The sequence below is a fragment of the Grampus griseus genome (genome assembly GCF_964374135.1).
Source record: "Grampus griseus genome assembly, chromosome: 1".
In the NCBI taxonomy this organism is placed as follows: Eukaryota; Metazoa; Chordata; class Mammalia; order Artiodactyla; family Delphinidae; genus Grampus; species Grampus griseus.
The window spans coordinates 100634446-100756341 of NC_139017.1; the positions used below are offsets into that span (position 1 = coordinate 100634446).

At 37.7% G+C, this 121896-nt stretch overlaps 1 protein-coding gene across 4 annotated transcripts; it reads left to right on the top strand.

The window, feature by feature from the left end:
• The first annotated feature begins 33514 nt into the window (after positions 1-33514).
• On the top strand, positions 33515-109992 carry ARHGAP29 (Rho GTPase activating protein 29). Of its 4 annotated transcripts, none has more exons than XM_082656007.1 (23): positions 33515-33584; positions 50677-50913; positions 64660-64794; positions 74376-74472; positions 74838-74910; positions 77057-77105; positions 77535-77672; positions 78569-78633; positions 79060-79170; positions 79275-79355; positions 79559-79747; positions 80483-80620; positions 92715-92872; positions 93416-93555; positions 93836-93940; positions 96388-96486; positions 97802-97941; positions 98230-98418; positions 98688-98825; positions 102955-103187; positions 104410-104740; positions 104873-104981; positions 107451-109992. In XM_082656007.1, exons 2-23 carry the CDS (start codon positions 50709-50711, stop codon positions 108332-108334), a joined length of 3807 nt encoding a protein of 1268 aa, XP_082512133.1. In that variant the 5' UTR covers positions 33515-33584; positions 50677-50708; the 3' UTR covers positions 108335-109992. The 4 variants fall into 4 exon arrangements, with proteins under 4 accessions (XP_082512133.1, XP_082512132.1, XP_082512134.1 ...); XM_082656006.1 differs by lacking the exon at positions 33515-33584 and adding an exon at positions 45305-45413; XM_082656008.1 differs by lacking the exons at positions 33515-33584; positions 77535-77672 and adding an exon at positions 45305-45413.
• The last annotated feature ends 11904 nt before the right edge of the window (positions 109993-121896 follow it).

The following is a 121896-nucleotide window of genomic DNA, read 5'->3' on the forward strand; positions in this document are numbered from 1 at the left end:
GAAAACCATAATTCAAAAAGAGTCATGTACCGCAATGTTCATTGCAGCTCTATTTACAATAGCCAGGACATGGAAGCAACCTAAGTGTCCATCGACAGATGAATGGATAAAGAAGATGTGGCACATATATACAATGGAATATTACTCAGCCATAAAAAGAAATGAAATTGAGTTATTTGTATTGAGGTGGATGGACCTAGATTCTGTCATACAGAGTGAAGTAAGTCAGAAAGAGAAAAACAAATACCGTATGGTAACACGTATATATGGAACTAAAAAAAAACATGGTTCTGAAAAACCTAGGGGCAGGACAGGGATAAAGATGCAGATGTAGAGCATGGACTTGAGGACACAGGGAGGGGGAAGGGCAAGCTGGGATGAAATGAGAGAGTGGCATGGACATATGTACACTACCAAATGTAAAATAGATAGTTAGTGGGAAGCAGCTGCATAGCACAGGGAGATCAGCTTGGTGCTTTGTGACCACCTAGAGGGGTGGGATAGGGAGGGTGGGAGGGAGACGCAAGAGGGAGGGGATATGGGAATATATGTGTATGTATAGCTGATTCACTTTGTTATAAAGCAGAAACTAACACACCATTGTAAAGCAGTTATACTCCAATAGAGATTTTAAAATAAATAAATAAATAAATAAATTTGATTAAGTACCAGGGTGCGGGGGGGAGGGGAATAGAAGCTGAAAATTCCAGGTCTTTGGAGTACCGGAGAACTCAAAACTCAATAATTGGATGAATGTTTAAAGCAGAATCAGGAAACAGGAGACTATCTGCCACTCTAACATTGCTTTTCTTTCTCATTGCCTTCTAACACTCCCTCTCTTGTGTGTTCCTCATCCGTTACCCTTTTCCTTCCCCTGCGTATAGCTTTTGCCAACTGGCACTCAGTGACCCTGTGGGACAGTAAACCAATTTGGGTGCCAAGAAGACCTCCAAACCCCAGCCTGTCCAGAACCTGGGGCAGAAAACGTCTTGCTCGTGCTTTGCCAGACTTGATTTATACACAGGCGCTGCTCTTTTGCTATGTAAAACACACCTGAAGTAAGCACACAGGAACTCTCCATCCAAGATTCACATTTTTGTTCTGTTACCTACCGAGGAGGAACTCCTGACCCTTCTTCAGCATATTAGGGCAACAAATTTGACTCCTCCACCACAGCCTATCACACAAATCATTGTCCCTATATGGCAGTGATGGGAAGGTAGAAACGGTGGTAAACATCCCAAAAACCAGTCAGATTTTTCCTTCCTTCTTGGTAGGATGTTTGTAAATGTAGTCATGGCAATAAACACAGAATAGCTGGCTGGAAAGGTTAAAAGCAACTTTAGAAATCCTCCTGACCAGCAGTTTCCAAACATAGCTCAAGCACATCAGAATCACTTGTGACGCTTGTTAAAAGACTGGATTCTCAGACACTAAACCAAGAACTTCTAAATCACAGTCTCTAGGATTAGGGCCCTTGAACTTTATTTCAAGTAAGTATCTCATAGACAGTCAAGTTTCAGAACCACTGGCAGGCCAATCCACAGTTACTCATTTGTCCTACATGCTATTCTTTGGGGGAGTGAACAACAAATGAGAGTGAGCACGATGGCTTCTCAGAGAGGGTCGGGGTTCAAGGCAATGTTACTAAGATCCTTAAAAATTAACTGGGGATTTCTTTTACCTTCAGGTGACAATGTCAAGCCCTGGTGCCTGGGACATTTACACTCTAAACAGCCTGAGACTACAGCAAGCTAAAGCTATGCTCCAGTTGTTTTATTCAAATAACCTTTGCTCCTGGAGAATGGAGTTGAGTGGTGGGAGCATAGAGTTGGCATTGGATCATCGGCCCATTCTGCCAGAAAGCCCCGATTCCCCAGGCCAGGTTAGTTGCCCTTCCTCTATGTTCCCTTGGGGCCCTAATCCCTGCCCCTATCATACAGCACTCGTCACAGTCTATTAAAACAATAGTTGTCTATTTACTTGTCTTTCTTCCCACTGTAAATTCCATCTAAGTTATCTGTTATCACTGTATTGCCAACATCCCAGCAGTAAGCACTCAGCTAGTATTTGCTGAATTAATGACTTTGTATTTTAGATAGTTCCAACTTGATTAGAATTTTCTCTACAGGACTCCAATACATTTATTTTGAAAAACAAGCTGTATGCCTCACAATTTAAAACACTTTCACCTGAGAACAGGGAAAAAGATTCACAGAGATTAGACCCACTTGTCAAATCCAGATGACCTGTTTTTGTAAATAAAGTCTTATTGAAACACAGACATGCCCATTCATTTACATTATCATTTATAGTTGCTTTCATGATGCAACAACAGAGCTGAGTAGTTGCAACAGAGACTATATGGCCCATAAAGCCCAAAATATTTACCATCTGACCCTTCACAGAAGGGTATGCCAACTTCTGCCCTAGAGTTGTATAGATCTGATTGTGTGACATTGGACACATTGCTTAATCTCTCTTGGTTTTCTCATCTGGGTACTGGGGATAATAATGACATTCTATCTTATAGGGTTCTTGTTCGGAATAAATGGGTTAATCCTTGTAAACCTGCAATATAGTAGGTGTTCAGTAAATATTAGCTGTTATTTTTACAACTTTAAAAGACTTGCCTATATTCTTTCTTGTCCTTTTTCTGCTATTCCTCATCTGCTTTAAAAAGTTGTTTAATAAAAATAGAGCCAGAGCATCCTCTAGCTTTAATAGAGGCATTGCCATTTGAAAGAACTTTGGGTTCAACCACATTTTTAGTAATAAACTGCTCAGCTCCTGAGAACAAAGACTAAAAAATTTATTAATTCTATAAAAAAAATCTAAGGCAAAATCTTTGGGTATTTAATAAACATGTTTTGATATAAGAGGTTTGTTTTACATACCTTTCTATCATAACAAACAAAAATGGGGCTTGGCTTTTCACATGTTTATCCCCTGATTTGGGATCTGTCCAACATATTACTCCATCGTCTCTACCAAACACCCACAGCACTCCTATTAAATTTCTTGAAAGTGTGGAGGCAGGGGTGGAGCACTACATATATAAAAGGATTTTTCTTTTTCTAGCAAGAAATGTCTGAATGATAAATAAAAGACCAAGCCAAGAATCCCCAAAGGCATCTGTTATTTAACTTGTAACCCTCATAGCTGGAAAGCCTGCTGACCACTCTTGTTAAAATAAATTGCATAAGTCCTTTAATCAGACAAATGTCCTGCAGAGTGGATTGTAGCTCTCGCAAAGGAGGACAGCTCTCTGACTCACCTAACATGTTATTTATTAGTTTCTCTTTCTGATCATGAAGCTTGAATAGAATTTCAGTTTTTCCTTTAGCATTCAAGATTTCCAAAGTCTTGGCATTGACCAAGACTCTGCCCTACAGGAGTTGAGAGCAGTCGGCCACTCCTACCTTGACTCCAGTCAGTAGTCATCTACCCATCTGAGGAGTCACCTGCTTGGGCACTGTGTCTAATTGCCCATAGCAACAGGAATTGTACAGTTTTTGTTAATGTACAAATCTGTGCTCTGAAAGTTGGACTGCAGTGTGGATTTGTATCTGGGATGCTCACGCATTGGATTAAAATCTATCTAGATTAAGAAATCTATTTTGGAATTTTCCCCTGAACTCCGAGGGATAAGCTCACTGCTTTGTGTCAGTCCTGGTAAGGACGTAGAAGCAGTCACTGAGAGGGAATTAGACATGCCCAAGATCTACTGGGGGCAAAGCCCATGAAGGATACAAGGGGCAAGAAAGCAGGAATAGACAGGAAGAGCCTTCAGACTGTGATGCAGGTCTAACATAGGTGAAAGGAGAAAAGAGGAGGGAGAATTGGGTAGGGGGAACCTCCAACTATAATACAACTCTGAGGAAGTCGCAGCCAGGCCAGTGGAGAGCTCCAGAGCTAAGACTGCTCATCAGAGGAGAGCAGAAACAGCCCAGCTCCAGTACCCCCTCATCTCAGTCATTGGCTGGGGAACTGTGGGCTCAGAGTGAACACTAGAGTGCATCCAAAGGCTGGAGGCTGCACTACACTCCTTGCATCTGGTTCTCTTGAAGGGAGATCTGACAACCCACTTTCATGGTCACCACAGTCACCCCATGTGCCTCACAGACCCACTTCTTCACACAAGATCAAAGAACAGCTCCTCTGTGGTTCCCATAGTCCTCTCTTCCTCAGGAAAAACTTAGAAAAGGAGGTTAGTGGGACAAACTATAGTCCCATATCTGCAGTTAGTCTTAGAGTCAAAACCGGTACTCATCCTTTCCTACTTCTACTATCCATTCTAAATCTCCCTCATCCTCAGCCTTCACTTTGGCAGGTACTGGTGGCTCTCCTGGTGGTTGAATTCAAACTCCCATCCTTGAAGGGTATTCATATTCTTTCTGCACCAGGGCTGCTGTATGTGACTGTTCATAGTTACAGTTGGGTAGCAGATTACCAAGAGGTGGCCAAGTAGATAATCTACATGTGTTCATCCCTGACCCCATCATATAAAAGCATCCCTATTTCTCTCACTGATCAGGGTCAATTATTCCTGATTTTACTTTTTGTCTGCTGGTCTCTGGATACAAATGTTCCAAAGTGCCAAGGTGGGAACTATACTTTGTAATTCAGTGGGACTCCTTGCTCTGTCCCCTGGCTAGAGGGCACTTCCTTGGAGGACCAGTACTTTTAACCCTGCAGAGCCCAGAATTAGCAGGATAAGTCATTGGGAGTAACGGTAAGTGAGATTATGCCTGCTTCTACTCTTTGTATTTTTTGTAGAGGGGATATAGTCTCATGAGAGGTCTCTAAAAGCTATGTCCCGAAGAATGGCACTGCATCCATCCTGTACGGTATTGCCGCCAAATTGGCACTGCAGCTGGACCTTCAGGACGCCATTCTAATGCTCTAATGGGCAGTCACTACTGGCCATTGCCCAGGAATCTATTGTGGAAAGCAGTTTCTGAGGTGGCTCCTGATGGTCTCCACCCACGGTATTCATGCCCTTATATAATCCCCTTCTTTTGAGTGTGGGCAGAACCTAGTGACTTACTTTTAACAAACAGAACACAGTAAAAGTAATGGGATATCATTTCTAAGATTAGTTTCAAAAATGCTGACTTCCATCTTGCTTGCCTTCTCTTATTCTCTTACTTGCTCATTCTTATAGAAGCCAGCTGCCATGTTGTGATTTATCCCATAAAGAGGTCCACGCAGCAAGGAACTGAGGGAGTATTTTGGCTAACAGGCCCTAACCAGGACCCCAGGCCCTCTGTCTAACAGCCTGTGAGAACCTGAGTCCTGTGAGCAAGCACATGAGTGAGCATGGTTGCAGATCCTTCCTCAGTTGAGCCTGGAGAGACCCCAGCTTGGCTGAAATATTGGTTGCAGCCTTGTGAGAGACCCTAAGCCAGAGGACCCAGCCAAGCCACACCCGATTTCTAACCCACAGAAACTGTGAGATATGTGTTGTTTTAAGCTGCTAAGTTTTAAGGTAATTTGTAATGTAGCAATAGATAACAAATATACATTCTTACCTTGGGCCATTTCTCCTTCTTCACAAAGTAGATATTCAGGTGTGCTGCTTGCAACTCTGCCTGTTGGGGAGATTTTCTTTCTTCATTCTCTTTCAAGTCCATCCCTGAGGGTGGCTGTAATGTAGCTGCTGTCCATTTCTGGCTTGCTCCTATAAGCAAAGTCAACTCATCCGTAATTCAAGCTCAAGCTTTTCCACTCTGGTTAAGCTAGTCATACAGGGATCCCCCTCCGTCTCTTAAGCCATAGGCAGGTGCAAGTTAAGGGAGAGATGCTGGTATAACTGTGGTGGGTGACATGGAACTCTGGACTATCTGCTCAGGAAGCTTACTTGTACCCTGTGTTGCTGCTTGACTTCAATCCTGGTTGTACAAGTTCCTTCTCTTCATGGACTACTGCTGCATCTGTCTGATTTTATGACTTGGTGGGCCCCAAATAACCCAACTTATAGGTAGTTCTGGATACTTGGTGACCCAGGGTCAAGCATTCTGTCTACCAGGGCTCAGTAACATATCAAGAACTATTTTTCAAAAGGTGCATAATGTTTAGCTACAGATGGCACAACCATCTACATAACTCCAGGGGCCTGTATTGTGATTCTCCCACTGGGACTTACCATAAACCCCATTTTTCCACCACTGACAACTTGACCAGAATAGGTTTGTTGGAGCTTATGGCCCAAGCAGCCCAGCTGCTTGCATTGGACCTGCTGCAGAGCGCTTTTCTGCTTTGGGCTCCACTCACAGCTGGCAATCTTTTGTGACACTGATATATGACCTGGAACAATATTCCTAGGTGTAGAATATGTTGCTTCCAGAACCCAAAAGGCTTATCAGGCACAGTGCTTCCTTCTTTGTAGTAGAGAATGTAAGATGCAGTAATGTGTCTCTTACTTTGGAGGCATATTTCAGCACACTCTTGACCACTGGACCCCGAAAACTAAATCTTATTAGGTTTTATTTCTCACCCTCTGGTGAGCATGTATCTAAACAAGGTCTCCAGCATGCTAACTATCTCTCGTTTTTTTTTGCCTGATCAGAATGATGTTATCAAGGTAATCATGTTCTGAGAGAAGTCCAGCTCTCTTTTTCAGATCATATTATGACAAGCAGGGTAGTTAATAAAGCCCTGGAGCAAAACTGTAACATTGTTGTTCATCCCCTTGACTTTCTCTATCTCCAACTTCCATGTTTGTCAATCTCAGTTATACACTTGAGGACAAGAGAAATGACCCCATTTGGATCCATGGGCCCAGTGGACCCACCGTAAACTGGGCTTCAGCTGGGACTCTAATTACAGGCACCTACATATTATTTGTTTATTTTATGTCTCTGCTGTATTTCTTGCTGTTTATTCCAAAAAGAATATAAGCTCTTTGAGAGCCATGACTTTTCAGGCTTTAGTCTCTGCTCCACCTCCAGCACCTTCAACAGGCCTGACACACAGTAAGCAAGTGCTCAATAATTGCATAAATCTATTGTATTCTTATTTTAATATTATTTTAATTTGCATTGCTTTAATTATGAGTAAGATTATAGTTCTCATTCTGTAAACTGCCTTTTCTTCGTGATCATCATTATCATTAAAAAGATAATATTACTAGTAGTAATAATAATAATAAAGTTTGCTCCCTCTATTCCTGGCCACAAACAATTGCCAATTCAGAGCAGACAGAACGGCTGATCCAATCTCAAAAATTTGATTGCCTAAAGGTGAACTTGGTAGTGGTCTGGATTACTTAGAGATTGTGAGTATATCCTAGCCTCTTGTCTTCCTTTAGCATTCTGTTGTCAGCTGTACAGAGGCACTTATACTGCATTATAATTGCCTTTTTACTTGTCTATTACTTCTCCTATATTATATTCCTTAAAGGAATGAACTTTGTCCTTTCATCATATATAACATCATATATAACCAGGACTTAGCACAGTGCCTGACAAACAACAGGAATGAATAAGTTAATTAAAATGAATGTTCATGAATAAATGAATCAAGTCAGTCTGCCAAGGCTAAAGAGCTAGAAACAAATTTATTTTAGATAAAAACAGATTCCTTCTGAGCTTCACTCTAAAATGATGCTCCATATTTGAGCACCAACATGGTAAATGATTCCGTTGTCTAACTGGATCTTAGCTAAAACTGGACTCAACTCTGGGAGTTTTGAAAAGGAAGTTTTTCTGGACTTTCACCCCAGGACATTCATTGCTCTGTGGGATATGTGAAGAAATAGCTATGTTTTTAGAAATAAACATTGCCTCAAAATAGAAAAAAAGAAAAAACAATTATACTCTTTTGACAGACTTAAAAGTTATTGCAACAAAAGTTATCTTTTTACATATGTGGATATATGTGCACTTATATGTGTATGATACATGTATATGTGTGTACATGTATATATATACATGCATACATATGTAAAAAGCCATTACTAAAGTCTAGTTTGGTTTAGTAGGAAAATATGGAAAGACAAATAGAAGTTAATGGCTCAGACAAGACATGGAAGTAATCTAAATTGTCCATCAACACATAAATGGATAAAGATGTGGTACATATATACAATGGAGTACTACTCAGCCATAAAAAAGAATGAAATAATGCCATTTGTAGCAACATGCATGGACCTAGAGATTATCATATTAAGTGAAGTAAGTCAGAAAGAAAAAGACAAATACCATATGATATCACTTATGTGCGGAGTCTAAAATATGACACAAATGAACTTATCTACAAAACAGAAACAGACTCACAGACATAGAGAACAGACCTGTGGTTGCCAAGGGGGAGGAGGGTGGGGAGGGATGGATTGGGAGTTTGGGATTAGCAAATGCAAACTCTTATATATATGTACAACTGAATCACTTTGCTGTACACCAGAAACTAGCACAACTTTGTAAATCAACTGTATTTCAATAAAAATTTTTTAAAAAGTTAATGGCTCAGAGATTTGTCTATATTTCTACTATAGAAGATAATCATTTGATAGTTTAAGCAGACCTACTTTAATTAAATGTGCAAGTATATTTATTTAGCAAACATTCACCTGATATTTACTGTATTTACGGAACATCTACTATATCTCAGGCACTATTCTAGGCACTTGCGATATATTAATGAAAGAGAGAGAGAGAAAGAGAGAGAGAGAGGGAAACCCCTGTCCGTGTGGAAACATACAATAAACAGTAAAATTACATGGTATGTTAGATGGTGATAAGTGCTATGGAAAAAAAATTGAGCAAGATAAGGTTGTTCAGGGGTGCCAGTGTTTGTGTTGGTGGGGGGCTGGCAGGAGTGAGTGAAAGTGAAAGCTTGCAGAATTCAATGGGATGATCAGAGTAAACCCCATTAATAAGGTGAGATTTGACCAAAAACTTAAAGAACGGGAGGGAATTAGTAAAGTGGATATCTTTGAAATTAATGTATCAAATGTTGCCTGTAGGTCTTGCCACTTAATACAAATATTTTAATTAAACTAAGAGTTTCAATGATCATATTCAAAATGAATATCTGAACTGACAGACATAATTTAAAAATCAAAGTATTAAACAGAACTATAATTAGTTCAATTTACTAATCATTCTTTCTGTTTGTTGGAAGAGGCCCATGTTTAATTGAGGTAAATTATTTTTACACAGTGTAAAAATAATTAAAAGAGCTAGAGAGAGACGGACAAGGTACCAGAACAAATATTAGCACTGCCAGTATATCAGAAAAATGCAATTATTTCATCTAGCAGCTTGAGTATTCAGGCTCTTATTATATAGTGAAGACTGAGGTAGTTCAAAGGAATGCAATAATAATAAATCATTATTTGGGGGGCATTTGCTATTGGCCACACCCAGGGTTAATCCCTTTTCATGGATTATTTTTATAATTATTTCAACTAATACTCATTTTATGAACAAGAAAATCAGATCCTGGAAATGTTATGTAAGTTACCCAAGGTCACACAGTTAGCAGGTGGCCAGGTCAGGATATGACCCCAGATTTGTTTGACTTCAGAATCCACCATCTTACTCTTTATGCTGGACCACCTTTCTACTACATTTTACTATTACATTCATGTCTGTGATGGGAGATAAAATATAGGTGAGTTAAGGGCTTCCCTGGTGGCGCAGTGGTTGAGAGTCCGCCTGCCGATGCAGGGGACACGGGTTCGTGCCCCGGTCCGGGAAGATCCCACATGCCGCGGAGCGCCTGGGCCCGTGAACCATGGCCGCTGAGCCTGCGCGTCCGGAGCCTGTGCTCCGCAACGGGGGAGGTCACAACAGTGAGAGGCCCGTGTACAGCAAAAAAAAAAAAAAAAAAAAAAAAAAAATGTTAAAGAAAAATATATAGGTGAGTTAAATCTTCACAAGAACAGAGCAGAAATGTACATAAGATTTGATAATCGTACTGTATTTTTACCTGGTCCCAGAATTTTAAAAAGGGTTACTCAAGGACATCATAGCCATAATCCACATTCAAGCACTGTGACACTACAGCCTTTGGAAATCAAGGCTGTAGAAATACATCTTAAGTGAGAACACACCAACAAGAACTTTCCAGATTTAGGATTATGAACACACCTGTTCAGGATCTAAGATAGTCCCATGATACTTCAGTTCCATACTTTAGCAGATCAGAGTATTCTGAGGCTCCATTGCAGAAAGCCAGAAAGAAAATGCTAAACAGGCAACTGGCCTATTTCTAAGCTATGGAAGTAATTTCAACTCAAGAGAGTGTTGCATAAACCAAAGATGAACAAAGCTCTGAGGAAGGCATGATAGTGTAATGAAAAGATCCCTGAACTGAAGATAGGCGATCTGAGTTCTTGTCCTGGCTCTACCATTAACTCATGTGACCTTGGGCAAGTCACATCACCTCTGAGTCTTGGTTTCCTCATACATTTGATGCCCAATGCTGTAAAGCTTAAAGAATGCCAGTGAGTGTACTTCCTCCAAGAGTTGATGATTGGTTGCCACAAATAATTTATTTGTATATGTGTCTCTGGGACCACAAAGTTTGATTCAAAAAGCTTAGAATGGGAAACTCCAGGGCAGGGGAGGCTATGAATACTAAGTGATAAGTTTTTATGAATTTAGGAACTAAATGGCCAACAGGTACTCCATTGACCCCGAAGAGTCCTCTTTAGAACTCGAGTTATTTAATGGGAATGAGTTGGTTCTCCCAGACTCTCTCTGTGTTCTACACCCTCAACCCCACCATGATGCAGATGAAAAGAAGCAAAGCCCACAGCACTGAGGGGCCCAGTCCATGAAATGGGGAGGAGAGAAGAATAGAGGGGAAACGAGAAGAGAGGCAAGGAGACATTGTTAGCTCTTAGGTGGGCACAGTAAGCGCAATATTCAGGAAGGGAGAGAGACTCAGAATCCTGTTAGAAGCTCTGATAATTCCTCAACATGGTTTGGAGGGGAGAGAATATAGACAGTTTCTGGAGTAGCATGGGCTTCAGGAGTTCCTAGTCTTTGTGTAGGCAGGAGGGATAAGCATGCGGCAGAAGGGGAGGAATGACAGTGACCAGTGTCCATTTAGTGCCTGGCATTTGAGCTTGGCTGACTTGCTTCCCTGGACATGTCAGTCAATTTGCCTATCAACCCCACTGCCCTGCTAGTTTGCCTTAGAAGGGCCAGCTCCTCCTCTCATTCCATTTGCCTGAACTCTGAATAGTTTTTGGTTTCTTTTAATCAAAAGCAATTTGACCAGAGACAATGAGCCTTGAGTCAAGCCTTGAGCCTTGAGCCTTGAGCCTTGAGTCACCATGAGCCTTGCCTGCTGGATCATAAAATAGGCCAGAAACAAGGACAATGATTCTCCCCAGTATCCCTACATCCACATTCCTGGTTCTGTGCCAAGTCTGTAACAGCTGCTAGAGTGGATAGAGAGGACCAGACTCTCCCCATGGATTTGAACTTTGGCTTTACAAATCAAAAGATAGCTCCTCACCTTCTTGGTTTTGGTATTCCTCATTACCTCTGGTAAAATAGCCCCTGGCCCTGGTGCACTTACTAAGGCAACCAGCCCCCCCACCCTTGAAGCAGTGGAATTCAGAGCGTCAGCAGCAGGTCTAAGGAAATAGTCACTGGAACTTAGGGAACAGGCAGCAATAGCAAGGAGAGGAGACCCTAACTATGTGGTGAAGGCACTGTTGTAGCTCCCAGTAACTGATGATGTGGACTTGGGTAAGAATATCCCATAGGGTCATGATCGGGGAATTCTAGGCAATGATTTGTTTCTTAGAATTTCTTCAGATCTGAGTGGCTGCCCCTATTTTCCACATTCCTCCCCAAGGCATGTCCCTGGAAAGGGTTTTCTGGAAAGGGATGGTCTGAGTCTGAGCTGCCCACGTTCAAGTATTAAGCCTTAACTTTTCAGGAGAAAACTGAACGTGGAGGGGTTAAAATATCCTATCCACACAGCTTCTGGAGCAGGGCCAGAGCCTGGAAGGAGGCAGGGCCCTCAAGAATGCCAGGTCATCCTTGCCAGGGCAGCTTATGGATACAGCTCATAGGGAAGCCAGACCAGGCCAGTAATGCCAAGGCAGGAGGGGAGAGCCAAGTAATGAACGAGAATATTATATGGTGGGCCAGGGGCCAGAGGGGAAGGTCAACCAAGATGCCAATGCCAGAGACGAACCTTAAACAAATGGGAGGCAGGAAGGACCAAATGGAAGTTGAGCAGGGAAGGGATAAGTCTGGGGAATGAAATAGGGTTTATTAAGATGAAACTGGAAAACTGCCACAGCCCTTTGGTGCACACTTAGTACACTCCCTTAATATCCTGAAGCAAGGCCTTGAAGTGTCAGTGTCTCACTGGACTTGCAGTGCAAGGGCCAGGGCATGCTGGAAACAGAGAAGAAGCCCTGAGCCAAAGTGACAGGAACTTACCAGAGTCAGGGGCAAAGGTAGGACAGAGGTGGCAACCCAGAGGAGAAGATGGCAATAAGAGACCAAGAAGGTATAGAAAATACTGCCCCTTTTCATAGATGTCAAAGTCAAAGGGACAACTAACATAGAGGAGCTGAGACCAGGAGTAAGATGGTCTGGAGGATTGTTGGGAAGGAGGAATGTGAGATGTAAAGTTAAATCTTTTAGGGAAGTCTCTCCAATAGAGGTGGAGAAGAGCGTGAGTGGCCCAGCCCCGGGAAATGGGGCAGGAAGGGTAATGCAGGGGAAGCAGATCCCAGCTTGATGGTGGGGTATAGCATGGGACTCCCCTGAGTAAACTCAAAAACCTAAGTGAAGCAAGTGGAAGGAGCTACAGAGGGGCATCCAGGGGCATTCAGGGAGTATCGTTGCCCAAAGACCCTGAAGTCCCTGGGTCTTATGTTTCAGTCAGTAAACCAAAGACCATTCCAGAACTCCACTGACTAGTCCAGCAAGGGCCATCAATGTTCTTCCCAAATGGAGCCTTCTCAGTCTTGAGATAGACGGGGTAGCTTTGGATGTCTGGGTACCAATTACAAATGGTGGAGATGAGATGAGGATTAGCATAGAACCTAACAAAGAAAGACTCTGAGAGGACCCAGCAAGAACTCCTGAGGCTCAGTGGGACTCATGCTAACACATGGGAGAAAGAAATCAAGGGCTGCTGAGGTGAGTTGGAAATTCTGATATGCTACTGCCAAGATTATGAAGAGGTATATTCTTTCTGGAGACAATTTGGCAATATGTAGAAAGATCCATAAAAATACGCCTACGCTTTGACCCAAAACTCCACTTCTAGGGATTTAATCTAAGGAAATAAGGATTGGTGTGGACTCAGCTTTACGTACAAGGAGGCTCACCATTGTGTTATTCATACTCAAGGAAAATCGGAAGCAATACAAACATTAAAAGGTAGAGAACTGACCTGGCAAAAGTAAGGAACTTCTGGAACATGAACTATTATGTAGTCACACTAAATCATGCTTTTGAAGAATCCTAAACGGCATGGGGAAATGCGTATATTATAAAATGCTAGTGGAAAAAAGCAAAAAACAAAACAAGCAAACAGAAGTAGAAAGTGACATACATAGAAAAATTTCAATTTTGCTAAAATATTTAAATATATCAACACAAAAAAGAAGACTGAAAGGAGGAGTACTAAGGCATTAATAATCACTATCTTGGGTAGTGATATTATAGATTATTTTAAAATTCTCACAAATTTTCTAAAATGAACTTGTGTTATTATATGCAGAAAGCATAAACATATTGTGTAACACCCAAGGGGAATTAGAGGATGGGGTGAAATTTATTACATTGAGGGGTTCTGCCTCCCTATGGGACCCTTCATAACTGTATCTCAAAACTACACATGTACATAGGGTCTGCAAGTCCTCTAACATCTTTTGACATTACCATTTCTGATGGCAGATAAGCCAGACACAAAATAACACAAATCTCTTACTTCTAAATTACTGAAACTTTAAATTCTATTGAGATGTAGTTATACTTGACCCACATGCATAAACACTGTAAAGACAAATGAGACCCCACCTTGTTGAAGCAAACACAAGAGTTTATTACTTCATTATTAAATGGTATCAGTGTTATCAAAATCCATGTGCCTTGATTTACAAGGCATGTCAGAGCTTTTGCAGCAAGAGAATTGGGAAAGGAGAAGCAGCAGAGCTGGGGGTAAGAAGGACTAGCCAAGCTAGAGTAATGAGCAGTCCAAGTGTCAATGTCTAACAGGAGACTGGATACTCAGGCTCACTGGGCTGCTATCCAAGAATTCTAATCTAATGGAATTCAGCAGTGGCAGTTGGTTGTTTCATGGCATGGTTTTTAACATTTCAAGAATAGAGACCCATTTACCTCAGTTAATGGTGGGGGAGACGGGGATAAGAAGATGGTGTGTAGGGAGGTAGAATGTAAGAAAGTCAGGGAACACTCTTAACAGCTGCACAGCTGTGCTTCAGAGGGCAGACCATCATTTAAGAACTAGAAGCCACTTTAGAATACAATGCAGTTTGGGTTATCCTCTGCACCCCTGGGCATCTGCCAGCCTGACTCTAATGCTCTGCAAATTTTACAATGATGCAGCTACTCTTGGTCTTTGTTTCTACGGCTCTTGCCACTTACTTCCAACTTCCTGTTTTCCTCCTTTTATCTCTTGATTTCTGCTCACTGATGGCATTTTCTACCTCATGGTTTCTGCTTTCTGTGTCTGTTTTTTCTGTGTGTCTTTTCAACTTCTGTCCATATTACCAACAGCAGGGGCTCTCCAAAGGCCTCTTATTTAAACTCTCCAACACAGAAGGTCCTATTGGTGCTGTTGCTTATCTTTTCCCTCATTGGGTAGAGCTCACTTGCCAGACTGCTTCATAGAACACTGATAGGCCTATGGATGGGCTGGCCTTGGATAAGACATCCAAATTTGGTTGAATCAGCTGAGGTCAGAATGCAGGAGCTGTGACTAGCCTTCCTCAAAAGGGGCAATGGGCATTTCAGGAATTGAGAGTATAAGAGATTTTCCCCCAATACAGAGAGTCCATCCAGTTTGAGGCAGACCCCAGCCAGAGGCTAGAGTAAGGCAGGGATTTGCCCTCAGAGAAATAAAAGCTGGTGATGTTGTCAGAATCATAGTCCCAGGAGAGAAACTGAGTCAGATACCAGTCAGATAAACGGGGTAAATATGGCAGAGAATGGGAAAAGACTACCACATAATGCACACCCCAGTGCCTGTGACTCACCCCAGTTCTATCAGATTTCAAGCTTAGGGCAGGATGACTAACGGTGGTAGATTGGTAGAGGAATTCCCTAACACAGCCAGTCTTGGTCAGGATTAGCACAGAACTGAGCCATATTGAATCAGCATACTGGATGCCTTTTGTCTTCTGTAAAAATTCCACAGATGCTTTTGAATTATATAGGGAGAGAACTTTTCCTCTCTGAAGAGTTTGTTCTTTAACTAATAGTGGGTCATGAAATACTTCTTGAACTTTTGACTTGTGAACTCTGAAGTTAAATATTCAATACAGATTCCTCTGCTGCATCCTGAAAGGGCGTTACAGCATTAGCATTTTTTTTTTTTTTTTTTTTTTTTTGCGGTACGCGGGCCTCTCACTGTTGTGGCCTCTCCCGTTGCGGAGCACAGGCTCCAGACGCGCAGGCTCAGCGGCCATGGCTCACGGGCCCAGCCGCTCCGCGACTTGTGGGATCTTCCCGGACCGGGGCACGAACCCGTGTCCTCTGCATCGGCAGGCGGACTCTGAACCACTGCGCCACCAGGGAAGCCCAACATTCACATTTCTTTTTTTTTCTTTACATGCACAAGTTTCTTGTGGCTGCTGTAACAAATTACCACAAACTTAGATAGTTTAAAACAATAGAAACTTATTCTCTCACAGTTCTGGAAGCCAAGAGTCCAAATCAAAGCATTGGCGGGACCGTGCTCCCTCTGAAATCTCTAGAGAATAATCCTCTACCTCTTGCAGCATCTGATGATTGCCTGAAGTCATTGGTATTTCTTGGCTTACAGCTGCATTGCTCTAATTTCTACTTATCTTTATATGGCCACCTTCCCTCTGTGTAGGTCTCTGTGTCTCTATCTCATCTTATGAGGATTCCAGTCATCAGATTAGGATTATGGTCCACCCTAATCCAGTATGACCTCATCTTCATTAATTACTGGCTGCAAAGAACTTATTTCCAAATAAGGTCGCATTCTGAAGTTCCAAGCAGAAATGAATTTGGCCAGTGGCAGGGGGTGGGAGGGTGGGGATTATTCAACCCAGTATAACATGTTAAACATTTCCCAATCTTTGGTCAAATTAATAATGGAAAAAAAATCCTATGCTTTTTCTTAGTCCCCATTAGATGAGGTCTATTTGTTACTTGTATCTCTAAAATGGATATGGGATACAGAGATGACTGGGGTTATGAAACCTTAAATCTATGACCAGCTGCCTAGCATCACTATAGATTCTCAAAGGGTCTGAGTAGAAGGGGACACCTGGTAAATGAACACTGCTTATGACTAAGTGGGACTTTGGCTTTAAACTCCCTTGGGGTCCCCCATTCCCAGAGATGTGAGCTGAACCACTGGACCTCTGACTTAAAGCCCTCAATAAAAGCGAGAAAATGTCTTCTTGTAGACCCAGAGTCAAGACTACAATTTTCCCTAGTGACAAGAGGTCAAAAAGGATTTACTCAAATGAAAAATGTCCCAAGGGAAAGAGAAAGTTGATCTCTCTACCTTGGGAAGCAGCAGACACAGAGGAAAAAGGCGTGGGCTTTGGAGTTAAGTTTGTCAGGAGTTCAGATCCTGGTTTCGCCACTTACTAGCTGAGTGACTTTGTTCAAACTAATTAGTCACTTAAGTCTCAGTTTCCTCATTAGAACAATGGAGATAGTAATATCTTCCTCACAGACCTATCGTGAGGAGTAAATGAGATAGACTATGCAATGCGTGTAGTACATGGGAAGTGCTAGCTACAATCATTACGAAGGCCTAGAACAACAGGCTTAAGCTGCTCATATTATATGTCCTGACTCCACACTGATTTCTACTGGAACTTCATAGAGCAAGAAGGCCCTCCCATGCAGGAGGCATCTGAAGACCCTTTGTCACCAGCTACAAGAGAGAAATGTTCTCCAAAAAGGCAAACCAAAGAGCACTCTCATATCAGCCAGAGGTTTTAACCTAGAGGTTGCAAACAGTCAACTCCAGGCCACATCCTGCTCCTTATGAGTTTTCCCTGGCCTGAACAAAATTTGGAATTTGGGCTTCCCTGGTGGCGCAGTGGTTGAGAGTCCACCTGCCGATGCAGGGGACACGGGTTCGTGCCCCGGTCCGGGAAGATCCCACATGCCGCGGAGCGGCTGGGCCCATGAGCCATGGCCGCTGAGCCTGCGCGTCTGGAGCCTGTGCTCCGCAACGGGAGAGGCCACAACAGTGAGAGGCCCGCATACCGCAAAAAACAAAAAAACAAAACAAAAAACTGGAATTTGTTGGCCACATTAAAAAAATCCAAAGATGTTCTTTAAAACCCAAATTTCTGGCTTGAAAAACCAAAAGACCAGGCAATAATATACCTAAATTTTCCTATAACTAGAGTGCCCGTATACTGTATTGTACAAATTGACACACTTCTGAGAGTAAGAAGAGGCTCTATTAATAATTACGCCTGAACAACAGGCATTAACTGAATCTGCCTGAGGCAAATCAGAATATGTGGTTGGTTACCCTACCCGTGACCTCAGTGATCTGGAGCTAAGTAAGAGTGAATACCTCCTGCAGGGGATCTAGCTCTCTCAGTTTGCCCCTACTTCTAGGATTTTGAATTTTAAATCTGTATTTTAACTAACCTTTGTATATCACATGGAATAATTGGTCCTCCATCATTTGGAATTCAACATCTCTGAACTGGGCTTCTATCATCTTCCTTCTCTTAGAAGGAAAGAGTGTGGGGTGAGTCATCAATCAGTGCATATGCTGGACTTCATTCAGTGCTATCATGGTTTCTGATAGAATTTCCTATAGCATAGCAACGCCTATGTAATATCATTAACACTTTATCATCATCTGGTGTCTTATTAGTTAGTCTTTCTCTGAATCTAGAGAGCATTTATCATTGGGCTATGTCACATGTGTTGTAATAATCATTTGTAGACAATACAAGATTCTTGAAGTGCCTTCTGAATCATATAAGGATTGGTTTAAGGGGAATATAAACAAATTCTCTGAAAATTCTTAATTTTCAAGGAGTTCCCATCCAATGAATGGACTGTATTCCAAAAGTTTGCTTGTAAGTCTAGCATAAAGAATCAAAAGGCATATTCCTATAGGAACAATGTTGTTGCCTCCCCATCTCACACACATATACACACCCCAAATAAAATACTCTATATGTATTATAAAATAAATACACTATAGAATATCTAAAGATTAGTACTAGATCTTAATTGATCCCTGGGTATCAGTAGATGGAACTCTGTGTTTATATAAGGAAAAGTATCTTCTAAGTATTCTTTTTTTAAAAAACATTTATTCTTTAGGAATTCTGGACCAAGGCCAATGGTGTGAGAAGCAACTCACTAGGAGGTTTTGGGGACAGTCTCCTCTTCTGCCCATTTGCATGTGCAAAGTATTTATTCATGTAGTATTTATAGGATAGGTACAATTTGTATAATAAATATCGAATCTCTTTCCTACCTGGAATACTTGATGAATACAGAATATGTCATTTTTTGATTAAAGTGGATTGTTTTAAACTTACAGTGGATTATTTGAAACTTACAGCTCTAAACTTATTTAGAGCTGGTGAGGGTATTGGAAAGAGTCCTGCTTGAGGAGACAGTGACCTTGCTTTGAGTTCAATCTCTGATATTAGTTCATTGTGCAATTTTGGGTAAAGAACTTACCCTCATTAAGATACAGCTTTCTGGGCTTCCCTGGTGGCGCAGTGGTTGAGAGTCCACCTGCCGATGCAGGGGACGCGGGTTCGTGCCCCGGTCCGGGAAGATCCCACATGCTGTGGAGCGGCTGGGCCCGTGAGCCATGGCCACTGAGCTTGCGCGTCCGGAGCCTGTGCTCCGCGACGGGAGAGGCCACAACAGTGAGAGACCTGCATACTGCAAAAAGGAAGATAAAAATAAATAAAAAGATACAGCTTTCTTATGAGAAATCTGAATAAAAATGATCACAATAACTCATATTTCACCGACTTATTTTGAAGATAAGTTGAGATAATGTAGCTTTGTACACTGTGAAATGCCATAGAACCAAAAATAATAGAAAAGTAAATTAACACTTATCAAGCTCTTATTATGAACCAAGCACTGTGATGAAATTATTAACTAGCCGTTAATACTGCTTGCAGTGGCTTAAAATTGTACCCTTAAAATTGCCACTCTCAAATCTTCCTCTACTGGATACAAATGAAGAGACCAGGGCATCCCTTCCACTCTGAGTAGAAACCAATCAGCCTCCTCCCACTGAAAATACTCACAGAACACCAGGCTTGTAAACATCCTGCCTTCTGATTTTAATGATACTATTACAATGGATATGATGCTCCCTCCTGGCCTACACCCCAGAGTAGGAGTGATACTGACTTATTGCATCTCGTGAATATTATGAAGAAGAAATGGTCCACTTAAAGAGTTGGATTACGGCAACTTTCAGCCAGACTTGGACTTAATATTTCTATGGGGTAGAGGAAGGAAATTATCTTGGGTCCAACTAGAACCCATTAATGGTATTATTATTTGATTCCTAGAACTTAAGTGGTGTTGTCTTATATGTTTGTTATGGCTGCCATAACAAAGTACCACAAACTGGGTGGCTTAACAGAAATATATTTTCTCATAATTCTGCAAGCTAAAAGTCTGAGATCAAGGTGTTGGCATGGTTGGTTTCTTCTGAGGTGTCTCTCAGCTTATAGATGGCTGTCTTCTCTGTGTTTTTGCATGGTGTAGAACTGATCTCCCTGTATTTTATGTGGTCTGTGTGCGTCTGTGTTGTAATCTTCTCTTCTTACAAGGATACCCATCATATAGGATTAGGGCCTACACTAATAGCTTCATTTTGACTTAAATACCTCTTTGAAGACCCTATCTCCAAATACAGTCACATTCTGAAGTACTGGGGTTAAGACTCCAACATATGAATTTTGAGGGGATAAAATTCAGCCTACAGCACTTTGTCTGATAAATCAGTGATCCACTTTGTTCTTAAGAAATTTTCCCAGTAATCACTATCTCCGTCATGTTTTCCTCTTCCCCATAGCCCTGCCCCATCCCCACTACCAAACCACCTACCACCTACAAAACTACAAAAAGCCCCTTCAGATTTCATTGCACTTCAAACATTGGTTCGAAAATACAACAATGCCATTGGCATTGGCAGCTCCATTTCACTGACTTGTTGGTATTCAAGAAAAGCTTGTGTAAATTAAATACCAGTTCTCTGTGAAACACGTTTAAAGAGTCCTTTTAGAATCCACTGTTCCTTGATCCACATCCTATGCTTCTAATTTTTTAGTCCCTAAGTAACTCCAAGGTTTATATCAACACCTCTTGTCTACTGGTCTATTCATTTCCTTAGATTCTGGCTTCTTGGTAAGCTTGTTTTATCTTTCAATAACTTTTCCAGAATGAAACTCTTTTTTTTCCTCTTCGTTCTTTGATATTACCCAGAAGGAAGATATTAGAAGTCAGCTTGATATTGTTCATTCTAACCATGAGGATTGTCTTCATCTATTCATAGGAAAGATCTAAAGCATTTCACCTTGCAACCCAGCTTGAGCTAACTCCGAAGCAAGGCAACTGACTGTCTTAATAGCTTGTTTGTCATTCCATCTGTTCTCCACCTTGCGTATACTAAGCTGATGGTTTCAGTGATATTACATAACAGGTATTTCATCAGCTTTTTGGTTAATAAGATATACGTTATGCTTGTGACCTCCGATAGTCTAATACCATGCAGCTCCCAGGAAAATTTAATTACACTGATGAACATCCTAAACTGAATATGTCATCAAGCACAGTAAGTATGTCAAATCCATCAGCAGCAAAGAATGTCAATCCATCAATGATTCTCAGTTACTATTTTTCAAGGTCTTTGACACAAGTTTACAGATATTTCGAGATGCCAATATTATAGGATTATTAAGTCATATAATACTCTTTTTCCTGTATTTTATTTCTTCTAATTTAAATCATACATTGTCAGCTACTGAGTTAATTGCAATATTCATTTAATTAATAATACTGAGTTTCAAAATAAAATCATTTAAATCCAGATATCTAAATGATTGAGTAATAATAGTTCTTCTGTTGCTATGGAATGTAATGTCTTCTTGAATGAACGTAAAAGGAGATGTCGCTGAAACAGGTTCATATAACTAAATATTTTCAGCTTTTACAAGCAGTCCCTTCCCAATCCACTGGCAAGCGTGCCACAGGCAGCCACCCCTATATAAATACGCAGTTAGAAAGATAAACACTCATTAAAGTCCCTAGTGGTTGCATTGTTTCTCAGGGTTCAGCAATATTTGCTCAGTGTGTAGATAAAGAAAGAGATTAGCAATGTTTCCATTGGGCTCTACTCCTTCCTGAAGCCAGCCAGCCTTCTCCCTAGGAGAGAGGCGGTAATCTGTGCCTGTGTTCCAGAATGCCTCAGGACAACTTTCTATTTCAAGAGCAAACCAAGCTCCTCATTGGCTCCATGCTAACCCACCCATTTTTTAAGGGCCATCATTTTTTTAGTAACTTAATAAGTCAGAACTCTGAAATAATAGGAGTAAATATGCAGAACAAATTCACATTTAAACATGTTAGTATAGCTTAAATATTTACACATAAATTAAGAACGATTCAGGTAGGGGCTTTGATCTCATTTCATAGACTTACGTACAATTTAAAAGCTTAATTTATTAGTTGGTATAGAAAGAGCCCTGGTCTTGGTTCCAGTCTACTTAGGCCAATGACTAACCGTGAGATCTCTGGGAAAACTGACCTGGACTTTTTCTTTTTTTTTTTTAATAAAATAAAGGAGAATGTAGTAGAGGAGCTCTAACATCCCCTGACTCTGAAAGTTACAATATTCTTTTGGGGAAAACAGATTTCATATTCCCATCTCATAAAGGTTTTATATATATATATATATATATATATATATATATATATATATATATATATATATTACAACTTTATTGGAGTCTAATTGCTTTACAATGGTGTGTCAGTTTCTGCTTTATAACAAAGTGAATCAGTTATACATATACATATGTTCCCATATCTCTTCCCTCTTGCGTCTCCCTCCCTCCCTCCTACCCTCCCTATCCCACCCCTCCAGGCGGTCACAAAGCACCGAGCTGATCTCCCTGTACTATGCGGCTGCTTCCCAATAGCTATCTACCTTACGTTTGGTAGTGTATATATGTCCATGCCTCTCTCTCGATTTGTCACAGCTTACCCTTCCCCCGCCCCATATCCTCAAGTCCATTCTCTAGTAGGTCTGTGTCTTTATTCCTGTCTTACCCCTAGGTTCTTCATGACATTTTTTTTTCTTAAATTCCATATATATGTGTTAGCATACGGTAATTGTCTTTCTCTTTCTGACTTACTTCACTCTTTATGACAGACTCTAGGTCTATCCACCTCATTACAAATAGCTCAATTTCGTTTCTTTTTATGGCTGAGTAATATTCCATTGTATCTATGTGCCACATCTTCTTTATCCATTCATCCGATGATGGACACTTGTTTCCATCTCCGGGCTATTGTAAATAGAGCTGCAATGAACATTTTGGTACATGACTCTTTTTGAATTTTGGTTTTCTCAGGGTATATGCCCAGTAGTGGGATTGCTGGGTCATATGGTAGTTCTATTTGTAGTTTTTTAAGGAACCTCCATACTGTTCTCCACAGTGGTTGCATCACTTTACATTCCCACCAGCAGTGCAAGAGGGTTCCCTTTTCTCCACACCCTCTCCAGCATTTATTGTTTCTAGATTTTTTGATGATGGCCATTCTGACTGGTGTGAGATGATATCTCATAGTAGTTTTGATTTGCATTTCTCTAATGATTAATGATGTTGAGCATTCTTTCATGTGTTTGTTGGCAGTCTGTATATCTTCTTTGGAGAAATGTCTATTTAGGTCTTCTGCCCATTTTTGGATTCAGTTGTTTGGTTTTTTGTTATTGAGCTGCATGAGCTGCTTGTAAATTTGGGAGATGAATCCTTTGTCAGTTGCTTCATTTGCAAATATTATCTCCCATTCTGAGGGTTGTCTTTTGGTCTTGTTTATGGTTTCCTTTGCTGTGCAAAAGCTTTGAAGTTTCATTAGGTCCCATTTGTTTATTTTTGTTTTTATTTCCATTTCTCTAGGAGGTGGGTCAGAAAGGATCTTGCTGTGATTTATGTCATAGAGTGTTCTGCCTATGTTTTCCTCTAAGAGTTTGATAGTTTCTGGCCTTACATTTCAGTCTTTAATTCATTTTGAGCTTATTTTTGTGTATGCTGTTAGGCAGTGTTCTAATCTCATACTTTTACATGTAGCTGTCCAGTTTTCCCAGCACCACTTATTGAAGAGGCTGTCCTTTCTCCACTGTACATTCCTGCCTCCTTTATCAAAGATAAGGTGACCATATGTGCGTGGGTTTATCTCTGGGCTTTCTATCCTGTTCCATTGATCTATATTTCTGTTTTTGTGCCAGTACCCTACTGTCTTGATTACTGTAGCTTTGTTGTATAGTCTGAAGTCAGGGAGCCTGATTCCTCCAGCTCCATTTTTCATTCTCAAGATTGCTTTGGCTATTCGGGGTCTTCTGTGTTTCCATACAAATTGTGAAAGTTTTTGCTCTAGTTCTGTGAAAAATGCCAGTGGTAGCTTGATAGGGATTGCATTGAAACTGTAGATTGCTTTGGGTAGTGGAGTCATTTTCACAATGTTGATTCTTCCAATCCAAGAACATGGTATATCTCCCCATCTATTTGTATCATCTTTAATTTCTTTCATCAGTGTCTTATAATTTTCTGCATAGAGGTCTTTTGTCTCCTTAGGTAGGTTTATGCCTAGATATTTTATTCTTTTGTTGCAATAGTAAATGGGAGTGTGTTCTTGATTTCACTTTCAGATTTTTCATCATTAGTGTATAGGAATGCCAGAGATTTCTGTGCATTAGTTTTGTATCCTGCTACTTTACCAAATTCATTGATTAGTAGTTTTCTGGTAGTCTCTTTAGGATCCTCTATGTATAGTATCATGTCATTTGCAAACAGTGACAACTTTACTTCTCCTTTTCCGATTTGGATTCCTTTTATTTCTTTTTCTTCTCTGATTGCTGTGGCTAAAACTTCCAAAACTATGTTGAATAAGAGTGGTGAGAGTGGGCAACCTTGTCTTGCTCCTGATCTTAGTGGAAATGCTTTCAGTTTTTCACCATTGAGGACGATGTTGGCTGTGGGTTTGTCATATATGGCCTTTATTATGTTGAGGAAAGTTCCCTCTACGCCTACTTTCTGCAGGGTTTTTATCATAAATGGGTGTTGAATTTTGTCAAATGCTTTCTCTGCATCTATTGAGATGACCATATGGTTTTTCTCCTTCAATTTTTTAATATGGTGTATCACGTTGATTGATTTGCGTATATTGAAGAATCCTTGCATTCCTGGGATAAACCCCACTTGATCATGGTGTATGATCCTTTTAATGTGCTGTTGGATTCTGTTTGCTAGTATTTTGTTGAGGATTTTTGCATCTACGTTCATCAGTGATATTGGCCTGTAGTTTTCTTTCTTTGTGACATCCTTGTCTGGTTTTGGTATCAAGGTGATGGTGGCCTCGTAGAAGGAATTTGGGAGTGTTCCTCCCTCTCCTATATTTTGGAAGAGTTTGAGAAGGATAGGTGTTAGCTCTTCTCTAAATGTTTGATAGAATTCGCCTGTGAAGCCATCTGGTCCTGGGCTTTTGTTTATTGGAAGATTTTTAATCACAGTTTCAATTTCAGTGCTTGTGATTGGTCGTTCATATTTTCTATTTCTTCCTGATTCAGTCTCAGCCGGTTGTGCATTTCTAAGAATGTGTCCATTTCTTCCAGGTTGTCCATTTTATTGGCATAGAGTTGCTTGTAGTAATCTCTCATGATCCTTTGTATTTCTGCAGTGTCAGTTGTTACTTCTCCTTTTTCATTTCTAATTCTATTGATTTGAGTCTTCTCCCTTTTTTTCTTGATGAGTCTGGCTAATGGTTTATCAATTTTGTTTATCTTCTCAAAGGACCAGCTTTTAGTTTTATTGGTCTTTGCTATCGTTTCCTTCATTTCTTTTTCATTTACTTCTGATCTGATCTTTATAATTTCTTTCCTTCCGCTAACTTTGGGGTTTTTTTGTTCTTCTTTCTCCAATTGCTTTAGGTGCAAGGTTAGGTTGTTTATTTGAGACGTTTCCTGTTTCTTAAGTTAGGATTTTATTGCTATAAACTTCCCTCTTTGAGCTGCTTTTGCTGCATCCCATAGATTTTGGTTCATCATGTCTCCATTGTCATTTGTTTCTAGGTATTTTTTTAATTTTCTCTTTCATTTCTTCAGTGATCACTTCGTTATTAAGTAGTGTATTGTTTAGCCTCCATGTGTTTGTATTTTTTACAGATCTTTTCCTGTAATTGATATCTAGTCTCATAGTGTTGTGGTCGGAAAAGATACTTGATACAATTTCAATTTTCTTAAATTTACCAAGGCTTGATTTGTGACCCAAGATATGATCTATCCTGGAGAATGTTTCATGAGCACTTGAGAAAAATGTGTATTGTGTTGTTTTTGGATGGAATATCCTATAAATATCCATTAAGTCCATCTTGTTTAATGTATCATTTAAAGCTTGTGTCTCCTTATTTATTTTCATTTTGGATGATCTGTCCATGGGTGAAAGTGGGATGTTAACGTCCTCTACTATGAATGTGTTACTGTCGATTTCCCCTCTTATGGCTGTTAGTATTTGCCTTATTTATTGAGGTGCTCCTATGTTGGGTGCATAAATATTTACAATTGTTATATCTTCTTCTTGGATCGATCCCTTGATCATTATATAGTGTCCTTCTTTGTCTCTTCTAATAGTCTTTATTTTAAAGTCTATTTTGTCTGATATGAGAATTGCTACTCCAGCTTTCTTTCGGTTTCCACTTGCATGAAATATCTTTTTCCATCCCCTCACTTTCAGTCTGTTTGTGTCTCTAGGTCTGAAGTGGGTCTCTTGTAGACAGCAAATATATGGGTCTTGTTTCTGTATCCATTCAGCCAATCTGTGTCTTTTGGTGGGAGCATTAATCCATTTACATTTAAGGTAATTATCGATATGTATGTTCCTATTCCCATTTTCTTAATTGTTTTGGGTTCTTTATTGTAGGTCTTTTCCTTCTCTTGTGTTTCTTGCCTAGAGAAGTTCCTTTAGCATTTGTTGTAAAGCTGGTTCGGTGGTGCTGAACTCTCTCAGCTTTTGCTTGTCTGTAAAGGTTTTAATTTCTCCATCAAATATGAATGAGATCCTTGCTGGGTAGAGTAATCTTGGTTGCAGATTTTTCTCCTTCATCACTTTCAATATGTCCTGCCAGTCCCTTCTGGCTTGCAGAGTTTCTGCTGAAAGATCAGCTGTTAACCTTATGGGGATTCCCTTGTGTGTTATTTGTTGTTTTTCCCTTGCTGCTTTCAATATGTTTTCTTTGTATTTAATTTTTGACAGTTTGATTAATATGTGTCTTGACGTATTTCTCCTTGGATTTATCCTGTATGGGACTCTCTGTGCTTCCTGGACTTGATTAACTATTTCCTTTCCCATATTAGGGAAGTTTTCAACTATAATCTCTTCAAATATTTTCTCAGTCCCTTTTTCTCTTCTTCTTCTGGAGCCCCTATAATTCGAATGTTGGTGCATTTGATGTTGTCCCAGAGGTCTCTGAGACTGTCCTCAGTTCTTTTCATTCTTTTTTCTTTATTCTGCTCTGCAGTAGTTATTTCCACTATTTTATCTTCCAGGTCACTTATCCGTTCTTCTGCCTCAGTTATTCTGGTATTGATCCCATCTAGAGTATTTTTCATTTCATTTATTGTGCTGTTCATCATTGTTTGTTTCATCTTTAGTTCTTCTAGGTCCTTGTTAAATGTTTCTTGCATTTTGTCTATTCTATTTCTAAGATTTTGGATCATCTTTACTATCATTATTCTGAATTCTTTTTCAGGTAGACTGCCTATTTCCTCTTCATTTTTTAGGTCTGGTGGGTTTTTATCTTGCTCCTTCATCTGCGGTGTGTTTTTCTGTCTTCCCTTTTTGCTTATCTTACTGTGTTTGGGGTCTCCTTTTTGCAGGCTGCAGGTTTGTAGTTCCCGTTGTTTTTGGTGTCTGTCTCCAGTGGCTGAGATTGGTTCAGTGAGTTGTGTAGGCTTCCTGGTGGAGGGGACTAGTGCCTGTGTTCTGGTGGATGAGGCTGGATCTTGTCTCTCTGGTGGGCAGGTCCACGTCTGGTGGTGTGTTTTGGGGTGTCTGTGGACTTATTATGATTTTAGGCAGCCTCTCTGCTAATGGGTGGGGTTGTGTTCCTGTCTTGCTAGTTGTTTGGCATAGGATGTCCAGCACTGTAGCTTGCTGGTCATTGAGTGAAGCTGGGTGCTGGTGTTGAGATGGAGATCTATGGGAGATTTTCTCCGTTTGATATTATGTGGAGCTGGGAGGTCTCTTGTGGACCAGTGTCCTGAAGTTGGCTCTCCCTCCTCAGAGGCACAGCACTGACTCCTGGCTGGAGCACCAAGAGCTTTCATCCACACGGCTCAGAATAAAAGGGAGAAAAAGTAGAAAGAAAGAATTAGTAGCTGTAGAAAGAGAGAAAGAAAGAAAGAAGGAAGGGAGGGAGGAAGGAAGGAAGGAGGGAAGGAAGAAAAAAAGGAGATAAAGTAAAATAAAATAAAGTAAGATAAAATATACTAAAGTTATTAAAATAAAAAAATAATTATTAAGAGAAAAAAAGAAAAAAAATTAAAAAAACAAAAATAAAACGGATGGATAGAACCCTAGGACAAATGGTGGAAGCAAAGCTATACAGACAAAATCTCACACAGAAGCATACACATACACACTCACAAAAAGAGGAAAGGGGGAAAAAATAATAAATCTTGCTCTCAAAGTCCACTTCCTTAATTTGGGATGATTGGTTGTCTATTCAAGTATTCCACAGATGCAGGGTACATCAAGTTGATTGTGGAGCTTTAATCCGCTGCTTCTGAGGCTGCTGGGAGAGATTTCCCTTTCTCTTCTTTGTTCTCACAGCTCACAGGGGCTCAGCTTTGGATTTGGCCCCGCCTCTCCGTGTAGGTCGCCGGAAGGCGTCTGTTCTTCGCTCAGACAGGACGGGGTTAAAGGAGCCGCTGATTCAGGGTCTCTGGCTCACTCAGGCTGGGGAGAGGGAGGGGCACGGAGTGCAGGGCGGGCTTGTGGCGGCAGAGGCCAGTGTGACGTTGCACCAGCCTGAGGCGCGCCGTGCGTTCTCCCGGAGGGGTTGACCCTGGATCCCGGGACCCTGGCAGTGGCGGGCTGCACAGGCTCCCCGGAAGGGGGTTGTGGAGAATGACCTGTGCTCGCACACAGGCTTCTTGGTGGCGGCAGCAGCAGCGTTAGCGTCTCATGCCCGTCTCTGGGGTCCGCGCTTTTAGCCGCGGCTTGTACCCGTCTCTGGAGCTCCTTTAAGCAGTGCTCTTAATCCCCTCTCCTCACGCACCAGGAAACAAAGAGGGAAGAAAAAGTCTCTTGCCTCTTCGGCAGGTCCATACTTTTCCCCGGACTCCCTCCCGGCTAGCCATGAAGCACTAAACCCCTAAAGGCTGTGTGCACGCCGCCAACCCCAGTCCTCTCCCTGGGATCCGACCGAAGCCCGAGCCTCAGCTCCCAGCCCCGCCCTCCCCTGCGGGTGAGCAGACAAGCCTCTCGGGCTGGTGAGTGCCGGTCGACCCTGATCCTCTGTGCGGGAATCTCTCTGCTTTGCCCTCTGCACCCCTGTGGCTGCGCTCTCCACCGTAGCTCTGAAGCTTTCCCCCTCCGCCACCCGCAGTCTCCGCCCGCGAAGGGGCTTCCTAATGTGTGGAAACCTTTCCTCCTTCACAGCTCCCTCCCACTGGTGCAGGTCCCGTCCCTATTCTTTTGTCTCTGTTTTTTCTTTTTTCTTTTGCCCTACCCAGGTACGTGGGGAGTTTCTTGCCTTTTGGGAGGTCTGAGGTTTTCTGCCAGCGTTCAGTAGGTGTTCTGTAGCAGTTGTTCCATGTGTAGATGTATTTCTGGTCTATCTGTGGGGAGGAAGGTGATCTTCGCGTCTTACTCTTCTGCCATCTTCTCGGAAGTCTCCTCATAAAAGTTTTTGTGAGGGTCAGTTGACATGATGTAATCCAAAGCACAGGGTCATCCACTGAATAGAATATGTAGGTGAGGAGTAGCTGTATTTGCTTATTTATCTAGTCAGTATCTGGTGGAATAGATGAAAGAAAACAATAGCAGAAAATGTTCACCCCTTCACTTTAAAGAAGGAAGGAAATAATTTAAGATTCTAGAGTTATTTATGGTTCTTTCAGATAAAGACTAGGTGAAGTAATTAAACTTGGCATGTGTTAGTATGTCAGTTATAAGCAGCTAATGTAAAATTTTTGTCAAACAAAGCAATATGTTTCTCTTATCTGATTAAAACTTTCAAAATGTTAAACTAATCTTTTTGAAAGATAAATCTAGTAGTTGGGCTGTACTGTTATTTTCTTTAAACTATTTTATTTATTGATTAATTCCAAATACTTTTCCAGGAGCTGGGGATACAATGGTGAACAAAACAGGCAGAGTCCCTCTCATCATGCCACTGACATTTCCACACTAGTGAGAGGAAATGAAAAATATACAAATAAATTAACAACTATACCAAGTCAGTAGAGGGGTACATGTTATGACACTTTATGGTATTTAAAGCAGGGTAAGTGATAAGTTTGCCCAACTCAATAAAAGTGCAGAAACCCTGTGGGACATCCAGATGGACCTAAAGGACTGGTGACTTCTGGCTTCTAGGCTGTAGAAACTTAAAAACTACAGTGTGATTAACTATGAGGCTTTAGTTTTCATCCATGTACGTGGAGCAGTTTTTGCTGTTATCTTCCTAAGTATGGGAATCCGGGCTCCCAGAATCAAAGCCCAGGCTTGCTTTAGTGCTTGCAAGATGAGTCCTTGAACAAATAAAATTAACTATTGTAGTAAAAAAAATAAAGCAGGGTAAGGAAGATAGGAGTATCAACGAGAGGAATGCTCTTTTCTACAGAGTGGTCAGGGAACATGTCAATGACATGGAACATTTGAGCGGAGACTGGAAGGGATCAAAGAGCAAGTCACATATATGGGGCAGGGGAGCCCCTTCCAGGCAGAGGGAACAGCAGAGGCAAGAGGGACCTTGGGGTATCAGGGGAACAGCGAAAAGGCCAGAGAGGCAGAGGAAGAATAAGAGTGAGTCCCCACTATCTTTTTCTAAGAAAAGTATGGTCAAATTTATCTTCATTTTAAGATCGATTTTCATAAAATCCAAAAGATACTCTTTAGTGAACTTCTTTTGTTCTGTGCCTCAGTTTTTAATTCGTAAAATAGGGATGATAGTATTTCATAGGGTTGTTGTGAGGACTAAATGACTTACTAAATATAAAGAATAATTAAGACAGTGTCTAGCACAGAGTAAACCAGGGAGGGCTACTTATTATTACTATCATCATAATCATCATCTCTTTATTCACAACAATATCAGTAATTCAATTTTTAGGCCAATAGTATAATTTGGCACCAATCATTAATTATCTGGAGAGCTTCCTTACACGTGTTAGGACATTAGGTAGAGTCATGGTATGTGGTGACTCAAGCACAGAGGTTTATGTCATCAAATGTCTTATAGAGAGCTTAAAATAACAAGCAAATAGGGGCTTAAAATTTAATACCTTAAGCTAGACATAAAATGAGTATGATATCATATCCATATACTCACTTGAGTTTTTCTTTATTTTTTTCAGTCAGTCTTACTCAGTTCCCACTCCTCAAGACAACACAGAATTCTTGGATGTTTGTAACATCTTTCACATTCATTTCCAGCATGTGGTCTGAATTGATTCCTTGTTTCTCAATTACAACCATCACAGAATCAAGATTAATAACCTGCTTGGTGAGTTTCGTCCACTTTGGAATCTGGAGCCTTTGTACTCACTGTGGCCCATCAGGCTCTCCGTGGTTCTTTCTGAGTGCTCCAGCAGTGAGGGGCAAAGACAGTCTCAGTGACTGGGAACATGCCTGCTTCCATTATCTCTTTTCCTCTCCCAGGCATTTAGCCATGGTTGAAGAGAGTCTGAACGTGGATTGAAAGGTCACTAATATAACCCCTGTGCTTAGAACAATGCCTGGCACAATGGAGGTACTCAATAAATATTGTCTGGTGGATGATGTGCTCTCCTAAGCAGACTGTCACTGAAGCGTGACTGTCAGGAAGAGCACCTGTCCATTGTACTCTCCTTTGGGGCTGGGCTCCCACCTCCATCACTCACGTGGAACATCTGCCTTCATTATCAGCCCCTTTGCCTCTGGGCACAGGGTACCTGGGACCGTCTTTGCTTTAGACATGTGGTTTTTGTGGCCATTGCACTTGATTTCATTAGTTACAACAAATTGAATAGAGCTTACGGTAAAAAAAGAAAATGCATCCTAGAAGGATTTTTATTCCTGGACACACTGGTCAGTCCCTAAACATTCCTCTAGAAAATACTTAGTAGGGACCCTTTGTGTACTGGACACAGACTTAGGTAACATAACACTGTAGACCTCCACAATCTAATTAGTATAAATAAACATTGGTATTAGTATAAAGTAAAAGACTGCATGAAAGTCAAAAGTGCCATAAGAATAAGGTTCCATGTACCATATAATATTAAATGGGATGACTAATTTTCAGTGAGAACAGAAGGCTTCAGAGCAGAGGTTGTATTCTCTCTATCACAGAAAGAATGAAGAACATTTCAATAGACAAAGTAGTTATGTGTTATTAATAAATACTATAATTATAAAATAGCTATACTAAACATCTGTCATGAATGTTTCATTATTGATCCAGCATCCAATTATGCCTCTGATTTTTGTTTTTTGTCTCTGATTCCTCATTCTCCAAAGACGTGACCCTGAGCCACTTTAACCAAGAAACATTTATAGGTAAAAAACAAGTTGGCTTATAAGGGTAAATGCTGTGACAGTTTATAGGATTTGGTGGAGGTATTTATTTCTTCTTTTCTTTACCAAACACATGAGCCACCTGTCCCAGATAACAGACTTTTTTTCCTTTTTAAAAATTTTTATTGAATTATAGTTCGTTTACAGCAGATAACAGATTTTTAATGTTCATTCTCAGTTAATTGTATTTATTTTATTGCAAAAATGAGTTACCATTTTCCTCTGAGAATGGTTTTTAATATATTTCTCCCAACTAATGAAGAGGAGTGGAGAATATGGCAGATGTTTGATGTATTTTGAAAAAGGTTTAAGGGGAGGAAGAGATTGAGGAACTTTTCCAAATTCCCTTCCCATAATTTTACCTATTTACTCAGCTAATATTTACAGAGTGCCTGCTATGTCTCAGCATAGATGACAGGAAGGGTGTTCTTGGTAGAGTTAAGTGTTACTACTATGTACTCTATTCAATAGAAACGCTGTACGTTTTTCATTATGATGTGTGATCCAAATCTAGATAAATGCTTTAATTTTTGTTGTTCATTTTCCCTATAACGTTGGTGAGTCCCATCAGTAAAGGAGCATTTAATGGTAAGAACTAAGTAGCATGATTAGGGGGACATGCATTCGACTAGTATTTATTGAGCAACTCCCCCGAGCCTGGTACTGTACATAATAGTTGACGTTTTGGGTAATTTAGTTTTCTGAAAATGACAATCAGTCAAAGACAGAAAAGAGTGTGGCAGTTTTAAAGTTAAGGACAAAATGTATTTTTGTTCCTAAAGGGAGAAGGAGGGTGTGGGCAGGGGTAGGGCTAAACAAGTTGGGGACCAAATTCCTGACTGGAAGGAATTCAAAATCTCCACCTGAGAAACGTCCGCTTAAACAACAAGGACCTGCTCACTACTGGAGGGTGCAAAAGGTGACTTATCCCTAAGGTTCCTCCGCCTGTCCTGCCGCAAGCCGCACGGGGAGGCTAACACGTCCTACAAGGCTCCGTACAGTTTGCGGGCTGAAGCGAAGCTGACAGCCTGCGCCGGGCGCTCGAGAGCCAGTGGCCGGCCCCACCTGCCGCAGGAGCCCGTCCCCGCCTCCCGGGCGCGCGGGCCAATGGGCTGGGCCCCAGGAGGCGGGTCGCGGCCGGGCGGGAGGTGCGAGGCCGTGGGCGGGGCTGCCGGGGCTGCCGTGGTCTTGGCTGTAGCTGCAGGGGAGGCGGCGGCAGTTTGGCCGGGCGTCCGCGGGCCGTGGGGGATGGGAGCGGCGAGCTCCAGCCCTCGGCGGCGGCGGCGGAGGCGGCGGCGGCGGCCGTGAATGTCGGGCGGGCATCCGCGTCCGGGACGCGGGATGGAGCGCCGCGGTGAGTGGAGGGTGGCGGCGCTCGCTGCGGCCGCGGCTGGGGGCTGGGGTCACACGCGGCGGCCACCCACGAGTCGCCGTCCAAGGTCCGGGCGGCCCAGGCGGCGGCAAGGGAGAGTGGAAGCAACTTAGGGCTGCGCTGGTGGCTGGCGGCGGCTGGTCGGGCCGGTGTCCCCGGGACTCCTGGTCCTCCGGGAGGGGTCCGACTGGACGAGGGGCGCGGAGGGCGCGGCAGGAGCGGAGGAGCGGGGAGGGCAAGAGCGGGCGTTGCAAGGACCGTCGGACCCCGCTGTCCCCAGTTAGGCGACGCCGCCCGGCCGCTGGGGAGAGGCTCTCGAGGCGGACTTTACTCCTTTTCCAAGTCCCAGCTGAGCGTCTGTAGCCCTTCTCCCTTTTCTAACCACATGCCCTCATCTGCCTTTAAGCGGAGTTCGGGCGGGGGCTCCTTTACTCCTCCCCGCCCCACTTTTGATTTCCTTAACCGGATCTTCACATTTGTCTTCTTTACTTGGGATTTTTCGGAAGTTTGGTGCCCTTTCTGAAATTTTAGTCTGACAAATACAAAGGCTGAGATAAAATAACAAACACCTCGTGTTCCCTGTCTACCTTTTATCATACTTCGCCTCACCTAGGCCCGGCTGTTTATTTCTTTATTTTTGTTGGGGGGTCGGGAATGAAAAGTAGAAAAACACTCCCCTTTCTACCCAAGTGCCCTACTCTGGTGCATCTCTGTCTGTCTTCACACTCCTCCCTCCCTCTCCCACCACCGCGACCCTCTCTCTCACACCCCTGTAGCCGTCCTACACACACACACACACACACACACACACACACACACACACACACACACACACACACACACACACACACACACACACACACACACACACACACACACACACACACACACACGTGCGCGCGCGCGCGCGCGCTAACCCAGCCTGGTCCTAGGGCAAGCCCTGTGCTTTGCGAAATAGAAGTTGACAGGCGGGGGGATTGCAGCTACTAAGAGGAGAGGAGAGCGTATCCCTGTGAGTTTGTTTCCCAGGCTGTCCCAGGACTCCTGTTCCAAACCTCAGCTCGAGGGACGGACTTCCTTTGGCCAGAACAAAGTAGCCAGGGACTCTCCTTGTCTTTGAGCCCCTCTGACATTTCCAGGGTCTATCTCGCTTTTTCATCACCACTCCTCTTTAGAAACGAGGGGGAGGTTTGTTTACCAACTACCCCCACTGGTGGTATTTTGGTTTTTTGTTTTGTTTGATCTTCGACATCCTCTATCTATCTCTAACGGTGGATCTTTTAGGAGCTGTTAGGAGGGGAAAGTTCCAAGACGACGGTGGAGCCAAAATAACCAAAGAACTTTTTGTTGCACATTTACCTTTTCCTTTTCTCTTCTTTTTTGACAATTAGTTTTGCCCCTTTGTTCGGTTTGAGGGAGGGGAGTTTCCTGTTCAAGAAAAAGAATTCATAATTATTAATATGAAAGTGAATATTTAGAAGAGTCAAGAAATTACAAATCAAATTATGAGTCTTGGAGATTTAAATCCCTTTCTTCAGAGATTTCTATAGGCAGTTGCCAAGAATGCATACTTAGAAATGCTTCCTGATTGTAGGAACTGTGCAAGTGAGGAACCTGGACACTAAAGCTTCATTAGTTTTATGGTAAATAGCTTTAGTCTCCTGATTCTGAGAAAAGTTTTAGAGTGATTTTGAAGGGAAGTAAGATAGACCTGGGTTGAAAATGTTTCAGTCCCCAGATTGGCAGGAGATAAAACGTTGGCTGAGATGAAGAAAGCACTGTTCTGCAAATCTATGGTGGCTGGTCATTCCTGCTCTGCCCACCTCCCTAAAATAGAACATCCACCTAAATTATCAGCACCTTCACTTCCCAGCTGTAAAAGCCCTTGACCTAGGAATGTGTGCTTCTACAACCACTGCTGTTGGTCCCAGTGGTTAGTACTGCATTGAACAAAGCTCATGCCCAGAAGGTACCCTGGAAAGATTTTCATTCCTGTACCATTGGTGATGCATTCAGCATTCGCTCAGAAAATTTAGTGTGATCCCACTCTGTGTTAGACAAGGTCCTGTGGAACCTTTCAGTCTATTGGGTAGAAGTAGACAATTCCAAATAAATAGGGCCCAAGGCATAGTATCTTGGGTTACCTGAGAAAAGTATGTTGAATGTCCTATGGGAAAGTTAAAGGGATGATTTATTTTCACTGGAGGGAATGAAAAGGCTTCTTGGAAGAAGTGATGTTTTGTGTGATATTGAAGTTAATTAAGAGAATGATTTTAATAAGCACAGAAGGCAGAAGGATCCTTCGGGGCAGAATTGCTGGTCATCTCTAATACATACAAGGATATCACTGATCAGCTTGCATGATTCTGCTTTGAAGGCTATTTTGTTTGTTTTTAATTTCCCACCTCATCTCCAGTATGATGATGAGCCACAACACAGAAAGACACATTCATGTGTAAACAAACAAGGAGGTTTAAAAGGAAGGTTAGGAACACGTTTCTATATGGTGAGGATTTTTGTGGAGGGTTTGCAGTTTCTTCCTTGCCTTTATCATTACTCTGATAAGCAAAAGAGCCATTTGATGATATTGCCTCCCTAGGATAAGGGTTTTTTCTTTTTCTTAAAAAATGTTCCAGTATTTGTCACTGAGAAAGTTTTCAAATACCGTAGTCTTCCTTTCTAAGGAAGAAAATGGAAAATATTTTGAAAAATATTAAGGGAGAGAGGAAGTTGAATTTCAGGGATTATTCAAACAGAACCTTCTACAATTTTACTTTTAATTTACTTATCTGATATTCATTGAGCACTAAAAAATGATAACAGCTTTTTATACACTATGAGTGAGTTTTGACAATTGTATACACTCATGTAATGCCCGTAATCAAGATACAGAACATTTCCATTACTCCAAAAAGTAATGCTCATTTGGAACTCCCCCCACCTCCCATACTACAACCCCGTCATCAGGCAACGATTCGTGCTTTTTGTTACTAAAGATTAGGTTCATCTTTTCTAGAATTTCATGTAAAAGGAATCATACAGCATATATTCTTTTGTGCCTGACTTTCATTTGGCATAATGTTTTTGAGATTCACCCATGGGTTTTTGCTACGTCATAGATATTTATTGTTAAGTAGCATTTCATTGTAAGGCTATATCACAATTTGTTTAACCATTTATCTGTTGATGGACATTTGGGTTTTTTCCAGTTTTTGACTATAATGCTACGTACATTTGTGTACAAGTTTTTGGATGACTGTATTTTTCATTTTGGGAGGGTATATAAAAGAGGAGAATTCCTGGGTTGTATGGTAAATGTATGTTCAACTGTATAAGGAACTGCCAGGCTATTTTCCAAAGTGGTGTTTACCGTGTATAGCAGCAGTGTGTGGGAGTTTTAGTTGCTCTAAATCCTTCCTACACCAAAGTTGGTATTTCAGTCTAGCTAAAATTGAGAATTCCAGTAGATATTTAGTGATATCTCATTGTGGCTTAAATTTGTGTTTCCCTGATACTAATGATGTTGAGCACTATTTCATGTGCTTATTGCCCAGTTGTGTATCTTCTTTTTTGAAGTGTCTGTTCAGATCTTTTACTTATTAATTTATCGTGTTATTCACTCTATCATTGCGTTGTAGGAGTTCTTGATGTAATTTGAATACAAGTCCTTTGTCAGATATTTTCTCCCAGTTTGTGGGCTTAACAGTTGTCTTTCAAAAAGCAGAAGCTTTAAATTTTGATGAAGTCCAGTTTACCAGTTTTTTTTTTTTTATGGTTCTTGATTTTTGTGTCTGAGAAATTGTTCCCTGGATTTTCTCCCACGTTTTCTTTTAGAATGGGGATCTTCAAACATATTCTTAAAGGACCAGATCATAAATATTTTAGGCTTACTGGCTACAGCACCTCAACCACTCAACTCTGCTGTTGTAGGGCAAAAACAGTTATTGACAGTACATAAACAGTTGGGCGTGGCTGTGTCCCCCCATAACTTTTTATAAAAACAAGCAGCTGCCTCCTCCAACTCCAGTATTTAAAAGACTGATAGTTTTAGGTTATATGTTTAGGTCTATGACACATGTTGAATTAATTTTAGGGCATGCTCTGAAGTAAGGATAAAGGATCATTTTTTTTCTCATATGGTTATCAAGTTATTTCAGCACCATTTATTGAAAAGACCATCTTTCCCCCTATTACTTTAGCAGCTTTTGAAAATCAACTGATTATATTTGTGGGTCTGTTTCTAGACTCTATTCTATTCTGTTGATCTATGTCTATCTCTATACCAATATCACACTGTCTTGACAACTGTAGCTCTATAGTAAATCTTAAAATCAGGCATTGTGAATCTTCCAAGTTTGTTCTTTTTTCAAAAAGTTTTTGGCTGTTCACATTTTTTACATATTTATATACATTTTAGACTCAGCCTATCAATTTCCATAAAAAAGCCAGGAGGGATTTTGTTTGAGATTGCTCGAACCTATAGGTCAATTTAAGAGAGATTAAAGTCTTAACAGTATTGAGTCTTCCAATCCATGAACATGGCATACTTATTGATTTATCCAGTTCTTTAATTTCTTGCCATTAGTGTTTTGTAGTTTTAAATTTAGGATCTTGCACATGTTTTGTCTAATTTATTCCTAAAAATATCTTGTTTTTTGATGTTATTATAAATGGTATTAATTTCTAAAATGTCACTGTCCAATTGTTTGTTGCTAGTATGTAGACGTAAAATTGATTATGGTATATTGACCTTGTAATCTGTGGCCTTGCTATATTCATTTATTAGTTGTAGTACCTTATTTATAGGTTCCTTAGGATTTTTGAGGTACACAAACGTGTCAACTTGTAATAAAGTGTTTCACTTCCTCCTTTTCAATCTGAGTGTATTTTATTTCTTGTTCTATTGTACTGGCTAAGACCTTCAGTAACAATATTGATCCTGATCTTAAGGGGAAAACATAGTATTTCATTACTGACTATGATGTTAGCTGTAGATTTTTGTAGCTGTCTCTTATCAGGTTGAAGAAATTCTTTTCTCTTCCTACTTTGGTGACTGCTTTAATCATGAAAGGTTGAAGAATTTTGTCAGATGCTTTTTCTGCATCTGTTAAGATGATCACGTGGTTTTTCTCTATTGAATATTAAACTAAGCTTGATTCTTGGGACAGACTTTCTTGGTTCTAATGTATTATTCTTTTTTATATATTGTTGGGTTTGACCTGCTAATACTGTGTTAGGAAATTTGATCTGTAGCTTTCTTGTAATATCTTTGTCAGCTTTTGGTATCAGAGTAATGTTGACCTCATAAAATGAGTTGGGAAGTTTTCCTGCCTCCTCTATTTTCTGAGAGTTTTTGTAGGACTATTTTATGTGGTTCAATAGATTTCATTAGCGAGGCCATCTGGGTCTGCAGTTTTCTTTGTGAGATATTTTAAATTATGAATCCAATTTCTTTAATACATATAAGGGTATCCAGATTTTCTATTTCTTGTGTTAGATTTGGTTATTTGTGTCTTTTAAGACATTTTGACATTTTATCTGTGTTGTTGAATTTTTTGGCAAAATTGTTTATAACATTCTTTCGTTTCCCTTTTAATATCTGTAGGGTCTGTACTGATGTTCCTTATTTCATTCATGATATTAGTAATTTGTGTTTTCTCTCTTTTTGATCAGTTCAGCAAGCTATTTATCTATTTAATTGATATTTAAAAAAAAACAACTTTTAGTTGATTTTTTCTGTTATCTGTCTTCTATATCATTGATTTCTACTCTTACCATTATTTCCTTCCTTTTACTTACTTCCTGTTCAATTTGCTCTTTGCTTTCTAGCTTCTTAAAGTGGAAGCTTAAATCATTGATTTTAGGCCCTCCTTTGTTTCTTTTTTTTTTTTTTTTTGGTTGCATTGGGTCTTTGTTGCTGCACATGGGCTTTCTCTAGTTGCAGCGAGCGGGTGCTACTCTTTGTTGCGGTGTGAGGACTTGTCATTTTGGTAGCTCCTCTTGTTGCAGAGCACAGGCTCTAGGCATGCAGGCTCAGCAGTCGTGGATCAGGGGCTTAGTTGCTCCACGGCATGTGGGATCTTCCTGGATCAGGGCTTGAACCCGTGACCCCTGCATTGGCAGGTGGAGTCTTAACCACTGCGCCACCAGGGAAGTATCCCTCCTTTCTTTTTAATAAAGCATCTAAAGCTGAATATTTCTCTAACCACTGCTTTTACTGTGTAACTTACCCATTTTGAAATATCGTGTTTTCTTTTTTATTCAGTTTAAAATATTTTCAAATTTGCCTTGTGAAAATTTAACCCATGGATTAGTTAAAAATATATTTTATAATTTCCAAATATTTGGGGATTTCCCAATTATCCTACTGTTATTTATTCCAAATTTAACTTTGTTTGGGTCAGAACATACACTGTATGATTTCAATTCTCTTAAACTTATTGGGACTTATTGTATGGTCCTACATATGGTCTACCTTAGTGAATATTTTATGTGTATTTGAAAAGACTGTGTATTCTGTTGTTGGGTAGAATTTTCTATAAATGTATATCAGGTCAAATTGGTTGATAGTATTATTTAAAATTTCTATATCCTTACAGATTTTCTCTTATTCTTTTTTTTTCTTGTTACACATTTTTCTTTGATCCACTTTTTTAAAAATTTAATTTAATTTTTAAAACAGCAGGTTCTTACTAGTTATCTATTTTATACATATTAGTTATATATGTCAATCCCAATCTCCCAATTCATCCCTCGCCAGCTCCCCCACCCCCGCTTTCCCCCCTTGGTGTCCATACGTTTGTTCTCTTATTTGTTCTATCAGTTAATGAAAGAGGATTGTTGAAATCTTAACTATCATTGAGATTTGTCTGTCTTTCCTCACATTTCTGTCAGGTTTTTCCTTGTATATTCTGAAGCTCTATTTTTAGGTGCATACACTTTTAAGATAATGTCTTTATGATGAATTGACTCTTTTATCATTATGAAATGGTACTCTTTATCCTTAGTAAAACGGGTTGTCTCATATAATAGAGCTACTTCTGCTTTCTTATGATTAGTATTTGCATGGCATATCTTTTTCTGTGGTTTTACTTTCAACCTATCTGTGTCTTTATATTTCAAGTCTGTTTCTTACAGGCAGTTATGTAGTTGAGTCTTAAGTTTTTATACAATTTGACAATCTCTGCTTTTTTATAGGGGTGTTTAGAGTATTTATATCTAATGTAATTATTGATATGATTGGGTTTAAGCCTATAATCTTGTTGTTTGTCTTTAATTTTTCTCATCTGGTCTTTTTTTTTTTGTCCTGCCTTTTTTTTGGATTAATTTTTTAAAATTCCATTTATGTCCACTGTTGGCTTATTAACTGTACCTCTGAAGATTTTAATATACATTTTTAACTTATTATAATATACCTTCAAATAATATTATGCTATTTCACATATAATGTAAGAACCTTACTTTGATTTCCCTCCTCCCTTAATTTTTGCTATTGTGATACTTTTTGCTATCCAGCATATGTTGTAAATGCCACACACATTGTTATTACTTTTGTTTTAAATATCAGGGTTTTTTTTTTAAGAAATTTACAAAATGACGCTTGTTTTGAAGATTTGTTGGGGTGAGTCTAGAATACTATTTTAGTAGGGCTGGGTTAGATGTACTACTAACACATGTCCTTCTGGGATCTCTCCTTGAGTATTCAATAGGTCTCTCCTTGAGTATAGATCTCTCCTTGAGTATTCAATAGGTCTCTCTACTCTGGCAGACACTCAGAGGTCTCCCAGACCTGCGAAAGCCCTGGGAATTGTTCAGCTACAGGTCCCTGGAAATTCTTTGTCTATCCTTGTGGGGATTCACCCTATACATATATAGCTTTGTATTCAGCAAGAAAATTAAAGAGTTGCCTATGCAAATTTCTGGAGCTCTTCTTCTGCCTACCTTCTTCCTATCTGGTACTCTGTCCTACAGATTCCAGCTGTCCCAGTCTCCCTGCACTATGATCCCTTTCTCCTCAACCTAGCAAGAGTACCACACTCTGTTTGGCTTCCTTCTTGCATGCCACGGTCTAGAGTGTGTCTCCAGGCAGAAAGTTGGGGTGACTGTAGGGATCACCTCATTTGTTTGTGATCCCATCTCTCCAGGATCACAGTCCTGTGCTGTTTGTAGTCTAATGTCTGAAAACAGTATAGTGGAAGGGCAAGTCTGATCTCATTTATTCCTGCACTTGATGTATTTGAAATTTTAAGACTTTTTTTTTTAAATCTGGAGATTTTCTTTTCATCGTTTTCCTTGCAATTTGTTTGTTTAAGGAACTGTTGTTTGCTCTATAAAACGACCCACAGTCTAGATTTTACTGAGTGCATCCTGTGATGTAATTTAATATATTCCCTTGTCTTCTATATTGCTTATAAAGTGGTAATTGGGTCTAGAGCAAAGTTTCTCGACCTTGACACTATTGGCCATTTGGGGATGGGTAATTCTTTCTTAGGGGTAGAGGTAGGAGGGCTCAGGCGTGCTCTCTTGTGCAGGTAGGATGTTTGGCAGCATCCCTGGCTCTATTCACTAGATGTCAGTACAACTCCTTTCCAGTTGTGACAATCAAAGATGTCACCAGACATTGTAAAATGTTTTTAGAACCATATTCTGTTATGAAAAGTAGGCTACCTGAACTACAGAATCAACTTCAGGAATATGAAGATCCTTACCCGGCAAAAATAGCAATACTACCTATGTTCACACTGAATAGAACACATGAAAAAGATTTTAACAATATGCAAGTTGAGGCTTCATAGAATGACAGAAGAGCAATATCACAGAGGATGTGATTTCTGTTTTAGAAGGGAAAAATACTAGAGACAATAATAACGAAAAATGGTAAAAACACAATTTTAAGATGTTGTACTTCTACAATAGATATACAGATGGTTTAAATTTTTTTTAACCCTTTATAATTTAATTATAAACCAAGAATTTTGGAGTTGCAAAAAGGTATTGTTTCAATAGTGTACTTTTCATACTTGAAACTTACTTGTGTGACATAAAATTTCTTTAAACAAAATGCAAGTTAGGGGGAATTAATAAAACAACCCTTTTAATTTAAAAGTGAACTACCATTTTTGCTAATGTTTCCAAATATTGTATTCCTCCTTACTAAGGAAAAAGAGTAGAAAAGATGACAGATAATTAATCTATTTTTTTAAAAGCTATAAGAGGAGGACTGGGATTGAGAGACTTCTCAAAATTTTCCTCAGATAACCGTACTTATAATTTAATGGTCTAATATTCGTTGACGATTCACTCTGTGTTGGTTCTATGCAGAATAATTGGTTGTTTTGAGATGGTTTAGAGGTAGATCTGGTGGGAAGGGTCTTGAGATTAACCCAGAGCAGATCCAAGGGGCAGACTTTCCTCCCTTGAGTTCCCTGAGGGTTACCCTGCCTCTACCTTCCATGGCCTTCAGAATCCTTTCCTCTCTCCCCCATTGGTGTCCTTCAGTTTAGTCATCAGTGGCTTCCATGGTGAGTGTCCATGGTGCATCATTCTCCTCCATTAGGATTTGAAGGAACATTTGGTTGTTAGGTGTCCCCAGCATTTTTAGTGCTTTTGATCTGGCACAGTTATGTTTAAAGTTTTTAAAAATTAAGCAAAGATAAAAGAAATTACAATAAATAGAAATTAAGATAGCTCTACTATCTGCAAAATGATAGTAGAGCCCAGGTAATCAAGGAGCCTGAGGTTCTCATATTTATCCTTTCCAAGTAACAACCTAGGGCCCTAATTGGGTTTATTTGTCCAGAATTGTTTGGGTGTGAAAGGTGTCCGTCTCCCCTTTTTCTGTCCATGGGTAGTCTCCCTATTTCTCTCTCTCTCTATCATTTCTGTCTCTTTTCCTTATTCTGTCTGCATCTTATTTTCTCTTTCTCTGCCTCCATTTGTCTCTGCATCTTTCTTGGTCTTCTTTCTCTCTTCTCCACAATTGTTTCTCACCTTCTCACATCTCTCACGGCTTTTTCCTCTCCTTCCCTCCCATGTGCTCCTTTCTGTCTCTGTCACACCACCACTTCTACCTCACATACCCTTTCTCCCCATGAGGATCTTGTGCGAGACATTGTTCAACTTTAATAAGGAAAACAATTCTCTTTATTAAGGAAATGGTGATAATGGAGTAAGAAAGTAAAAAATAATTAATATACAGGTATTTAAAAATAGATATAAAGGGGTGTTTGAGATTGAGTGACTGCCTTATATTTCTTCCCCAAATCTTCCTTATGATTTAATAAGGGTTGGGATGCTCCAGCCCCCTTTTGCCCTGGGACCCCTGACCTCTCAGTTTGTTTCAGTTCAGGGCATCATCATTTTCCATGGTGAGAGTCCATGGTGCATTGTTCTTTTTATGTGTGGTTAGAAGGAGAGTTTGGTTTTGAGGTTTCCTTAGTGCCTGTGGCATGTCCTTGGTACTGTTGTGTTTGGGGTTTCAAGGGGTAAATTTGTGTAAGCTGAGTCGGACAATTCCAGTGTGGAGCTAAAATATCCAAGACGCTGAGCATTTTCATATTTATCTTTTCCAAGTAGCACCTGAAGGGCCAAATTTGCTCTGTTTCCCCAGCGTTGTTTTTAGTATAAGGGTTCAAAGATATGAGAGATGTTCCTCTTCTCTTTGCCAATGAGTGTTTTCTCCCTATCTCACTACTTCACTTGTTGGCTCTCTCATGCTCACTTCCGTTTTGTCCCTGTAAGTAGGCAGTCTCTCCTTTCTCTTTTATTTCTCAATATTTTCTCTTTCTGCCTCCACCTGTCTCTGCCTTCCTTGGTTTTGCCCCTCTCTCTCCCTATGTCTGCAGCCCCGCTTTCGTCCTACTTCTCCTCACACTCTCCCGTGTCTTTTTCTGCTTTCTCCCACATGCGATAATATTTTTCTCTGCCTCCACCACTGCCGCCAGCCACCCTGCCCATGTGCCCTCTGTTTCTCCATCAGTTCTTTCTGAATGTTCCAGAACTGAGATAACTAATGACGAGGCTTGTTCTCATGAGTAGAATGATGTAGAAGCTTTCAGCCCCTGCTGCTTTCTTTAATTATTCCATCTTTCTCAGACATATTTCTCATTCTGAGCGAGTTTGAGAGTGCAGTTGAAGTAATATAGGTCTAAGTGGAAAATATGACCCTGTACAGAGGGCAGAGTAGTTGGCTGGTTTTGAGGAAGTTTATTCTTCCGGAAAGGAGCCAGGCCTGTGTTACACTTTACCTGTGTGGGGTCTTGTTTTTGTTTTCTTGAGTTGGAGAGAGAGGAACGAGGTGGTCAAAAGAAGTACCTCATAAAAAATGTAGATTGCTCATCCAAGAAATTCCGATTTGCCAGATGAAGTCATCAGGTGACCTGTTCCTAAGGTTCCTCCGCCTGTCCTGCCGCAAGCCGCACGGGGCGGCTGACACGTCCTGCAAGGCTCGGGACAGTTTGCGGGCCGAGGCGAAGCTGACAGCCTGCGCTGGGCGCGCGAGAGCCAGTGGCCGGCCCCACCTGCCGCAGGCGCCCGTCCCCGCCCCCCGGGCGCGCGGGCCAATGGGCTGGGCCCCAGGGGGCGGGCCGCGGCCGGGCGGGAGGTGCGAGGCCGTGGGCGGGGCGGCCGGGGCTGGCGTGGTAGTGGCTGTAGCTGCAGGGGCGGCGGCGGCGGCGGCTCGGCCGGGCGTCCGCGGGCCGTGGGGGATGGGAGCGGCGAGCTCCAGCCCTCGGCGGCGGCGGCGGCGGCGGCGGCGGCGGCCGTGAGTGTCGGGCGGGCGTCCGCGTCCGGGACGCGGGATGGAGCGCCGCGGTGAGTGGAGGATGGCGGCGCTTGCTGCTGCTGCGGCGGCGGCGGCAGGGGCCTGGGGTCACCCGCGAGTTGCCGTCTGGGGTCCGGGCGGCCCAGGCGGCGGCCCGGAGTGGAGGCGACTGAGGGCTGCGCTGGGGGCCGGCGGCGGCGGGCCGGGCCGGTGTCCCCGAGACTCCTGGTCCTCCGGGAGGGGTCCGACCGGACGTGGGGCGCGGCGGGCGCGGCAGAAGCGGAGGAGCAGGGAGAGCGCGAGCTGTGGCCCTGAGCAGATGATGAAGATAATAAAAGCAAACACATAGCACGTCCCACGTTCGGCGTACAGTTTTCTAAGAGCGCTACACGTTTTAACTTCACGAGAGTTCCACGATTATTTAAGTTTTCACACGGGGGAAACCTGCCGGAACACACAGACTCGTAATTGGCGTAGTGTGATTTAAAGTTGGACAGTTTTGCTCCAGAATCTGTGCTCCCTACCGCTACAGAGTCCGATCGGATCCTGTCCCACCCCCCTGCCCTGACAGCAGCCCTCAATTCATCTGGGTCTCTGTCCCGAGATATCTTAGGATTTCCGTGGTGCATTGTTCTCGTCCCTGTCTTTTGAGCTGAGGGAGGGGTGTTTCGTTCCGAGGCCTCTTGAGCCTCAATGTTTTTTCGCCAATTCCGTTGTGGGCGTGTTTGGGGCTTGACTTTTTTTTTTTTTTTTTTTGACGGGTAAGCCCAAGTCTGAGACGTTTCAAGCTGGAGCGCTAGTGGTTCACGAGACTTGTGTCTCCATATTCATCTTTTTTGACTCTCTTCCTCAATAAAGAATTGGCCTGATACCTCTTCGGAGAGGAGGACTGTTAGTTGCTAAAGGCGGGAGCTGAGCGCCCCTTCCCCTTTCTCCAGGTGTCTCCGAGACGGTGTCTCTTGTCCATCGCTATCAGTGCCTGCAGCCCTTTTTGGTTGCTCCATGTTCCCATTCTGTATTTAAATTCTGGGATGGGGAACGTGGTCTTTGGCATTGGGTAGTTTTGGAGAGCCCTGCCTGTCAGGAATGCTGGACATTCTGGAGGTGTGGGAGGTTGGGCAGCTTCATCTTCTTTAAACGTGCTGAATTCTAACTGCCCAGGAATGAAGTGTATGTGCGTTGCACGCCTTTCTTTAGAAATTAGTTATTTGCATATTATTGATAAAACTTTTTAACATGCCCCATTCTGTTTTTGTGAAACGTGCATTTAAAAAACATAATGAAAGACCTCCAGAATGAATTTTCCTGATTTTTAAAAAGCATCTCTAGGTATCAATAGATTATTACCAATCAGAAATTTGTTGAAATAGCAGATTTCAGAAATATATGGTGGTTTTTCCTGAGATAGAAATAGTAAGATAGGGAACTATTAAGTACAGATATTTGGGTTTGTTTTACTCTTCAATTAGGCAGCCATGTGCCTAAAATGAAAATACTTCTGTAAGGATACATTTGGGGAGGAGGAACATGGGGCAAGAACATTTGATTAACACAGGCTCCTGAAGTCTTGGAAAAGCCACATTCCAGGGTACCAGAAGTTAGTGTTCACATTTCTAATACACATATTACTTAGAATTTAGAATATATAGAGAAAGTAGTTTGGCACAGTGATTTTCTCTTTGCTACAAAGTTCTTTGCGAAGTGGATAAAATGCTTTTTTTTTGTTGGTGGTTTGGAGTTGGAAGAGATGCGGAGAATTAGGAGAGTTTCACAAATATTTTGCTCAACAGTCTGTTTGCACAGTTCAAACTTCACTTGGAAGCCATTTAGTAGGCTTCCATGAAGTCAGTTAAGTTTCTGGAATTGTTTCCAGTCCTATATTTCTTGCTCACAATTTACAGATATACTGTAGTGAAGTCACATTTTGTTAATTACTTACGTATGTTAACAGTCTCCCACAGTAAAGCACGCTAGTGATAATGGCTAACAGTTATTGAGTCTTCATGAAGAACCAAGCGTTGTGCTAAGTGCTTCCCATATTATTATCTCATTTAATTAAATTTCCAGTTGCAATCTGTTAGTAACTACATTTTATGTTACCACCAACTAGAGGATGTTCATTTTAGGACATGAGAAAGTAATGTGGATGATCTCGGAAAGTGTATAACCTCCAAACTTTCTCATTATCATAGTTCAATTTTGTGAAAGCTTGGATTAACTTTAAGTTAACATTTTTTTCAACTGTAATGTTTCCTTCAGTTTGAAATATGAAAAGTAGTAAAGTATATGTAATAAAAGTAGTACATTGCTCACCGTAATCTCGACTAGAGGTAGAGTATGACCCCTTTTAGTTCCTCTCTTCCCCATCGTTTTTGTTCGTTTACAGACATTCTTAGTCTTGACTAAATGTATTCAAGCATTTCTGAAACACTTTTTACAACTTTGGGCTACTAATTTGACAGTTAAAATAATTTTTTTTTACTGAAATAAGTGAATTGAAGTGAATATCACAATCGAAGCTTGTGATGTATGCTTTAAAATTTATAACCATCTTTTTACCAGTGACAATGACCAATTTTCTAATATACTAAACTAAAAGCCATCAAAATTAATCAGAGTGACTTTATTAAGTAAGCTGCAAAAGTGATGAATTAAGCGAATAGTCTTCTCAATTAGCGATTTGTAAAAGAGCTGCCCAAACAAGGCACTTGAGTGTTTTGTTTGTTTTTGTTGGAGGGGAGACTTAGGACAATTTGGGGAGCACTATTATTATAGCTAAGTTCATTTTAGAAGTTATTTACACATTTAAGGATTAATGTTAGATAGGTTTGAAACTAGATTAAATGTAGAAATTGCATTTCCAGAAGTAATTTGAGATTAATAAGAATACTGAATAAAGGAATTTTAAAAGCCATTGAAGAAGTGTCAGGACACCTTATTTAATAATCAGAAGTAGAGAAACAATAATAGAAATCAACCTTTGATTTCAATTTTATGTACTCTTGCCGTTACTCAACTTCATATGCTTGGTTTTTTGGTAAGATACTATTTTAGAGACAGATTTTTAAAAACCGATTCTATTTTCCGTTCAAAACACTGCAACAATCCAAAGTTAAACATTTTTATTTCTGTAAAAATTAGTTGAAACTTTATAAACTTTTAAAGTTTATAAATTCATTATAAACTACTTATTTATTATTATTCATTATTAGTTCTGCAAATTCATCACTCATTCTGTGGACAGTTTTGAGTTGTTTATCCCTCATATGCGAAGCACTGTGCTTTAAGCAGAGAACGCTTGGTTAGCAAACATTGGTCATGATTTTGAGATTATAGTCTGGATAAGGAGACACGAATCACCTATGAGAACTTCGATAAGTGCAGTGATGAAAAGTATAAGATGGTGCAAAGCATATAACAGGAGATTCTGTTCTAGTTTGGTGGTGGTGGTGGTGGTTATGGGAGCAGGGGAGGTCCAGGAAGGTTTCTTTGAGGAAGTGATCTTTGAGCTGAGATCAGAATGAGTAAACAAAGAGGAAGGAGTAGTCCAGGCAAATGGAGCTGCATATAGACAGGACCCTGAATCCAACAGTTGGTGTTTCTCAAGTTGTAGGGACAGAACCCATTATAATTCTGAGACCAATTTGGTGGGTTGCAATCGGCTTTTTAAAAAATGAAATGGGATAGGAAAGAAAACATCTGAGTACATCACCTGGCTCCTTAGCCAGAATCTGTTTTATGTTTACGCATTCCTACACACACACCACACACAAACATAACATACTTAATGTGTATACTGGCTCCACTGTGGGTCACGGTAAACAAATACTGTTGGAAAAATGAGAAAGAGGTGTGTGTGGCAGGAGTGTTAAGTGTTGAGTAGGAATTGTGACTCCAAAGGACGTTGCAGAGGTAAGTAGGAGCCAGATTTCATGCTGAGCCTTGTAGTGCACGATAGCATCTCACTTGTCTTTTGGAAGAGTTTTGAGCAGAGAAATGACGTGATGAGATTCATGTTTTGAAAATGTACTCACTACATTTGGAATGAGACAAGAATGGATGTGGAGAGATCATTAGGAAATTAGTAACAGCAGCTAGACTACTCCTTCCTCTTTGTTTACTCATTCTGATCTCAGCTCAAACATTTGAAAAATGTTTTAATAATGCTTGAGCTAATTTAATTCCTCCAGTCATTTCCTTTTTGATTTCAAACAAAATTAGGACTTTTAATTACAGAAAGGTAAAAGGTAAGGATGAAGCAGAAACAAACTAAGATTTTCTTGAGTTCCAACTATGTGCCAGGTTTAGGCGTTTTAACATATGAAGTCTTTAAACTTTGAGTTCCCTTTTAATCTTCATATAGCCTGTAAGCAAATTGTACAGGTCACACATTTAGGAAGTATTCAGTAACGATTCAATTCTCAATCTTTCTCATAACAAATCTTGTATTATACCACCCTGAAATTACCAAAAATATTGCTCCAGTAATCATACATTTATTTGTTCAACCAATCCAGGTGTGTCAGATTAGTGGACATCTTTAGAACTTGTTTTCAGCAGAGAAATGTTCTTGATGAAAGGTGATAATCCGGAATATATGTGTGTGTGTGTGTGTATGTGTGTATGAGTATGCATTATTGAGAACATACTGTACTTGAATTTCTTTTATGTGTTGGACACTTCTATACCATTGTCTCTTTTAATGCTTACAATAATCTCATGAGGTAGGTATCGTCAGGATGTTATTTCCATTTTATAAATGAGTTTACCAAAGTGAGGAGATTAACAGCTTGTCAGGTCACGCATAGTAAGTGATGGAGGGGGATTTTGAAAACAGGTCTTTCTTTTTTCAAAGCTCATATTTCACCTTTATTTTTGAAGGTGATGTCATGGAGGGAGAATATTTTCTTCCACTAATTGACATTTCAGAATAACTTTTACAGTTTAAAAAATTCTGTACCTTAGGAGTTAAGAGGAAGTTTATTAAGAGCATGGGTTTTGGTGACAAGGCAGATGTGGGTTTAAGTACCAGTTCATTTATCAGCTGAGAGCTTAAACAAATTATTTAACCTCCAAACCTCAGGTTCCTAACTTGTGAAATGAAGAGAATAGTAGCTTGCGTATCATAGAGTTGTCAAGGTTATTGGCACTTAATAAATGGAAGTTGCTTTATCAGTAATACAGGGTTTGCTGTTGTTGTTATTGTTTTAAATAGAATATTGAGGCAGGCTTTGGGCTATTTGTGAAAATCTAGTATAATGTCCCCTGATTAATGTAGTATTTGTGTTTCTCTCTTTTTCTCACCCCCTTAAGGAGTTCCGTTTTTTTGACTGTTATATGAAAGGATGATTGCTCACAAACAGAAAAAGACAAAGAAAAAACGTGTCTTGTCAACAGGCCAGCTCTCTACTGATGTTACAACTTCTGAAATGGGGCTCAAGTCCATAAATTCCAACTCCATTTTGGATCCTGATTACATCAAGGAGTTGGTGAATGATATCAGGAAGTTCTCCCATGTGTTACTATATTTGAAAGAAGCTATTCTTTCAGGTTCGTCAACTCTTTTCTCTTAGCATTCTTACTGAATAGTTTGTAAAATTTAATTGCCAGCCTAGCTACAGATAAGTGTATACACAGTAGTAGCAACAGGGTATTCTGCTTTAGTTATTCTGTTTTTTATTTTTTGCCAAATGTTTGATGTTTACAGTGTAAAGTATTTTATAATCAGATACAGTGCAATACATAGTAGAAACTTTGGTAAGTGAGGGAACAGGAATCCAAAAAAAAAATTCATTCTTTGGTTCTTAAAAGTTGGACCCATTTGACATGGGAGATTTTTAGATAATTGGAATTTTAGCCTTCTTGTTAATGGTAACACAGTGCATTGATTGGTCTTTAATAAGCAGACTGATGTTTTTAATTTACATTGTTGACACTTCTGCCTGGATTCAGTTTTCTATATTGTTCCTAAAAGAATCTAAAATCACTGATTTGAGTGAATTTTTTCCTCAAAAATCAAACTTAATTCTGTTTTGCTATTCTCTTCCTCAATTAAGAGATAATCACAGACTTTATTCTCTGTCTAGTTAGAAATGGATAATGGAGCATGAGACTTGATTCTCCTGAAGTAAAGAGCTCTATGTATTTGTACTCCCTGACTTGATCTTAGTACTTAAGTCTTTCAACTTTCCGTGCCTCTTTTATATCTAATTTTGATGGCAATCGTAATTAATAATCATACAGTTCCTATTCTTTTGTAATAAGTAGCAGTTCAGTCCATATTCATAAAGGTATGTCTGGATGTAGAAAAATGAAGATTCCTAGTGTTACTTATATGAGACCTTCTGAGACTTCATAGACATTTATAAGATTTCCATAAATATTTTCTGTGTTTATAAATTAGATATTCATTTTCTGACATGAGTTCTGAAAAACAGAAACTGCAACCATGTCTTCTGTTTGTCCTAAATGCTGCTTTTAGGAGTTTATTTCTAACCTAATTATAATTTTCAAGTTGAAATGCCCAAAATACCTGGACTTGAATTGTAGCCTCAAAACTTTAGTATTTGAATTTTCCTTAAAATGACAATCACATAAGTCATTCTTTTGACACTATATGTATGTTTTTAGAAAAGAATTTACCTACACTTCTGTTCATTTTAATAGCTTGAGTTTGAAGTCTAATTATGGATAATTAAATGGTAATAAAGTTATCTTGTTAATGTGGAAAGATATTCTAAATACATTAAGCATTATACTGGTAACAGATTCATTACTAAAATGACACATCTGCCATTTATTTAAAGAAGCATAGCTTTGTAATAAAGACTTGTTTTTAACTGAGTTACTTGTTTTAAATTTGTTTTTTAATTCACATACAGTAAAATTTACTCTTTTTGTTGTAGCTGGGTTAATTTTGAATTTGAAATTTAAAATGATGTGTTAATTAACAAATCATTTACTTCACTTTAGGGTAAAATCTGATTTTATTTAATGTATCAATAAAAATAGGTTTTCATTAATATAAATAAGATTTTTAGTTAGGATATCTGTTTGTTTTTATTTGTTTTCCATAGGAGATTTATATCATTTGAAATCCTCATCTCGCATATTTATCCCTTGTTTCACAGATTTAAAATGATGGTAATTTAAAGCAAGTTGGACCCACTCCTTATCTCCACAATATTTTTATGAGTTTTAATTTGTGAGTAAACAGTTCATAGGTTAGGAAGAAAGAGGACTGAAAGCTGATCCTAAGTGAAAAGAAAAGAGAAAATTGGTAATAAGTATAAGACAGCAAAAGGAGATTACTTTTTGAGGTAAAAGGGTGTGTGTGGAAATATATATTTTAGGAGTGTGTCTGTACTTGTCTCCGTGTTTTATTTAATTTATTATTTGTTTTTAGACCTTTTATTTTATATTGGAGTATAGCCAATTAACAATGTTGTGATAGTTCCAGGTGCACAGCAATGTGACTCAAGGAAATATATTTTTTACAGAAATGTAATATTAAAAATCCGAAAGGATGTTATTCTTTTAATAAGAAAACCAGTACTTCATAATTTAAGACTTGATTATATTGCTAATAATAAAAAAGCTTGCCGTTTATGATTGGTAAATTAATTTAAAAATGTGAAAACCATCTTTTGGGTAACCAACTCTCATTAGTAGGCAGTGGCCAGAGTATTTTCATTAATTTATCTTTGGATTGATTTTAATGCTTGGTTCTTCAGTCAGAGTTAAAAGGATTTATGTATGCCATCTCAGAATAAATCTTGGATTTAGCAAGAATTTGTTTTCTCTGTCTTTGCATCATTGTTATCAAAATCTAGAAATATATTCTTTAGTTTATTTGAATTGATAGAACCTTTTTTGTTTGTTGTTTTCCTTAAGGGAGTATGTGAAACATATAAATTAACCTCATTATAGATGGCAAGAAATGCTACATAATAATATGCTTCTTTAATTTTGCTCATGATTTTCAGCTTGTTAGAGTATCATACTATTTATTTATTTAATAGAATTATTACAACAATCACATGAGATCTTCAGAAAAACAGGTAAAAAGTTTAAATTCTGCAACTATTTAAGGTGGTGTTATTATATATGTTACTGGACGTAGACATAGGCCATGCTTTTGTCTCTGGGTATTGAGAAATATCCCTGGACTTCTGCTGTTCTTTAGTACCAGCATAGTTGTAAACTGTGGCCACTGTTTTTATTTTGGAGTGAGGGATCCTTGTCAATATTGTATCTGCGGCCTTGCCCGTATTTTGTCTTTTGCCTCCTTAAAAGAAGGAAGCCAAATTTTTGGTATTGTTTGTTACTTTTCAATTCATGTCAGTTGGCTGTTAAAAAGCTAAAAAGTTAACTTTTAAGAATATAGACTGTGGGTATACTAATCACCTTTTGATGTTATCTGAATACCATTTTCTCTATGTACTTTACCTGTCATGAGGCAATGGTGTGTAAAATCACTTGACTACTGCTTCAAGTGTTAAATCATGTTGTTGAGACTAGGCTTAGGTTAATAGCTTTGTGATAGGTTTATAGCCACATTTCCCTTTCCTAAACTAGTTACAGAGATGACATATAATTGTATATGGTGCTTCACATTTTACAGAGTACTTTTACATACAAACGGTATTTAATCATGCAGTCCCCACAAAGGCAGGTACTTTTAGACCTGTTTCACAGATGAGTTGTATGTATAATTTAGATTATGTGATTTCATCAACCTCTTATTGCTGATAAATAGTGGTTCATTTGGAACCCAGAGGTCATGAATGCAGAATGGTGTGTTCTTTTCTTGCTATCTCAGCTGCTTCACGTGGCAGGTACTATAAAAACACTGCTCAGTTTCCATTATTTCATTAACCAATTCTGTTTTCCGTGGGGTTTATCTCTACCTGCACTATCCAATATGGTAGCCTCTAGACATATGGCTATTTAAATTTAATTAAAATTTAAAATGCAGCTCAGTTGCAGTACCATGTTTCAAGTGCTTATTTGCCACCTCTGGTTAGTGGCTACCATTTTGGATGGTGAAGTTATAAAAATTACCATCATTAACAGAGATTTCTATCAGACAGTGATGGTATAGACATTTGGCATTTATCAATCTCAAGAATATTGAGATGAATTTTTGAGCTATAAGTATTTTTGATTTGTATAGCATGAAAAGGAAACCTAGAAAAAGTTGTTATTGGAGCAAATTAAAGAAAATTTTACCTAGAAATAGGAATTCTTGGAATCTCCCTCAAATTGCCTTTGGAATGTTAGCTTTCATGCCATTCTTTGATTTGAACTAGCAGATCACTTTCCAAGCATTTTATACAAGTTGGTGAGATTGGTAGTAAGGAATGGCAGAAAGAGCTCAGGAAAGAGAATCACACAATCTAGGTTCTAGGCCTAGTTCTGCTATCAACTAGTTTTGGAATATGGCTTAAGTCATTTAATAATTTGTTAAGAATGAGGCACTTACACCAGATGCTATTGATTTTATAATTCTGTGATCCAAAAATTGATTAGAGTTGGAAATTCTACGTTGTTCGGAATATTGACAATTCAAGGCTGAAGAAAACAGCTAACTATTTGTTTTCAAACTATGTAATGCATTTTAGAGGACATTCGCCTCCCACCAGTCTGTAGGATTTTTTTTTTTTTTTTTTTATTCGGCACGCGGGCCTCTCACCGCTGTGGCCTCTCCCGCCGTGGAGCACAGGCTCCAGACGCGCAGGCCCAGCGGCCATAGCCCACGGGCCCAGCCGCTCCATGGCACGTGGGATCTTCCCGGACCGGGGCACGAACACACGTCCCCTGCATCGGCAGGCGGACCCTCAACTACTGCGCCACCAGGGAAGCCCTGTAGGATTTTTTAATGTGAGTTTTATGATAAGTTTCTTAAGTGTGGGTTTATGAAATTTTCCCAAGTGAGAACGTGAAGCTCGTATTGCAGTAGGTGTTGATGAACTGATTAGAGAAAATTAGTGTCTGCCAAAGAACTCTTTGCCCCCAACAGAGTTAAGATATGTATGCACTGTCTCTACTGTTTTTTTTTTCCTTTTAATTAATTAATTATTTTGGCTGCATTGGGTCTTCGTTGCTGCACACCGGCTTTCTCTAGTTGGGGCGAGTGGGGCCTGCTCCTCATTGCGGTGCGTGAGCTTCTCATTGCAGTGGCTTCTCTTGTTGCAGAGCACAGGCTCTAGGTGCGCGGGCTTCAGTAGTTGTGGCTCGTGGGCTCTAGAGCGCAGGCTCAGTAATTGTGGCACACCAGCTTAGTTGCTCCGTGGCATGTGGGATCTTCCCGGACCAGGGCCCGAACCTGTGCCCCCAGGCAGATTCTTAACCACTGTGCCACCAAGGAATTCCTCTACTGTGTTTATATACAAAAAGTGGAGAGCTTAATGAGGGAGATCAGAGGACTATGAACATGCTTACTTAGATAGGGTAAGTGATAGTTTGTTGATTCTCTGTCTACTACTTATTTCCAGGAGGAGGTTACCCTGTAGTCTTATATAAGTAGCAGATGTGGAATTTGAAGTTTTAGATCTCCATCTTGTGTCATTAAGGTGCATTATGAATAATTACAGGGCAAAATTTTCATCTTATGTTAAAATGCTGAAGGCACGCAATTATGCATATGTCCTTTGTATTTAAATATAACACTGCAGATTAATGTATGTGCAGTCTAAGTACCAGATCAGGTTTATGGTTGCCCCTCTGAGGAATAATGTGTTCTGAATTCCAAAGAACACATTCATAAATGTTCTTCTAGTTTATACAGTAATCTTAAACTCTCTCTTTGTGACATACCTTCCCATTCCCAGGTGGAACACCGTGCGTGGAAGTTCAAAATCTGGGAATTTGAAAAGTGCAAGGCTTTTAATTCAGCTAGAAAGAGTAGTGCAAATTGCTTAATTTGTCTGGTACTCAATGCTTGGCAGTGTCCATTGCCGTTATAACATATATTTGAAGAAAAATTGGCAGTTAGTCTAATACTTCTTGTAGCTTTTTGATTATGTAACACTGTTTTTTAAATGGATTTTAATAAAAGTTTACTGTTGTGACAGTGGTGGCTTGTTTTTCTGTTTTGTTTTTTAAATAGGCTAGAAAGGAAGATTAAACTTTATCATCAGTTTTAGATAAACTAGTTCTCTCATTATTAAAAATGATTTCTAATTTGAGTGTATCACTTTTAATTTGTAAAAATGTAACTGATCTCTTAAGTGATAGCTTTTGATGAATTCTGGGTCCTAAATTTGACAGAACTATAGTCAGAAGTGGTATATTAACTTTCTAAAGCAAATTTTATTGAAAGAAGGAATTATGTAAAAATTTTAATGGCATTAAATATTATGTTCTGTTGTGAGAGGGAAGTTCTGTATAAATTTTCAAAGTCTTAATTGAAATCCTGTCTTGTGGATTACCCCAGTTTTTTTCCAGAGTAAATGAATATACAGGAGGATGTGTAAATTTATTTAGGCAAATTCCAGTGAGTATTAATTTTACCATTGTTGACTATTACTTAACTTTCACCCTCTATAGTGTGCAAGATATTTTGTGAAATATTGGAAACATTAAGTTGCTAGTCTCAGATATGTCCTCCTGCTATGTTTTTTTAGAAGTAAACCTCTCTAGAAGTGATTTCCAATGGTTACCGTTTAGGAAAAGCTAATATGAATGTTAGTAGTTTATGGCTTAGTGCCTAGAAGGTACAAAATGAATCCTTGAGGAATGAAGTATGAAATCCAGGTAGCTCATTTATTACACATGTGCCAGCTCTTAGGAGATAGCTTTCCTCTTCTGCACTTACCTAGAATGGCTTACATAATGTTACCATTTACAGTAGTTAACTGGTATATTTGATTGGAAGTTAAAGCCTGTTAAATCACAAATTGCAGAGTATACCTGTCATTAAGCTATAACTTCTTTAACCATGTTAAAGTTCTAGAGCCAGAACCCTGAGGTGGAATCCTCATTCTGCCACTGTTTGTATATAGCCCTGGGCCAATTACTTATATTCTCTGCCTCAGTTTCACGTCTGCTAAAAGGAGATAATAGTACCTACATTATTGAGTTGTGAAAATTAAATAAGTTCATAATTCATTTATATAAAGCTCATAGAATAAGTGTTTTAAAATGTCAGCTATTATTATTTTTACAATCCCCAAGTGGCTGGATAACGAAAGCTGCACTTTAGGCTTCATTTTATCCTGTAAATTCAGGAGTCATTACAGAAAAAAAGAAGTGAGTTTCCTAGTGATAAGTTCTGAAACTTTTTCCTTCCTTCTTGTTTTCATTGCTTTCCCAGAGGGATTAAGCTGAATTAACAAGACTGATTTTAAAAATTATTGTCAGTTTTTTTAAAATCAAGGAAAAACACCGTAGTTTTTTCATTTATTTACATAAGCATTTCCATGAAGTGTTTGCAATATAAACACTGTGGTATTGTGTTAATGCATGAGAACCAAAAAGTGGAACTGGCTAATCTGTTCTCACTTGATAAGCTGAATGAAGCAGAAAATAAATGGCACAAATGAATGAAACAATAAATTAAAATTCAGATTACCATATAGGGATGGTAGATAAACAAGCAAACATTGGGATACAGGAGTTTTACTCTTCTATATAGCTGGTGTTAAGACTGGTTGAACATTATAATATTTGCATATATAATACCTTTGTGGTATAAATTGAATTATTACATTTACAACGTGACTACTATAAAACTTAAAAATTACCTGGTAATTATATGACTAAATTAAGTACTATAACTTGATAGGTATAGAAATATTTTTGTAAAATATACTCTTAATTATGATTTTATTTCTAAGTAATTTACTAATTTAGACTTTACATATAAAATTAAATTGAAATTTAACTTTAATGTCTCTTTTTCATTAGCCAAAATATTGTGGGACCATACTGTAATTTGTTACTGAGTGTAATTCTGTGTGAGACAACTCTGTTTTCAAAGGTATTTAGTTTGAATGGTTTACAGATTTAATAGTAATAATAGCTTACATATATTAAGACTGTAAAGCAGTTTCATTTCTGTTAATTTATTTGATATTCACAACAACTGTTTTACTGATGATGAATCTGAGGTCAGAGAAACTGAGAGTTTTGTTTATGGTCATTTCAAGCAAGTGGCAGATCAAACATTGGAATTCAGGTTTCTTACTTTAAATCTATTGTTTTCTACCACACCAATCAGCTACTTACCTTTCTTCTGTATTAGGGAAGAAAAATTACTCTCTCTTTTGCTTTGTTCATTGCTGCTGCTGTTGATGTGGGGATATTTAGTGTTGGTGAAGGAGCTGCCTAAATTTAAAGCTTTCTGAAAAAAAAAGTTCATGAGGCTTTTGCTTCATAAAAATAATTTGAGGTAGCTTTATTCTACCATAAGAAAATAGAACATTGGAACATTTTTACCACTCGTAAAGCGTAATTAAGGGCTTGCTATTTTATAAAGTCCCAGCTGAAGTATTATCAGAATATACTGATGTCCTAGTAGTTGACTCATCTACTCAAATACATAGGAGAATTTATGAATCTTTGTAATTAACGCTTGTTAAATTTAGCCATCTTGTTCATTTCTGTTGACTTATAGGCTTCAGAGATGTGTTGAATCACAGGAAATTAGACTTATTTATAGGGTAATTTGAGATACTTCTGAAATTTCTTACTAAATAACTCAGTTATTGTTTTCTAGTATTTTGCTTTGAAACAACTTCAGTATCTGTTTATAAGGGCTTCCTTGTAGGAAAAAAAGAATTTCAAATTGGTAAAACATTTATGTTGACAATTATTGGAATGTTCTACAGTGATTTTAAAGAAAAATTATAGCAGCAATCCTCAGGACCCGTTATGCTGTTAAAAATTATTGAGAACCCAGAAAAGTTTTTGTTTTTGTGGGCTGTATCTGTTACTATTTACTGTGTTAGAAATTAAAACTAGGAACATTGAAAAACGTATAATAATATGTTTTTAAAACGTACAAAAACACTATAATAATTTTGAAATATGTTTATTCCACATAGTTAATTTCCTTGCCTCTGAGAAGACCAGAATTTACTAACTTGGTTTATTTAGGCATTTAAACCATTAGTATTTTGTAGTTCTTGCTTAATATCCAACCCTGATTTTGAATATTGATGTTGTTGGCACACAAAAATCAAGCTCTTTTGTCTTGAGACCTCAAAATAAGACAAAGTATTTTTACTTAGTATTTCCTCAGTATGTTAGTATCTGTAGATTTTATTGTGAAACATCAGTAGGGGATAGAAATGACTGGCTTTCCTTTCTCTCTCTCTCGTTTTTTTTTTTTTGACCACACTGTGCGGGATCTTAGTTCCCTGACCAGGGATTGAACTTGGCTCCCAGCAGTGAAAGCGCAGAGTCCTAACCACTGGACCACCAGAGAATTTCCACCTTTCTCTTTTTTAAGGCAAACATAGATTAGGCTTCAGAAAGAGTATAGCACAACTCGTTATGACATTAGATTCAGCCTTGGTTTTGACAAGTAGGCAGAACTATTACCATAAAATAGCTTTATTTAGTTATATATATATATACATATATATACTATATATATAAAACAAAGGATAGACTTTGCAATGCAAAACTGGGAAAAAATACATTTATATTATTTTTTATAGGTATTCAAATTGTATTATTGTCCCAGAAGTTTCTTTCATTTTGAAGCTACTTGATTCTATTTCAGACCTAGTCTATGTTGTTAACCTATTTCTACTTCTGTATAAACTAAAAACAATAGCTGCCAACATTTCTGGAGGGCTTACTGTGTTCCAGTCACTATTCCAAGTGCTTTATGTGTTTTAACTCATTTAGTCCAACAACCCTATGAAGTAGCTACCAATAGCTTCTTTTTTTTTTATAAATGAGGCACAGAGAGGTAAGTAACTTGCCCAAGGTTTATCAGCCATGGAGTTGGAATTCAAATTCAGGCAATCTGTTTCTAGAAACTACGCTTTTAACCAACCACTAAGCTGTATTGCCTCAGCTAAGTAAACCGACCAAACTAATATCCACAGTGATAAAACAGACAAAATAGATAGTGATCATTTAATTAAGATAATTCTTGAAATTACATGCTTACATTTTCCTTAGGAATTAAAAAATTATAAATGAATTTTTAAATTATAAAAGTAATATATGTTTATGGGAAAAATTCCAACAGTACATAAAATTTCTAAAATCTTTTGTCCATTTCTATTTCATTTATTAGACTATTTTTAGAACAGTTTTAGATTTGCAGTAACATTGAGAAAATAGTACAGAGTTCCCATATACTCCTACACCCAGTTTCCTCTATTTGTTAACATCTTACATTAGTATGGTACATCTGTTAGAGTTAATGAACCAATATTTGATAATAATGATATATTATTATTAATTAAAGCCCATAGTTTATTCAGATTTCCATAAATTGTTTCTAATGTCCTTTTTCCCTTCCAGAATTGTATCATTACATTTAATTGTCGTGTCTCTTTAAGCTCTCCTTAGTTATGACAGTTTCTCAAACTTTCCTTATTTTTGATGACCTTGACAGTTTTAAGGAGTACTGGTCAGGTATTCTGTAGGATGTGCCTTTTTTTTTTTTTTTGGCTGCCTTGGGTTTTCGTTGTTGCGCGCGGCCTTTAGTTGTGGCGAGCAGGGGCTACTCTTCGTCGTGGTGCAGTGGCTTCTCTTGTTGCAGAGCGCGGGCTCAGTAGTTGTGGTGCCCGGACTTAGTTGCTCCACGGCATGTGACCGCGGCATGTGAGATCTTCCCAGACCAGGGCTTGAACCCATGTCCCCTGCATTGGCAGGTGGATTCTTAACCACTGCGCCACCAGGGAAGTCCCGGATGCGCCTTGATTAGAATTTGTCTGATGTTTTTCTCATGATTAGACTGGTGTTATGGGATACTGAGAAGAAGCTAACAGATGTAAAGTGACATATTTCTTATGTCATTATCAAGAGTACATGATTTATCACTGTTAATGGTGACCTTGATCACCTGTCATAAGAAGTAGTTGTCAAGTTTGTTCAGTTTAATCTTTTCGTCCCCCTTTCCATGTTGTACTCTTCGGAAGGAAGTCACTGTGCACATGCTTCACCTCCTTGAGGACAAAATATCTATATAAATTATTAGGAATTCTTTTATACAAGAGAGTTGTCTCTTTCCTTCCATTTATTAATTTATTCAGACGTTTATTTGTATCAATATGTACTCATGGATATTTACTTTATACTTTGAGTTATAATCCAGTGCCACTTTTTAAATTTATTGCTCAAATTTTTCCACCTTTGGCCATTGGGAGGTCTTTCAGTTGGTTCCTGTGCACCCTTGGCATACCCTCTTCAGTGTGAGGGTTTTTTTTTTTTAAGCTCTTACTTTCTGGCATTACAAGATGCTCCTAACTCATCTTGTGTATTTTCTGACACAGTCCTAGAACCAGCCATTTCTCTAAGGAGCCCTGGTTCCTTTTATTGGAGAATGGTATTAGAAGCCAAGATCAGGGTGCTAGGTATGTTTGTTGCTACTGGGGCATCATTTCTTTTAGGCCCTTTCACCTGATGAAGAAAAGAAATATATGTATGTGTACTAACCTGTATATATACACACATCTATAAATATTTCTAGCCACCTATATCTATGATAAACTAAATACGAATTCTTACAGAAGTATCCAACTCTAATCTATCACCACATGGATCATTATAGCCTCCTCTCCCTGCTTATTTGTAAGTTTCCATTCCAACAGTGAGATTCCTGGCTCCCACCATCCACCATCCAGTTACCTAGTTATTCACTTCCAGGATACATGTATAGCAATATCAACATTTTTCACCTGAATCTTCATTGAAAACACTTTCTCAACTAGAGTACAGTGCTTATGTGCATTTCCTTTGCCTTTAATCTTATAGACTCCAGTCACTTCCAAAGCTGCTTAAGCCAGCACCTAATCGCCTGTGTTTCTTTTTCTATTATTAAAGTTTTTGGATGAATGAGTTGGATTTTTTCCTGAAGGCACTCTATTCTCTCTCCTGCCATCACTACTTGAACTATTCTTTCTTTACCCCTTCCTGGGATACTCTTTGCCCTAATATACCCAGCTCCCCACCTTGCACTCACCTTGCCTGCTTCTCTTATACTACTTATTTCTCTCTCTTGATAATGCTGTTAATGAGTGGAATATTTGATAGATGATAGAATTACTTGTTTTTGTTTTTTATCCTATAGACAGTTTTTCTAGTGATTATCTTTTAACATTTCTGGGAAAAATTGCATAATTATAAAACATTTGTTTTTTAATTTAAATCAGCATCTTACTCTTTTTTTTGATATTGGGGGTAGGAGTTTTATTAATTAATTAATTTATTTATTTTGCTGTGTTGGGTCTTCATTTCTGCGCGAGGGCTTTCTCTAGCTGCGGCAAGCAGGGGCCACCCTTCATCGCAGTGTGCGGGCCCCTCACTATCGCGGCCTCTCGTTGCAGAGCACAGGCTCCAGACGCGCAGGCTCAGCAGTAGTGGCCCACGGGCCTAGTTGCTCCGCGGCATGTGGGATCCCCCCAGACCAGGGCTCGAACCCACGTCCCCTGCACTAGCAGGCGGACTCTCAACCACTGAGCCACCAGGGAAGCCCTAAAACACTCTTTTAAGAAATGTTTTTGATTGTTTTTTAAGCTCTTTCAATAGGGAGACAGTATTAAGAGCTTAGCTTCTAGAATTATACTCTCTGGGTTCAAATTCTGACTTGGTAAACTTAGGTTTGCCTCAGCTTTCTCATCTGTATGATGGAGATTTAAAAAATCATCTACTTAATAGAAATGTGAAAATTAAATGAGATAATAGGTTTTAAGTGCTTTTAACAGTGCCTGGTACATAGGAAGCACTTAATAAATGTGCCATTGTTAAACACTAGTGCTATGTGTAAGGTTATAGAAGTGAACATTACATCAGAGTATTGTATTTCAGGTGGTTGTCTTTTCAAACTTTTGAGGATTACTTCAGGGTTTTTTAAAAAATTATTTCTTTGTTTTTGGCTGTGTCGGGTCTTTGTTGCGGCACGTGGGCTCTTCATTGTGGCGTGTGGGCTCTTCATTGCAGCGTGTGGGCTTCTCTCTAGTTGTGGCACGCGGGCTCAGTAGTTGTGGCATGCGGGCTCAGTAGTTGTGGCGTGTGGGCTTAGTTGCCCCACGGCATGTGGGTATCTTAGTTCCCCGACCAGGAGTTGAACTCACGTCCCCTGCGTTGGGAGGCGGACTCTTTACCACTGGACCACTGGGGAAGTCCCTACTTCAGGGGTTTTACAGGTTAGGATGACTATACTTTCTGGTTTGCCTGGGATGGTGATCCAGGGATATGCCTGTTTGCTGGCATGATTATGAGTAGTACCCACCTTTTCTCTTGCTAGAGTATTTTGGTTTGGAAGATAAATTATATGGTCACCTTATTTCCAGGGGTTATAAAACATTGTCTGTGTCCCTCTGACCAGGGCTGCTGTAAAATGGGTAGAGCAGACTAGGGCTAGGCAGGTAGGGACTGGGAAAGAAGCACACCTAAGAGAGCAGTACTGCTCTGTTTCAGCTGCTTGTGGCCAAGGTGGATGTGGGCCTGGTATAACCAGATTTTGATTTTTCAAGAGTAGGCATAAATCTGGAGCTTTTGTAATGATCCCCCAATTTTTCATCATTGGCAATTATTTCAATTTTTCTAAAAAGTACAGAATTTCATTGAACCATATAAAGATCTATGCATTTTATTGTATGTAAATTATATCACAGTTTTAAAGATGTGCAGGTCAGGTGGTGGTCCTTATATATATGCCTGTGAGTTGCTCATTTCTAATATCTTAATGCAAAGAGTCAATTCTTAACATAGAAACTTAACATGTAAGTGCTATTTAATATTAGTTAATATTCAGGCATTATAGGGCTTTAACTCTGTTACCATATATATTAAAAAGTATATTATAGTAAAAACTGTAAGACAGGAAAAACTTGTAAAGTTGCCCCAAGGGAAATCTGGAGAGCACATTTAGACTGAGAAAACTGAAAAAGGTAGTGCTAAGTTGACCATGACTGTGAGTGACTTTGAAATCTTTAATGAATTAAAATGATTATGGATTTTTGAAGGCTAAATAAATTGCATATAATTGCAGTAGTGAAAATAAAAGTGAACATACAGTAGGCAAAAGTTGTGGAGCCGCTGCTTCTACCTGAAATGTGCTTCAAAATGGTTGATTTAACAAATTAAAAAAATTTTTTTTTTCTTAAGACTGTTTTAAAGAAGTCATTCATATACGTCTGGACGAACTTCTTCGTGTTTTAAAGTCTGTAATGAATAAACATCAGAACCTCAATTCTGTTGACCTTCAAAATGCTGCAGAAATGCTTGCTGCAAAAGTGAAAGGTAAGAAAGATAATATTAGCAGTGGGTTGGCATGGGCAAAAAGGATCCAGGTGATACATTTTCGTTTATAATGGTTATAGAACCATCTCTCTTGGCATCTATATGATGTGTATCAGTAGGAGTTATATACACTTTGGTATTTAAATATCCCCACTGAATCACACCTAAAATTCTCTTTCTTTTAAAAATTAAAACTTTATTTGGCAGGAAACACTCTAAAAATGCTAACTGAAATGAACTGAACAACTGTGGTTTACAATTTTTGAGTTTTTGAAAGAATATATGCTCTTTTGAAGTAGGTTATTAGGGTACAAAAAGTCTTTGTTATCTGAGGACAGCTGGTGCTGGAAAATGGCCATTTGTAGTTATTCCACTTAAAGGAGGGAGACAAATGGAGAAAAAGAAGACTTAATTGGGACCTTATTTTCAAATGTGGAAAAATGAAACTAAAATTGGAAAATAAGTTTATCATATATGTGTATGTATATGTGTATATATATATGTGTGTGTATATATATTACATGTGCTAAAAGAAGTAAGAATTGGGACATTATCCTTTGAAGAAATGATTTGCCACCAAAAATTGTTAGAATCTGTTATCCTAGGCTGCATTATATAAAGATTGAGGGTGAAGATTATATAAAGATTGAGAAGAATGTGACTGGAACTAGGAAGTTCAGTTAGGAGATTGTTAGAAATAATGGGCTAGATGAGGGTTAATAGTCTGATTTAAGGCAGAAGCTGGGGTGTGGTAGTCGTGGAATGTGCTTGTCACAGGAGAGGGGATGGCTGTTGAAGAAACATAGGACAGGTTGAATGTTAGGGATTAAGTTGAAGTTTGGAGTTGAGCACGTGGACTTGAGTGTTGTTGGTCTGTGGGTGGTGATGCAAGAGGATGACACCAACTCAGAGTGTACAAACTAAGTAGAGGACTGAGTATGAGATCCCAGGGACAGAGGGAAGATAGAGGAACCTGGAAAACACTAAAGAAGTAGGGAGATGATCTGGAGAAAGATGTTATGGAATTTTAGAAGTGTCATATTCTAGGAAGTGATTGTCAGTGTTAAATGTCAATCTGATAGGTAATATGAATTAAAATGTTTAACAAAAGTGAGTCACCATGGGTTGAGTAAGGAAACAAAAGGCTTCTTTGGGCAAAGGGATTACCTGTCCTGAGTCTCAAAGGTCAGGTGGGCATTAATGGGGTTAGAGTGGGGATTGGCACTGTGATAAAGGGTGCTTGTGTGAGAATTCTGGATGTGAAGAACAGGATGTGATTAATGAACATACTCACATGTAGAGAGGGTAAAGGGCAAGTGTCAAGGGGATGAGGCAGGAAGAGAAAATAAAAACCTTGTCAATAAAATATAGTCCATATACTTAAGAACTGCCTTCCCTACTTTTTATGTAGATTAATCATGTTTGCATGGTTCTCTTTTTTCTGTATTTCAAGCACTGAAAAAAATGTAGATGGCTTCAAAATGGATAGCTTCTGTTGTGCCTCTTAAAAATGCTTAGTAACCAAATTTGTTTTAAAATAGATTGTTTGTAAGTGCAATTTAACTTAAGTTAGGGAAATTTGTGTCTGTAGATAGTAAAATTTCCATGCTTGGAAATAGCACCACAGTTCATTCAATTGTTGTCAGTAGCTATTGTGTGCAGTCAGGATGTCCTGGGGAAGGAGTGTGTCTGTTGATGTCCACATTCCAGAAACAGACTTGAAGAAAGTGGCCTCTCAGCTGCCTTATAGATCTTTTTTTCTTTGAGGTAAAGCAATCTTTTGAGTATTATTTCCCTCTAAGACTGTCTTTACTCTTGGAATTATTGTTACGATTTTACTTTTTTGTTGGATGAAATTTTAAAACTTACTTTGTTGTTGGGGAACTTACTCTGTTTCAGTAGGACTCCATGATGCTAGAAAACTTTAAAAATTGTGCTTTCTTTGGTGTAAGTTTAAGTTTTTAAATAAACCACCCCCCATCTTATTGTTGAGGCCATGTAAAAATATCATTGATAACCCAAATGAAAAATATTCAGTAACGTGGAAAATTGATGTCAAATTGGAGCTTATTTAATTCTTTCATTGAATGGTAATTTTGTTTTCAAACCCTGGAAAGGCAAGGGGGAGGTAGAAATCATTTTTGAATGTCTATCTTGTGGCAATCTGAATGTTTTGGATACGCTGTCTACTTTCATGTTTTCAAAAAACTTACAAAGGTACATTTTTACTTCTATATTAAAGAGGAAAACTTAAAAACTATTGTATATTATGATCAGAAAGCTGTCAGGAATGTGATCATTTTGTCTTAACCTCCTAATTACATTTAAAAAACAGTGGTAACCTGACTTGCTTTGGAGATCTTGCAACTGTCAGATGCATTTTGCAAACATACCAAACCATTAAAAAATAACATATACAGAGTGATAACTTTAGATCAGGGAGGTATAATCTTATTTGTGCTGCTGCAGGTTTGAATGCATGAAATCGATCCACTTCCTATGCATAATAAGAATAAGTGCGTTGGAATAAACTTGGAATCTTTTAACATCTCTTATTTTTTATTTTAAATGTAGAATTTACCTTTTAATAACTTTAAAAGAAGAATCCTTAGCTTTTCCCCATTCATTCTAATAGTGATTTGTATTTCCTGTGTCTCCTCTTGTTTCCAAGCAGGAAGTTCAGTCTTACAAAATATTTGCAATATGGTAAGAGAGATACAGCTTATTTGTGAAGTAGGTGAAGGCATCGTAGCTCTCAGTAATTTATTGTGTACTTAGTATTTGTGTTTTCATCATTTAGAAGTATTCTGGTAAACCTTATTTGTAATATAATTTAAAAGGACCATTTTTAAGGTTTTTCATGATTTGTATTTTGCCCTATATTTAAAATTTGGAAACAAAAAAGAAAAATAAGCTTTAATTATGCATCCAAAATTGTAGATGCCTCATGTTTTCTTTCTGTTTTGAAGCTTTTTTAATAGGCAATTCATTCACGTGATTCATAGTGCAAACGGTGTAAAAGAGTATTCAAACAGTGAAGTGTCTTTCTACCTCAGACCTTAGCCACCATTCCTTTCCCTAGATAAGCAACAGCTATTACTAGTTTTTTGTGTATCTTTCCAGAGACATTATACACATATAGAAGCAAACACAATATGTTCTCTCCTTTACACAAAGGGTAGCATTCTGTTCCTTCCTCATTGTTCTGAGTTATCTGTATATAAAAAGTTGTCTTCTTTTGTTGTTATTTGTTTTGTTTTTTCAAAGCTGCATGATAATCCATTATACTGATGTACTATAATTAATTTAACCAGTTCACTACTAATAGATGTTTGGATTGTTTCCAGTTTTTTTTGGTTACAAACAGTGCTTCAATGAATAGCCCTGTATATTCCTAGGTGGGTAGTTACTGGAACAGAGCGCATGTGCATTTATATTTTGTATATTGCTAAACGCCCTCTGTAGAGGTTCTGTCCTTCTGATAGCCGTGCTGAAGAAGCTGATTTCCTACCCCTTTGCCAGCAAAGCTGGTTACCAAACTTTGTTATCCAATCTGATAGTAAAAACTGGTATCTCAGTATAGATTTGATTTGCATTTGCCTCATTTTGAGTACAGTTGAGTATCTTTTAATATGTTGCAGTCATTTGCATATCCTTTTATGTGACTTGACTGTTTATTTTTTTCTTGATAGTTGGTCTTTTTTTAGTATTGATTTATAGAAACTTCATATAAGTGAAATTAGCCCTTAATTTTTGATATAAGTTGCAGATTTTCTTTAGTTTGTTTTTTTATCTTTTGATTTGCTTATGGTATTTTGTTTTATTTTGCATTTCTATCTCAATCTTCTATGTGCCTTTTTTTTTTTTTTTTTTTTGCGGTACGCGGGCCTCTCACTGTTGTGGCCTCTCCCGTTGCGGAGCACAGGCTCCGGACGCACAGGCTCAGCGGCCATGGCTCACGGGCCCAGCCGCTCCACGGCGCGTGGGATCTTCCTGGACCGGGGCACGAACCTGTGTCCCCTGCATCGGCAGGCGGACTCTCAACCACTGCGCCACCAGGGAAGCCCTTTTGTGCCTTTTGTATGCTTTCTGAGTATTAGGGAAGGATTTCCCTGCTTGGAGATTATAGTAGCATTCTCCACTGTTTTTTCTTTTAATGTTTTCATGGTGTTATTTATTAAATTTAAATCTTTGATACATTCTAGAGTATCTATGTTTCTAGCTAATTTATTGAATAATTCATATTTTCCCCATCGGTTTGAGATGCCATCTTTATCATAAACACACTAAATTGTCACATATATTTATTTCTGGACCTTATTCTGTCCCCTTGATTTGTTTAGTTATGTGCCAGTACCATACTGTCTTCATTGTGGTTTTATAGTATGTTTTAGTGTCTGGTTGGGGTAGCTTCTCTTTCCATTACTCTTTTTGTTCAGGTTTTTATTTTTCCATCAAGATTTTTGAATTGGCTTGTCTAGTTCCAAAAAATACCTATTGGTATTTTGAGGGTGATTTGAGTTAAATATGTAAATTTATAAATTAATTTATAGTTAAGTTTATGAATGTATAAATTATAGTTAATTTATAATTAAATTTATAAATAAAATTAAGGAGAATTTATATACTTAGCATTTTTATCTGAGAATATGGTATGCATTTAAGTTCTTCAGGGTGTCTTTTTTTGTTTCTCAGAAGCAATGTGAAGTTTTCAGTTTATAAATCTTGTAGCTTTTGTTTTGTTTTTCTCCCTAAGGAATTTTCCCTGTGCAAATGGTGAAAATTTTCTTCCATTATATCTTTTAATTCGGTGGTTTTCAAACTTTGGCTTTTGATTTATGACATCGAGTTAGTGAATTGTAACCAGCATTTTAAAATATGAAAGAGAATAGAAAAGAAAAATCAGAGTGTAACACTCATTGTATAAGACTTAAGGATATTTCAGAAACTTTGTAGGTGTTATGTAACTGATAACTATTATGTGTATATGGTATACTTGGTCATGATGTGATATGTATTTCTTACCGAAGGTTGTGGTAAAACTGTTTGAAAGTTGCTGTTCTAATAGGTTATATGTATGAAAGCTATTCATGTGTTTTCTTAAAGAGATACTAAATGTGTCTTAGTGCTCATTGTTGTGACTTAATAGGGAACCCAAGGGAGACAATTATTTAAACTTTAAGCAAAATCTTGATTTGATTTCGAAGGTCAGCTAGTAGAGGGGAGAGAGTGGAGACAGAGAGGCCACTTAGCAGGTTGGTAAATAGTCCAAACTAGAAGTAAAATATGGCCTTTGAACTAAGTGTCAATGGGAATGGAAAGAAAGAAAAAAAAGTTAGAGGCATTTTGGAAGCAAAACTAATGAGCTAAGGAATGTACGGAAGAGAGTAGGCTTGAGGGGCAGAGTAGATAGGAAGAGATGAGAGTTCAGTTTAGTACATGTTCAGATTGCAGTGCTGGTGGGTAAAGATTGGGAAATAGGGGGAGGAATGTATCAAACAGACCATCGAAAATATGGGTCTGGAGCTCAGAGGGTAAAACTAGACAGGTAGTTTAAGGATTCATTCCGTTAAAGGTATTGAAAGTGGATGAGATTCTCTGGGGTTAATGTATAGAGAAGAAGGCCAAGATGAGAACTGCCGGCTGAGTGGAAACAACTGTATGAAGCACAGATCAGATGTAGAATATGGGGGTGCTCATGTTTACTAAATACCAAGCACTGTACCCTAGGTGTTTTACATTTGTTTTCTCAGTTGTTCCTTTCAGTAACACGCCATTTTACATATGGGGAAATTGAAGTTAGGTGATGTATCCAGAGTAACACAGGAAGTGGTAAGGGTCAGATTTAAACTCAGGTTTGAAACTCTGAAGGCTTGCATTTTCTAGTTGCTATAATGTATTGCTTCTAAGCAAAATGCTTCAAGATAGAAGGAAATGGTTAATATTTGTATTAATAATAGCTGACATAATATATTGAGGATGTACTTACTGTATGCCAGATGCTGTTAAGCTCTTTACATGGATTACCCATTAATCTTCACAGCAAATTATTATTATATCGACTCCCATTTTGCAGATAAGAAAGCTGGGACATAGAGTGATTTGTCCAAGGTTGCATATGTATGAAGTGGTAGAGTTGTTCAGAGTTGCAGAACAGTGAAGTAGGATGAAAACTTAGAAGGAAAAAGACTTCCAAGTTTGACTAAAACAGTTGGAGGTTATTGTTGACAGTGTTGTTCAGTGGTATTGAGTGAAAATAACTAACATTTATTGAGCATTTTCTATGTAACAAGCTCTGTTCTAAGTTCATTAAATCTTCACAGTGTTTCTCAAAATACATATTATTATCCCCATTTTATAAATGAGGAAACTGAAGAACAGAGCAGTTAAGTTACTTAACCTCGTTAAGAGGCAGATTTAGGATTTAACCTAGGCAGACTGGCTTTGGAACCCATCCTTTTAACCAGGGGTGCACAAACTACTACCAGTGGGCCAAATCTGGCCTGCTGCCTGTTTCTGTAAATAAAGTTTTATCGGAAACAACTACTCTTATTTGTTTATGTTTGGCTACTTTATACAGAGTTGAATAGTTGCAACAGATTGTGTAGCCTGAAAAGTCTAAAATACTCACTATCTAGCCCTTTACAGAAAATGTTTTCCAACCCCTGCTAACCATCAAACTGGATGAAAAGCCAAATCCTGGTGAATTGTCATTATCTATTTATAAAGTTTTAGTAGTAAAGAAATGCTGAATTAGATAGGATGGTAGCTTTAAGAAGAAATATGATAAATTTAATTTTTTTCCTGTAGAAAAGATTTGGGTATGTTGTTAGTAGCACAAGAAAAAATGTCCGTTAGTAGGAGATAGTGAAGTTATGAGGGAGGAGTAATGGTGGTAAGGGTTTTGGAGAATGCGGGAGAGAATGGGAAGATTTATTATTGGAAAGGAGCCAAAGACTTTTCTTTGAAACACTGGACAGGAGCAAAAAAATGAAAGGATATTAGAAGTATAGAGCTGTTAGAGCTGTTTTGAAGTAGAAGCAAGAGCCGTAATAGGAATTTTCATTAGATGGCTGTAACCTCATTTGAGTAGGGATGAAGATAATGGTTGAAGATGGTTCAAATAATTGTCTTTTTACTACTTAGAATTATTTCACTACTTACAGTTACCTCACAGTCATGTTTAGTGCTTTGAAAAATACATTTATAGGAAAAGAAGAATAATTATAGAATTTTGCAAAGTGTTATAAAGTATTTTTTTTTTAAAGTCTAACAGGTTAAAGTTGGGAAATAGGAGTAGGCTTTACATTTTTGCTGGTATTACATTATAAATTACATTTAAAGTCTACTTTCAAGTGCAGTTTTAAAAACAGCATTATTGAGGTATAATTGACTTAAAATAAACTGCACATATTTAAATTAAGGGTACAATTTGATCAGTTTTGATATGCATACTCTTGTGAAACCATCACAATCCAGGTAATGCATGTCCCTTTGTCATCCCTCCCTTCTGTGCCTCTCTGCCACCACCTTCACCAATATTTATATGTTGTGTTTTCATTTTCATTGTATTCAAAATACTTTCTAATTTCCCTTTTTCTTCTTTGATCCATGGTTTATTTAGAAGTGTGTTAGTTTCCTAATATTTGAGGATTCTTCCAGAGATTTTTATAATTTAATTCCATCTAGTCACAGAACATACTTTACCTGACTTGAATCCTTTTAAACCCATTGAGACTTGTTTTATGGCCCATAATATGGTCCATCTTGGTAAATATTCAGTGTGTGTTTGAAAAGAACATGTATTTTGCTGTCATTGGGTAGAGTGTTCTTTAAATGCCGGTCTCGTCAAGGTGGCTGATAGTATTGTTGAAGGCTTTCACATACTTTACTGATTTTCTGTCTACATGTTCTGTCAATTATTGAGAGAGGGTTTTTGAAATCTCTGGCTGTAGTTGTGAATTTGTCATTTCAGTTCTATTAGTTTTCGCTTCATGCATTTTGAAGTTGTTTGTTAGGTGCATAAATGTATAAGATTGTGTCCTCTTGATGAATTGAATCCATCATTATAAGATGACCTTCTTTATCTCTGGTAGTTTCCTTTGCTTAGAAATCTTTGTGTGTTATTAGGCAGTAGGCTTGGGGCAGTTGTAGAGCTCACCATGTTTGTTTCTTGTCTGTTAGGATTTTTGTTCTGTGTGGCCTGATAGCTAATGTCATGAAAACTGCTGTTTCGTATATTTTGTACAGATTTCTTTTAGTTGTTTCAGATATATAAGCCTGTTTTTCCATCTTGACCAGAGCAGAAATCAAAAAATATTTTTTAAATTATTTATGGCGGTTCTTAAGTTTTTCTTCTTGTTTGTATCAGGGATATTTAGAAGAATCTGATTAAAGGTGTGGACCTTACCCCCTCATATCTACAAAGGCGTGTAAAATCTTGGTTGTAATTTCATGAGGCTTCCAGGCTTAAGGTTTAATTCATCCCTGCTTAGGAATCCTGGCTTTCCAGGAAACATTTTCAACCCTAGTTGCACATTAGAATCACCTGGGAGAGCTTTTGAACAAATATATGTGCTTCACCAGGCCTCTGAAATCTGAATCTTTGGTGCTGGGACTCACACTTTGTTTCTAAAGCTGCATAAGCAATTCTGATGTGCAGACAAGCTTAAGAACAACTATGTTTTAAAACAAAGGATAGCTTCCTCTCCACTTGGTTTCTCTCCTTCCAGTTATTGGCAAGGATCCTAGGGAGGGTGGGTTACAGGGAGCCGGTTGCTCCTTAAACTCAATCTGAGTAGAATGAGTTACTTTAAAAAATTTACCTATTCAACCCTCAGATTTTGTCTCTGTAGATTGTATCTGGGCTTTTAACAAAGGTGCATACAGATGAAGTTATGATAAGAAACCTTTTTCAGTTATGTTTCATAATTTTAACAAAATGCAAAATGTTAGACTGTCCCTGTGATAAACAAAAGACAGCTATGTATCAATTAAAATGGACCTCAGAGCCCAAGACCCTATAAGAAATAAGGATATAAATAAATAGGAATTTAAAAATTTTAAAGCTTTGTGTGTTTTTAATTGCTATGCTTTGTATATAGGTTTTATGCTATGTCAAATGTATATGTGATTTCAAATATTGGTAATTTGTAGTGGAAAATGTACTTCATATTGACTTAAGTGACTTAAACAGTGCATTTAGCTGTTTTTAAAAAATGCTGTGAAGCAATAAGCAAGAGAAAAAAATACGGAGCACTCTTAATGAGAGAAGGCTGGTGTAACATGGACTGCGTGACTCAAGATCAATTGATTTCACATTGAGTCACTTTTTAGATGTGTCAAATTATGTAATGTGTGGAGCAGTCAGGTTGGAATGCTGGCTACTTTTATGCAAGGTGATTCTTTTGTATGATTTCTTTAATGAACATCATATTTATTTTGTGTATTAGGCTTTTCAGTTTCTGAATCTTCTAATGCTTCTAGTAGTAATGATGGATTTTTAAGGGATTAAATGACTTTGTATAAAAGTAGTTTAAAGTATTTTCTCCTCATTTATTATAACCAACTTTTCCTTAAAGCTGTGAACTTCACAGAAGTAAATGAAGAAAACAAAAATGATCTCTTCAGAGAAGTGTTTTCTTCCATTGAAACCTTGGCCTTTACCTTTGGAAATATGTAAGTAGAGGACTGTCATTTAAAGAAATTAGGGCCTAGATGTCTCATTGAGAGTATGTCACAATAATTTAGTACATACATGCAAAGTAAAGTATTAACTAGCATGAAATATTATCACAACTTCAGAAAAGCTACATTCTGTGTTGCTTTACTGGTGTATTTGGAGGTGTTTATAGCTGTTTAGAAGCAACATCCATTTGCAAGTGACTATGTGGTTTATGTGGATAGATTCCTAGCAGTTTATTTCTAAGGTTCTTACTTTTAAAAAATTTAACCTAGATGACATGTTGAATGTAAAGCTTGTGACAGAGCTATGTCATGACTTGTTTATTTCCATTTCTTTTTTTTAAAATTCCCCTGGATAGCCTGACAAACTTCCTCATGGGAGATGTAGGCAATGATTCATTATTGCGACTGCCTGTTTCCCGGGAAAGTAAGGTAGGCCAAGTTTGTATGAAAGCAAAGATTTTAATGTTTTTAACTTAATATTTTAATAATATCCTAATCTTAATCTCAGCATTAGTCTTTGATAGTTGTTTAGTTTAGCAAAAAAAGAAACAGCTCAGTTCATTTTAAATATGATAAATTATGGTCAGTTTCTGGACCAAAAATTTAATTGTACTTTTGAAGTGGAACCATCATTTAAAAAAAAACATAGCTGGTAATTTTATAGTGTCTTATGTAATGAACCTATATGTCTATGGTCCAAAATTTTAGTAAGTAATTCATAGCTGTTTTTCCTTCCTGACATTGTCGCAGATTTTAAGACTGGTAGAAAAATGATGCAAGAAGTAAAGAGGGTGTTAATCTTTTCACACATCCTACAGTTTGTTTGTTACCATGAAACACTTACTAACAGAACTGAAGGTCTGAATTCTCCCTGAGAGCATCCTTATAAGTATGTTAGAGAATTGGGGTTCTGATTCCTAACTGGAAGAAAAATTGCTATGAAATAAAATAGCATTAGGAATGTATGTAGAATATTGCTTTAAAGATTTGTACTAATTGTAGTAGTAATATTTTCATTTGACTAAAATTTTTTCACCAAATGCAAGATATTTAAACAAACTGCATTAGGGACATACGTTGATCATTTCCTGTTAAGGATTTCCAAAAAGGATTGGAATCCAAAAGGATTTCAACAAATATTTGGAAATGTACCAAGTACCTGTTATTATATCAAAATAATATAAAAACTACAGATCTTTCTTAAATAATACAAAATATGAATGACTATTTAAGGCATTTGTTATATGTACTGTAGTACTTAGAAAACAATTGTGACTACTTCTGAAGTCATCCATTTGGTGACTGAAGGACTAAAGGAGGATAGTGTAGAAACCATATCAGAATGATGAAGAATTTTAAGATCTTTAAATATTTTGCTGTTATTTATGATTTTTCCTCAATTTCATATTTTCAAGCTTGCTGCTAATTTAGAAGGTGTAATAAAACATTATATCAGTGTAAAAGGGGTCTGAACAATTTAAATTTTAGGTGTAAATCATATCTCCTATTCGTGTACTTCTGTTGTGCACATGTATACTAATTCTTAATAGGATAATACTTTTTCCTTTTTGCAGTTTTTAATTTACCCTAGAAATTGAAATCTAAAAATCCATGATGATATACTACTAATAAAATTACTTTGTTCGATGAAGAGTTTTGAAAAATATCTTTTAAAATAATAGTTGCCATTTATTTAATAGTGCTTAATAGATAACCATGCACTGTGCTAAACCTATATCATCTTAATCCTTAAAATAGTCTTATGAAGTAATGTTCTTATCCTCATTTTATAGAAGGGCAAACCAAAGTTAAATGAGTATAAATACATAGCTCAGTGTTACACAGCTACTGAGTGATAGAGCTTGACTTCAAACCCAGGTTTTACTTGATTCCTGTTGCATTGAATTCCTTCATACTCCGTATTGCCCAACTAAATATAAACTCTCACAATTTCGGTAGGTAACCTTTTCCTGCACTGTCCAATAAGGTAGCCACTTGTCACATGTAATTCATTAAATTAAATTTTTAATTCTCATTTAAGTTAGCCACTTTTCAAATGCTCATATAGCTACATGTAGCTATTAGCTACCTTACTGGACAGTGCAGATATAGAACATTTCCATCATCATAGAAAGTTCTGCACTAAGCTGTCCAGTGGACTTTCAGAGACAGCTTATCATATAATGAAATGGTAAAAGATGGCTGAAAGAGAGAGGTCTTTGTCTTCTATTTAGATAGCAGTCTATTTAGATTGCTTCTATAACTTGCTGACTAATATTTTTGAGATCTGCAGAATTTAAAGTTTTGAATGGATTCATTAATGTTAACTAATGCTGTTAGTAAACAATGAGGTTATTCATTCTTGGACCTTGAGAACTGCTGTTGTAAAAAGCTATATAATTCTTATTAAATGTTCTGGCATTTAAACAGATTTCTCAGGCCCTTTGAGTTCTAAATGCTTGAAATTCTTTAGTAGGAATTATGTCAGAGTAACAAATGAGAGTGAAAAAATTTTGAAGCAAAGTTCTGTTATCTTCTGCTCTAATCTTAAATTTGTTTTCTTCCGTGTTTTAAGTCTTTTGAAAATGTTTCTGTGGAATCAGTGGACTCATCCAGTGAAAAAGGTAATGCTTGAGGTACTTAAAACTTTAGTCAAACTTTTTACAGTTACTTTTGATAAATGTTTTGGATTACTTAATCTCTCCTTGCTTAATAACCTAAAGTATTCATTTCAGACATAAAATGAATGATGTGTGAAGTTTTACATATAAAACTTAAGGAAAAAAACCTGCTAGAGTAGATAGATAATGGATGATAGAGACTGATCAAGAATTATATAGGGCTTGTAACTTGATGAATAATAGAAATACATATTTATTTAAAAATATAATTTAAAACTATTTTCAGTTTAAACTGTGACCCTTTAATTATGAATTTGTCACATATTTTTTAACCAGTTTTCATTGAAGAACATCTTAGTATATGAATGCTTCTTTGTTTAGAGTTATGAGCTCATATTTAATGTATACTTACCTTGATATTTTTATTTTCAGGAAGTTTTTCTCCTATAGAATTAGACAGCATGCTGTTAAAGAACACTAACTCTATAGAATTGGCTTTGTCATATGCTAAAACATGGTTAAAATATACCAAGAACATAGTTTCATGGGTTGAAAAGAAGCTGAGCTTGGGTGAGTTGCCCTTTAGGGCATCTGATTAACTTTGGAACATAAGAACTGAATTGTTTGTGATTCATGTTCTACAGACTATAAATAATATGATTCCAAATTAGTAGCTCTTTCATTGTAGTGCATAAAATCATTGCCCATTTTTCTCTTCTTAAAATAGGAAAGACTCTTCTTACAGTAAATATACTTATTGAACATTGATGTGGACCAACCACTAGATCTGGGGGCACCAAGACAGATAGTATACTGTCTTTGCCTTTAAAGAAGTCATACTCTAGTGGGTGAAAAGAAATGCAATCAGATAATATGGTTAAAGGAGACAAAAACAACAGTAGCTGTCGGATCAGAAGGCAGTGGAAACATATAAGGAACATCTTAATAGCTAATATTTTCCCAGTGTTTTACAGTTGACAAAATGCTTTCAACATCCATTATCTCATGTAATCCTTACCAAAACCCTGGGAAGTAGGCAAGACAAGATTATTATCCCCATTTTACAGTGGAGGCAAATGAGATGGGTTTTGCCTAAGGTCAGCAGATTTGCCTAAGATCATATAGTATAGGGTATGTATAGAATTTACCCAAAGCCTATGCTCTTTCCACTACATTATTTGCTTTTAATAGGGAATGCCCATCAGATTCACCTGAATAGCCTTAGAAATAGATAATACACAGGCCTAGGTCCCATTCCCCAAGAGAAGTGAGATCTAATCAAGTGCGTTTTGAAAGTTTCCCAGTTGATTTTGATGAGTACTACCAATTAAGAATCATAACTTCATATCATGTTGCAGATTAGTATTTGTGATCACTTTTTAATTGGGGGATTACAAATAATTTTAGAGTATGGGGGGGGAAAATAAGTTGAATTTACCTTCTGATGCTTTCTTTGACCTTTTCAGAATTGGAGTCCACTAGAAATATTGTCAAGTTGGCAGAGGCAACTAGAACTAACATTGGACTACAGGTAAGTGGTCAGTGAACTACTAGGGTCCTCTGCCAAGAGATTACTCAGATGAGCGCCTTGCAAAATCAGATTAAATTTTGTACTTAACATAGGAAAGAGCTTACATGCTAAATAACCTTTTTACTGACAAAATAAAATCTTTTTAAACTTATAAGGATACCCATTATGAAGAAACTAGGAAATCCACAGTTTTATATGAATGTTGATTAACTTGTTAGCTACTAATTTTGCTAACGAGGTTTAGAATAACTTCGTTAATTTTCTTCAGTATTTTTCTCATATGGTCATATTTATGAATAGTCATTTTTCTGAAAAAAATCTAAGCTTAAAAATTTCTCTTTTTGAAGAAGTTTGGTGGGGGTGGGGGGGATCTAGAACTCTAGTACATTTCTATTGGAAAATTTACTTTTCAATTTTAAATTCTAGGAGTTTATGCCACTGCAGTCTTTATTTACCAATGCTCTTCTTAATGATATAGAGAGCAGTCACCTTTTACAACAAACAATTGCAGCTCTCCAAGCCAACAAATTTGTGCAGGTAAAAATTTATAAATACAGTGTACTTAAAAAAAAAAAAACAGCAGTATACCTTTAGAAAACAGCTTTTTTCTCTCTTTCTTTTTTTAAAAATACCCTTGCCAGCCTCTACTTGGGAGGAAAAATGAAATGGAAAAACAAAGGAAAGAAATAAAAGAACTTTGGAAACAGGAACAAAATAAAATGGTTAGTATTATAGTAGAGTTTCATCTATTTGTGAACATCTAAAAATCATCTGCAGTCTATAAGCATCTACCCTGGGAAGATGCATATCTTACTCTATAGTTTATCTAAAATTCAGTCTTAACTATCTTGCTGAATATGCTAAAGAAACCTGTACATTAGAATTTTTCATATTCTTTATTTAATACTCTTTTTTTTCTGTGTAGCTTGAAACAGAGACTGCTCTTAAAAAGGCAAAATTGTTGTGCATGCAACGTCAAGATGAATATGAAAAAGCAAAATCTTCCATGTTTCGTGCAGAAGAGGAGCATCTGTGCTCAAGTGGTGGATTAGTAAAAAATCTCAACAGGCAGCTAGAAAAAAAGCGAAGACTGGAAGAAGAGGCTCTTCAAAAAGTAATCATCTTTTTTGTTATTTGTTATTATTGAATTAGCACTAATCTGCTAAGGCTTTGGTTCTCAAACTTTAACCTGCATCAGGACCACCTGGAAGGCTTGTTAAAACAGACTGCTGGGCCCCATCCCCAGAGTTTCTGATTCAGCAGGTCTAGGGTTGGCCCCAGACAACCTGCATTTCTAAGTGCCCATGTGCTGCTGCTGCCGGGGATCCACACTCTGAGAACCACTATGCTAAGAGATTTTTGCTTATCTTTTGAATTTTGGGGGTTGTTTGTGAAAGATATATCTTAATATTTTTTACTTGATAGTTCAGAAAGTTCACCATTTAGGCAACTGTGTGTATATGCGTACTTATTCTAATACCTGGTAGCAAGACTAGGCTGAAGCTTTGTGTTATTTGTGAAATATAATTGATAAATTCTGTAAGAAGATGTATAGAAAATGGTAAATATAAATAGAAGAGGCTATTAAATAGAAGTGGATGTTGATTTTATAGACAGTGTACTAATTGTAAATCATACTTGACTATTGATAAAAGACAAGTGTCCTTGAATTGCTGACCAAAACAGAATATTTCTTTTTAGAAATATTCTACTTAAACTATAGAATATTTCAGAACTTTCATGCATAAGCCTTTTCAATTATTTAAATCAAGCCGTACTAGAGTAAGCATTTGTTTTAAAATATAGATTCAGTGAACCAGTGTCACTTTTTTCTCTGATACTCCTGAAGGTAGAAGAAGCAAATGAACTCTACAAAGTTTGTGTGACAAATGTTGAAGAAAGACGAAATGATCTAGAAAATACCAAAAGAGAAATTTTAACACAACTCCGGAAACTCGTTTTCCAGTGTGATCTTACCCTTAAAGCTGTAAGTAATTTCTTCAGTATTTTAAAGAGGAAAAAATAATCTATATATCTGAAGAAGGGAGAGGAATGCTTGATGAGTCATGATTCTTATGGGATTTAATTTCTGAGATTAATGGAAAGTTTAGACTTTAAAAGTCGACTCTCAGTTTTTAATACTGGTATGTGGTTTGAGTTTCATTTTTTTTATCTGGCTCTCCACTCCATGGATTGATGATTTGTTCTGTTAAAACTGAAGTCTGAGAGTTTGAAATTGCCTCTATGCCCCTGTCTTTCTTGGCTTGGTTGACAAAATGGATTTAATCCCTGGAACTTCTATAAGCAGTATGAGATCTTTCTTCAAAATTTGAGTAAATTAATAAATATTGAAATTGAACCCAATGGTTTATTTGAAGACAAAGCATCCTGTTCTCAAGTGTTTTCATTTGCCTCTTTACCATGGTTTTTATTAAAAAAAAGTATGTGCAAAATACAGTCAGCCCTCTGTATCCACGGGTTCTACATCAGTGGATTCAAGCAACCATGGATTGAGAATATTCAGGGGGAACAGTTTTCCTGGAACTTCCAAACAGCAAAACTTGAATTTGTCCTGCGCTGGTAACTACTTACATAGCATTTACATTGTATTTACAGCTATTTACATAGCATTTACATTGCATTATTATAAATAACCTAGAGATGACTTAAAGTATACAGGAGTTTGTGCATAATATATATGCAAATACTATGCTATTTGATATAAGGGACTTGCACATCCGTGGATTTTGGTATTCATGGGTGGTCCTGGAAACAATTCCCCTCAGATACTGAGGAATGATTGTACCTTTTCTCGGTGTACATTTCACGAGTTTTAACACGTATATAAATTTGTGTAACCACTGCTGTCACAGTCAGGATTCAGAACAATTCCATCACTCCAAAAAAATTTCCTCATGCTGACCCTTTGTAGTCAAACTCTCCACCCATCCCTTATCCCTGGCAAGTATTGATCTGTTCTCCATCTCTGTAGTTTGGTGTTTTCCACAATGTCATATAAATGCAATTATAGTATGTATCTTTTGGAGATTGGCTTCTTTACTCAGCATAATGCTTTTGAGATTCATCAATGTTATGCATGTATCAGTAGTTCATTTCGTTTTATTGCTGAGTTGTAGTCCACTATATGAATGTACCACAGTGTTTATCCATTCACCTGTTGGACAATTGCATTGTTTCCAGTTTGGGGTGATTAGGAATAGAGCTACTATGAATACTTATTTACAGTTTTTTGTGTGACTATAAGTTTTCACATTTCTGGGGTGAATACCTAGGAGTGAGATTAATGGGCGGTATGGTAAATGTCTGTTTAACTTTATAAGAAATTGCCAAACTGTTTTCCAGAGTAGCCATAACATTTTTCATTCTAACCAGCAATCTATGAGAGTTCCAGTTGTTCTGCATCCTTGACAACACTTGTCAGTTGTTGTTTTTATATTTTGCTGTTCTTAGGTAGTGGTTTTAATTTGTGTTTTTTAGAATGACTTATGATATTGAGCGTCTTTTAAGGGGCTTGTTTGCAATCTGTGTTTTGCCTATTCTTTTGGATTGAGTTGTTTGTTTTCTTATTGTTGAGCTGGCATATATTGTCTTCCAGTCTGAAGCATATCTTTATTCTTTCAGCAGTGTCTTTCAGGGAGCAGACAGTTTTAAGAAATTAAGTCTAACTTAATTTCTTCCTTTATGGGTCATGCTTTTGGTATTATATCTAAGAGTGCTTCACCTAACCCAAGATCGCAAACACTTCTATGTTTTCTACTAAAACTTTTATAGTTTGACATTGAGAAATGATCCATTTTAAGTTAATGTTTTTAGAAGGTGTGAAGTATAGGTTGAAATTCATTTTTTGCATATGGGTGTTGTATTAAAATTATACCCACGGGCTTCCCTGGTGGCGCAGTGGTTGGGAGTCCGCCTGCCGATGCAGGGGACACGGGTTCGTGCCCCGGTCCGGGAAGATCCCACGTGCCGCGGAGCGGCTGGGCCCGTGAGCCATGGCCGCTGAGCCTGCGCGTCCGGAGCCTGTGCTCCACAATGGGGGAGGCCACAACAGTGAGAGGCCCGCGTACAGCAAAAAAAAAAAAAAAAAAAAAAATTATACCCACAGGACTTTAATTTATAGAGGTGACTGAATGTTGACATGGAGAGGTCAATGTCATTGAAAAATGAATTACTTAGATTTCCTGAGAGAAGGGAACACACTATGCCACAAAGGGCCATAAAGGTACCAGGTTTGGTGAAGCAGAAGCAGGAGTGAGGGGAGAGTTGAGTATAAAGCCTTTATTGGGGTTTCTGGGGAAAGGCAAGGTAGGACAGGATAAGCAATAAAGGATTGGCTCGTTTGTGTAATTTCAGTGGGCTTTAGGGAATAGGGATGGTGTGCAATTGCTTGGTACCTGGCCCTGGGATGAGTTAGGGTAAGGGGAAATATTGGCTTGGTGTGTGAGAGTTAGATAGAGATGGTTGGAGTTGCATATGAAAGACATGCATGTTCCCCGGCTAAGAATTGGCTAGCATTGGGAGGAGCAATCTCTCCCCAGCCAGCAAGCTTTTTAAGATATTAAAACATCATAAAATACAGAAAATTTAAAAAAAAAACATGATTAATACAGATGTCCACTTGTTCCAATACTGTTTGTTGAAGACACTGTGCCATCGCCATTGAATTGCCTTTGCATCTTTCTCAAAAATCAATTGACCATGTTTTTGTAGTTCAATTTCTAGTTTCTGTATTTTGTTCCATGGATATATATATATGTGTCTATTGTTTTGTCAGAACACTACTGGGTTGATTACTGGTGTTGTCTAGCAAGTCTTAAAATCAGGTACTTTGAGTCTTCCAACTTAATTCTTTTCAGAATCATTTTGAGTGTTTCAGATCCTTTGACTTTCATAAAAATGTTAGAATCAGCTTGTCTGTATCTACAAAAAAATCTTGCCAACATTTTTATTGGAATTGTGTTAAATCTTAATCAGATTAGGGAGAATTGACTATATACATAGCATCTTAACTATGAGTTTCCAAGCCATGAACACAGTATGTGTCTCCCATTTATTTAGGTAAATGATAGTTTTAATCAGCATTTTGTAGTTTTTAACATGTAAGTCTTTCCCATGTTATGTTAGATTTAAGCTTATGTATGTAAGTGTTTATTTGGGGGTCTGTTGTGAATGTGATTGATATAAATAAATACATACATGATTTATGTGTACATGTGTATATGTATCTATGCATGCATACATACACACACTTATTTAATTTCAAATTCACTTATTCATTGTTAGTGTTGAGAAATACAAATGATTTTTGTATGTTGATTTTGTATCTTGCAACCTTGCTATAAACTCACTTATTAGTTCTAGGAATGTTTTTTGCAGAATCATTGGGGTTTTCTACATAAAAAATCACATTGTCTGCAAAGAGGGACAGTTTTCTTTCTTTCTTTCAAACTATTCCTTTTTTTCTTTTTTCTTATTGCACTGGCTGGGACTTACAGTTCATTGTTGAATAGGAGTGTGAGAAAAGACATCTTTGCCTTATTCTTGATCTTAGGAAGAAAACAGTCTCTCACCATTAAACATGATGATAGCTGTAAGTTTTTTTAAAGATACCTTTTATCGGGCTTCCCTGGTGGCGCAGTGGTTGAGAGTCCGCCTGCCGATGCAGGGGACACGGGTTCATGCCCCGGTCCGGGAAGATCCCACATACCACGGAGCGGCTGGGCCCGTGAGCCATGGCCGCTGAGCCTGCACATCCGGAGCCTGTGCTCCACAGCGGGAGAGGCCGCAACAGTGAGAGGCCCGTGTACCGCAAAAAAAAAAAAAAAAAAAAAAGATACCTTTTATCATGTTAAAGAATTTCCCCTTTTTCTAGTTTGCTGAGAATTTTATCATGAAGATCTTGGATCTTATCAAATGAGGGTTTTTTTGCATCATTTGACTGATGTGATAATATAATTTTTCTTCAGTCTCTTAATATGATGGATTACATTTGATATTTGAGTGTTCATCTAGCCTTGCGTTCTTGGGATAAGCTGCTCTTGGTTATGATGCATTGTTCCTTTTCTATATTGCTGGATTCAATTTGCTAATATTTTGTTGAGTATTTTTTTTCTTCTCTGTTAATGAAAGATACTGGTATTATGTTTTTGTTTAGTTTTTTTCTTATACTGCCTTTGTCTGGTTTTGGAGTCAGGGTAATTTTGGCCTCATAAAATAAGTTGGGAAATGCTCCTTCCTATTCTATTTTCTGGAAGAGACTGTGTAGAATTGGTGTTATTTCTTTAAATGTTTGGTGGCATTCCCTGGTGAAAGCATCTGGGCTTGGAGTTTTCATTTTTGGAAGATCTTTCACTGTGTATTCAGTTTCTTTTGATATAAGCCTATTTGAGTTAGTTATTTTTTTTTTAGGTGAATTTTGGTATTTTGTGGAATTAGGTCCCTCCCTTTCATCTAAGTTGTTGTATTTATGTGCGTAGAGTTGTTCATAACTCTTATCCTTTCAGTGCCTCAGTGGGCTGTAGTGATATCCTTTCTTTCATTCCTGACTGGTAATTTGTGCCTTCTCCTTCACTTCCTCTCTCTGGTTAGTCTGGCTACAGGTTTATAAATTTCATTGAACTTTTCTGAGAAACAGCTTTAGATTTCATTGGTTTTTCTCTAGTTGTCTTTTTAAATTTTTATTTCTGCTTTTTATTGTTTCTGTTTGCTTTGTGTTTATTTTGCTATTCTTTTTAGTTTCTTAAAGGTAGAAGCTTAGGTTTCATCAAGATCTCTGCCTGTTTAATACAAATATTTAATGATTTAAATTTCCCTCTAAGCACTAGTTATCTACATCCCACAAATTTTGAATTTGTACTTCCCATTTTTATACAGTTCAAAATATTTTCTAATTTCCCTTGAAACTTCATATTTTACCTGTGGATATTGTAGAAGCTTGTTATTTAATTTCTAATTATTTGAGGATTTTCTGGATATCTTTCTGATATTGATTTCTAGTTTAATTCTGTTATGGTGAAAGAAATACTTTGTATGATTTTAATTCTCTTAAATTTGTTATGGTTTGCTTTATGACCCAGGATATGGTCTATCTTGGTGCTTGTTCCATGTGTGTGCACTTGAAAGAATGTGTGTTCTGTTGTTGGCTGGAGTATTCTGTAAATGTCAATTAGTTCCTTTTGGTTTATGGTGTTATTTATTTCTTCTATATCCTTGATGATTTACTTTTTATTTATGTCAATTATTGAGAAAGGAGTTTCAAAGTTTTCAATCTACTGTACATTTTTAATTCTATCAGTTTTTGCTTTATATATTTTGAATCTCTCAGTTGCTTATATATTAATGATTGTTATATATTCTCGGTGAATTGATCCTTTTATCTTTATGAAATGTCTCTTTTTATCCTGGTAATTTTCCTTGCCTTTTAGTCTACATTATTTAATATTGATAGAAGTATTTAAGTTTTCTTTTTATTATTTTTAGTATGGTATATCTTTTTCCATTTGTTTACTTTTAATCACTATATTTTAAATGAAGTTCTTATATAGCATATTTTCAATGTTGATTTTTAAAAAATCTATTTTGATGATCTCTATCTTTTAAGTGAAATGTTTAGACCATTTATGTTTAATGTAAATATATGTTAAGATTTAGGCCTACTATTTTTTAATTGTTTTCTATTTGTACCTTATGTTTCCCTTCATCTGTTTCCCTTTTGCTGCCTAATTTTGTATAAATTGATAGTTTTTTAGAATTACATTTTAATTCATCTATTTATCTATTAAAGATTTAATCTGTTTTATTTATATACTAGAATTATATTTTAATTTATCTAAAAGGATTATCTAAATTTTATCTCTTATATACATTTTAATTTATCTATTGGATCTTTGATTATATCTGTTTGTATAGTGTTTTTTGTTTAAATGGTTGCACTATATATATATATATATATATATATATATATACCTATATATATGTATATATATATATATATGAACTTTTCAGTCTACTTAGAACTAATATTTTACCAAGTTCAAGTGGAATGTAAAAACTATACCACCATATAAGTTCCTTTACTCATTTTGGGTTGTGCTTGATATATGTATATTACATCTATGTACACTGAAAACCTCACCAGACAATCTTATAATTTTTGTTTTCAAAAGTCTCATATTTTAAAGAAGAAAAATAGTCTTTACATTTACCCAGGTAGTTACCATTTTTGTTATTATTCTTTCACTCCAAAGTTCCATCTTCTCTGTGGTATTATTTCTCTTTTGTCTAAAGAACTTCCTTTGCCATTTCTTTTATAGTTGGTCTTCTGGTGATGAATGCTCTTGGTTGTCTTTCATCTGAGAATGTCTTTACTTCTTCTTCATTCCAGAAGGATATTTTCACTGGTTATAGAATTCGGTTTTTTTCTTTCAACACTTTAAAAATGTTATTCTACTGCCTTCTGGCATCCATAGTTTCTAATGAGAAATCTATAGTCATTTGAATCAGCGTTCCGCTATGTGGCATGCATTGTTTTTTGTTTTGCTTTGGTTTGGTTTTTTGGCTGCTTGCAAAAATTTTTCTTTATCTTTGGGTTTCAGCAGTTTGATTACAATGTATTTGGGTGTGGATTTTGTTGGGTTTCTCCTATTTGGGGTTCCCTGAACTTCTCGAATCTGCAAGTTTGACTTTTGCAATATTTGGGAAGTTTTTGACTATTTTTTCTTCAAATATTTTTTTGTAACACACTCCCCTCTTCCTCTAAGACTCTAAAGACTCAAATGTCAGACGTTTTGTTATTATCCCACAGGAATGTGGGACCTATTTTTCCCCCAGTCTTTTTTTTCTCTTGTTCTACTGATCTAGCTTCAAGTTCACTGACTCTTTCCTTTGTTATCTCCATTTTTTATACCGTCAATCCAGTAAATTTTTTGTTTTGGATATTATATTTTTCAGTAGTAAAATTTCCTCTTGTTTCTTTTTTATATCTTCCAATTCTCTGCTGAGACTTCAGTCTTTCCACGTTTTAATATTGTTGGCCCTTCTTGAAATCGTTATAATATCTGCTTTAGTCTTTATCTGATAATTCAAGTAGCTGAGTCATCTCAGGGTTGGTATCTGTTTATTATCTTTTCTCTTGTGAGTCACTGAGATTTTCGTGGTTCTTTGTGTGACAAGTAGTTTTGGACGATATCCTAGACATTTGCAATATTACCTTATATGACTCTGGGTTTTCTTTATAACCTATATTGAATGTTGATTCTTAAAAAGTTTTGCAGGCATTTGATCTAGCTAGGTTCACTCTTCAACTCCTAAGGGCTCCCTTCTATGTTTTCTGGCTGGGAAACTGTAGTCAACCTAGTCTGCTGCTTTAAGAGCCAAGTAGGGGAAGGATAAAGAGAAAGAAAAAACAGGAATTTCAGACCCCTCACTCTTCAGACCACAGTTCATCTACTTATAGAGAATTCCCCTCTGCTTATAGAGAAGCGTTTTTAGATGTCTATTCTGCTGCTACTGCCATCACTGCCACTGCCACAGGACTCCATCTTAGGGCTTGGGTCTTGCTTGGGGGCTGGGGCAGAAGAGAAAACAAACATACAAAAGAAACCAAAGGATTTCCCCCACTCTTTCAGTCACATTTATTTGAGTAGGAGCTGTGTACTAGCTGGGAAACACAGTAGCAGAAAAAAAATAACAGGAAGCATACCACTAATTGGTATGCTTTGGTACTACATACCTTGATTTGTAGTTTATTTCCACAGTCTACCTGCTACCATTTACTTTTCAGAGCCCTCAGATAGCTAATCCATGCATTCTGTCAAGGGTTCTTAGGAAAATTCATTGAGAGACTGGGAAGTGAGCTTATTCCATCTGAATCAGAAGTCTTCCTTAAAATGTTTCTGGGTGTTTAAAATTGTATTTCATTTATTTATCAAATTCTGATTAATTAATATGTGGTTAATTTACAGAATCAATTTTAGTAAAATTATTTAAAAGAATTACAAAATCCCAGGATCCAAAATTCCCACGTAAATTATTTAAGCCAATCTTTTACCTTTAACAAGTCCTTTTCACCTCAAACAATAGCTAAGATTATGTGCTTGCCAGTGCCTTAAGCTCTTTGCCTTCATTATCTCATTTAATTTTCACAGAGTACTACTAGGTAAAAACAGTTGTTTTAAGCTCCATTTTACTGATGAGGAAACTGAAGCTTAGAAAGCCTTTCTTCTCAAAATGTATTCCTTGGACCAGTCACATTGTCATTCCTTTGGGAGCCTGTGAGGAATGCAGAATCTTGGGTTTCAGCCTAGACTTTTGGTATCAGAATCTGCATTTTGAACAAGATTCCCTATAATATGTATTTGTACATTAACTTTTTTGGAAACACAGGTTTAGAGAAGTTATAAATAACTTGATATCAAGGTCACCCAGCATGTAAGTTGTAAAGCTAAGATAGACCCTGGCTGAATAACTTCAGAGCCTGTGCTCCTGAATACTATGCTGTCTTGCTGAATGATTACTTAGCCTGGATTTGAACAGCTCCAAAATTAATATGATGTTTATATTGAGCTAAAAAAGATCTGTTTTCTTGTGGACCTTTTCAAGTTGTACTGTACTGATATAATCCCTCTTCCATAAGATAGTACTTTAAATATTTAAAGGTAGTTATTACCTTCTCTCCCTGGATGTTTTTTTCCAGGCAAAACACCCCCAAATCTGATTACTTTTCTTCATGTGACATGGTTTTGAGTTCTCTCATGAGCTTAATCTTGTTTGTCTACCTCCCTTTTAAAAAGTGATGCTATTTGGTGATCCAACAATTATGATTTCTTTTAATTTGATGTGATATAAACAAGAAGTTACCTAATTTTGTATATAATATCTGTATTTATTAATGCCTACTATTTATTTAAAAGAAATGTAAGACCTGCCCTCAAGGAGTTTAGCATTTATTTAGGGGGAGAGAATTAATACATCTGAAAAATTGGAGAGCAGTACATACCAGTGTATGAAGTAGACTTTGAGGTTAAAGTTCCCCAAACTTGAACAAATCCCCAAACTCCTGAAAATCACTACAGCATGTAATGTATCGAGACAGTTTATAGAAAATTTCTCTATATATATTTGTGAGCAGAATTTCTTACTAGCTGGAGTTCTTTTGAACCAGTTTAATCAGTTTTACTTATTCCATATGGCATTATTCACATGAAGATCCAAGCAGATACCAAATCCAACATTGAGTTCTTGAATATTGGTGTTTTTTCCCAGGTAAGAGCCATAATTGTCTCAGATTTCTTTATGTTTTCTTCTCCATCAAAGCAGGAGAATTGGGGGATTTTGGTGACTTATTTTGCAACACCATCTCTCAAATTGTTTTTAAAAGAATTTTATTTTCACTCTAGGATATGTTATTGTGCATATCATTGCAGAGAAAACAAAATTATTTGAGATGTAAAGTTGCTAGACACAGTTATATTCACTCACTGTCTTAAGAAAGATACACAAATCAGTTTCGTGTCCCAGCAAAATTGTAAGTCATATCATGAACAACAAGAATTACTCCTGAATATTCAAAATTGTCTTGAATTATGAAGTACTGAAGGGTATGGGATGTAGATCATAATTACATTACTAAGTGAGAGGAAGGAGAAATTACCAAGTCAGTCACTAAAGACCTAATCAAATCAATGGGCTTTGAAGAATGGGAAACATTAGCACAAAAGTTTTGCCTTTTGTTTTAAAGAGTATTCAAGAAAAAATTATCTTTTTAAAAATATAGGATAGAAAATTATATTGAACAAAAATTAATTTTTAGATTATTGCTAATCTATATGGGAGAATCTGTTCCCATTGATTTGATATTATGGCATATTCAGTTTCAACAACTGTCAGAGAAATGTGTGCTAATCTATGTGCCCATGGAATAGCTAAAAATTAGATGTAGGTGACAAAAGCTGGGCATAGAGTTGGAAGTCCTATGTGCTTGAGTTAGCAGTACCAGGAAATGTGCAGAATTTCAGTATGACCTTGACTGATAACACATTCTACTACTATTCATTTGGTCATTTCGCCTTTATGAAGCACTTAGGACACTGTGCTACACATTGGGGGCCTAGAAGAAAAGGACCAAGTCCCTGACTCAGGAAGGGATTGGGGGACAAAAAGATCTTAGAGTCATGATGGTTTTTGAGGTACCCATGAGCCACCCCAGTTAAGATGCCCAGCAAGTCCTGTAGGGTCTACCCCATGGGGACCTCAATCTTTAACACTTCTGTTAGGTGAGGGAGAAGGCTGAATCATTTAGGGAAAAGAGATTTTAAGATTGGGCTTCCAGTATATATTATTGCTTAAGTCTTTATTATTAATAAGTACCCAGAGACAAACATTCAGCCGATGAGCGATTATGCCAGTATATTCATTTGGCTTTTTAAATTATTGGTGTTTCTAACTAGATTCATAGAGCTTATTAAAAAGTATTAAAAATGAACATACAGTTAGTTACCTTTACTCAAGAAAGTAAGTTCAGTTTACCATTAACTGGAGAATTCCCTGATTGTAGCTAATTGCTGGACTTAAACTTTACCATCCACAGTTTGAATTTCCTATGTTCCTTGAAAGAGGGCACAAACAAGCTATTCATTTATGTGCACTTTTCAAATACTATTTATGCTGACTCTTAGTTATCTTTGGAGAATGCCTGTCTATCTTGGAAAGGACTTAGAGGCTAATCAGAAGTTCAACATATCATCTGGTATAATCAAGAGAGATGAAAGAGGAAACATGGCAGTCTTTGAAATAACATTAAGCCAATTGAAATTTGGCATTCATTCACATTTCCCACACAGGAGCCGGAGTGGCATTTAGAAAAATAAATCAGATCATGTTATAGCTCTTAACACCCTTTTAAAACCTTCCACTGGCTTCCTTCAGTTGTACTTAAATCCAGACCCCTTACCTTGGTTTAGATTACATCTTCCCCTTCTGGCTTCATCTCAAACTGAAATGCCACACTGACCTTTCATCTGTTTCTTGAGCATGACAAGTTCTTTCTTACTCACTTTTGCCCTAGGATCTTTGCACTGCCTCTTCCGTTCGTCTGGATTGGTCTTCTCCCTGAAACTTCACACTGGCTCTTTCTTATATCAGGTCTCAGTTCAGATGTTACCTCTTCAGAGAGTCCTTCACCAAACTGTCATGTCCAAAGTACCTTTTTGCAAGCATATACCTGGTCATATTCCATCACCTGACAATATATCGTATTTGTAGCAGTTTTCAGTACCAGAAATTATCTTATTTACTTAGTTTGTCCTCTCTCCAACACCACCCTCAGGAAAATGCAGACTCTTATGAGGGCTGGGATCTCATCTGTTTATTTGCTGTAGTATACCCAAAGCCTGGGTTTCTGTGAACATGAGAGTAGTTAATTCGTGTACAGCTCTCAGAATGGATCTGGCATATTGTAAGCACGCTCCAGCTGCTATTGTTGTTGTTACTATAAGTGGCAGTAGTGACAGTGTATTTAGGCATTTGTAGAAACTCAGTGGAATACTGTATTTTGAAGAGACTCGGGATAGTACCTAATTATAAAAACTGAGCGCTGTAGGACACATTATGAGTATAAAGCATTTCTATTTGTAAAGGATTGAAGAAGTGAAAGTCAAAATAACAGTGTTCTGATTGGAATATTTTTCCCCATGTTTTTCAGTTTAGACAGTTGTGGTCAGACCATCAGTACAGAGCTGGGGATCCTCAAAAACATATCTGTCTCCTAAAATTGTGAACCATTAGGGACACAGGGTTGTGCTTTTAAACGTTTCAGATTAAAGCCAGTTTTGCCAGAAATGATTGCTCTTAGGTATTGGATTAAAACTACTTTCTTTTTTTATTTTTCTGATTTAGACCTGGTACTGAGTCAGGCAACATAGTGTGCTCTCGAGGAGATTCACTGTTGAGCTCTTCACTGTGTGACCTTTTTCTTGGTGCTGTCACTTGAAATAAATGTGTATTTATGCAGCATTCTCTATAACATGAGTTACGTTGCCTTTTGTTTCTATCTGTTCCCACAGGTAACGGTTAACCTCTTCCAGATGCAACACCTGCAGGCTGCCTCCCTCGCGAACAATTTACAGTCTCTCTGTGATGGTGCCAAACTCTATGACCCAGGCCAGGAGTACAGTGAGTTTGTCAGGGCCACGAATTCAGCTGAGGAAGAAAAAGTTGATGGGTGAGAATTAATGTTAGGTGAAATTATTTCAAGGCATAAAACCTTTACTGCTAAGTTTCCTATCTGGTGTCAGGTGATGTTTTTTTCTAACACTGGTAGAATTGACTTTAAAACCTTCTGAATTTTTAAAATATTATTTAAGATGCGACTCACTTAAGAGTAAAGTTTTCCATTTTAACACAGAGCTCGGTTCTTTGAGATTTAGAAATCCTTTGAGGATGGGAAATCGTGGTCATATCAATTTCGAATGTCCACAAACTTAACAACCTACATTTTCCACACAGGTTATACCAGAAGAGTTTAACCATGATATGAATAATGGACTGTACTTTTGCTATTTTTTTCTGTGTTTCAGCTATAATAAATACAAATGATTAATAAGTTTTATTCACCTCTCTTTTAAGAAGTTCAACAGTATAATATGGTTTGTTCCTAATATTTCGTTAATTTAATTACTCTGTTCATTAAATTAACAGATTTTCCTGAAAATAGAATAAAGTAGTCATGCTTCTGAATGATGAGTTTTATTTGGGTTTTTCTTAGGAATGTAAATAAACAGTTAACAAATACCCCTCACACTCCTGGATATGGACCTTCCGACTCTTTAGAAGATGTTGTGCGCCTTCCTGACAACTCTAATAAGATTGAAGAGGACAGATGCTCTAACAGTGCAGACATATCAGGTAGTGTTTCACATTAAAGAGAGCACTAATATATGAAAGATCAAATTGTTTAAATGGGATCATTAAATGAATTGCAGCTCTGGAATTTAAAAATCAGGCCTTGAATTGTAACCTTATGAGGTTTTATTCACAGTTGTGAGCACTGTGCTTGTCTTACAGTCAGTTGCTTAACACTGTTAAAGAAGTTTGACTTGTCTCATTTTAAATAATGTCAGTGTTTTGAAACACTTATGAAATTTGTCTGTAGCCAAGTTTGACTTTAAATATTCTTTTCTTAAAGGTCCTTCTTTTATAAGGTCATGGACATTTGGGATGTTTAGTGATTCTGAGAGCACTGGAGGAAGCAGTGAATCTAGATCTCTGGATTCTGAATCTATAAGTCCAGGTACATAAGTATTTAAGTCTAGAGTGAAAATTCAATGACAGATTAAAATTTTCCTTTAGGGGGATATTTTTAACTACTTTCTTTTCCTTTTTTTTAAATTGACGTATGATTGATTTACAATATTGTGTTAGTTTTAAGTATACAGCAAAGTGATTAGGTTATACATATATTTATGTATATATATACTTTTTTGATTCCTTTCCATTATAGTTTAGTACAAAATACTGAATATAGTTCCCTGTGCTATACAGTAAATCCTTGTTGTTTATAACTATCTTATTTTTATAATAAACTGTCTCATAGAGAGGGGTTTGTACATATATGTGTACAGTTTAAATAAAAATAATAGAACAAACCCTTATATATTCAACACCTAGCCTAAGAAATAAAACATTATTAGTATATTAGAAGGCCTCTATGTATACCTCCTTGATAACCTTGCTCTATCACCCCCCAGATGAGCCATCATCCTGAATTTTGTTAATCTTTCCCTGGCTATTTTAAATGTTTTAGTACTTATATCTAGTTGAGCTTTGCCCACTTTGGAATAGTATGCAGATGAAATCATACTATTCTTTTGTGACTTCTTTCATGCATCTTTTTTTTGATCATATTGATATGAGAAGCTGTCTTTATTTTATACTGTATGCTGTATAGTATTCCGTTTTATGAACGTAAATGTGATTATCTGTCTTTTGGATTGTTTTGTAGTTAATCACTATAATGAACTGTACAGTTAACAACAGTTCTTGTGCCTGTGATAATTTCATTTTTTATAAATGTGCTTTAAGGTACTTTGATAGTCTCATGCTCCTTAGAGAGGCAGAATAGATGTTTTGAACTCTCCCTTAGTGGCTTCAAAGAGAATAACTTGCCAGAGGTAATACAGCTAGCAAGAGAAGAAGGTGTCACTTGAACCCTTGAGAGTATTACTTTCGATGTTCTTTCTCCTCCGCTTTTCTGCCAGAGACTTCTCCCAGTCTTGTTCTTCCTGGCTAAGTGTCTTTCTCCTACGATCTTGGCACTGCGGGAGATAAGTTAGGATTTAACCTACCTCAGAGTCCAAGGCTTTTTTTTTTTGCCTGGTGTTCTACATATTACAGAAATTTTATTCATGTAAATAAAGCCCTTGAATTTAAAGTTAGAAATGACTTCCATGCCGTACTGGGGTTTATAGGCAGATTGTCAGCAACTACTTTGAGTCCTACTTTAAAATTATTGCTGTTCAGGGACACTCTGGAGATGCAGTCCTAAACATTTAACTGAATATTTGTAATTAGCTTTGTAAAAACAGAGTGGTTCTAGCTATCCCCAGAAATTAAGAGACAGTCTAGAGCCAGCTCTAAATTATTTGGAATCCTGTAAGACTTCATGTGGTAAAGACAGAAATTTGGAAACTGGTCGCATGATAAATGGGTGAAGACTGAGGGATGCATAGCCTGGGAAAGAGGAAACCTGGGGACGTGACAGCTGTTCTCAGACATTGAAGTGTAAAAGGGTGAGAGTCAGCCTGCTTGTTTGCTCCTTTAGGGAGACATGTGACCAAGAGCTGGGATTTATAGGTGGCAGGTTTCTGCTCAGCAATACAAGGAAGTCATTTTACAGTTAGAATAGTTCGAAAATCAGCATGTGGTCTCATGATTTCTTAGTCATTGGAGGACACATTCAAAACAAAAACTAGATGACCGCCTTTTAAGCATAGTTTGAAGGCAGGGGGAATCTTTTGGGAGAGATGTGGTTTAAATAATTTGTAAAGCCCTTTCTAACTCTTAAGACTGTTAAGGGCTTGAGTTAAGTGTAACCTTCCACTTAGACACAGCCCTGTGTGTAATATCAGCAGGGAGCAAATAAACCTCATTTCATTACCTGGTCAGGCTGCTTCCACCCATGCTTTGAGACACATGGCAGAGTCCTTGGCTGACAGCTTATATCCCATGCTCTGCTCCCTGCCAGGATCATTGGTCCTGGTTCCTGGTCTTCTGTCTTACTGGCAACATAAATGTGATGGTACTGTTGTATTGCTATATTTGTAGATTTTTGTTTATTTTAGAAAGCTTTAGGTTACATTGTAAGTATTTCTTTATCATTTAATTCAACAAGCATTTAATGACAACTTTACCATTGTGCCAGCTATTCTGTCAGACATTAGATATAAGACTTGAATAGAAAATACTCCCTGTCCTTGAGTTTATAATCTTTAGCGCTTACTATCAGAAGTTGACAATAAGGTTCATTGGAATGTGTGATCCTCAATTTTAAATTTATTTGGAAAAGTCAGATTTGGCTCATTCCTCTTTTGTTCCCAAGAGTATCAGAATCCCCTGTGTCCAAAGTCTGTGAATGGAAGCAAATGTTTACATTGTAGCTAATATAATAGTATGACTTGCGTTATTCAAAAAATGTTGTCACTGCCCATTTCTTAAATTCTACAATGAATTTTCTTTTAGGAGACTTTCACCGAAAACTTCCACGAACTCCATCCAGTGGAACCATGTCTTCTGCAGATGATCTGGATGAAAGAGAGCCACCTTCCCCTTCAGAAGCTGGTATTACACTCACCTGAATCAAGTTTCCATTAAACCAGTTGAATCAGTAGCATTGCATGATATTAGGGAAAAAATAGTATGATTTAAAGAATTCCTTTACTGTGTATTTAAAAAAAGGCATTATGGTGACTTAAATATATCCCAACAAATTATGTACAAGTATGGGTTGATAATGTATTAATCAAATGTTACAAGTAAAAATATAAGAATAAACAGCAAAACCACTGGAGCCAAAATGTATTAGCATGTTGATAAAATAGGCTAGATATTTTGGTCTTTCATAAATCTAATAGTGACGTAATTGTTCAGAGTGTTGCAATACATGAGAGACATTCTAGTCATGAGAATTTCTATATGAGAAAAGCCTCTTCAAAAGAAATAGTGTAAGAAGCTAGGCGGGAAAAGTAAATACATGTACTTCTTGAGGGCAGGGAAAGTTGTGGATGCTGAAGGGTATAAAAGAGAAGTCACGTTAATGGCTTCATTTGAGACCTCCAGATACCTGTTCTGGTATCATTTTCTTAAATAGTATAAGAACATCTGACCTCTGGTAGGATTTTTTTTTTTGGCTGCATTGGGTCTTTGTTGCTGCGTGTGGGCTTTCTCTAGTTGCGGCGAGCGGAGTCCACTCCTTGTTGCGGTGCGCAGGCTTCTCACTGCGGTGGCCTCTCTTGCTGCAGAGCATGGGCTCTAGGTGCGTGGGCTTCAGTAGTTGTGGCTTGCAGGCTCTAGAGCGCAGGCTCAGCAGCTGTGGCTCACGGGCTCAGCCGCTCCGCGGCATGTGGGATCCTCCCGGACCAGGGCTCGAACCTGTGTCCCGTGCGTTGTCAGGCGGACTCTCAACCACTGCACCACCAGGGAAGCCCTCTGGTAGGATATTGATAGATAACTAGCTAGTATTACTTACAGTTTTGTAATGAATTGAGAATAGCTTTATCTTTAATGCAAATAATGCTGACACACTAACCTCATATAGCTAGTTTTATTCCAAGCTTTCAAAGGGTCATTTTCTAAGAATGTAATGCCACCTGTGTAATAAAGGACATGTTAATAACTGTAAATTCGCTGATTCTGGAAACATTATGCCATGCTATTTTAGAAGTATCTTATTGGTCTGATGGTGATTTTTTACTCGTAGCTTAAATGTTTGATATATGTGTGCCTTGTAAGAGATCTATAAGTTGGATGCTTATTTTGTTATTATAGTAAGAGCTTTTTGTAATCTTATTTAAAGATTTTTTTAAATGTAGTATCATACGGTATAATTTTTCTGTAGTCTTACAATTCTTACATACTATTCTACTTCTGTTACAAGGACCCAATTCCCTCGGAACATTTAAGAAAACTTTGATGTCAAAGGCAGCTCTCACTCACAAGTTTCGCAAACTGAGATCCCCCACAAAGTGCAGGGACTGTGAAGGCATTGTGGTATTCCAGGGTGTTGAATGCGAAGAGGTAAGGTCGTTCTGGAATTACATTAGCCCTTTTATGCTTTTTGCTTTGAGCAATGCTTTTTGTTATTCATTTTACCGATTAGGATCTTTTGCAAATGTATTTTTAATAAATTGAACCACGGTGTATTTCTGTAATTTTATATTTCATTTTGCTAGTAAATGTATTTCAAACACCACAAGTAATACCTTTTAAACTCATTTTTGTTCTGTTACCACTCTACCTGTAGTTTGTCCAGTTGTGAATAGCTTTAAGGTGAGTTAACCATTTTAGACTTTCATTTTCTTGTAGTGTCTCCTTGTTTGTCACCGAAAGTGTTTGGAAAATTTAGTCATCATCTGTGGTCATCAGAAACTTCTGGGGAAAATACACTTATTTGGAGCAGAATTCACACAAGTTGCAAAAAAGGAACCAGATGGCATCCCTTTTGTACTCAAAATATGTGCCTCAGAGATTGAAAATAGAGCCTTGTGTCTACAGGTACATTATAACTTTTAAAATTAAAAATTTTTAAATGTAAATGTGATTTGTTCTAATGATAAGGAGACACTAAAGGAGAACAGTGCTCTCAGTTTTTACTAAATAACTGAATTTATTCAGATTTATTTGGAAAATATTACCTCATTTGGTCCTAGTTTTTTCCTAAAATATTTAGAATTGAAGTAGACATTAAGTATATTTAGAGGTCTGCATTTAATCATTTGTACTGAAGCAGAATTTTGCAAAATTTTTTCTCTTTTCTTCTCAAGGGAATTTATCGTGTATGTGGAAACAAAATAAAAACTGAAAAACTGTGTCAAGCATTGGAAAATGGAATGCACTTGGTAGACATTTCAGAATTTAGTTCACATGACATCTGTGATGTCTTGAAATTATACCTTCGACAGGTAAAGTTTTTAGCCTTGAAATTTACCATTAAATAGAGCAAAAATATGATTTGCGGTTTGCTGATGTTTGCCACACATATTTTTTTCATTGACATAGACCATGTTAATATCTTTCCAATTATTAATGTACAGATCAAAGAGTGTATAAAATATATGTACAATTTAAAGACCCATAATAGTAAAAACTCATTTTCCATCACCTAGCTTAAGGAAATAAAATATCACTATACCTTATAGAAGGCCCCTGTTTGCCCCTCCCCAGTTGTAGCCCACAGCTCTACCCAGTGGTCTTTCCTAACCATGTTAATACCTCCCTCTCTTTTCTTAATAGTTTTAATACCTGTTGTGTATTCCTAAACAATATATCATTAAGTTCTAGAAAACTGAGTAGAAAGCATAAATCTGGCTGTTTAAGAAAAGTCCACCATTCACACTGTTATATGAAGAATTCAGCCAATAGAACAGTGTCTGGGTCATAGTTTGGCTTTACTTTCATAGATATTTTAAAATAACTATCGTGGGAGGTTACTAGTCAAGGTGTGAATGCATTCAGGGAACATGAAGTTCACCTTAGTTGGGGGGCAGGGCTATCCTATAAACGAGGTACTGTAAATTCAGCAGGAATGTGGTCGGGAGTGGACTTGCTCTATATTTTCTCTTTCTTTGCTCACTCTTGTACCTGCATGCTATAGGAGTAGGTCTGAAGAAAACGCTTCTGTGGGTGAAGTAAGTGGCCATAGTGGCTCAGGCAGCAGTTCCTGGAAGGGTTACAGGAACAACCAGCACATTGTTATGATAAGCCAAGTACAAAAGATCTGGGACAAGCCCAGCTGCATTCTGTCCTTGGGTGAAGCTCTCTGTCCTTGGGTGAAAGTGAAGAGACAGTTACGGAGAGCATAGTGACGATGGTCCTCATTGTGTCCATCTCAGGAGCTTTGTTCTTCATCTGGGTCCTTTTTAATATGGTGAAGAGCTGTCATCCTGGGATCTCTCTTCTCTACCCAATTCTGTGAGGGAACACCTGTCTTCTGTGTCATGTCTTCCTGTTTTTTATTTATTGTCCTGTTTTGGTTATGCCCATCTTTGAGCAAGGTGGAATAAGAGTAAATATTTGAAACTGTTTGATCTGTAAATGTATTTATTCTGCTTTCCTGAATGGGGATACTGTGAAAGTTTATAGTATTGTAGGCTGAAAATTATTTTTCTTCAGAAATTTGAAGGTGTTTTTTTATTCTCTTTGAAGCCTGAAATCCTTCTCATTCCTGATTCTTTTTATGTGGCCTATTGTTTTCTCTCTGAAAGCTTGTAGAATCTTCTTTTTCTCTCCATTATCCTAAAATTTCACAGTGTATGCCTTGATGTGGGTGTATTTTCATCCATGGTTTCAGGCACTCCACAAGCTCTGTCATTCTGCTTACTTGTCCTTTAGTTCTTGGAACTTTAATTTTCTTGCTCATTTCCTCCTCTCTATTTTCTCTCTATTTTCTTTCTAGAACTTATATTTAGATACTTAACAACCACAGTGGTTCTCTAGTTTCCTTCCCTTTTCCCTAATTTCATTTGTTTTTGTTTTCTTTTAACACCTTCTAAGAAACTTCCTCAGCTTTTTCTTCCATTCCTACTGTAAACTATTTTATTTCTGAGATCGTCTTTTAATTTCCAAGAATTCTGGTTTTCTGTCCCTTTTATAGCATTCTTTTTTAAATTGAATGCAGCATCTCTTCTACCTGAACTCTTCGTAACTTTTTTTAAAGAGGATTCTTACCTCTGCTTAGCTTCTAGCTCCATCCAATAGAAATATAATGTGAGCCCTATATATAATATTAAATTATCTAGTAGCCACATAAAAAGAAACAGGTGAAGTTAATTTTAATATTTTATTCAACATATTGAAAATATTATCTGAACATCTAATCAGTGTTCTTAAATTATTAATGAATCATTTACCTTTTCGGCCCTGACTCTGGGAAGTATGGCATATACTTTTCATCTAGAGCACACGTCAGTTTGGAGCAGCCACCTTGCCACTGCTCAGTAGCCATATGTGGATAGTGGCCACGATATTGACAGCACAGTTGTAGACCTTCAAGTTGGTTTTTTTCCTACTTATTTTGACTCTGTTTTCCATAGTTGTCTCCCTAAAATTAAAGCTTGGGGAACTGAAATCTATCCAGAAGCTCTTGAATACATGAAGGCTTTGAAGATTTTGAGCCTTACTGTAGTGTTATCTAGGAGAGCTGTTTGGGAAGTACCTGAGGTCTGTATCTCTAGTTCTCTGCTCTTGGGCTGGTCTGATACCCCAGAGAAAGGTCTTTCCCTGCCTACAGGTATGGTTCCAGAACTCTGGGAGCCATGTTAGGTCAGAAGCTCCAGGATCTCTGCATTCAGCAGGCACACAGTCATTAAATCCTTATTTTAAGATAGTTGCCCACCTGTTCCTTGTGCTTGGCATTGCCCGTCCAGAGACCCTCTGTTTCACACTGCCCAGAGAAGAAATCCCCAGACTTCTGAGATTGCTCAGGAGCATGGAGTGGAGACAAGGGTCTAGAAATCTAATGCTGTTCAGATAGCTCACCCTTCCCCGAGATCAGAGGACCTAGTCTGACAATCCCTGAGTCTCCTTAGGATCCGCTAAATCATGTTGGTTCTCAGTTTGGAATTTCAGCTTTCTCAGGAGTGCTACGTCAGCACTTGTTCACCTCCTCTTCAGCCTGTGAAATGTTACTTTTGTCCCCATTCCTGTTCTTCCAGTCCTGTAGGCTTAACTGTATTTCAGTGGGGTGGTAGGAGGGAAAGAAATTAGGTACAAATGTTGGATGTGCCACATTAGCCCAGGAAACTATTGATATCTCTTCAATCACATTTTATAGGATTCTCAACTGAGAAGTGGAAACAGTGTCTTTGAATGACTTTTAATCTCATAATGAATCATCCTTTATTTCTTTTATTCAGTGGAGGAGAGGAAATAAATGGGGTCCAATACTATCAGCTCTCATTTTATCCTAGGAATACTATGGGACCAAAGCTTCAGTGTGGGAAGCCATGCTCAATTCTTACAGTGTTAAGAGAGTAGCCTTTATTTACTCATTACCATGTGGTAAATCTGAAGCTCCAAGAGTGACCAAGATGGTAGAGGTAGAAATTAATCTCAAGGCTTCCCCTCTCTGGGAACAGAAGGGGAAACTGGAGAAGTGGTGCCTACCTCACCACAGATGTTGTAGGACATCAGCTAGCCAGAGAGATGCTGTATTTTCCATTGCTGAGCAGTGGAATCATTGAAATCAGTTATGCCAGTAGACAGATCAAGGTGGTATGCCCATTGACAGTTTGAGAGAGGAACTTTTTTTGACCTACTTATGGCAATTCAAGTTGTATTTAAAAATTGGATGACAAAATGTTGACAGTTTCTTTCTCGTAAGTCATATCGTCTTTCGCTAATCTTCAGTCTGGCCCGAGTAAAACACAAGCACCCTATAGCTTTTTGTTCTCTCTCTCCCCCATACCAACAGAAAATAAGCTTTTTCTAATTAATTTGACTTATATTGTATATTATCCTGGGTTTGTTTTAATAAAATAGTTGAAGATCATGCTAACTTTGGGGCAGTCATGAATGTAATTGGTATAGCATATCTATCAGAGTTTTAAAATCCTATCATGTGGCTTTAGGTTTAGAGTTTTACTGATTACCAGTTAAGTCATTTTTAATATAGATATAATGTATGGTGATATCGGATTTACTTTATAGATCACATCTAGCAAACATATGTACATTTCTTTTTTTTTCTTGTTCTTGGGTGTAATTTTTTTTCTTCTAGTTGTATTGAGATATAATTGACATACAGCACTGTATAAGTTTAAGGTGTGCAGCACAACGATTTGACTTACATACATCATGAAATGATTATCACAGTAAGTTTAGTGAACATCCATCATCTCATACAGATACAAAATTAAAGAAATAGAAAAATATTTTTCCTTGTGATGAGACATGTACATTTCTAAATGTGATTGACCTTAAGTCTTGTTACTCTAAAAAGAACATGCTAAACCACTCAGTAGCTATTCAGTAGGTTATTAACAGGGAAAAAATGGGCAGAATGATATTTCTAATGTAATTTTATTTCTTTAGCTACCAGAACCATTTATTTTATTCCGATTGTACAAGGAATTTATAGACCTTGCAATAGAGATCCAACATGTAAATGAAGAACAAGAGATGAAAAAGGATAATCCTGAGGACAAAAAATGTCCAAGTACGTGCATAGAAATAAACCGAATTCTTCTAAAAAGCAAGGATCTTCTAAGACAATTGCCAGCATCAAATTTTAACAGCCTTCATTACCTCATAGTTCATCTTAAGCGGTAAGAATTTGAATAAGACAGACATTGATTAGTGGGTGGATAATTGATCAGTTTTTCGGGTTTTATGGGTTTTTTAAAAATTGTGGTAAAATACACATAACATATAAATTTACCATTTTAGCCATTTTTAAGTGTACAGTTCAGTAGTATTAAGTACATTCACACTCTTGTGGTATTGTTTTTACATTGAATGTTTCATTTCTAATATGTGTTAGGGAAAGAGAGACATTGAATATGTGTTCGTGCAGCCAACATCTTTCCCTCAGATGCCACTTATATGCCAGGCTCTGGCTGGGGAAATTAGGATGCAAATATAAGGTTTCTGTCATCTGTTGTGCTTGTCAGCTTGAGGGGCAGACCCGCACACAAGTGCAGCGCAGCGTCATTCTTGTTCTGACGGAACTTTGCTCAACATGCAGTGGAAGATGGGGGAGAGGGGGTCATGAATCAGAGAAGGTAACCCTGAGCCAGACTTGAAGAACTGAGTAATGGTTTGGTGACAGAGAATGTACAAAAGAGCATTCCAGGCAGAGGGTAATAGACACAGAGACACAAGAGATCATTTTGCTTTTGAGGACATTTAAGTAATTTGGTTAGGCCAGGATATAGCAAGCGTAGCACAAAGTGAGCTGGAGGAGTCCTGGTAAAGTCATACATACCTGGCAGATGAGTCGACTGTCTTCTTTCTGTACTCACTAAAGAATTTTTAGCCGGGAATTTAACATGCTCAGGTTTGCCTGTTAGATCTTTATGGCAGCAATATGGAGAATAGATTGGAGGGGAGGTATTTATTTACTTCAGTTCGGATCTCTTTGAATAGCCAGAGAAAGAAAAGGTGATGAGAGCTTGAGGTAAGGTCTGAGCAGTGGGATTGGCAATAAAGCAGAGAGATCTTTAGGCTCAACTAGGCTTGGAGACTAGCAGTGAGATAGAAAGTTTCCAGCATATGGACTTGGGAGGATGTAATATATATTTACTAAGGTGGGAGCAGCTTTTAGGGGTGTGTTTTAATTTCTGCTGGTAAAACTGTACTGGTTCCTTCTACTTACTTATATTTAATCCTAATACTGTGAAACCCAACTTGGTGTGTGGTCAGTATTTAAGCAAATAAATAGATCCTTTCCCTAGACTTCTGCAGCCCATTTTTTCCTCCACCCTTCCCAGCCCATAGTAAACGACTGTCAAGGAAATCTAATACAGGCTTTTGTGTTCTGCATCACAGAGTCGTAGATCATGCAGAAGAAAACAAAATGAACTCCAGAAACTTGGGGGTGATATTTGGACCAAGTCTCATTAGGCCAAGACCCACAGCTGCTCCTATCACCATCTCCTCTCTTGCTGACTATTCAAATCAAGCGAGGTTGGTGGAGTTCCTCATTACCTACTCACAGAAGATCTTCGATGGGTCCCTACAGCCACAAGATATAGCTGTGTGTAGTGCAGGTGGTGGTGCACCTCAGGTTGACCAAGGCTATCTTCCGAAGCCTCTCTTATCACCAGAAGAAAGAGATCCAGAACATTCTACGAAGTCACTGTTTTTCTCTTCAAAGGAAGTGAGTTTTGCTCTTATGGAATTGTGTTGGAACTTTGTAATGTTCACGTTATTAATAAGTTAAGAATCTTTGAACTGTTTATTTTGAGGTGTGTTTTGCTTCTTCAAGTTTAAAAATTTTCTTCATCAACAGGATATCCATACTGCAGATAGTGAAAGCAAAAGTTTTGAATCCACTGCATCATTTGAGGAATCAGAACGGAAGCAAAATGCATTCGAAAAATGTGATGCATGTCTCATTGGTGAGTGGCCATGTAAAATGCATATTTGCTGACTTAAAACTGTCCCAATAAACCATGATTAAAAGCCAAGGTGAGTGGCGTTAAGAGAAGTCAGAGAAAGAAGCTTCGTTAGTAAATGCATCTTTGCCGGCCATTAAGAAAGTTGCCTTCATTCTTTACAATAACCCTTCTTATAAAAAGACTTGGAGTTCGAAGGTGTGTTTTGTGTTCTGAAAACTTTTTTTATTTTTATTTTTGCCATTAATTAAAGTCAAGGCAGAATCTGGTAAGCAGTATGATGATTCGTTAGCATCTTCTATTACTATAGATCATTGTATTGATCTCATTACTCATAAGGTGTCAACTAGACTCGTAAAATTCAAAAAATTAGACTCAAAAAACCTCTAAAATTTTTTTCAAATGCCTTTTCCTGTTGCCTGCCTGTAACACATTAAGCACACTTATGTGTATATCTTTTTAATTTCCTTGACTGTAATCATCTTATTCACTGTATGGTAATTTTAGTTTCAGTGATAGCTACCAAGCTATTCATTTGTGGAAAGGCTTCCACTTGTTACTATAATTCTGTACATCACTAGAGCTAACTTGCAGTTTTTTTAAGTGCAGCCATATATTTTAAATTTGAGTGTAATGAAGTATTAGTGGTCACAGGCTGACAGGTCTAAAAAGTAAGGGAGCTAACATTCACTAAGTACCTGCCTGCTCTGTGCTAAGCACTGTGCTTCTTGTTTGATTCCATTTATCAACAATTCTGTGCTATAAATAGGTAGTAATAGCCCCGTTCAACCCATAGCCTAATAGTCTGAGAGACGTTAAATAATGTCAGAGGTCATGCCCCTAATAAATTGTTCAGTATTTGGACCTATGTCTGTGATTATTTCACTATTCCATGAGCTAGGGCTCCCAATTAGGAATAGTAATAAAAATAAATGTCATTTTTCAAGGGCTAACTGTATACCAGATAAATAAGCACTTTTCATGGTTAGATCTTTTAGGCCACATATAATCATAGATAAAATTATGATTCCTTTTGACAGATGAAGACACTGAGGGGCAGTGAGATTGCCTTGCCTAGTGCAGAAGGGGTAGAGCTGAGTTAAACCTGGCAGGTGGGGTTCAGAGTCTGCACTCTTAACCATTACACTCAAGTTTTTTCCCTTAGAACTTAAGAATGCACTTTGGGGCTTCTCTGGTGGCACAGTGGTTGAGAATCTGCCTGCTAATGCAGGGGACACGGGTTCGAGCCCTGGTCTGGGAAGATCCCACATGCCGCGGAGCAACTAGGCCCGTGAGCCACAACTACTGAGCCTGCGCGTCTGGAGCCTGTGCTCCACAAAAACAGAGGCCGCGATAGTGAGAGGTCCACCCACCGCAATGAAGAGTGGCCCCCACTTGCCACAACTAGAGAAAGCCCTCACACAGAAACAAAGACCCAACACAACAAAAATAAATTAATTAATAAACTCCTACCCCCAACATCTTCTTTAAAAAAAAAGAATGCACTTTGGTGCCTACAGCCTGACCACAGTGTGTCAGGTCCCTTAGGGTGTTTTATACACGTGGGGAAGCACCTGGGAAATCAGAACAAGAGAGCACTGTCCTGGAAGCCCAGAGAAGAGAGGTCCACAGTCTCAGGTAAGGAGAAAGGTCAGATGAGGTAAGGACTGTCAAGTCATTCTGATGGTTGCTGTTTGCAGACCGCTGCCCAAAAGAGGAGCATGAGCAGAAGGCCAGAACTTACCAGAAATGGGACTATTTTAGGGGAGATGCTACAAAAAAGGATAGGGTCTGAAGGAGTTCAGGGTCCCAGTTTGAGAAAACATGGGTCCAGACTTGATAGGAAAGAGAAGAAAGTACGTCTGGGAGTAAACAGCAAATAAAGAGAATGGCATTTTTTACTTAAAATAAAACTATTCAACCTTAATCAGACAGGATGAATATGATAGTCCATTTATTAGTTGATAAGATGAGGGCATCTAAGGCATTTAATATGATATGCTCTCACTGTGGGTTGAATGTAACTGAAAAGCAGATTGAGTTGGCAAAAGCCTTAGGATTCAGGGCATACTTACATTTGGTTGGCATGTACATTGGTGTAACTTTTCTGAGGGTAACACACCAATATCTGCCTGTTGAAATCGTGACGACCCTTTCAGCCAGCAAATACTTGTTCATACACAGCACATAAGAGAAGCTACATCAGCAAGTGTGGTTTTTTTTCACTAACCTGCAGTGAATTTTGTAGCTGTTTATTATATTGATTTAAATAAATATGGAATTCTAACATTTTAATTCAAAGTGTACCTTTAATATTTTATGAGTATTTTACTCCTCTGCCTAGAGAATAACTTGGAAAAAATATATGAAGACCCTTGTTTTGAGAGGGTGTTCATCTATAACTCGTTTGGACTCTCTTGTTAACTGCGTGCCATAAAGTTTGATTTTTAAATGAATCTTTTCCTTTTTCAGACAACAAAGTGCGTTTGCTTGTAGACCAAGAGCTTGAATCAGCATCACAAAAGATGGAAGATGTTTGTAAAACCTCCAAGCTGCCTACTCTGAAGTCCGATAGGGAAATAAATGGTGTCGAGAGGCATACTCCAAGGACCAAGATTAGACCTGTAAGTTTGCCTGTAGACAGACTACTACTTCTTGCAAGCTCTCCTAATGAGAGAACTGGCAGAAATATGGGGAATGTAAATTCAAACAAGTTTTGCAAGAATCCTACCTTTGAAGGAGTTAATAGAAAAGACACCCCAACTATTGTTTGTTCCAAATTTGATTGCTTTGATCAGCAACCTCTACAGAAAACTCGGGAGAAACAGTATGAACAAAATGACCTGACTGCAAAGACTGCAGTGATTGTGCCCAGTGCATTCCAGGAAAGAGAAGTGTCAGTGAGCATCAGGAGTGGTGGGGACCACCCAGTCAGCACCACCAGTAAGCCATACACAGAACCCATCAGGTCAGCCAGACAGGTGTCAGAGAGACGGTCTTCTGACTCCTGCCCTCCTGCTCCTGTCAGAGCACCCAGAACACTGCAGCCCCAGCACTGGACCACGTTTTATAAACCACCTGCTCCTGCTGCTAGTGGGAGAGGGGATGAGGAGAAATCTGTGACATCCTCCGCAGCTGTGCCCCCTTGCACAACTCACGCTCCCCAGGAGCACGTGCTGAAATCAGTTCCAGGTTCTGAAAATGCATCAGCTGGTCCCGTGCAGCCGGTTAGCAAGCCTAAAGAGAAGGCTGAAGAGCGTGACTTACCTGGTGTACATCCAGCATGTCAGAGACCGAGGCTGAAACGAATGCAGCAGTTTGAAGACCTTGAAGATGAAATCCCACAGTTTGTGTAGGGTTGTCAGAATTCAGTTTTTCTTTTTTTGTTTTGTTGTTTTGTGGTGTTGTATTTGTTTTCTGGAAGAAATTTTTGACAGGGCCTCTCTTGTATAGGATTGCCAAATCATGGATTTTGTTTTTTGTCATTGTGTTGTGTTATCCTGTGTTGGTTGTATTGAATGACAGAATGTTTTGATAGGGCCCCATCTGTGCCTCACTGGAATTATATGTATTTTTGAAGTTGTGAATAAATAGATAGACTCATGTTTTTTAAAGTTCAGTTGATTCCCCATAATATGGTCCATTTAAGTGCATCCCTAATATATGATATAGCTCTCAACTAATAGGTGCAATTGAGGAAATCAGCTTTATTTTTTTGACGTGAAACTACATGCTTATTTATAAAAGGAATGTTTCTGAGTGCAAGTGCCTGAAAGATCTTTGTTTGGTATGATTGTTTTTTCACACAATTTTATAGTGTATCTTTGACCATTTGTGCTTTTATGGTATGTGTGTAACCTTGTATTTTTCAATTGGCGAGTCACTTAACTTTTTCATATTTGCGTAATGGCCAAAAGGCTTGCAAATCTGTATTTAATTGCATTTTAATTAATTGCCAGATTTTACACGTGAGAGGCAGTTGAATTGTACAAAGAAAATGCACTTAAACATGTTTCCAAATTGTATAGTTCAGTCATGTCTTATTTGGTTTTAGCTATTATACATTTAGTAATTTTCACTTCTCGGCTTTGTTCTGCATAAACTTTTGTTGTTCAACAGCTCTGAACCTTTTGGTATTTTATATAATAGTCCAAAACAGTGTTTTAAAATTCAGTGCCTTTCCTTTTAATATTGTCTGGGATTTTCTTTAAAAAAAAACCCCTTTCTTTTGTATGAAGTGTTTTCACTTATGAATAATTTTATGTACTTTTTCTACCTGAGTTTATAACCATTGACAATGTATGTTTCATCTGAATCATACAAAGATTTATTTAAGTTGATTCTAAGTATAATTCAATAAGCCTCATTGTTTGGAATTTGAGAGGAGGTATAGATGATTGGATATATTTCATTTATAAAATTCCCAGTTTTTGGAACTAGTATAGTTCTGTTATTTTCTTGGTTTTGTCATTTTGCGTAAAATAGGATATAAAAGGGACAAAAAAATAAAATAGCCTCTTTTTATATGTGTGAATTATATTTGTAACAAATGCTTTTGTATGACCATGTTATACTTGATAAAAAATATATACATTAACCTGTTAAATTATTTCAAGTTCTTGTGGTTTCTCTGAAATTGTTGCCTCTTAGGGTGTGAGACTTTAAGGTTTATTAACCATTGGCTTAGTGGTCAGCACTTGGGGCTCATATGTCCCTTGACTACAACATGGAATTCATTTTATGGGAAGTTGTTCTATAGTTCTATATGACATTAAGGACTAGGAAGAAAGAATAACCCAAATCTTTTTGTACTGGAGCCTTGTTTTTAGTCCTCATTGTAAAAAATATAAAAGAATTGTATTGGTATGAAAACCTAAAAAGAAAATAAGAGCCAACATTGATTGAGCCCCTTCTGCGTGCCATGAACTCTGCTAAGTTCCACATAAATTATTTCAAGTTTACGGCATCCTATAATGGGTAGGTAAGTACTTTATTATTCTTGTGTTATGGATAAGGAAACTGACGCTTAGTTAAATAATATGCTCTAGGTTCCACAGGTGTAACAGTTGGAGTCAAAAACACAGGGCTGCCAGATTCTGATGGTTGACCATAATGTTTCTTTGGGTTTTAAGTAAAAATAAAAGACATATTTTTCATTTTCACCAAGAACTTTATTCAACATGTATTCACTGTTTTGTTCCACTACCTTCTTCCATTTTTTAGGCAACTTCATAATTACATCTTCCCAAAACTTTTTATCTTTTGAGCAAAGAACTGTTCCAGGTGTCTTTTACAGTCTTCCAGGGAATTGAAATGTTTTTCCATTAAGAGAATTTTGTAAAGACCAAAATAAATGGAAATCCAAAGGTGCAGTGTCTGGTGAATACGGCAGATGAATGAGAACTTCCCAGCCAAGCTATAACAGTTTTTGCCTGGTCATCATAGAAACATGCAGTCTTATGTTATCCTGATGAAAGATAATGTGTTTTCTGTTGCCTAATTCCAGATGCTTTTCGTCGAGTGCTGCTTTCAGTTGGTCTAACTGGGAGCAGTACCTGTTGGAATTAATCATTTGCTTTTCCAGAAGGAGCTCATAATAGAGGACTCCCTTCCAATCCCACCATATACACAACATCACCTTCTTTGGATGAAGACCGGCCTTTGGTGTGGTTGGTGGTGGTTCATTTCACTTGCCCCACGATCTCTTCCGTTCCACACTGTTGTACAGTATCCACTTTTCATCTCCCGTCACAATTTGTTTTAAAAATTTAATGTTTTCATTATGTTGCAGTAGAGAATCCCATGCAGAAATATGGTCTTCAAGAAGGTTTTTTTCACTTATGTGGAACCCAAGATCAAAGCGATTAACATAGCCAAGCTGGTGCAAACGATTTTCAGCGCTTGATTAGGGTATTTTGAGTATGTAGGCTATCTCCCACATGGTATAACGTTGATTGTTCTCAATTAATGTCTCGATTTGATCACTATCGAACTTCAGCTGGTCTACCGGACCATGGAGCATCGTCCAGCGAGAAATCTCCAACACAAAACTTCACAAACCACTTCTGACACATTCAGTCAGTCACAGCACCTTTTCATACACTGCACAAATCTTTTTTTTTTTGCGTTTCAGTTGCGTTTTTACCTTTCTTGAAATAAGAAAGCATAATATGCCAAAAATGTTGCTTATTTCTTCCATCTTCAATATTAAAATTATACAAAAATTCACCAATTTTGATAAGTTTTTTTTTAATGCACACTGATATGACAGCTGTCACAATACAATCTAACAAAATTGTTTTGCATATAGTTAAAGACAACTAAGTGCTTCTAGAGCCATGTTACGGAAAAAAACAAAATTTTTGGCCAACTCAATAATATCAGGTGTTTAACAATAGAAAATGCACCTTTAAAATTTTTTTATTGTGGTAAAATATGCGTAACATGGAATTTACCATTTTACTAAGTTTTAAGTGTACAGTTCGGTGGCATTAAGTACATTCACGTTCTGCAACCATGACCACTATCCATGTCCAGAACTTTCTCATCATTTCATACTGAAACTTAGAAGATGTATTTTTTTAATTTTTATACTTTTTATTGCATAATTTCCTCATAATGTACATAGTTTTATGTTTGTTTTTAAAAATTTCCCCATAGCATATAAACCCCCAAATTCACATCTCAACACTAAGTTATCATCTTTATTTTTCTCGTGCGGACAAAGCAAAAATAAGAGTAGGGCACACCACGGGATAAAGTCCTCAGGATCTCGCTCAGCCTAATCCCAATGGCAACTACTAGGAAAACACATCAAGGCTTTCAAGTCCTTCATCTTCTTTCTAAGGAGCATAAAGCAGAGACATAACACACTGACTCTGGAGAAGTAATGTCGTGAGTGAGCTGTTCCTTCTGCCACACTTGTGTAAGGAGCAGATTGGTCACTGACCTGGGTGTGGAATACCAGCTGGTAACCTTTCACCCAGTAGGAAATGTACTTTTAAACTTTTAATTTTCTTTTAATCTACTGAGACAACCCAAAGAGTGTATCATAATCAAGTGGGCTCTCTGTTTCCCCTCACTTTTAAACCTCACAAGTGAGGACTCCACTTCCGGCTCCTTTTTGCCTTTAGGGCTCTCTGGCATCTTGTCCAGCTAAAGCTGTTAGTCTGTAGATGCTTTCTGGTTTCCTGGGACATTAAGCAAGTATCTCTTGAGATGTTGCTTTTTCCAGAGTACCCACACGTGCCCTGTGCCCTGCTACCCAGTAATGTGGTAGCAGTCCATTCTTCAGGAAGTTGTTTTATTTCACATGGAAAGAATGTGAGCCAAGGAAAAGGGCAAAAGTCAGGAGTCCTTTCAGAGCTGCCAGACCACCAGAAAGCTTGTGGAAAGCATATTGTTCAGGTTTCCAAGAAGTCATTTGTGAAGGCTTGATCATAACTTCCCTAGATAGGCTTGTTTTACATGCTGAGAACTTAATTAGAATTTATGAGTATTTAAAATTACTTTGAGTGCATCTTAGGCAATGTATTTCTTTTGATACAGACTTAAAGAAAATATGATCCTTGTAAGGGACTTGTTGCCTAGAGGTCTCAGAAGCAAATAGAATCATACCTTACCTCCTGATGTGATTTAATTTAAAGATGGTCCATGGCTACACTATTCCCAGCTAACATTATGTCAACGTATTTGTACAACTATAAAAATCTCTTGAAATGGCAGCCATTGTATATTTTTATGACAAGTTATAGTCACCATAATTCTCTGGGTTTTTCTTTCCCAGAGGCAGGAAATTGTTCCTGTGTTGATATGATTACATATGTAGACAATTCAGTAACATCTAGAGTTTAGCAAAGATTCTGCCTTCACAATCAATATGCAAAAGTCAGTTGTATTTGTGTACATCGGCAACTAACAGAAAAGGAATGTTTTTAGAAAGATCTCTTAAACAATATCATAAAAAATTTGAAGTACCTAAGAATAAATCTAACAATATACACACAAGATCCTCATGGAAAAACTTTTAGGCTATCTCAAGAGGCATTTAAGGAGATCTTAAATAAATGGAGTGCTCTGTGCTATATGGATTGGAAGTCACATATTGTAAATATGTTCATATACCTTAATTTATTTATAGATTCAATGTGATTCCATCCAATATAATTTTTGAACCATTTGAAAGTTTCAGATATGATGCCCCATTAATGCTACTTTAGTGATATTTCCTTAAAACAAGAATACTCCTACATAACCATAGTCTGACCGTCAAAATCAGATGAACATTGACATATGCCATCTAATCCACAGACCACATTCAGGTTTTGCCGATCGGCCCAATGATGTTCCTCTCTGCTCCAGCATCCCAGTCCAGGATCACCTGGTGCATTTTGTTGTCCTGTTTCTTTTCTTCTTCAATCTGGAACAGTTTTTCAGTCTTTTCTTTCATGACCTTGACACTTTTGAAGAGTATAGGCCAGGTACTTTGTAGAATGTCTCTCAGTTTGGGTTTACCTAATGTTTCCTCATGATTAGACTCAGGATATACATTTTTTTACAAAAGTACTACAAAAATGATGTTGTATTCTTTCACTGTATCATATCAGGAAGTGCACCATGTCAAATTGTCCCATTCCTGATGATATTAACTTTGATCACTTGGTTAGGATAGTATCTATCAGGTTTCTCCATTGTAAAGTTAAAAGCACTTTGTGAGGATATTCTTTGAGACTATATGAATATCCTTTTTCTCATCAAATTGTCACCAATTAGTTTGAGTCCACTAACAGTTCTTGCCTGAATCACTTATTACTATTCTGGTTGTCAAATGGTGAGTCCATCCTTTCTGATGCTTTGATTCATATTCTGCTTGCTGTAAGGAAGAGCAGCCCCTTCTCCGCTAGTTCATTTGTTTATTCATCTCTGTTAGTATGGACTCATGGATTCCTGCTTTATTCGGTAAGTTACAATATATTGCTGTCATTTATTTTGATACTGAACTTTTCCCAGACTTGGTCTATGGGAGCCTCAAGCTCACTGCTATATCCTTTTGACTTCTTTTTGTGTGTGTGTGGTACGCGGGCCTCTCACTGTTGTGGCCTGACCCGTTGCGGAGCACAGGCTCCGGACGCGCAGGCTCAGCGGCCATGGCTCATGGGCCTAGCTGCTCCGCGGCATGTGGGATCTTCCTGGACCGGGGCACAAACCCGTGTCCCCTGCATCGGCAGGCGGACTCTCAACCACTGCGCCACCAGGGAAGCCCTAGTGAAAGTTTTAAGTGATTTTTTTGTTTGTTTTAATTGACTCATAAATGCAGAAGTGTGTATATGGGTACATGCAGCATATAAAGAATGATTATAAAATGAACTCCCATTAACCCTCAATCCCCTTAATAGAATGTTAAGAAGCCACCAGAGCCCCCTCCCTGTTCACATGACTGTCTCTCCCTGTCCCCTTCCAGGTGTAACCTCCTTCTGGAATTCTATGTTCATCATTCCCTGGCTTTAAAAAAAAATTATTATCTATGTAATATTTAATTTTGCCTGTTTCTGAAGCTTTTACAAGTGGAATCATGACTGATTCTTTTGTGGCTGGCTTGCTTACATTTAACATGTTTTGGGGATTAATCCATGTAGATGTCAGTAGCTGCAAACATATTTTTTCTTTTTCCTTTTTTTTCAAATCTAAAGTATTCCTGCGGTAAATACATACAATTTAGTATTCATCTCACTGTTGATAGATATTTAGGTTGCTTCTAATTTTTCATCATTATGAACAATGCTGCATTGAAAACTTAATCTTTATTTCACTTTTTAAAAAAAATCTGTTTTGTGGTTGTTATATCATTTAATCCTTATCAAGGCAGGTATTCTTAATTGCCTTTTTCAGACAAACAAATAGACTTCAAAGAGGTGAAATAACTTACTATAAGTTATATAGCTAATAAGAAAGGGTAATAAGACTTGAGCCCAGGTGTCTTTATTATAAATTCTGTCATTTCTAAATTATTTCATCTTCATTTTTTTAGCCACAGGCTGTGATAAATTGTGTACTTTCAGGCTTTATTTTTTCTTTTTAGTTGCTAGGATATTGAAGTTTACGGTTATCATATCCCAACTCCAAGGTCATTTGTAGTGTGTGTGGGGGGGTGTTAGACTTTATTCATTTAGTTAAAACCATTGCATCTAAAGTTGCTAAAGTTTTCCCGGGTTATAGTGAGTTTTGTAGGCTAAACTTTGTTGATAATGAGAGAAAAACAGAGCAAATGACAGAGTAAACAAACAACTCTACCCTCCACCCTCTATCTCAAAAAAAAAACAGTTTGGAAAGCAATTCTGTAGTGGAGAGCTGTTGAAGATTTTATGCATGGAAGAATAGGATTTGCATGAGATCTCTTAGCATCTGCTTGTAATCAGGGAAAGAGTCAGCAATCCAGGTGAGAAATGGGCCCTAAATTAAGCCACTGGCTATGGGGATGATGACCTAAATTCCAATTTATTTTTAGGAACATAACTGACAGGGATTAGTGACCCATCATGAACATGGAGGTGTGAAGGTTGAGGGTCGACTTGGGCAGGGTGGAGGAAGACATGCTTAACCTGGAAGCCAGGACATAATATCTCTCTTCGATATCATAAGTGAAAACAAATAATTAAAGTTAAATATCTTACTTGCTCCTTTAGGAGAATAAGGTTCCATGACTGGGAGTTAAACAGAAGCAGATTTTTTTTCAGTACACTGTAAGGAACCCATTTATGATTAGAACTCTTTTTGAATGAAATGCATTATCTTGTGATTTGGTGAATTCCCCAAAACTGGAAAAGTGTTCAAGGCAAAAACTAAATAACCTCCTATTAGGATTGTTATTAGGGAGGAAATTGGGCTAGATGATCTGTAAAGTCTTTTCAAGCTCTGACCATGATTCTATGACCTTGAATTTAAAGTGAAGGAGATGTTTCTTGGTGCTGTAAATCCTAAAATCACAACATTAAGCAATTTCAATATTTTCATTATGCCACAGTTTTTGATGTCAACAAGGAAGCATTTAAACCTCATTACCTACAGGACATCCTTAAAGTGCTAGGGGGAAAAATGTTAACCCAAACTTCTATATAGGGTTAAAATATCCTTCAGAAACGAAACTGAAATATAGATGTTTTTGACAAACAAAAAAGAGAGTTGGTCACCAGCAAGACTGCGTTAATCGAAATTCTTTAGAGAGGTCTTTAGTCAGAAGGAAAATGATCCCAGGTGGAAATACAGAATGCAGGAAAGAGTGGAGACCTCTAGAAAAGGAGAATATAAATGAATGTTGCCTGTTATTAAAAAATACTGGTAATGTGGAGTATGAAATTTATGCTTCCAATAATGGAAGCATCAAAAATGGAAGTATAAAATTCTAGCATTATCAAGGAAGCGGTAAATGTAATAATTTTATTAAATGTAATTCAGATGTAAGTTGTAATATGAAAAAGAATGGTAAAATAGGGATTTCCCTGATGGCGCAATGGTTAAGAATCCACCTGCCAATTCAGGGGACACGGGTTTGAGCCCAGTCCAGGAAGATCCCACATGCCGCGGAACAGCTAAGCCCGTGCGCCACAACTACTGAGCCTGCACTCTAGAGCCCACGAGCCACCACTACTGAGCCTGTGTGCTAGGACTACTGCAGCCCATGCACCTAGAGCGCATGCTCCACAACGTAGAGAAGCCACCACAATGAGAAGCCCGTGCACCACAACGAAGGGTAGCCCCTACTCATCATAACTAGAGAAAGCCCGCACACAGCAACTAAGACCCAACGCAGCCAAAAATAAAATTAATTAATTAATTATTTTTAAAAATGGTAAAATAAAAGGAGAGGAAAAATGAAATATTTGAGTAATCCAAAAGAAGGCAAGACAGAAGAAAAAAGGTAAATGAAACAGTGAGTCAGATAGAAAACAAATAGATGGTAGATATAAAAGCACTTAAATCAATGATTACATTAGATGAAAATGGACTAAATAAACTAAGTAATAATAAATCAAGACTAAATAAGCCAAGTAATAAACTAATGTTATCAGACTAGGGAAGAAAATAAAACCTATGTTCACAAGAGACATATCTTAAGATGCACAGAAAGTACCAGGATGGAAAAAGATAAACCATGCAACTACTAATGAAAAAACTGATATAGCTATACTAATGTCAGATAAAACAGATTTAAATCAAGAAGCATTACTGGAGATAAAGACGGATATTCTGTAATGATAAAGAAGTCAATCTACCAGGAAGATTTTATAATTTTAATAACATTGTTTCAAATGTATAAGGCAAAAATAGACAACTAAAAGGAAAAGTGGAGAAATTCACAACCATAGAGTTACTTTAACATACCTGTGAACAGACAAAAGAGTAGTAAAAAGATAGATCTGAAGAGCACAGTTAACAAACTTGACCTAATTGACATGCAGGAAACATTGTCAACAATGACAGAATTCATATTTCAGTTGAGCCCATATTTTAAATTTACCCAAATTGATAATAAGCAGGCCATAAGGAAAGCCCTAAAACATTTCAGAGGATTGAAATAATTCAAAATATGCTCTCTGACCTCAGGGAAATTATGGTAGAAATCAGTAAAAGGATAACTAGCAAATCCTCAAGTGCCTGGAAATTAAACAGAACATACTTCTAAATAACCCATAGATCAAAGAAGAAATAACAACAGACATTAGAAAATATTTTAAGCTGAATGATAATGAAGATGTACCATATCAAAAATTGTAGGCTGCAACTAAAGCAAAGCTTAGAAATTTATAGCCTTCACTACATTTACTATAAAAGTTGAAAGGTTAAAATCAATTAAACTTCACCTCAAGAGTCAAGAAGAATAGTAAATCAAATCTAAAGAATGTAGATAGAAGGAAATAGTGAAGATTAGAAATAAGTGAAATAGAAAACAAAGCTAAAGAAAAATAAGAAAGCTAGTTTTTTGAAAAGCTTCATATACCCCCAGGAAGACATCAGTAAAAGAGAAAAAAGGAATGAAATGGAAAAGGAATGAAAACAAGAATATCATTAAAGACATTACAAACATTGAAAAGATGTAATGACATAATGAACAATTTATAATGAAAAACAAAATTCGAATAAGGACAAATTCCTCAGAAAATTAAACTGACAAAATAAAGAGAAAAATCTAGAGAGTTTCCTTTATTAATGGAAACTGAATGAGTTATTAAAAGCCTTTCCACAAGGAAAATGTAAAGCCTTACCAGTGAATTCTTTCAAACATTTAAGGAAGATATTATACCAATTTTATACAAATTCTTCCAGTAAATAGAAAAAGGGAACACTTCCAAACTAAGTCCATCTACTCATGATACCACAATCTGACGAGGACATCACAATACATAGAAAAGGAACTTGCAATATCGAAAAAGGATAATGTATCACTACCAAGTGAGGTTAACTCTCCATGTATGCAAATATAGTTTAACATTTGAAAAATCAACATAATTTTCCACCTTAATTTTTTAAAGGGAGAAAAATATGTATCTCACATGCAAATTGAAGAAAGGATTTGATGAATTTCAAAATTTACTATACAAATTCACAGCAAACTATGAATAGAACTTGCCTAAACTGATAGAAATACAGTCTATAGCAGATATATTTAATGGTAAAATATTGAAAGTTTTACCCCTGAGATAGAATACCTGTAATCACTGCTTTATTCCACATTGTACTAGAGAGTCTAGCCATGCAATAATGGGGGAAAAGAGCAATGAAAGCATAAAGATTGAAAAGGAAGAAATAAAATAGCCATTAGTTTGCAGATGATATATAACTATGTACATAGAAAATCCAAATGAATTTACCAACTATTAGAATTAGTGGGTGAATTTAACAACCTGCTTATCAGTTCAGTACTCAAAAGTCATTATTATTTATATATCAACACCAAATAGAAAATGGAATTTAAAATAACATTGAAATATCAATGAGCTAGGATATCTAAGGTGGGATATGTAGAGATGTTTATACATTGAAATACACAAAATATTTTGGTGTAAATTAAAGAAGAACTAAACAAATGAAGGATATGCCATTTTTGTGGATTGGAAGATTCAATATTCTGAAGATAGGTGTTCTCCCCAAATCGGTCTGTACATTCAACCCAGTCTTCTTTATTCGTGTTAATTTTTTGACAAATATGCTTTAAGGTACTTTGATAAAGATAGTCTCATGATCCTCAGAGAGGCAGAGCAGGTGTTTTGAACTTTCCCTTAGCAGCTTCAAAGAGGATAACTTGCCATGGGATATACCGCTAGCAGGAGAAGAAGGCAATACATAAACCCATGGGATTCTTACTGGGACATTCTATCTTTCTCCTTCATTCTTCCACCAAAGACTGCTCCATTCCTGTTCTTCCTGGTTACGCTCCTTCCTCCTAAGATCTTGGCACTGCTGGAGATACATTATAGGATTTGACCCACCTCAAAGTCCAAGGCTTTTCTTTTTTTTAGTGTTCTACATATTACAGAAAGTTTATTCATGTAAATAAAGCCCTTGAATTTAAAGTTAGAAATGACTTCCATGCAGCACTGGGGTTTATAGGCAGATTGTCAGCAACTACTTTGAGTCCTACTTTAAAATTATTGCTGTTCAGGAACACTCTGGAGATGTGAGCCTAAATATTTAATTAAATATTTGTAATTAGCTTTGTAAAAACAAGTTTCTAGGTATCCCCAGAAATTAAGACCCAATCTAGAGCAAGCCCTAAATTATTTGGGATCCTGTGAAGATATTATGTAATAAAGACAAAAATTTTCCTAGCATGGGGGAGTTGAGTCAGTTGTGTTAGTCACAAATTCTTTTAGTTTATTCACTGAATAAGTTTTTTCTTTCCTTATTGCATCTCTCTCTTTAAGCTAAGTTTAATTTCAAAGAGAATTTTTTAAAGCCCATAATCTTATTTGGGCTAAGCTATTATCTGACACAAGTCTCCCCATAAAAATAATGTGCCCAGAGCTGCACAGGGTTTCCTCAGTGTTATCTGACTCCCTTGCAATCACATTGAAGTCCTCACTGGTCAGATAATATTTGAAGTATAATTTGTAATAATTCAATGTATAACTTTATAAGACTGTCGACATACACCTGTTGGCAGTGGGGATGGAACACTAAAGATTTACTCAAGAAACTGAGGAACTATAATTGATTTTAGTGACCTATTATGAATGTGGAGTTGGGAAAGGTGAGGCTGTAGCTGGACAAGGTAGAGAATAGTCAGAATCTGGAAACTGGTTGCACGATAAATGGGTGAAGACTGAGGGATGCGTAGCCTGGGAAAGAGGAAAACCGGGGATGTGACAGCTGTCCTCAGACACTGGAAGTGTAAAGGGGTGAGAGTCAGAGTGCTTGTTTGCTCTATGCTGGGCATTGTGCTAGGTTCTTAATTCCATTTATGTTATTTCATATAACATATAACAACTCTGAAATATAAAAAAAAAAAAAGGTAGAATTAGCCCCATTAAACTCATAATCCAGCAGGCCAAGGTCAGTTTCATAAAATGGCCCATATCATGACCCTAATAGATCGTTCCGTCATGATGTGAAAACCCAGTCTGATTCTTATATCTGTGCTTATTTCACTATCCCATTATCTAAGGTTCCTGGTTATGAAGAATAATGTCTTTTTTCTTTTTTTTTTTTTTTTTGGCTTTAAAAACAGACATTTATATCTCATGGTTGTAGAAGCTCGAAGTCCAAGATCAAGGTGTTGGCAGATTTGATGTCTGGTGAGAACTTTCTTCCTAGTTTCCAGATGGTTATTTTCTTGATATACCCTAACATAGTGGAAAGAGAAATGTCATTTTTTGAGTGCTTACAATATATTAGATAATTCTAAGCACTTTTCATGATTAGATCATTTAGGCCACACACCATGGATTCAACTATGATTCCTTTTGACAGATGAAGACACTGAGAGACAGTGAGATTGCCTTGCCCAGTGCAAAAGGGATAGAGCTGAGCTATAGCCGGCCACTGGGCTTCAGAGTCTGCACTCTTATCCATTACGCTATAGGTTTTTCCCTTAGAACTTAAGAATGCACTTTGGTGCCTACAGCCTGACCGCAGTGTGTCAGGTCCCTTAGGGTGTTCTATGCACATGGGAAAGGACCTGGGAAATCAAAACAAGAGATCATTGCCCTGGAAGCCCAGAGAAGAGAGGTCCACAATCTCAGGTAAGGAGGAAGGTCAGATGGAAAGACCACTGTCAAGTCATTCTGATGAGCTCCTGTCTGCAGACCGCTGCCCAAAAGATGGGAGAAGAAACTGGCAACAGGGAAAAGGATTGCATGCTGTGCTCAGGGGCAGCTGAAGTCCAAAGCCAGAATGCTGCCATGGCTCAGAGTTGTTTGATGTTTTTCAGCTATAAAAAGGAGTGTGAGCAAAGAGCTGGAATTTTCTGGAAATGGGAATTTTTTAGGAGAGATGCAGCAAAAAGGGACAGGGTTTGAAGGAGCTCAGGATACTAGTTTGAGAAAACATGGACCATGGGTCCAGACTTGATTAAAAAGAGAAGAAAGTCAAGTCTGGGAGTAAACAGTAAAATGGGGAGAATGGCAATTTTTACTGAAAATAAAACTATTCAAACTTAATCAGACAGGATGAATGTTATAGTCCATGTATTATTTGATCAGATTAAGAAGGACATCGAAGGCATTTAATATGATGTGCTCTCACTGTGGTGTGGGTTTAGTGTATCTGAAAGGCAGATTAAGTGAGTTGACAAAAGCCTTGGGATTCAGGGCATGTGCATTTGGTTGGTGTGTAAATTGGTGTAACTTTTCTGAGGTTAATTACCAATGTCTGCCCTATTGAAATTATGACAACTCTTTGACACAATTTCACTTTCAATTTCAAT

Coding starts and splice junctions, on each gene's coding strand:
- ARHGAP29 (XM_082656007.1), top strand. CDS start 50,709: ATGATTGCTCACAAACAGAAAAAGACAAAGAAAAAACGTGTCTTGTCA. Junction 98,826..102,954: donor TGAAATTATACCTTCGACAG/GTAAAGTTTTTA, acceptor TTATTTCTTTAG/CTACCAGAACCATTTATTTT. Junction 104,741..104,872: donor TGTTTTTCTCTTCAAAGGAA/GTGAGTTTTGCT, acceptor CTTCATCAACAG/GATATCCATACTGCAGATAG.